The 123099-nt window shown below is 42.1% G+C and overlaps 3 protein-coding genes across 7 annotated transcripts; all 3 read left to right on the top strand.

Moving 5' to 3' along the window:
• Positions 1–2973: 2973 nt before the first annotated feature.
• eprs1 (glutamyl-prolyl-tRNA synthetase 1) lies at positions 2974–44887 on the top strand. Of its 5 annotated transcripts, XM_061746905.1 has the most exons (37): positions 2974–3145; positions 5594–5678; positions 5762–5861; positions 5942–6098; positions 8383–8519; positions 8730–8824; positions 8926–9052; positions 10291–10483; positions 10566–10737; positions 12465–12698; positions 12789–12873; positions 13620–13679; positions 15561–15581; positions 17139–17249; positions 19739–19875; positions 19977–20184; positions 20991–21103; positions 21890–22007; positions 23377–23562; positions 23643–23810; positions 25772–25993; positions 27009–27230; positions 28712–28978; positions 29989–30222; positions 31079–31350; positions 34950–35001; positions 35778–35987; positions 36156–36228; positions 36322–36401; positions 37785–37886; positions 37972–38127; positions 38212–38409; positions 39657–39830; positions 39906–40066; positions 42400–42478; positions 42572–42636; positions 44200–44887. In XM_061746905.1, the coding sequence occupies exons 1-37, from the start codon at positions 3103–3105 to the stop codon at positions 44348–44350; spliced, it is 5268 nt and encodes a 1755-aa protein (XP_061602889.1). In that variant the 5' UTR covers positions 2974–3102; the 3' UTR covers positions 44351–44887. The 5 variants fall into 5 exon arrangements, with proteins under 5 accessions (XP_061602889.1, XP_061602898.1, XP_061602907.1 ...); XM_061746914.1 differs by lacking the exon at positions 15561–15581; XM_061746923.1 differs by lacking the exon at positions 27009–27230.
• A 3037-nt stretch (positions 44888–47924) lies between these two features.
• glo1 (glyoxalase 1) lies at positions 47925–66460 on the top strand. Its single transcript, XM_061746895.1, has 7 exons — positions 47925–48183; positions 49608–49785; positions 56599–56681; positions 56783–56923; positions 57000–57067; positions 60307–60396; positions 66122–66460. The coding sequence occupies exons 2-7, from the start codon at positions 49717–49719 to the stop codon at positions 66211–66213; spliced, it is 543 nt and encodes a 180-aa protein (XP_061602879.1). The 5' UTR covers positions 47925–48183; positions 49608–49716; the 3' UTR covers positions 66214–66460.
• A 31046-nt stretch (positions 66461–97506) lies between these two features.
• On the top strand, positions 97507–122899 carry LOC133421779 (putative gonadotropin-releasing hormone II receptor). The gene is made up of 4 exons (XM_061711544.1): positions 97507–97590; positions 100762–101403; positions 113543–113747; positions 120408–122899. Exons 2-4 carry the CDS (start codon positions 100855–100857, stop codon positions 120836–120838), a joined length of 1185 nt encoding a protein of 394 aa, XP_061567528.1. The 5' UTR covers positions 97507–97590; positions 100762–100854; the 3' UTR covers positions 120839–122899.
• The last annotated feature ends 200 nt before the right edge of the window (positions 122900–123099 follow it).

The following is a 123099-nucleotide window of genomic DNA, read 5'->3' as shown; positions in this document are numbered from 1 at the left end:
CATAGACATCATATAGAACACATAGTGTTCTATATGATGTCTATGATTATAGATGTGTGAATGGTCACAATTTATACGTTTATCTTGAATGGCTATGTATGAATAAACTTGAAAACTTGAAACTGTGTGTGTGTGTGTGTGTGTGTGTGTGTGTGTGTGTGTGTGTGTGTGTGTGTGTGTGTGTGTTTATATATGTTTAAGGAGGGCTCACAGGCTCCTCTTGGTGGCCCCCTTCCGACCGGGGAAACATGGTTTCCACTGCTGCGGAGGCTCTGCTGCGACACAACATGACGCCCCCCAGAGGGGCCGTCTTTCCCAGCTGGGGATTCAGGTTTTGCACCCCGACCCCATCGTTTTCAGCTCTGGGTCTGGCCGCTGCGGGGCCCGACCCATTGTTGTCAGGCTGTCCTGAACCCGTCAAGGCTGGCATCTCGAATGCCCATGTGCCTCCCACCCGCCTCTGGTATGAGTGCGAGTGGGGGAGATTCTCTGCCTGGTGTGCAGACGGGGCAGAGGACCCTGTTCTTCGCCCCGTGGCCACGATCCTGGGGTTCCTTTCGGTCCCTCCTGGATGATGGCCGTGCTCAGTCCACTCTAAGGGTGTATGCGGCGGTCATTTCGTCGCAACATGCCCTGGTTGAGAATGCCACCGTGGGGTGCCACGGGCTGGTTTCTCTCTTTCTTAGGGGGGGCTCTGAGGCTGCGCCCCCCCAAGGACCCCAAGGGCCCCGGTGTGGGACCTGTCTATGGTACTAGGTGCCCTCTCTTTCCACCTTTTGAGCCCTTGGCCCAGGTGGACCTGAAGTGTCTCTCTATGAAGACGGCTTTTCTCCTCGCTATGACGGCAGCAAAGCGAGTCAGTGAGTTACATGCCCTGTCAGTCAGCGGGTACTGCCTGAGGTGGAACCCGGATGGCTCAGGGGTTACGTTGTGGCCGAACGTGGCGTTCCTGCCCAAGGTCCTGCCACGCGATCATGCTAATCGGCCTATCCAGCTTGCCCGGTTCGACCCCCGAGCCTGCGGAGGGTGGGCCAAGCCCTTTGTGCCCCGTACGGGCCCTAGCTGCTTATGTTGCTGCCACCGCGCCTGTGCGACGGTCGGAGCAGCTTTTTATCTGTCATGGTGGCCCTAACAGGGGGCGTGCTGTTTCTAGACAGCGCCTGTCCCACTGGGTGTTGGACACCATCGAGCACGCCTACAGGGCCAGTGGCCGCCCCTTACCAGTGGGGGTGAGGTGCCACTCGACCAGAAGCGTCTCTGCTTCTTTGGCTGCCCTGAAGGGGGTGCCTCTGGAGGACATCTGCGCAGCGGCTTCGTAGACGTCGCCAGACACGTTCTCCAGATTTTACGGGATCAATGTCGCCACTCCCCAACCATTGGGCGTGGTTCTACTCCCGGGTCCTTCTGCCCCTGGTCAGTGAGGTAAGTGACCGGGATCCTACGTGACATTGTTGGTATTCGTCATCCAGTGCTTACAGCACCGCCTGGCGGTCAGTAGGGATGAAATAGAACGAAAGTTATGCCTGTAACTACGGTTGTATGAGTCCCGGATGACCGCCAGGCCTGCCGGTCACTCCGAATCCTCGTGCTCGCGAGAAGATTCTAGGAGTCGATCCCATGCTTGACGCCGGAAGATATACCCCTTCCGGGGGTCATGCAGGGGTCACGGGTGACGTGACATTGTTGGTATTGTACTCGACATGCGCATGCGCGAGGGGAGATATCCAGTGCTTACAGCACCGCCTGGCGGTAATCCGGGACTCATAGAACCGTAGTTACAGGCGTAACTTTCGTTTTTCTTGTTTATAAATTGTGTTCAATAAAGAAAAAAAAAGTGTTGAGTCCTGCCTGCAGGGTGCAGTGTTGAGTCCTGCCCACTCAAACTATATGAAATGGCCCATTCCCCCCAAAGTCAAGGAAACTCATTTTGAATTGATCAATAAAATGTATCCAACCGCTGAATTTTTGAGACAAAGATTTAAATTTGAAGTTGACCCCTGTGCTTTTTGTAATGAATCTGAAGAATGTTTCTATTGTGTCCTGTCTCACAAACTTTTTAACTATCTTTAAAAATTAATGACAGTCCAAAATTAGAAATCGCTAATATTATTTTTTACATAGATACAATTGATAAATCAGTGTCCTTCTTGGTTAATGTCATTCTCTTAATGGCTACATATCATATACACTCTTTCCAATGTTTTTTAAATGATTTCAAAAGTTTTTTTGTCTCTATAAAAAATATTAAGTCAAATAACTGCAAAAAAATTATAAACCGATATATCAAAATATCTTTTATTTTAAGTCTCTTTCTGAAATATCAATGCCATTTGCTTTAAAATGCCTTACTGTTCCTTTGTTATTAACTTTACTTGTCTACCTTATTTTTTGTGTATATGTCTCTTGTTCATGATACCTCCCAACATTTTCTATTTTCTTATAGAATAGAATAGAGTAGAATAGAATAGAATAGAATAGAATAGAATAGAAGACTTTATTTATCTCCCAGAGGAGAAATTCAGTCGTGCAGCAGCCAAAACACACACACGCTTTATACAAAAAAATTTTAAATAGAAATAACCAATAAATAGTTAAATAATAAAAATAGCTATATAAAAAGTAGAAAAAGGGTATGTACAAGAGCGAAAAAAAATAGTAAACACAAAAAAAAAAAGGATAATATTTACAAAAAATTGACAAATATTTTCAAAAATACTTGAGGTATTTGAGGTATTTACTGGTTATTGCACTTATAAAGAGACAGGTTTATTGCACATATATATTATATTATATTTCCTCTACTAGCAGTTTGTATAAAATGTGTTTTTTTTTTGTTTATAAATTGTGTTCAATAAAGAAAAAACCCTTGCATTGTCGATGGGTGCATTGTCGAGTCCTGCCTGCAGGGTACAGTGTTGAGTCCTCCCTGCAGGGTGCAGTGTGGAGTCAGTCAGCGTCGGTGCAGCAGAATAATCGATGCAGAAGAAGAACCTGCTGCAGCGTGGAGGGCAGAAAGCTGCTGCATGTTTGTCATCTTCACCGGGATTTATCAAGCCTTTTGAAGCTTCTACCTCCTTATTTTAAGAAATAAATCTGCAAAATATGGCTTTAAACCTCACCATCAACACCAGCAAGCCTCCTCTGGGTGAGTCTGAGCCTTTTAACGACAGCTCAGCCGGTTTAGCGTGTGTCATCACAACAAACGCAGACCTTTATTTATGTCAGATTGAACAACTCCTTCTTTTTATTACAATATTTGATGTACCATTATATTTGGATTTGTAATTGAATACTTTAATTGGAAAATTAAATATAATTGGGCAGTTTTTAAGGTCGGTTTAATTCAACAGAGGATGCTCGAAAATAACATAACTTTTCATTTAAAAAAACTGCATTAATTAATTGTAAAGAGTTGAAATTTAACTGAATTTGTATAAAAACTGGGTGGAAGTTATGTGCATGAAAGTGACACCAAAGAGGTGTGTAGTCGTGGCACTAAAACCACACAAGTTCATGAAAATATCCTTCACAAAAAGATAAAAAAGATACATTTTCATTAATTTTATTAATACATTATTAATGCATTAATTTACTATTTCAATCTTGAATGACAAATGTATTGTTTTGCAATAAAGATAAAATAAAATGACACATTGAGTAATCGGACCGTTTAAAGGGGGCACATCGTGCCGGCTGTCACCGCTCAGCGACCAAACGCCTTAATATGCATTTAACTCATTTAAAATGTATCATCAAGTTGGTGCATAGTCAAAACGTACGTGTCACTAATATCTTAAAACATTTTCCAGTGGATTTTAATCTAAAGTTTTGCTTTTGAGACGCTTTTAGCTCTGAGAGTCGTCCAACAGCGCCCCCCTGTGTTCAACCTGAGCACTGCAGGCTGATGCAAGCAGCGTGAAACGTGGTGTGTGTGTGTGTGTGTGTGTGTGTGTGTGTGTGTGTGTGTGTGTGTGTGTGTGTGTGTGTGTGTGTGTGTGTGTGTGTGTGTGTGTGTGTGTGTGTGTGTGTGTGTGTGTGTGTGTGTGTGTGTGTTTTTGGACACAGGTTTCGTTTGCTTTGCACAAATATTACAAGAAAAATTAAATAAAAATCGATTCTCCTTTTGCAGAGAAATGAGCTAAAAGTCAAACATGCACTTTATAATTATGGGGGGTTTATTCCCAGTTCTTCTCATCTAAGCAGAAACAACACAAGTTAAAGGACCTTGGGATTTGAAGTAAACACTTTTCTTTGTCTGTCCCTCTGTGACATTGTGCACAGCCATTCTGATTTCTGTTTTGTTGGTGTAGCACATCAAGGAGACGCTTTTTATTCTCCGTACTTTGTGTGACAGGACCAGTTTAACTGGTTGTAAAATCTGTACAAGTTCAGGTTGGCATTATAGTGAGTGTGTCTGTGCACATCAAAGCTCAGTGCTTACTAGACCTGTAGTAAACCGAGACCAAGACACTACCAAGACCAAGACCAGTTCAGCTCCAGACCGAAACCAAAAACAAACCTAGTAATGTCCTGATCCTGCGTGATTGTATTCCATCATCCTGGTTCTAGTTTCCATATGAGCTTGTTTTCAACTGCAGCTCAATAACACAGAGAAGTGGATGATGATGTTGAACTCACTAGAAATGTTTCCATCATCAGCTGAGATCAGATCTGTGTGGCGACTGCACTACCGCTATTTCTACACTATTGGAGGATTGACTCCAGTGCTTTTAAGGATTGACACGACTACTAACTAGTCCCAAAGTCCTCTAGCAGAATAACCAGCTCCAACACCCCCCTCCACCTCAGAAAAGAAAGAATAGTAAATGTTACTGAGTTAAATTGGACTGAATTTGGAGAGGAAACCTGAATTTTAGATATTAAAGATACAATAAGATTAGATTATCCTTTATTTCTCCCTCAATGGGGAAATTCGCTTTGTGCAGCAGCAGTACACTTAACACACACATGCAGGGAAAGGGTAAAAAAAGTAAAAAATATATAATTACAAAATATAAACTGTATATACATTGGAATGAAAAATAAAAAGTAGTGCAGTATGGGAAAAGAAAGAAAAACAGTGCAAAAAAGCAGGTAGGATGTGTGTGAGGTAGACAGATGTTGCACATATTATTATTATTGCATTATTAGCGACTTGCATTACATTTGCATTATTTACCATTATAGTAATCAGATTACACCGTATATCAGCGTCACTGAAATGGACCTGATGCTTAATCAATCACAACGATATGCAAATATTATCCATATATTTATTCAAACAAGGCCGTTATAAACACAAAACTGTAATTAAATACAGACACATGCGGATGCACCAAAACATTGAATCAGATGCAAAATACAAATAGTTTAGAAAACTGTACATTAACAAGAGGAAGAACTGCTGATCACCAGATTCTGTCACCTTGGTGCAACGGACTCTCAGTTATCAGAGACCTGAGACCAAGACCACAAAAAAGAGAACTACAAGTCTAGTGCTTATTGAAGCCTTTTACTTGTTATATTTTCCAGATTTATACTCTTTAAAGGGGGAAAGAAAAATCTAAACCCCGTGTTTTCCTCGGTGTTGCAGGGGCCCTTCTAGCAGCCGAGCATGTGCGGAGCTCCGTGCAGGTGTCGGTGGAGGAAGGCAAGGACACGAAGCTTCAAATCTCAGAGTAGGTGACACTTGAACTCATTAAGCTGAAAGGAAGTTCTGCCTGAGTGTCGTCTCAACCTCTGGTGTGTTTCCTGTCTTCAGCTCGGTCCAGTTCAACGACACCAACTCCATCAGCCGCTACCTGGCCCGGGTGGCCCCGGCCCTCGGCCTGTACGGGGCCAACCTGATGGAGCAGACTGAGGTGTGTGTGCATGAGTGTGTGTGTTTCTGACGTGTTGCAGCAGCTTGAGGTGTGTGATCCTAACGTGAGACTGTCTTCAGGTGGACCACTGGCTGGAGTTCAGCGCTCGCCGCCTCTGCGATCAGCCCGATCTGACGGCGGCGCTGGGCGAGCTGGACAAGACTCTCTCCCTGCGAACCTTCCTGGTGGGACACGCCGTCACTCTGGCCGACCTGTCGGTCTGGGCCGCCCTCAAAGGTCAGAAAGAGACTCGACACACCAGGGGCCTCATTTATCAACCGTGCGTAGAAAAGGTTCTAAATTCTGTCGTAGCAATGAAATTTAGAATGTGTGCAAGTACAAAAATATCCGTAATTATCAAACCTGCGTACACCGGTCGTACGCACACTAGTAAGTAGTCAGTGATGATAAATCCCACTTGTTTTTAACTGCCGTGCTCGTGCATGGTTAGGGTCATTTGCATACCGAAACGCCTCCAATTGACCATATAATGTAGCAACAATCCCTTTAATAATGCGTGAATGGATTCTTTCCCCCTCACCTGGGGCCTCATTTATCAACCGTGCGTACGCACAGATGTGTGCGTTATGTGTGCGTAAGAACATTCCACGGCATAGATCCATCAGAATGTTTTTAGGGAATCGGTACCTGCTGAGAAGTCATTCTGTCTCTCACTGAACAGATCAGCTCTTTGAAAACACGGATCTCCAAATCCTCCAACACTGCAAGATAAGCCATGGTACTTGTATTTTCTTTTCAGGTCGTCCTGCCACAGCTGTCTTTTATAGCTTGTCACACCAATTATTTAAAATGTCTGCTAAATTACTAATGGAGAATTTTTATTAATTAGAGGAAACAGGGAACATGTGTGAAGTTTGAGATCACTGAAAACTGTGACTCTTTTAATGGGTTCTATTTGTAGTTTCACTGTTCTACCACTATAGTGTTGTGCTTAAAATTACACATGCACAAGTACAAGTTGATAAATTCCATACTTTGCGTGGGAATGTTCTTACGCACACTTTACGCACACATCTTTGTACGCACGGTTGATAAATGAGGCCTCGGGTTTTCTCTCTTTCAGTTGTCAGATTTTTATCAAGGTATTTTTATTTAGTTTTACAAGTTATAGTTTACAATTTAACATAAGTTCAACAGAACACACAAAACAAACAAATCGTAAATCCCATCAACCCCCCACAAATACCAGACATACAGAGTTCACAGTATGAAATACAAAGTTCAATATTCAGAACTCGTATAGCCAGATAACAAAAACAAACGGCAACCAAAAAGAGATACAATAGTAAAGGTGACTGAGGACAGTAACAGAAGTTTACAGTGCTATATTGTTTGCCTCCATATCTTCACAAACATCAAGAAAGGCTGCCATATGTTATTACATTTCCTCGTAGACCCCCTGATTGTGTATCTGCTCTTCTCCAACTTGATATGGTACATGATTTCCCGAACCCAATGACTGTATGTTGGAGGTGCTGGGTCTTTCCGTTTCAATAGTATCAGTCTCCTAGCGAGGAGAGAGCAGAAAGCCACCAGTATTCTTTCCCACATCTCTAGATGGGAGTCTTTGTTACACCAAAAAGTGCAATGAATGGAGGCGGTGCAAGCCTTTTTGCAAAGATCTTAGAAAAGGTCTCAAAGATGGGCTGCCAGAAAGCGGAAAGCTTTGGACATGTCCAGAACATGTGTAGGAGAGTGGCTCAATTGTCAGTTTTTGTTTGTCAACCGTGAATGATGCTCAGCTACAGTGTGTCAGGGTTCCCACGCGTACTTGAAAACCTGGAAAATGAGGGGGAAAAAAAGGTCAAATGTCCTGGAAAGGGTTAAGTTGTCCTGGAAAAGTCTCCCTCCTGCCTTGTTAGTGTATGTAAACGGGTTAAAAGTTCTGCGTATGTTTATCTGTTTTCACCGGATCAGGGCAACATTCAGGCAGTCAATCAGATCTTCTGCTCAGAGCGGTGCTCCAACCCGGAGCTTCCGCTTGAATTTTCAGACGCCGTTAAGGACTAAATGCTCAGAGACAAAACTAGGGCCTGAAAGTTGAAAAGTGTCATTAGATGTGAGGTTTTTCTCTCCCGCGGCCACAAGCTCCGCCCTCTCCTGTGTTGAGTGACAGGCAGGGCTGCAGTGGGCGTGGCCTTTACTGAAGGTAACAGGTAATGTTCAGTGGGCTGGGCTTTATCCAGAATCTCACACTGGTTTTCTTGTCTGACGATAGAAAATAAGTGGAAAAGAAAACTTTAGGAATGTTGTTGTATTAAAATACTGTTAGATGGGAGAAGAAATTAGAGAGATTAATAACTTTCATGAAGACTTAACCTCATTAACTAATTTCCAATAAAAGTAGTTGCATAAAAGTAAGATGCTCAGTGACCAACAGGGAAGAGGAGCACTCTGATTAAAAAGTCCTAGAAAATGATTTCAGGGGAAAAGTGGGAACCCTGCTTGTCTAATTCACTTTTCTTAATAAAAAAATTTTTGTTTTGTCTTTTCTCTTCAGGCCACGGCGACTGGCCGAACCAGGGTAAATCTTTTCCCCACATCAGCCGCTGGTTTTCCTTCCTGAGCTCACAGGTTCCCTTCTCTGCTGTGGGGAACAAGTACGCCAGCAAGAAAGCTCCGATGAACAAGTCCAACGTAAGTATCAAATACTTTTTATAGCTGTATTCTTAAGGAAAACAAAAGATACATTTTTCAGGACTTTTACAAACCAAAACAGCTTTTTGTGTCTGTAAACCAAAGTTATATTGCAAATGTATTGAGATGTGTGTGATCAGTGTATTACATTTTTTGAAGATAAAGATTAAACTAGTTTTATGTTTCCACTCCTGTTTGTGTGTTTTACAGTCGGATGAGAAGAAGCAGGATGTCGGGAAGTTTGTGGATTTGCCCGGAGCTGAGATGGGCAAGGTGGTGGTTCGATTCCCCCCCGAGGCCAGCGGGTAAGAACCTTTCTGGGGGTTTTACGACGTTCCAGCTGTATTAACGAGTAAACGAGAGTCTGGTACTTTTGTTGACCGTGTGGGTGCTTCTCTGCGAGCAGGTACCTGCACATCGGCCACGCCAAGGCCGCGCTGCTCAACCAGCACTACCAGGTCACATTCAAGGGGAAGCTCATCATGCGCTTCGACGACACCAACCCCGAGAAGGAGAAGGAGGATTTTGAGAAGGTGAGATGTCTGTGACGACTTAAGGCTGAATTATGGTTTTCCGTCAAATCGACACTGTGCCGTCACCGTGACGCCGTTGTGAACCCTTCACTCCATTTCCCTGTGGTGCAGTACCCCCCGCGACCGCTAGGTCGCTATCTTTTCCTGAACGGTTTTTCTGACTTTTCCTGTCACAGTGAATCAAAGAGATAAGGACAACTATTGTGCAAAAAACCAAAACAAAAAAAATCACACATACACGAAGAAAAGAGGCTGAAAGTTCACGACTGCTTCAAACTGGAAACCGGAAATGCGTTGCTACCAAGCGAACCAATCACAGCCCTCTCGTCTGCGTTTGGTCTGCGTTGCCTCGACACTTAGTTACAATTTTTAGGAGGTACGCAACGGCGCGTCTGCAGTGGGCGGGGCTAAAGCTGCGCTGCAGAACTGGAGTGAACATATCCTAAGTCCATATAGTCTACATATATCTATATATATAGCTGCACATCTTCAGTTTCCTATTTCACCATGGATCACACTTTGGGAAGCCTCCTTTATATTTTAGCGTTATTTCCGCGTAGATAAGAGTGAGTTTGATCCTTAACCAGGTTGTTCCTGGATCAACATCAACCATCATCGTTGGTCCCGGTGAAGCTGCAGTCTGTCTGCAGTGATCACTGACACACCGGGTCGGAGCGGGTTTGGTTTTAATGTTTAACTGTGTTTTGTGATTAATAAACACGGTTCTTATTTATTTTGCGTTGGATCAATGTAGCAAATAAAATCGTTGGGACCATACAGCCCCTCAACCATCAGTTAGGTGTTTCACATGAGCATTTTAGGTAAAAACGGCAGTCAAATCAGCAAAAATGTCAGTTTGCTGGATGAAATTTATTAATTCCTGATAAAATAAGTTTGTTAGTGCACAGCTTTGCTCATGTGTGCATGTGAATGAGTGTACGTTTGTGTGTACATGAAAGTACAATCTGCATTGAGGCTTCAGGAATCCCGGTCTGTGATTGGACGCTGCCTCGGCGTCGCCGCTGCTCATTTGTATGAAGTTGAGATTTTTCAACTTCAAATTGATGCTCCCGGCACCTCCAATGCCTCTCGCAGCGAGCTTTCATAGACAATGAATGGCAGCCGGACGCCTATGACACCGTGCCGCTTTCAGTGTGAATCCAGGGTTAGTCGTTTCACTGAACCGCCCGCATCAAGGTGAAATCGGCTGCTCTGACTTGTACTCATCTGAACTCCAGGTGATCCTGGAAGACGTGTCGATGCTCCAGATCCACCCGGACCAGTTCACCTACACCAGCGACCATTTCCCCGTCATCATGAAGCTGGCGGAGCAGCTGCTGTCCGAGGGCCGGGCCTACATCGACGACACGCCCCCCGAGCAGATGAAGCTGGAGCGGGAGCAGCGCGTCGAGTCCAAGTGCAGGAGCAACAGTACGTCTGGTTTAAACCCGCCACTCCTCGCCAGAACCTAATGAAACCCCACGACTAACGCTCCTTTCTCTCCTCCCTGCAGCCGTGGAGCAGAACCTGAAGCTCTGGGCAGGGATGAAGGCCGGGACGGAGTTGGGTCAGACCTGCTGCATGAGAGCAAAGATCGACATGAACTCCAACAACGGCTGCATGAGAGACCCCACCCTGTACCGCTGCAAGAACACGCCGCACCCGCGCACCGGCAGCTCATACAGGTACTGGGCTTTCAGGAATCCAGCCGGGGCATCGGGGATGTGTCCTTAGTTCTTAGTCCTGCTGTTTTTACATGCAGGACTGTAGAAAACATAGATTGTGTCTATTACCACGACTTGAGTCCAGCTTTTCTACGACTTTTAGTTTGATGCCTTACCTGTTGAACCTTGACTTTTTCTGGTAATAGCATCTTACCCATGGAAAGCCGATTCATTCAAAATTAAATAAATACTTAAATTAGGAAATATTCAATCAAATAAATGAATCTGACAAAGAAATAAATAAAAAAGTAATTATTAAAATCTTTACTTTTTAAATTAGGCAAGTTTGGCAAGGCAAGTTTATTTGTACAGCACAATTCAACACAAGGTAATTCAAAGTGCTTTACATCAACATTAAAAGCGGCAAGACACAATTAAACAGTAAATAACAAATAAAATGATAAGAAAAGAGGTAAAATAATAAAAAGCACAAGTTGTTAAAAAGTAAGTGCAGTAGATCCAGCAGGTACATCTCATTCTTAAAATGGCAAGAATTACGTTTCTATACGGTCAAAACGTATAAAGACCGGGTCAAATACAGTATTACAAAAGTAATCTGTAACAATTCGTACGGTGAATTAAACCAATTTGACAATTCTATGCCACAATGCCTGTTTCCAGGTCTTATTTATCACAACTTTTTTATTTCATGGCACTTTTATTTCATAATGGAATATTTATTTCATTACACTTTTATTTTGTAATACCTCGGTTACGTCTTACACTTCATGACACTTTTATTTATTTCATGTTCTCATATTTAAATGTGGACGCGTGGTTTGATACGTGGGTGTGGCCACTCAGCGGATCCAACAGAACAGAAACCCGATTTAAAAACATCAACAAAGACTGCCTCCCTTAATTAGAAGACTATATGAGGGATGTTAGACTCCTTATTTCTTGTTTCATGGCTATTTATCTATTATAAATTTAGATTTATTTCATATTTTGCACAAGTTGACACTAGGGCTGGGCGATAGATCGAGATTTTAATATATATCGATATATTTTCAAACGCGATATGGTACGAGACAATATCGTTTATATGGATTTAAATTTTTTTATTTTTTTTTTATGATTTTGATATAGCTTATTTTGTGACAAATTGACTTGAATGTTTTATTTGAGATTTGCACAAATGTTTTATTTGCACAACTGTCAACCTCAGTTGAAAAGTCTGCCTGTTACTGTCTACATTGTATTAATTGCACAGGGTATTTTAATTGAAACGTTATGCAGGAAAGGGATATTTGTTTTATTTTATTCAAGAAGCATTTTTATTCTATATATGCAGGCAGTTTATTTTTATTTCATTTGTTTTATACATTTTGATATTGTGCAGACCTCTGTTAATAAAGGAACCTGTGTGACATTTGGCACAAGGGATTGTATTAAAACTGACTGTTTTTTTAAGGGTTTGCCTCAGAAAAAATGAAGCTAACGGAGATGCTAACGGAGATGCTAACGGAGATGCTAACGGAGATGCTAACGGAGATGCTAACGGAGATGCTAACGGAGATGCTATGCTATAATGCTTTGGGGGAAACCCCAATTATGTCACAGAAAAAATATCGATATATATCGAGTATCTCCATTCAGCTAGAAAATATCGAGATATGACTTTTGGTCCATATCGCCCAGCCCTAGTTTACACAGCGATCCCTCGTCCCTGTGCTTCCTCCCTGCAGAGTCTACCCCACATACGACTTTGCGTGCCCCATCGTGGACAGCCTGGAGGGCGTGACCCACGCGCTCAGGACCACGGAGTACCACGACCGCGACGAGCAGTTCTACTGGTTCATCGACGCGCTGCGTCTCAGGAAGCCGTACATCTGGGAGTACGCGCGGCTCAACCTCAACAACACCGTGCTGTCCAAGAGGAAGCTCACCTGGTTTGTGGACCAGGGCTTCGTCGATGGATGGTGAGTTTCATCTGGTTTGTCTGCTGTTACATGAAGCCCCTCCTCCCTTCCCTATTAAGTTCTGTTTGTCCTTATCATCTTGTCTTGAAGGGACGACCCCCGTTTCCCCACCGTCAGAGGGGTCCTGAGGAGAGGAATGACCGTGGAGGGTCTTAAGCAGTTCATAGCAGCCCAGGTACGTCGCTCAGCCGTAACCCAATTAAAATGTAAGCTTTAAGGATTTACAGGGAGGCCGTGGATCTTTAAAGTCTTAAATTCCATTTTTGCTCAAATAAGGCTTTTAAATGTCTCAATTTGTCTTAAATCTAAATCCAAGGGACTTAACTTTAGAGGGAATATATCCAGTCATCATTAAAAAGTTTATTTAATCGTTTCTAGGAGAATCTACTGCAGAGGTTCTAAATCTGTGTTGCCAGGTTGTACAGATTTCAGCCCAATTGGGCTGAAAAATATATATTTGGGCTGCTTTTCCTGGTTTTTACTAAATATTTAGGAGAAATTATTAACAAAAAAGTTGCCATTACGGCAGAGAAAAGTAGAAACGTACTCAATTTAATTGTAGTCTTTGTTTGGAGCCTGAACCTTTTTTGGGCTATTTAGTGGTGATGTGAAGCTTGAAATGTATTATGCATTTAATAATCTAGGGTTTTAGCATAGAGAATGTATGATTCGGGCTGGTTTTTCATTATTTCGGCGAGTTTTACATCACGTTTGAGCTGGAACCTTTCAGCCAGATCTGGCAACCTCGACCTCAGTGCTGGGTTTCTTATTGACTTGTCTTTTTGGTCTTAAATTTAGTTTGAAAATGGTATTAAAACATCTTAAATTTACCTTGTTCAAACCTGTAGACACTCTGATTTAACTGGATGCTCCTGGCGGAGTTAACTAACTAAATTAATTCATCTATTTTTCTCTCTAAAGGGCGGATCGAGGTCCGTGGTGAACATGGAGTGGGACAAGATCTGGGCCTTCAATAAGAAGGTACGATTCAAGCAGTTTCATTGGCTGAGACTCTTTTATTTCTATCAATCGTCACTCGATTTGTTGCAGTCATAAAAATAAACACAGAAGTTATTTGCTGAGTTAATTACCCAAATACTGAAGAAAATAAAGGAAAACCTGTTTTCTTTTTCTTTCTTTCTAATTTTCATTAACGTGTTTTGGCTTTTTTGTGGGGGTGTTATAGTGCTGTTTGCAATCATATGCTTCATGGCTGCAGTGTCAGTTTATCAGTCATCTGATTTGGTCCAGAATGAAATATTTGTTTAAATATTTTATTCTACATTTTTGCGTCGTCATGGCAACATTAAACTAAAAACCCCACAGTGCTGCTGACGTCGTGTCAAAACACAACTCTTGGGATTAATTGGCATGCAACCAAGCTGGCGTCTTGTAGTGCTAGGGCTTCTGGGAAGGAAGAGGGAGAATGAAACACTCGTAACGACTGAATCCTGTGATGACGACGTCTGCAGTGTCCCTGCTAGCATGGCTTCTGTCGGCTTCCTCTCATCCTGTTAACACGCTTTCATCAGCCATCCCTCCTCTCCTCTGCTGCTTCACCCCCCACCCCTCTAATAAAAGGCTCAGAAACAGCCGCTCGAGGCCTCATTTCATGTAACGCCTTTGTTTCTGCTCATCTTTAACTGTCCAGACATCAGCGGAGTTTCCTTGATGCTGTTTTTCTTCCTCGCCGAATAAGAAATAACCAGTTAGAGATGTGTGTCGCCCGTGACGTGGGACAGGGGGGGGTGGATGTAGAGGTTGTGAAGGACTGAGGAGGATAAACTACTCGTAATAATAAAAACAAAACAAGCATTTATTTGTGCATGTCGTCCTCACCCTCATGAGTCATGGCACTAAAACCTCCCTCGTGTTACCATGGCGATGCGTTCAGATGCTGTGTGTTTGCATGTTGTCCTACACAGGTGACGAGCAGCTAAACGGGTGTCATTTATGTAAATCTTCCTTACTAGCACCCAGTAAAGATGTCACTGCTGCACCAAAGGAGATTCTCAGACAGGTTTTAGAAAAATATTAAAAATGCAGGAAACAGACGACTTTCGTTTGACCTTCATGGACTTTAAACTCGTCCTGAAACAGATTTATAGGAGGACGGAGTGACCGGGCTCATTAAAAATGGAGATGAACGGAGGTTGGGAGAATACAAATCAGTCTCTTACTGGTTGATTATTACGCTGCTTTATGCAGCTGCTTATTGATTTTAGAGATTTACAATCAATCAAAATCTTTACCATTCAAGAAAGGATAAGCCTTGAATACTGAAATATTTACAGTTAGAGATGTATCGACTGCAAAGACGACCCAGGCTTGTCTACTGTGCTAAACTTACAAAGAGACGCTGGGAAGCTGCTTCTCTGCAGCCGTTACTCTCAAAATGTGAGACATACTTTAGTTTATTTATTCTCAGACTTTTCATTTCTTTTTTTCCTCCTCTTGCTTGATATTTATTGACTCACATCTCACTTCCACCTCTGCTTCTTCTTCTCTTGATTTGTTGTGTTCGCTGGTGCTATTTTGGTTGTGTCTTAGGAGAACGTCACCGCTCTACTCACACATGTTTGTGGTTAAAGGCAGGTTTTATTTTTGTTTTTATGTTGCTTATCCGTACCAAAAGGCTGCTTAACATTCATAAACAGACATTTTAGCGATGTTCAGATAAGAGCAAATGGCACAGACTCAGGCGTATTTATAACCTGTGACGTGAGGGGAAACAGAAACATGAAGGTATAACCTGAACAGTGAATGAACAGTCCGTTTTGTGTAAATGTGTCTCTGCCTCTGTCCTCTCTGTTCCTCCCTTCTCGTATCTGACATTAAACATCTCACTCTTCTGTTTCCAAGCTGCCAGTTAGCTCTCTGAAGGTACTCCTCCTACTCCACCTCCTCCTCTTCCTCTCGCTCATCCTCATCCTCACCCTCATCCTGCTTTCATCACGCGCCGGTTTACCTCTAAGTCGCCAGCAGCCCGCACTATTTTACCAGCCGAACAGACGAAGAAAGAGGAATACGACTCGGAAACTAGTTTTCCACGGCAATCAGATGTGAAGAGGATGTTTTATAGAGTTATTAGTTTGGGTTAGTTTCTGCAGTATCTCAATAAAAACTTAATTTCCAGACAAAAAAAATGTAAAAACGTTGCTGATGCGCAGCTTAAATGACGTCTTCTAGCTTTTTTCTTAGTGTTTCAGGATTGAAACGGTTCATCTTAGGACTTATCTGTTCCTAGCCTCCGTCTTTTGCTATGAACGGTTCAACTTCCCTGTCTTTTGTTTTCTAACGTATTTAGGAGTTTTAATGCATCTGTATCAACATTCTTAACATAAAACAAGCACTCAAGTCATTTGTCAGCTTCTTGGATTACCCTTCGTGGACCCGCTCATGGTTGTCCAGTAAAGAAAAATATACTAATTGACGCATCTTCAGTAAAAGGGACGTCCAGGTAGGCCTGTGCGATTAAAAACCGAAAAAAAAATTCCCTTGTCAGTAAATTCAGTGTTTTGATAAAAAAAAAAGAAAATAAACATGTTTTTGTCTGTTTTGACTGTTGTCTGATAGTTTAATTAAGACGGCGTGTCTGTGATCACATGACTCCACCCATCCAGTCTGAATGAGAAGGGAAACCCAAGAAAATCTGACATAACAGGGCTGTTTAGTGTGAGTCTTGTGTATTTCAACAAGTTTACACACTCTCACGCCACAGATGGCATTTCTCATGCTGAGAAATTAACCTCAGCGCACAGAAACTCCAACAGCCCATCTTACAAACGAGTCATGTTACGCTACGGTGTGCTGAGCTCTCAACTCAGAGCAGCTGAGTTACTGACCAATCAGTCAATCAGAAAATAGATTTATTTATTGCCGGCTAAGGGTTATCGTACATTTATTGTTATCGACGTAAAACTGCCTAATTTATCATGATATAGATTTGAGGTCATATCCTCCTGGTATAATAGAGGTGTAATAATCACTCTTGAAATGAACTCGGAACAGTTTTAAAATACTTAATTTCAAGGCTGCTTCCACTCCAGACTGTTAAAAGCAGAGTTGCTGTAACGTGGAGTTTGCAGGTGAGGTTGTAGAGGTTGTTGAGGTTGTGGCTGGTAGCATAGTGGGGCTGGATGGGACTGAAAGAGCAGCTGACTCAACGCTTGCATCCCAACAGCCCAAAACAAACACGATTCAGTCTTGATCCGTTCATCTTCCTCCTCGAATGGCTTCCCTTCTTCTTTTGTCCCTCTGAACCGGGCCGTCTTTGGACAGGGTTTTCTTTTGGTTTCAAAGACTTTTATGTTTCTGTTTCTTCATCTCCTGCTTGGTCCTTTCATTGCTCAGATTAAACATGTGGAGATTGTTAAACGCTGCACCTCTGTTTTCCTTTTACTGACCGGCTTGTTCCTCCCTGTGTGTCGGTGTGTTTAGGTCATCGACCCGGTCGCTCCCCGGTACACGGCGCTGTCCGGCTCCTACACCGTCCCCGTCTCTGTTCCAGGGGCCAAGGAGGAGATGAAGGAAGTGGCCAAACACCCGAAGGTAAGCGGTGCTGCTTTAAAGAGTGAATCAGCTGTGTGTGTATATGGGGCTTTTCTTTTCCGTTTCCACAACAACCCACATCCACACACAGCACTTCTAAGTCTCAGCTAAACATCATCCAGAGCTGCTCTGGTTCCTCAGATGCTGCAAACAGAAAAATATACATGCAGAAATATGTCATTATGGGGACTTTTTCATTATTTTTTTTTTTTTAAGTTTGCAATACACTCTAGATCCAGCTGTTGGCAACAATCTATATGTATGAATGAATGAATGGCTTTATTGTCGCCGGTCTGGCGTCCCAGCACAGTGAGATGACAACCAGTACAACCCATCAGGGCACAGACAAAACAAATAACATGAGTCAACTGGTGAGAACAGATCAGAGAAAGGATGACATTGGGGAGGGAGGAGGGAAAAAAAAGGCATCCTCATACTGTGTGTAAATACACAGTGTGAAAGTGCAAAAAAACACCTCTGCACAGAAAGCAACATGACAAATTTAGCATCACAAGGCTTGCACATGTGTGTGGGGGTGGTGGTTCTAGGGGCGGGGGAGGATCCCTGCACAGTACCCCAAGTGAGCACTGCGGCCAGTGGCGCGGCTCTCAAACCCGTTGACTTTGTTGGGGCGGGGGGGGCTGATAAGAGGGGGGGCCGAGGAAGGCGTTGAGATGAGGGAGGTGTGGTTATCAGCAAGTGTGTGTGTAGCGGTAAGTCCATGAACTTCCCTCAGAGCTGCTCTCAGCCAATGTCCTTGATGTTATCAGTCGGCTCGGTCAGTTCTGAAAACAGTCCACAGGTGTTCCTGAGAGGGGAGGGCTGGTGGGGGCAGAGTCACCTTGTTTACATTCCACCAGGAAGATTGTGACCAGAGCGATCGGCCAAAACCGCCCTGTCAAGGCCAGATTATAGAATCAACAATTATATTGCAAAAACAGGCAGCCTCAGTAATTTTCCGTCTGCCTTTAGTCTCTGGTTCATCAATGGCGACTCCAAACAGACAAATTCAATTCCCGCCAAGCCGAGCTTCCAACTTCTCCAAGGTCTTATCCATCTTGCCAATTAGCTCAAAGACCACCGCCAGCATCCAGCTTAAGGCTTTGCTCCCCCAACGTTAAAGTCTGAGTGTTAGTCGCAGAGCTTATCCCTTCAGCCACGTCCGGCAGCTCTGAAAGAGCCAAAACAGCTGTCGACGACTTACGCGTTTGTCGGTACACCAGGAATCCCCCTCCTCCGATCAAGAGAAATCCCGCTATCATAAATCCAATTATGAAGGCATCTTCAACGTCCTCGACAGACAGGATAGCCAAACACAACGGTTTCCAATATTTGTAGGAATCCATTGTGTATCCAGCAAAAAATGTCCCATCGGGGCAGGAGGGCTCCCTTATCCCCTGACTTCTTGTCGCAAAAATTTGGTCAATTGTTCTGAGAGAATCAATTCCATGATTGTAGAGTTTCGGAGGAATGAAAAGGAGAGACTCTGAAGACGAGACAGGACAAAAGCAGTAGCAGGGCAGATAGATAAGGGAGAGGAGCAGAAAAAGCGTCCGCCTTCGTCGAGAGCCGGTGAAGCAGGCTTAAACTGGAGTTTCCAAGAAATCCAAGTAAACATGAGTGAGAAGGCAAATGATTATTAAGTGAGGTGTGTTCCACTCCGCGACGCTAGGTGGCGCCACACGCACTTTCTCGTTCTTCCGGTACAATAAGTAAACAAGCGTGAAGGAGGACAACAAGATGAGAACTAACGATGCAGAAGCTCTGTAAAGTTCGTACATACTAAGCTGATCATGTTGCAGGTGAGATGCAGCAAACTCTCCTTCTTCTTCTGCTACTGTGTTGTTGTGATGCCGTGACTGCTGTTATTCCCGCGGCTCCTTACTTCCTGAATGGGGGTCCCGGGGCGGTCAGTAGCTCGGCTAAGCGTGGGCTGGTAAACATGCTGGAATAACTCAGATTAGGAGCATTATCTGGCACTAAAAGCTCGATCTCAAGAACTTCAGTTCGGTCCGACTACAGATCGACTAAGGTGTTTACATAGTTGTTAAAACCTCTATCAGTTGAATTAAGGCAACAATTTGACTTTCTGTTAGTGAATGTAAACGTACTGACTGAGATTGAACCCCAGATACTGGATGTATCTACCTATGGATAACCGATGTTATCCATTTGCTTTGAATAGTTACAACCTGACGGTCATTACCTTTCGATCTACCAATTCACTGTATTGATTGATGTGGTGCCATAAGGTGTGCAGAGCTGTTGCAGTCCAGGTGTGAGTAAGGTGTTTGTTCTTGTTTCTCTAAAATAAAATCAAGTGAAGCTAGTGACAATAGTTAGAAATACACAGCAGGGTCAGTTTAGATTTTTTTTTTTTTCTCAATTTGCCTGCAGATGAAAATCAGTCACGGAGATCAGTGAAATGTCTCACTTGTGAAAGCTGATTCCCTTCTAGCAGCACTAAGCTGTACATGTTTCCCCCCCAGAATGCTGAGGTGGGGATGAAGGAGGTTTGGTACGGACCCAGAGTTCTGGTTGAAGGAGCGGATGCTGAGACTCTGACGGAGGGGGAGGTGGTCACTTTCATCAACTGGGGCAACCTGGTCATCTCCAAGATCAACAGGTGTGTGAACTAAGAACTCAAATGTTCTCCATTATTAAGATCAGCGCTGTGTATATCAGAGGAGTAATAATGTTAATGTTTCCACCTCCTTCACCGCTCAGAGGGGCCGACAAGAAGGTCGTGTCCATGGAAGCTCGTCTGGATCTGGAGAACAAAGACTTCAAGAAGACGACGAAGATCACGTGGCTGGCCGACACCAGCAGGGCCCCCGCGCTGCCCGCCATCTGCATCAACTTCCAGCCGCTCATCTCCAAGGCCGTCCTCACCAAAGACGACGACTTCAAGGAACACATCAATAAAAACAACAAGGTAATTTGTAGTTTGTAATTTATTTATTTCAAAACAGGGACAGTAATAAGACATTAATCTCCTGTAGTCCCTGGGCAGGTTGATGGAATAGTACATAAAAATTAGTATAGAAAAAGAAAAAATAAGTAAAAGAGCAGAACAAAGCTACGGAAGCGTATTGCATTCACTTGAGGAAAAAAAAAAATCTGTTCTGCTTTTCTGAATTAACGAGATAATTATCAACGAATTCCGAGAAAAGTTTTAATGAAAAAATAAATCTTCTCTGTTTACAACCTGCAAGAAGCTATCCTGAGGTGCCTGCACAAAGTGGACAAACTAATAACAATACCATCTATATGACTTAAAGACGCGTATCTCCCAATGTTTCAAACCAAAAGCAAAATAAAACTGGATTAAACTGGACAGGAACATGTTTGCTTCCATGAAATCCAGCTCTCAAGTGAATGACAGCTTCTTGCAAGTTGTGAGGAATCTGGTTAATTCAGAAAAACAGAGCAAATTATTTTTTTTTTCAATCAAACTTTTCTCGGAATTCTGAGATAATTAACTTGTTAACTCAGAAAAACAGCAGATTTTTTTTTTTCTCAAGTGAATGCAATACGCTTTCGTACAAAGCAAAGACACAATAGATAAAATAGATAAATAGAAACATGGAACTAGATCCAACAGAGTATGGGATCTGTCAGATGTTGGCACCTAAGATTTAAAGCTAGGCTGCCCTCCCAACACACACAACACACTTCATAAATGTGCGGCGCGGCGCTGCTGGGTTTGTTGTGTGTGACGTTTCCTGTTCTGGCTCTCAGCTGGAGGAGAAGATGCTCGGAGATCCCTGTCTGAAGAACGTGAAGAAAGGTGACATCATCCAGCTGCAGAGGCGGGGCTTCTACATCTGTGACCAGCCCTACGAGCCAATCAGGTGAGCCATCGCACACCCGCTCAGCTGGGCTCTGCAGCGTCGCCTGAATGAGTGCGTTTACATGGGAAGTTTAATTCCTCTTTAATTCAGAATTAAAATTAAATCCGATTTAAAATGAGTAAAAATGACCATGTAAACACCTAAATCCGAATGAAAATGGCCATTCCGAATTAAACTTAATTCCGAAGTAAGTGGCTGGTTTATTCCGATTTTAAATCCGAATAGAATAATTCCGCAATCATGTATACACTCATTCCTCTTTAAATTAATTCCGGTCTTTCTTTCTGCTCGTTCCGTCGTCCGTCTGTCTCCATGACGCTTATATTCCGCACTGGGCTTTTCCAAACAAAGTTTCAAGACGGCAGCACGCAGTAAACGCTGGTCAAGAGCAGAGACCATTTATTTAATAAATAGCTTGGAGGACCTGGAAATAATTAAAAGAACAGATGGAAACAGGAAACATCAAAATTGTGAGCTTTTCAAAGTTGTAGCGGCTAAGTTTGTTTTTCTTCCGGTAGACGTTAATTCCGGTAGACGTAACTTCCGCTAGACGTACAGTAACTTCCGGTCCCCCCCCCTATCCAATCAGAACCTTCCCAACCCCCAGACCTGTAGAGGAATTGGATAAAGACCATCAAACGTGTTTTCCACGTAAACCTCAATTCAGAATTACTATTTCCATGTAAACTCGAAGGAAAATAGTTTAATTCTTAATTATTTAATTCTGAATAATTAATTCTGAGTTAAAACACATCACGTAACCGTGGCCGTTGTTTGTGTGTGCAGCCCCAACAGCTGTAAGGAGAGTCCCTGCGTGCTGCTCTACATCCCCGACGGCCACACCAAGGAGATGCCGACCGCCGGCTCCAAGGACAAGAGCAAGAGCCAGGCTCCCGCCGGCCGAGTGAGAACCTTTCATTGGAAGAAAATTAATGCAAATGTCTTATCTTCTTTTTTCTTTAAAAGAACAACTGTTTTTAAGTTGTTAAAGTGACAGAAAAGATTTGAAATTTGCTCAATTGTAATCCCAAACTCTGCTGCAGGCCTTTTATTGAGGTTGTTGCCTCCATAAATCAGAAGAAGTTGGGATTCCACAGAAAATATAAGTTTAAGTGTGATTTGACTTCTATTTCCCCCGTTGATGATAAGAACCCAGGATATTTCACCAATATTTCAGGTCTGTAATACATTACAGGAAAGGGCTGCTTGGAGCTTGAAAAAAAGCTTTTACGGGTATTTTGAATAACTGATATCAACGATGATTTTGGTGCAAAAGCAGCAAACAGGAAATACAGGAGATTTAAACTGATATAAACCAAACATAAATATTTGAGATGTTCAAGCAATTTTCCTCAAAAGACTGGTAAGGTAAGGAAACTTTATTGCTACCCAAAGGTAGATTTGTTTGCAGATAAAAAGTAGAAACTTTAGTGACACAAGACAAACAGGAGAATAACAAAACAAAACAAAACATTGACGGACAAACAAAAACAAATGCTCCAAACTGAATAAGCAATACAATAAATAAATAAATAGACCTAGATGGAGGATGGGAAATCATGTCCTATTTAGGGTATTAATAGCTGAGGGGACAAAACTACATTTATACCTTTTTTAGTTTTTCACAAAGGCATTTTACCTACGGCCAGAAGGAGATACTGGAATTGGCAGTTTAGTGGATGAGATTTATCATCTGAGATGGATCAGCTAGTCTCTGTAGCTGCACATTAAAGAGAGGCAAGAAGTTGAGTTGGACTTGACTGGAAGTTAATTTAACAATTTTTTCTATCATAACATATTTAAACCAACCATCATTTTACTAATAGAGCATGAGTACGAGCTGAAACGGGGGTATGTGTAATCCCGTCTCACTCGGACGGCATCGCAATAAGAGCCGTCATCAATGACCGGAATAACTTAGGAAAACTTTTCATACGAAGCTGCGTTCATGAATGTCACCTAAAACTTTACCGAAGGACAAAGAGAAGCCTGGCGTTACTCTTGTCCAGAGTTGGCGTCAGTATCTCAGAGGTTTGAGGGGACCAGGATTGGACCTTCATTCAGAGGAAATGTGTCTGTGGTCGGGCAAATCGGCATTCCCAATATTTTGAAAGAAATTAAGGCCGACTGCTGTTAGCAGTAAATCCAGAAGCCAGACTGACTGTTTCTATACTTCTCTGTCAAAGGATTCATTAGTTTTGGTTACAAATAACGTTACTGATGGCATTACCAGTAATTCAGAGTTACTAAACATATTTTTTATATTATTTCAGACTGCCAAAGCTCCTCCAGCTGCTGCCAAAGCTGCTCCAGCCTCCGCTCCACCCGCTGCATCCAACTCGGCCTCCGATGTGTTCTCAAGCATCGTAGCGCAGGGTGAAGCCGTCCGGCAGCTGAAGGCTGCTAAAGCCTCTAAAGAGGAAGTGGACAAGGCCGTTCAGCTGCTGCTCTCTCTAAAGGTACGTCTGCTTCATTCAAATAATGATGTTTCATTAATTATGGAAAAGGATCCTCAGCCTCATCCATATCAAACCTACAGACGCAGTTCAAGCAGCAGACGGGCGTCGACTACAAACCTGGCATGGCCCCGCCCACCTCTGCCCCGGCCACGCCCCCTGCGTCATCAGACTCCGCCCCCTGTCCGTTTACACGTGTTTCCCAGCAGGGGGAGCTGGTGAGGAAGCTGAAGGCAGAGCAGGCTCCCAAGGTAAGACCATCTCTCTTTTTTTCTTTTATTTTTATATATATATATATATTTGTGTGTGTATATATGTATATGTACAAAAGTGTTTGCCCCTTCCTGATTTCTTATTTTTTTGCATGTTTGTCGCACTTAAATGTTTCAGATCATGAAACAAATTTAAATATTAGACAAAGATAACACAAGTAAACACAAAATGCAGTTTTGGCCACGTTTACACATAGCATTTACAAAAACGGATATTTCCCCCTCTACGTTTTTGAAAAATACCATCATTTACACAAACCTGCATAAATATCTGTTAAGGTGCTATGATCAGCCAAACCTACAGGGGGCAGTGTAACGAGAAGATAAAGTCATGCTAGCCAATCAGAATCCTGGAAAAAACATCAACAAATGACACGAGTAACTTCCAGTTACTTCCAAGATGAACGAGAGTATTTGGTTTGGAGTGACATAGAAGTGGAGTTACTTTTAATTGTGACTTTAGAATATAAAACAAGTAAAATACAAGAAAATATTGGTGGTGGCCAAACAAATTGTAAACACAGGTCGCACTCATGACGCTGGTGACCTTTCTGTCGCCTAAATGTCCGTTTCCCTCCGTTTACAAGCAAACGTGAAGACGGAGTTTTTGCAAATCTCCACTTTGGCCGGAGTTTTCAGAAATGATCGTTTTTAGTGACTTTGAGCTTCGTTTTCGTGTAAACGAATGGTCAAAACACATGAAAACTCCACCGTTTTTGCTGTGGCAGGAATCAGGCCTGGGTGTGGCTGGAGAAACTGAACTCAGCTTTCCAAAGATGTGATAAACCACAGATAATTTATGTTTTAACAGGGGGGGCAATCACTTTTTCACATGGGGCCATGTACAGGACTGTCTCAGAAAATTAGAATATTGTGATAAAGTTCTTTATTTTCTGTAATGCAATTTAAAACAAAAATGTCATACATTCTGGATTCATTACAAATCAACTGAAATATTGCAAGCCTTTTATTATTTTAATATAGCTGATTATGGCTTACAGTTTAAGATTAAGATTCCCAGAATATTCTAATTTTTTGAGTTAGGATATTTGAATTTTCTTAAGCTGTAAGCCATGATCAGCAATATTAAAATAATAAAAGTCTTGTAATGTAATGTATTTTTGTTTTTTGTAATTGCATTACAGAAAATCACAATATTCTAATTTTCTGAATTTCTTTTCCCCTAATAATAAAAACCTTCATTTTAAAACTGCAATTTGTGTTTACTTGTTATCTTTAACACATTTAAGTGCAAAAAAATAAGAAATCAGGAAGGGGGCAAACACTTTTTTACACAACTGTAAGTATGTACCGTATTTTCTGGACTATAAGCCGCACCTGCATATAAGCCGCATCCGCTCTATTTAAAAAAAAAAAAAAAAAAAGATATTTATGTTGTTAGATTAGATATTTACTACATGTACAGAACGATTTTGAACTATAAATGATGTACATGTTTGTACCTAAATAGATCCTTTTCCTAACAGTGTCTTTTAACACGGCAGCAACTTTGCTGATTAAAACGGGACAGAACCAAGAGAAAATAACCGGTATTTATTTATCTATTTATCTGTTTGAAATTTGCTTCTACTTCTATCTGCTAAAGAAGAAGTAGCGTATTCTTCTTTGCATTTATTTTGTCTTAGTGTTGATTCTAATTCCGGTTGGAGCGCCCCGAGTGGTGGAAGAAAAATAGCTGCACCTTTGTATAAGCTGCACGGTTGAAAACCTATGAAAAAAGTAGCGGCTTATAGTCCAGAAAATACGGTATGCATGTTTTTTTATTGGTATTGTGTGTTCACCGTCATTTCCCAGTGAATCCTGCTGTCATAAGTCCCTCGTCCAGCTGTCATTCATCTCCTTTTCCGTTTGCAAGACAGTCAAGTTTAACGTTAAATCCCCGTAACTGTTAAAACACATGAATGTATCGCTGGTACCAGGATCAGGTCGATGCTGCGGTGAAGCAGCTCCTCGCTCTCAAGGCCGAGTTTAAAAAGATCACGGGTCAGGATTACAAACCCGGCATGGCGGCGCCCAAGTCCTCCCCCCCTGTGACCAGCTCCTCGTCCCCCCCGTCCTCCTCCTCTTCTCCGGACCCGACTGAGCGCGTCGCCCAGCAGGGGGAGCTGGTCAGGAAACTGAAGTCTGAAAAAGCCCCCAAGGTACTCAGAAAAAACCTGGGACATCCGTCCGTCAGACGAACTCCCACTTTCACGCATGCTGCTGCATGAATCACTAACACCAGAATAAAGAACCTTGAATCCTGCCGTCATGACCTTACAGACCAGAGATGGAAAGTTGATGAAATTCACGGCCCTGCTCCCAAACCGTGACTCCGCTGATAATTATTCATTGTTTTTTTGCACATATGATGTGAAACCATTTAGGAATTAAGTATCTGCCTCATGAAAACTAATGTTAGTGCTTCGGAAATCACAGTTGTCTTTACTGCACTTTTCTGTTCATTCATATAACCAGAGAGAGACTGTTCAGTTTTTGTACAATGAGACTACATATGAAGTAATTGACCGTTTGTCAGCCTTCTGATTGGTCCCAGACTGACCAATCAGAAAAATGATTCTCCGTTGCTCCATCCGGGTCAGAATATCCGGTTGGACCAAACAGCCGTCTCTCATTCACATCAATGGAAAAAGCCTAGTTTTTACTTGTCTTTTATCACAATTTAAATCACTGGATTTTTTTTTTTTAACTTTGTATTAGTTAAAGGAACACTTGGGAACACACTGCACACAGTGTAGTGAGGGTGCAGTGTGTTTTTATCCCAAAACTGACACAAATCTGATCCGTACTGGCAAAACAAAGTCGGCTCAGCAGCAGCTACAACCACGAAAGTGTTTATTTCTTTATCTTAAAATGGTTAAACGGTTTGCTCAGGGCACTGGTAAAAGTGACACCCGCTACCCAGAGAGAATCACAGGAATACATTTCATCCCAAAACCAATGGAAAATTACAATAAAGCTACAGTATATAATGTGTTTTAGTTTTTTTTGCTCCATTGGTATTGCGTGTTCACCATCGTTCACAAATGAATCCTGCTGTCATAAGTCCCTCGTCTCGTCCAGCTGTCATTCCTCTCCTTTTCTATTTGCATGACAGTCAAGTCTAACGTTAAATCCCTGTAACTGTTAAAACACATGAATGTATCGTGGTACCAGGATCAGGTCGATGCTGCGGTGAAGCAGCTCCTCGCTCTCAAGGCCGAGTTTAAAAAGATCACTGGTCAGGATTACAAACCCGGCATGGCGGCGCCCAAGTCCTCCCCCCCTGTGACCAGCTCCTCGTCCCCCCCGTCCTCCTCCTCCTCTCCGGACCCGACTGAGCGCGTCGCCCAGCAGGGGGAGCTGGTCCGGAAACTGAAGTCTGAAAAAGCCCCCAAGGTACTGGGAGAAAACCTGGGACATCCGTCCGTCAGCATGCAGCATGAATCACTAACACCAGAATAAAGAACCTTGAATCCTGCCGTCATGACCTTACAGACCAGAGATGGAAAGTTGATGAAATTCACGGTCCTGCTCCCAAACCGTGACTGCATGGTTAATTATTATTTTTTTGCACATATGATGTGAAACCATTTAGTAATTAAGCATCTGCCTCATGAAAACTAATGTTAGTGCTTCGGAAATCACAGTTGTCTTTACTGCACTTTTCTGTTCGTTCATATAACCAGAGAGAGACTGTTCAGTTTTTGTATATTGAGACTACATATGAAGTAATTGACCGTTTTTCAGCGTTCTGATTGGTCCCTGACTGACCAATCAGAAAAATGATTCTCCGTTGCTCCATCCGGGTCAGAATATCCGGTTGGACAGAATAACTGTCTCTCTCGTTCACATCAATGGAAAAAGCCTAGTTTTTACTTGTCTTTTATCACAATTTAAATCATTGGATTATTTTTTTAAAACTTTGTATTAGTAAGATGAACACTTGGGAACCCACTGCACACAGTGTAGTGAGGGTGCAGTGTGTTTTTATCCCCAAACTGATACAAATCCGATCCGTACTGGCAAAACAAAGTCGGCTCGGCAGCAGCTACAACCACGAAAGAGTTTATTTCTTTATCTTAAAATGGTTAAGCGGTTTGCTCAGGGCACTGGTAAAAGTGACACCCGCTACCCAGAGAGAATCACAGGAATACATTTCATCCCAAAACTAACGGTAAATTTGGATAAAACTACGTGGACAGCCACACCTTCCACCGTGCTGTCAGCTAAACTCATTAAATGATCTATTTTTCCCAGAAAACCTCAGTTTTTTTAAACTCCACGGTACCTGAAGTGTTCCTTTTTTATTTATATCAAGTTGCTGTTGATTTTCTTTGGTACAATAATTAGAAATAAAGTGATGTAAAACCCTGTTTCTACCATGGAAGTGGACAGAAGAGATGACAGTGTGTAGACTGTGTGTAGTCTGACCTGGCAACGAGGACAGGCCTTGGAATCCATATAAAAGCTTATTCTATTTCTTTGTTTGCTTTCTTTCAGTAATTTAGAATTAATCTATCCTTAAATCCTTCAGTGTATCAAAATCAGCTGTCAGTGATGAATTATAACCTGTATGGATGCAAAAACCTGCATCTTTAGGCAGCGGGGTGATGAAACACCAGACTAGAGGCTTATGGCGGTTAACTTTTTGTTGAATCTGCAGTTAAATAAATCCTGTTGGGGAAGAAAATGACTCACATCAACTTTTAACACTGCATGTCAGTAGAATTAGTTCATGTAACAACTCTAATGACAAAAAAATCATTAAAGAGCTGTATTCAGATGAATATATGTTTTGATGTGAGTTGTAAGAGAGAGGAAACACAGAAATGTTAATCTTCCCTGATGTGATAGTAACACGAGTTGCTTTTCTTCAGGACCAGATTGATGCGGCAGTGAAGCAGCTGCTGGCCCTGAAGGCCGAGTTCAAGCAGATCACAGGGAAGGACTACAAGCCCGGAGCAGCTCCGGCTCAGAAAACTGCTGCCCCGGTCCAGAAAACTGCTGCCCCGGTCCAGAACAGCCCCAAACCGGCCCCCACCCCCAGCCCGGCCTCCTCCACCTCCTCCGCCAACGGCGTCTACGAGAAAGTGGCCGCGCAGGGAGAGATGGTCAGGAAGCTGAAGACTGAAAAAGCTCCCAAAGTGAGTTGTTTCTCCTTTTTTTTTTTTTTGGTTTTAAAGTAAACAAACATGACATAAGGAAATATAAGAACACCATATTCTACACACAGCACACTGAGCAGGAATTCACACACGATGAGGAAGCAAAATGAGTAAAAAATGAGTTAAAAAAAAAATTAAAAAAAAAAAAAAATATATATATATATATATATATATATATATATATATATATATATATATATATATATATATATATAAGAAAGGAAAAAAAAGGGAGGGAGGATAAAGAAGACTGTTAACAGTTGAATGGGTACATGACCAAATATCCAGGCAGTGAGGTGTTACAATATTCCGCTTGGTTAAAACTCAAGTACAGGCTTCTCTAGGAATAAATGTCCAGATAAATCCATAGAGGCCTCTCTGCAAAGTCTGTGCCCTCTCTGTTCCAATGTAGTTTAAGAATGGCTCCCAAATTTTATAAAACATTGGCCACAGTTACATGATGTTTTTTTAATTCGGAATTAATAATTCAGAATTAAACAATTTTCCTTCGAGTTTACATGGAAATAGTAATTCCGAATTGAGGTTTACATGGAAAACACGTTTGATCGGCTTTATCCAATTCCTCTTAAGGTCTGGGGGTTGGGAAAGATAGGGGGGCGGACCGGAAGTTACGTCTACCGGAAGAAAAACTAACTTAGCCGCTACAACTTTGAAAAGTTCAAGCCAGTAGGTCACGGCTTCAAGAAGGATGAGTTCCATTATACTTTGTTGCCACTGTGAAAGCTTAGGAGGTTTGTCAGAAATCCACTGATGTAAGATGCACCAAACAAAAGAACATCAACAGTTTTACCATGTGGGGTTTAAGATTCAATATACAATGTAACACAAGAAAGGGGTTTAAGACCTAGATTTTTACCAAATATTACAGAAAATAAATATTACTGTTTCTCTATCTTAATGGATCTTCACAGCATCCAGGAGTCTTTCCACCGGTTAAAGTATCTTTCTTCTCCTCTGTTCTTGTCCAGGATCAGGTGGACGCTGCGGTGAAGCAGCTGCTGGCTCTAAAGGCCGAGTACAAGCAGCAGACGGGGCAGGACTACAAGCCCGGGGCTCCGGCTCCGGCTCCAGCTCCGGCTCCAGCTCCAGCCGGCCCGGCCTCCACCCCGTCCAGCGGTTCCTCTCAGGCCCAGGAGATGTTCTCCCGGGTGGCCCAGCAGGGAGACCTGGTCCGGAGGATGAAGGCTGAGAAAGCCCCCAAGGTAAGGGACCGGTTACCATGGCAACAGATGCACTGCAGCTCAGGACAGCTGTAGACCTTTCTAGCTCTTTTTTTAAAACTTCAGGAATTGGACGTGTAAACTCACATTGCTTGAAAGTAAAAGATGTGAAAGTAATTAATAGGCCAATCGATTTTCCAATTCTAAATTGATTCTCATATTAATTCCTAAAAATCGATTTGTATGTCTAAAGATTGATTTTTTTTTTATTTTTTTTTTTCTTCCATCATTACATTACAACTTTTGGTATTTTTTGGTTTATGCCCAAAAAAGAATGTTTTGTTTGACACCCAAATAACTACTGCCATGTTTTTGCCTTTAAATATGTTTAAAGGTATGAAAACATTAAAGTTTTAAGTTATAATTGCATAAATTATCTATATTTCACTACTTTATATACTGTTTTGGGGTTACATTTGCATAAAATGCTAAAAACCTAATTCACAAAAATTAAAAAACGAAAAGAAAAAAAAATTAGAAAAAATAAAAACGGATGTGGGAAAAAATAAAACCGATTTCCTCCGTCTCTGTTTCCTCCCTGGATCTGTTTGGTAATTCTGCCCCACGACATTTCTGAAAGCAGTTCTATCAGCATTCTGGGAGCTGATTGGTCCTTACAGCATCATTAGCTGCAATACTTGCTGTTGAATCTCAATATAATACTAGTATTAATATGTTGCAGAACTACAGTCATATAATTCATGCAACAGCTCAAAAAACGGTTTTAATAACACTAACCCAAATCAATATCGGAATTGAATCAAATCTTCGATTCGATTCCGAAGTAGTTATGCAACATATTGATGCAGGAGGAGAGTAAAACGTCCTCCCTTTTCAGGACAAGATGGACGAGGCGGTGAAGACGCTGCTGGACCTGAAGGGCCAGTACAAGTCTCTCACCGGGGAGGACTACAAACCTGTAACGGCCCCCGCCTCCGCCGGGGGGGAGGACAAGAACCGCAAGGAGAGGGAGAACAAGTCTGAGAAGCAGGGAGGAGGAGGAGGAGGAGGTGGAGGGAAGAAGGGTAAAGGAGACAAGGCGGGTCAAGGGAAGGAGTCGTCAGGAGGAGCCGGAGGATCCGACGGTCAAGGTCCTAAGAAACAGACACGGTGAGAAACTGCTGAGCGGACTGAGCTGCTTCTCTCTGGGGGACGAGCTGGACATCATTTTTAAGATGAGGAACAAAATGTTATTTTATTTCTGGCATCCACAAAGGAAATGTATTCTCTTTACATCATTTTTTCTTCGAAACATTAACATGTTTACAGCTTTTTTTCCTTTCATTTCTTCAACTGGTGAAGCTAATGGTGCTTTTCCACCAGCACCTACTCAGCTCTGTTCATCTCAACTCGGTTTCTTTTCCATAACAATTCAGCTCCTGGAGCAGAAATAGGAGGTTGGAGTGAAGCTGCTGTGACGTATTTGATTGTGTATCTAAACAAAGAAGACAACAACACTAAATATGTAGAACCTGGAGGAGATGATAGATGTGCTGCTGGGTCTGTGGCTTGTGTTCCATATCAAGTTAAAAAATGAGAGAGAGAGAAGCTTCAAGCGGCAACGCTTTTTAATTTATTTTAGTTTGTCTCGGCGCTGCTGAAAAGTGCGTTGGTATCTGAGCAGCTATGAAGTGACAGAGCTCCTGATAGATCTGGTCATTCCTTATCTCCGTCTAGATCTTTTTAATTCTCTCCTCAGCACCAGGTTTATGAACATCTGCACCTCAGAGTTGGATCACCAAACAGACTTCTGCTGCCGTTGCTGCTGGAATAAAATGAACAAGAAGCTCCGTCAGAGTCTCTTTCTCTGATGTCACATCCTGACTCAGACGTCTGACTCCAACCCCCCGACCTGTAGTGTGATGACATCACAGCCCGACTCTTATGGCGCTTTTCCAGTAGTACCTACTCAGCGCGACTCGACTCGCCACGCCCCGGTTTTGCGCTTTTCCACTAAGGGTCTAACATGCCGAGTAGATACTTTTTCTGTAACTATTCTGCTGAGGTTCTAAGTGGCTGAGTCGGGCTGTGATGTCATCACACTCCAGGCCACCGATTGGTCGGGGGTTTGGAGTCAGACGTCTGAGTCAGGATGTTGAAATCAGCGAAAGAGACACTCACAGCTTCTTCATTTTATTCCAGCAGCAACGGCAGCAGAAGTCTGTTTCATGATCCAACTCTGAGGTGCAGATGTTCATAAACCTGGTGCTGACGAGAGAATTAAAAAGGGATCTAGACGGCGATAAGGAACGACCAGATCTACCAGGAGCTCTGTCACTTCATAGCTGCTCACGGCTCCAGCTGACTTTTCAGCAGCGCCGAGACAAACTAAAAAAAAATAAAGCGTTGCAGCTTGAAGCTTCTCTTACTCTCATTTTTTAACTTGATATCAAACACAAGCCACAGACCCAGCAGCACATCTATCATCTCCTCCAGGTTCTACATCTTTAGTGTTGTCGTCTTCTCCGTTTAGATACACAATCAAATACGTCACAGCAGCTTCACTCTAATCCCGCCCACTTCTCATCTGGGTGTCTAAAAACAAACGAGGACAAGGTGAGACGAGGCGTGGCGAAGTCGAGTCGCACTGAGTAGTCAAAGTATAAAACCGCCATTAGAACCTCGGCAGAGAAGTTACAGAAAAGTATCTACTCGGCACGTTAGACCCTGGTGGGAAAGAACCAAACCGAGTGGAGGAGAGCCGAGTCGAGTCGGTAGTGGAAAAGCGCCATAAAAGAAGTGTTGCAGACATGTACGGTTGATTGTCCTCAACGTTTACTGAACATGAGATGGAGAGTTGACTTGTGTGGTCCAATAAAAGCCTTTGAGTCTCTTTCCTCCGACTTTGAAATGATTTCTAGTTTAAGATGTTTTCTTGGTAGTTGTTGAACCTGCAGCCATGACGGCTGGCGAGCGCTGCGTGGCGTTCAGCAGGGCTGATGTTGGGGTTAGCAGAATTCCTGACAGGTTTAGGGCCTCGCTGCACCGCTGTGCTCAGTCCTGAGCACGTTGGTGCACGAGGAAGGAACCACAGGTCGCAGCTGCAGATGAAAGTTTTGGTAATTAAATGCGGTGAGTCCAAATGCTCGGTGTGGTTTTTATCTGCATCTTTCCTGCTCCCCGTCTGCCGTCAGGTGACTGTTGCAGTGTTCAACTACTAATGTAGGATTTGCAGCATCGTGTGGATTCAGAGATGCCAGTCTGGTTAAAGTGAAGGATCTAAGATCAGACTCGGATGAGCTTAGAGGGAGAGTTTTGCTTTTTAGGATGTTGTTGCATTTATGGTCAACTATTTAATTCACTGCTAACGTTGGAGGTTCTTGGCTGTACGAGTGAGTCAGACGTCTCTGTTAGAGCCAGTGATGGTGAACCGGAGGAAAGTTTAAGAAACATAGCATCAACAAGCCTCCAGCACATCTGGACTTCCCCATTAACAGCCGTCCAATCAGACGCTCCCGTCAGCTTTGTGTTTAGTGCTGATCAGCAAGTGTTGGCATGCTGTCCTAGGATTAGCATGTTGCTGCTGTTGTGCATGCTGTCGAGGTGCAGACGCTCCATGAAGGAGTCGTGTTGCAGAGTCTTGTTTTTTTTGTGTTTATGGCATGTTAGCATCTTAAACAGTCGCCTGAAGACCCACTGAAAGGTTGTTTTTAATCCTGCACAGGATTAAAGGGGTGTAGAAATGGATGGCTGGATGGGTAGATCGATATTCTGATGTAAAAGTACAAAAAAATAACTTTTGTTCCTCAGATTTAAAATCATATGGTGCCAAAAAAAGAGAGTTCTGATTAGGGCTGGGCGATATATCGAGATTTTAATATATATCGATATATTTTATATCGATTTAAAAAAAAAAAAAAAAAAAAAGAAATATATGATTTTTGATATAGCTTATTTTGTGCCAAGTTGACTTGAATGTTTTATTTGAGATTTGCACAAATGTTTTGTTATTTGCACAACTGTCAACCTCAGTGGAAAAGTCTGCCTGTTACTGTCTACATTGTATTAATTACACAGTGTATTTTAATTTAATTGTTATGCAGGAAAGGGATATTTGTTTTATTTTATTCAAGAAGCATTTTATTCCATATATGCAGGCAGTTTATTTTTATTTAATTTGTTTTATACATTTTGATATTGTGCAGACCTCTGTTAATAAAGAAACCTGTGTGACATTTGGAACAAGGCTTTGTATTAAAACTGACTGTTTTTTTTTTTAAGGGTTTGGCTCAGAAAAAAATGAAGCTAACAGAGATGCTATGCTATAATGCTTTGGGGGAAACCCCAATTATGGCACACAAAAAATATCGATATATATCGAGTATCAACATTCAGCTAGAAAATATCGAGATATGACTTTTGGTCCATATCGCCCAGTCCTAGTTTTGATCCTTTGTTTTACCAGTTTGCTGCAGAAAACTAACCTGCTTTGAACGGTGTGAGAGTTTGCACTTTTATATATGTATAAGTTTGGAAAAACTAACCGACCGTTACCTGCTACACCTGCAGAAGTGTGAGGGTTTCGTCATCACCTTAACCTGTCCAACATTAGATCTTTCCCTAACAGAAAAGAAAAAGTGATCCCTAATGATTGGAGTAACGTGCCACTAAAGTAAATGTGTATTAACATTGTCTGTATGTATACATTTTGAAGAAATTACATTTCATTAAACATTTGCTTCGCACTAACTTGTCATGTTTCCTGTCAGGTTGGGCTTGGAGGCAAAGAAAGAGGAGAACCTGGCTGACTGGTACTCTCAGGTGAGTCTCTCCCACTCACTTACCTTCTTTCTGTCATGTATGGTGTTTATAGTGTAGTATAGTGTGGTGTAGTGGGATATGGTGTGGTATAGTATGCATTGTATTGTATAATATGTATAGTATGCATAGTAACATATACTGAGTAACATTTTCATAAATCCATATTCTCGTAACAACAATCAATCTTACAAAATTCTCACTTTTATACAAGTTTCTATATGCTGTATCTCAAGCACTGTATTGGATACAGACATGTACTTGGTACCAAACTGTCCACAATACCCAACTTTATATTCAACTTTAATATATTTATGGGGCTTAAAATCAAGGCATTTCGAGTTATAAAGGAAAAAGTACATTTTTGGGCGGACCTCCTAGATTTTGGGGCCGCCATCTTGGAATTTTGAGTGGCACGCGCATTTCATAAAGAGTAGACCTTGAAGAGTATCTGTGCCAAATTTTATGCTTCTTTACCAAAGTGAAGTATCGTCTTGAAAAAATGAGTTAACCTGCTGCACTATACAGTAAGTTTATTTGTACAGCACAATTCAACACAAGGTAATTCAAAGTGCTTTACAACAACATTAAAAGCGACAAGACACAATTAAACGGTAAATAACAAATAAAATTATAAGAAAAGATCACACTCAGATCTATAGTATTTATTGTATAGTATGAATAGTACAGTATGTATTGGATAGTATAGTATATATTGGATAGGTTTATAGTATGTACTGTATGTCCAGTATGTAAGTAATTCATCTTTTTTCCTTCAGGTGATCACGAAGGCAGAGATGATTGAGTACTACGACGTGAGCGGCTGCTACGTGCTGCGTCCCTGGGCCTACTCCATCTGGGAGGCCATCAAAGAATTCTTCGACAGAGAGATCAAGAAGCTGGGCGTGGAGAACTGCTACTTCCCCATGTTCGTCTCTCAGGCTGCTCTCGAGAAGGAAAAGTCCCACATTGCAGACTTTGCTCCGGAGGTAAATGATGGGACCCCTTAAAACTTAAAAATGACGGGAGCTGAAATGTTTGTTATGAACAATCAGGGCTTCAAGAAGGAAATTAAATCAGAGATTTGCTATTACATCCATCAGAAGAAAATATCTAACCTGAAATGTGTGTAATGCTAATTGGTGTTTCCCCCTCAGGTTGCCTGGGTAACGCGGTCAGGGAAGACGGAGCTGGCAGAGCCCATCGCTGTCAGACCCACCAGTGAAACAGGTCTGGACCAACGTCTCTGCTGGAATCTGATCTAACGTGTTCATCTGGATACCTGAATTATTCTGATTTATGTCTTGCTGTTTTCCTTCTCAGTGATGTATCCGGCCTACGCTAAGTGGGTCCAGTCCCACAGAGACCTGCCCATCAAACTGAACCAGTGGTGCAACGTGGTGGTCAGTGATGCTTCACTCTTTCACCTTGACGTGCTCTGGATCAATGAAAGATCAATGAAATCATGGGATTCTTTACCACTATATGACTAAATTAACACAGAAATCAATATTCAAAAAGCAAGCTAAGAAACACCTTGGAATATCATATGTATAGGATACCAACACACACACACACTTATACAGATACATATACATACTGGACAGGGTGAGGTGTATTTTTGATCCGTTTTCATGGCCTAGATCAGCGGTTTTCAAACTGTGGGGTGCGCCCCCCTTGTGGGGTGCTGAGGTACTGCAGGGCGGGCGCGGGAAGACAGAGCGGAGCTGGAAACTAGAGGGCTGGATTGGGTCTCGACCCAATGCAAATCTCGCGGGAGCGGGCGGTTTGAACTCTCCTGCGGGCAGGAGCGCGCAGCCAAAAAAAAAAAATGCGGGATTGGGATGGAGTCTAGCGGCAAGGTGGAGATCAATCACGTGGAAAGTAAACCTCAAAGGTCTTTACAAAACAAAGAAAAAGCAAGGAAAGTCAGATATTTGGAGAAACTGCGTGCGAGTGGCTCAGTCTCTAAACAACAGCCCCGGTTTGAGAAGATGTGCAAGGGAAAGCAATCACACACAAGTCATTGATAGAGTGGAATAGGAATGGAATAGTGATGTGATTATTTGCAACCTGCAGTACAAATAGGAGTTCATGTCTATTAATATGTTCATAAAATAAGATCTAAAAAAATATTAATACTCAGGGAAGAAGGCCTAGTTTCAATTACTACTTATTATTGTTAGTTTCATAATTGTTGGTTGGTATTTGTATTGAAAAGTGCTATACAAATAAAGTTATATTATTTTTATTTTATTATTCTAATTATTTCACAGTGTCACCGAATCATTTGCCAATACAAGCCCTTTTGTTCATGTTCAATTAATAATACAATATACAATTATAGTTGGGTTTTCTGTCTTATTATTATGTCTGTTTGTCTTGTTTGTACAATTATATACAATTAATTCTACCAATCTAGGTGGGAACTGTTAGGTGGTGGTGGGGGGGCGTGAAAATATTTCCAATTCCCCAAGGGGGGCCTGACTGAAAAAGTTTGAAAACCACTGGCCTAGATGATGTTTTACTGTATATTGGAATGTTTCATGTATGTGTTTTTTTTGCTTTAAGATAATGATTTACATGTACGGTAATGTTTAATGTAGGTTTGTCGTGTTATTTAGTCTTCTTTCTTTGTCTTGTTTTAAATGTATTGTTTTTTAACGTGGACCCCAGTAAGACTAGCTGTGTTTAAGGGCATAGCTAATGGGGATGCTTACAAATAAACACATAAACTGGTCTTCTTTTTCTCCTCACCCTCCTCTCTGCTCCACGTCTCCCCTCAGAGGTGGGAGTTCAAACACCCCCAGCCCTTCCTGAGGACCCGGGAGTTCCTGTGGCAGGAGGGACACACGGCCTTCGCCACCCAGGAGGAGGCAGCCGAGGAGGTAACGGAGAACTGAGATCCGCAGACGCGTCGTTATCCTCCTCGGCTGATCGATGGCTCATCATGTCATCTGTTCTGCTCTGTAGGTGATGCAGATCCTGGACTTGTACGCCAGGGTGTACGAAGAGCTCATGGCCATCCCCGTCGTGAAGGGGAAGAAGACGGAGAAGGAGAAGTTTGCAGGAGGAGATTACACAACGACGGTGGAGGCTTTCATCTCTGCCAGCGGCCGAGCCATTCAGGTGACGCCATTAACGTTACGCTGAGCTGTTTCTCGTATCTCGAGGTTTCAGTTAAGTCTGTAACATCTCGTGTTGCTCCTGCAGGGCGCCACCTCTCACCACCTGGGTCAGAACTTCTCCAGGATGTTTGAGATTGTTTTTGAGGATCCCAAGAAGCCGGGAGAGAAGCAGCTGGCCTTCCAGAACTCGTGGGGAATAACGACGAGGACCATCGGTGTCCTGGCCATGGTGCACGGAGACAACATGGGGCTGGTGCTGCCGCCAAGGGTCGCCTGCCTGCAGGTACATGGGGGCTCACACAACTCAGGAATTTATTTAAACTAACTAACAAAAGTTCAGTTATTCACACATATTTAATGCAATTTTTTTTTAGCTTTTTTTGAGATTAAAGGGGGTTATTATGAGGGGAAAAAAGTCTTGTATGTGCTTGAGAGGATATATGTGATTGTCTGAAGTGACTTTACCAACTCAAACACTGAAACATAACTCTGTGACTTGTTTTAGTGTCTTACTTGGTCGGAAAATGCATCGTTCTGAGCTGCATGACGCTATGACATCACATACCCAGATCACAGTACAAATATTCATCCTACTGATCTTTAACTTCTATTTTCACATCAGGTTTTATTTGTTGTAACTGAGACAACTGTAAATGTTTCATGGTATTATGACCACATTTTCAATTCCTTTTTTGAGATTAAAAGGGGGATATTATGAGAAAATAAGTCTTGTATGTGCTTGTGAGAATATACGTGATTGTCTGAAGTGACTTTACCAGCTCAAGCGCTGAAACATAACTCTGACTTGTTTCAGGGTCTTACTTGGTCGGGAAAATACATTTTTATTTTATTTTTTTTCAACAAATGTCAAATGACAGTTAAAGAACAAGTTAGAAAAATAAATAAATAAAATAAATAAATAGAAAAAAAATGCATAAAAGAAACAAAACCTTGGTGTGACAGACTTTATAATATCTCTCATAAAATTAGAATTATATTTTTGACAGCTTAATGATTGAAAATCATCGATATACATTTCTTATTTGTAATTAACTTTAGAGACTTGAGATAATAATCAACTTCAATCAAAAACAACTTAAATAATGGAGAAGAGTTATGAAATTTACATTTATGGATGTGAAATTTTCCTAATAAAATATAAAGATTGACAATAGTACATAACAGAAAATACATCGTTCAAAGGTGCATGACGCTATGACATCACCGACCCAGATCACAGTAGAAATATTCATTTTACTGATCTTTAACTTCTTCAATTTTCAGAAGTAATTGCTAAACTTATTTTGAAAGAGACACATTGTGGCAGTAAGGGGCGGAGTCATGTGGTTGACTCTACCCATTAAAACCTTAAAGAGCTGTAAATGTGTCACAGTATTATTACCAAAACGTGTCACAAATGTTTCGTTAAGATTTCAGGAAACTTTAGGTAGCAATCCAATCATAACGTTTGCGTGGATATTAACTAAAAACCTCAGCTAAGTGAGTTTAACATCCGTCTCCACTCTTTAGGCCGTCATCATCCCGTGTGGACTCACGGCGTCCCTGCCGGAGCAGGAGAAGGACGCCGTGTTGGCCCAGTGCTCCAAGTACCTGAAGAAGCTGCTGGCCGCCGGCGTCAGGGTGAAGACCGACTTCAGGGACAACTACTCCCCGGGCTGGAAGTTCAACCACTGGGAGCTCAAGGTATGTGCCGTTTCCCCTCCTTAACGTGTCTCCTGCTCCTGGTGCTGAGGAGCCTCACCCCCCGTCTCCCCCCAGGGCGTTCCCCTGCGTCTGGAGGTCGGGCCTAAAGACATGCAGCAGCAGCAGTGTGTGGCGGTGAGGAGAGACTCGGGCGCCAAGGTGACGATCCCCGAGGCCGAGGTGGAGAAGAGGCTGGTGGCGATGCTGGACGACATCCAGAACAGTCTGTTCAAGAGGTGAGGCGTGTTCCTGCACGTGTTCCTGCACGTGGACACAGCGCTGGCAGATGCATCAGTTAGGCTGGATTCACACTGAAAGTGTCAAAAATCCCCTCCGGAGGCTCGGGACGCATCGCACTGCTTGCCAAAGTCTGTAAACGCCTGCAGTGGGCGGAGTTTTCAAGCTGCAGAACTGGAGGGAACAAAGTGCATATAGTTACATATATCTATATATAGCTGCACATCTTCAGTTTCCCATTTCACTATAGATCACACTTTGGGAAGCCTTCTTTATATGTTAGCGTTATTTCTAGGGCTGGGACTTTATCGGGTTAATTACAATGAATTAATTACAGAAAAATAACTCGACAAAAAAAAATAACGCATTTAATCGCAATTTACTTTTGCACTCCAAACAGTGCGGAATGTTTCTCGTTGCACGAGTTCCCGGCAGTGTTGTGCAAGTTCATACTTCTGATGAACTAGTTCAAAGTTCAGTTCACATAGTTTAAAAATGAACAGTTCACGTTCATAGTTCACTATTTTCATTTTGAACTAGTTCAAATTCAGTTCATTTCAATATTTTTAGGTGAGAAGTACGAATGAAACGCCCCCCTATCCTAAAACTGTTCACCGTATACCAGTGGTCTTCAGCCCTGGTCCTCAGGACTCCTGTCCTCCATGTTTTAGATATTTCCCCTCAGAACCCTGATATAAATGACTGTCATTAACAGACTTGTGCAGACCTGGACAAGCTGATGACGGCCATTAATTAGAATCAGGTGTGATGATGCAAGAAAACATGTAAAACATGCAGGACAGGGTTGGAGACCCTGCTGTATACAATCAAGTATTGTCCTAGTGGCGTTTCAACTTTATTCAGAGGCTGTAAATCTCCAACATTGTAGTGCATTATCAATTTGTCTACCTGTTACTGGGAAATCAGACCTCTTGGTCTTTCTGGGAACTTTTTTGATTGTTAAGGACTCTCAGATATTTCCTCACACTGGACTGATGCTTTAACTCCACATGACGTTTCAAATTTGAAGTTGACGAGGCAGACGCTCAGACTAGTTTTCTCAGCGCAGGTGGACATAATTTGCACAGAAAGGTTAGTTTCCTACCGTCACACTCTTTGGGAGACGATGTGTAAAATTCCCGCAGATAATGATAAGCGGATCATCATCTGACGGCTCGCTGACGCTGCGACTGCAACGTCTCCCTTCACCAGTCAAGGCTGATTTATGGTTCCGCGTTAAATCGACGGCGAAGACTTCGGCGTAAGGCACGCGGCGACGCGAACCATACGGTCCGCACGCCGCGTACCCTACGCCGTAGGTGTAACGCGGAACCATAAACCATAAAGACTGCACCGGGCTTGTCGAGCATTTTAAATATGCGCGCCGCCCGCTGGTGAAATGAGAAGGATTATTCCGTAATAATTGGACCTAAACAGTGAAGCTCACATAATCTGGACAGATCAAATTCCAGTTCATGATCTGCAGAATGAACAAGTTCACGTTCAAGTTCTTTATGTGTAAATATGTTGCGTTCAGTTCAACGTTCTCACAGAAATGAACGTGTTCAATGAACGCGTTCATTTGAACGCGTTCATGCACAACACTGGTTCCCGGTATAAGTTACCCGTAATACTGACGCACAGAACTCAACACGAGAAACAACAATGGAAACCCAAACCGATGGGAAGTCGTTGCTGGTTCGCTGGGTGGAAACTTTAGTTTTAAAGAAACTACAGAGTGGAAACCCAAATGTATCCAAATTGCTGCTCGTTCCCTCGCCCGTCTGTCTCCATGACGCTTATATTCCGCGCTGGGCTGCTTTTCCAAACAAAGTTTCAAGATGGCAGCACGCAGTAAATGGTGGTCAAGAGCAGAGACCATTTATTTAATAAATAGCTTGGAGGACCTGGAGATAATTAAAAGAACACATGGAAACAGGAAACATAAAAACTGTGAGCTTTTCATGTTAGCATGTGAATGAGTGTACGTTTGTGTGTACATGAAAGTACAATCTGCATTGAGGCTTCTTGCTTCGGGAATCCCGGTCTGTGATTGGACGCTGCCGCTCATTTGCATAAAGTTCAGATTTTTCAATTTAAATTGACGCTCTGGACGCCTCCGACGCCTCTCGCAGCGCGTTTTCATAGACTGTGAATGTGGCGCTTTCAGTGTGAATCCAGGGTTAGAGTTTTAATTAATAAGAAGTTACAAAGTGGCTGCATAAACTAGCTGTAACTCAGTGAGTTGGGATCTCCACCTGAACTGAGCAGGTGATTGATTACACAGCATCCATGAAAATGATCCAAAACTTGAATGTTTGTCTCCCGTCAGAGCTTCAGATGACCTGAACAGTCACATGGTGGCTGCAGACTCCATGGAGCTGTTCCAGCAGGAGTTGGACCAGGGAAAAGTGAGCTAAACGTCCCACAATGCACCTCACCTTACCGTCGTCCACCTGGTAGTGAACAGTGAATGATGCTCTTTGTTTTTTGTTTTTGAACAGATCGTCCAGATCCCGTTCTGTGGAGGAATCGAATGTGAAGACTGGATCAAGAAAACCACTGCCAAGTATGTCGGACATGACAGATATGACTAAAGTTGTCTACGAAAATTATGACTAAATATCATCAACAAACCTTTATCACCTGAGGAAAACGAGACGAAAATGCTGGTCATGTGACGATAACGATAATTAAATATATAATGCAATATCATAGAGGAATAAAAACTCTGCTAAAATGTGTCTTCATTTTCGTTGACCAAAACGAGAGTAAATGTTCTACCAAAGATCCTTAACATCCATGTTTTCAGTAGTTTCTCTGGTTTAATCTCCATGTTTTCAGTAGTTTCCTCTGGTTTAATGTCCATGTTTCCAGTAGTTTCTCTGGTTTAATGTCCATGTTTTCAGTAGTTTCTCTGGTTTAATGTCCATGTTTTCAGTAGTTTCTCTGGTTTAATGTCCATGTTTCCAGTAGTTTCTCTGGTTTAATGTCCATGTTTTCAGTAGTTTCTCTGGTTTAATGTCCATGTTTTCAGTAGTTTCTCTGGTTTAATGTCCATGTTTTCAGTAGTTTCTCTGGTTTAATGTCCATGTTTCCAGTAGTTTCTCTGGTTTAATGTCCATGTTTTCAGTAGTTTCTCTGGTTTAATGTCCATGTTTTCAGTAGTTTCTCTGGTTTAATGTCCATGTTTTCAGTAGTTTCTCTGGTTTAATGTCCATGTTTTCAGTAGTTTCTCTGGTTTAATGTCCATGTTTTCAGTAGTTTCTCTGGTTTAATGTCCATGTTTTCAGTAGTTTCTCTGGTTTAATGTCCATGTTTCCAGTAGTTTCTCTGGTTTAATGTCCATGTTTTCAGTAGTTTCTCTGGTTTAATGTCCATGTTTTCAGTAGTTTCTCTGGTTTAATGTCCATGTTTTCAGTAGTTTCTCTGGTTTAATGTCCATGTTTTCAGTAGTTTCTCTGGTTTAGTTCTGCTGGGTGACGTTAGTCCTCAATCCCAGTCGCTGCAGCAGGAATCAGATCCAGAAGATGCAGCTGCAGAGTTAGAGGCTGATGCCGTTAACGCAGAGCTCTAGTTAACGTCAATTAAAAACAAAGTTACGTAGAGAAACGTGGGGTTCTGCTCTGGGGGGGAGAAGAAGAAGAACCATCTTTGGATCCACTTTCCTACATAGACGTGGAAAAGAAAACCCAATGTATCGTGGAAAAAGAAAAAGATGGAGAGAAATGTGGAAAAATAAATATGTTGTAAACTCAAATTAGAGTCTTCTGTATCTGGAATGAATGTATTCTTGAGTCAATAAGGTAACAATAATATAATAATAAGATAACCTTGTTTGAATTGTAAAATTGACTAAAACTAGACTAAAATGTTCCTGGACAATTCTGACTAAAATAAGACTAAAATCTCAGACTTTTAGTCGACTGAAACTTGACACGACTAAAAGGAGAATGAACGTGACTAAAACTAATAAAAACTAAAATGATAGCTTGAACCAAAGACTAGACTAAAATTGAAACAGGCTGACAGAAACAACACTAGACCCAAACAAGAAATGTGCTTTTAGAATAAGATGTAGAGACAAATGATGATCTAAATCATTATCGTTTCTCTCTCTGTTCTCCTGCAGGGACCAGGACCTGGAGCCCGGAGCTCCATCCATGGGAGCTAAAAGCCTCTGCATCCCCTTCACGCCGCTGAAGCCGCTGCAGCCCGGCCAGATGTGCGTGAGCGGGAAGGAGCCGGCGCAGTATTACACGCTGTTCGGACGCAGCTACTGAACACCTGGACACGTCCCAGTAGAAAAGGGCTTTCCAACAGAATCCCTCCTGTTTCTCTGTTTCTGATCTGTTATGGGTGTTTAAGGTAACCAGGTCACTCACCTGTAGGCCTCATAATAGGAATACTTTTCTTTTTTTAACATGGTAACATTTATGTAATGCACTTGAAAGTAAGTGGAGATCAAAGAAATGTTTTTTTTTTATTGGTTGTGTTCTGTTAAACGTTTGTTATTCTCAGAATAATGTGTGAAAGCAGTGTTAGATCCAGGTTCTAACAGCCAGACTGGTTTGTTAACGTCTAATATTCCGAGTTATGATGATGATTTATGGACGGTTCGTCTCCGAAACCTCTGCCGTTGCAGTGGGAGTGTATTTCTTGCAGCTTTTCCAGCTCTGCTCCCGTGTCTGGTTACATCACGCAGCTCCTGGCGACTCCTGGAGCCACATTTAAAAGTCAGTGATGTAAGCGCCTGCCACTTCAGCCCCTGAAGAACTTTGCAGCCTGTGTAAAATAAAGACATTTCCATGGCAAACTGACCTGCTTGTCAATGAGTCTGGGGAAGATTGGGTTGTTCTATTTTATAAAACTACGAGAAATGCATTATCTGAATAAGTATAGAGCATTTTATTTTTTTCAAATTCTGTTTATTGATTTTCTCTCAAATAACCAACACACAAAACATTCATAACAAGCCCAAACAAGGTCCTCAGCAAAACTACGCGACAGAAAATAAATGGTAATAATAATCAAAAGTAAAGAATAAAAGGACTTAACTCAAGGGGAAAAAAAGAAAAAAAAAGATGTAGGTATAAATACATACAGGACTGTCTCAGAAAATTTTAATATTGTGATAAAGTTCTTTATTTTCTCTAATGCAATTTAAAAAAGAAAAAAAAAAGATGTAGGTATAAATACATACAGGACGGTTTCAGAAAACTTGAATATTGTGATAAAGTTCTTTATTTTCTCTAATGCAATTTATAAAAAAAAAAAAAAATTCATACATTCTGGGTTCATTAAAAATCAACTGAAATATTGCAAGCCTTTTATTATTTTAATATTGCTGATTATGGCTTACATTTTAAGATTAAGATTCCCAGAATATTCTAATTTTTTGAGATAGGATATTTGAGTTTTCTTAAGCTGTAAACCATGATCAGCAATATTAAAATAATAAAAGGCTTGCAATATTTCAGTTGATTTGTAATGAATCCAGAATGTATGACGTTTTTGTAATTGCATTACAGAAAATCACAATATTCTAATTTTCTGAGACAGTCCTGTATATACATACAATACATTTGTCAATTGCAATTACAATTAGCCAATTTTCTGTATAAGAACAGCAAAGTCACAAGAAAAGGGGCATTGGAAATAAATTGCAATTAACTGTCATCTAATCTTTGTTCATGAGAATCATTGGGCAGATTGTCCATAAAATGTAAAAAGGGTGACCACAAGTCATTAAATTCTTCAACTTTACCTCTTAGAATGTATGTTAGTTTTTCTAACACTAGGTGTGAAGACATCTCTTTTAACCACTGAGTGGAATTAGGAGTCTGAACATCCTTCCACTTCAAGGCTATTACTCTTTTGACTTGTAACAAAGTATAGAGCATTTTGAGCTACATGTTTTGGTTGAACTGTTATTAGATAAATGTTAATCAAACTAATCTGTCACCATGCAAGGTGATTGGATTGCTGTGAAATATTCCTCTCCGACCATTTCTTAAAGGATGAAGTATGTAGAAAGCCTCCTAGGTTACATAATAAGATGAGCTGGTTAGTTTTCACAAGCCTGAGGGGGCGTCGACCAGGCCCCCAGTCTCGCGCTCAGCAGGCACGCCGATTTTTTCCAGTGGCCAGCCGCGGTACTGCAACAAAAAATCCCATGGGGCCCAGAAAGCTTTTTTCCCATAGACCGCAATAGTAAAAGAGAAGCCTCTAAAACTGTTCACAGGAAACCTCCAGCTGTAATCACCACCAATTACTAATCTTTGTATTCTATATTTTTAAGTCATTGACTTTATATCCGTCAAAAATGTTTTATAACGGCCAGAAAAGTCAAAGAAAAGTCTCTTTCTGGGCGTGACGTCACGGCTGTGCCGTGGACTCGCAAAGCGCGGTCGTGTGTGTCTCGGGAACGAGGATGGCTGAAACTAAGCCGTTCGGCGGAATAATCACTCAGAAACACATTGCATTGCCAATTTGCACCAAACAGAAATGTTTAATAGCAAGAATAATAATGGTTTGTCATTCTTGTACTTAAACATTTCCGTTGTAGCCAACGGTGTATGGTTTGTGAAAATAAGATATCAGGCAGGAATAACACAAGTCTAAGACCCTGTCCACACGTAGCCGGGTATTTTTAAAAACGAATATTTCCCCCCCTCCGTTTATAAAAACATTTGCATCCACACATAACCGAAGATCTGCGTTTTCGACCACATTCATAAGCATTCTAATGATCCTGTAGATCATCTGCGGCTCCGCGGAGGCGCAGGTGTGGGTGTTTCCACTGAGATCCTCCTGCACACACACACCTAACGCACTTCAAATATGTATTCTTCTGTTGCTCTTTCATTTGGAGGCAGCGCCCTGCACGGGACTAAATGAGGGTCAATATTAACAAAATGAGCTTGTGGCGTGAGATCCCCACCTCACAATAAAACTGACCTCCATCAGGTTTGAGCAAACGTGCAGGGAGAGAGATGTGTCGTAGTTGTTGCGACGGTGCCGTGGAGTTTTAGATGTCATGTGTTTAACATCATCTTAACCCTTAATCCTCAGCTTATTTTATGACAGTGCTCCCGGGGAAGCTGCACCTCCGCAGCTCCGCGGGCACTGCGAAGCCGGGCAGTGCCCGCAGGGCAGTGGGCAGTGGGCAGTCCGCGGCTCCGCGGCTCCTACGCCGTAGGGTGCGCGGAGCCGCGGAGCCGCGGAGCCTACGGCGTAGCCTCTGTGTAACGCAGTAAATTAACCACATTTAAACATAATATTTGACATATTTAAACATAATACTTGACAAAACTTGTAATACAAAAAATATTTGTCTTAATGTAAGTAATAAACTTGGGAAGTTTCATGGTGATACCTGCTATTTACATTTTTACCCTATTTTAGCTTATTAACCTGGGGTGTCTCATCTTAAATAAAAATGACTCGTTTTATCTTTAATTAAAAAAAACACACAAATGAACCATGTATAGTCTATAACCATGACTTTGAGAACAGCATCGGTTGATTTGCCCTATAAATCCCTAATTTCATTGTGTACATCTATCATTACCGGTCTGAAGGACTCATGAGCGCGCAGCGCTTGTCCAGAGCGCGCAGCGCTCGTTCACATTGCCCCGGGGCATGATGGGAGGCCCCAGAGCATCATGGGAGGTGACTCAACTGCGCATGCTCTATGGGCCCGTGTACCAGGAAGTAAACCAGGAAGTCAGAAATTTTTTCGGCGGATGCGCTGGGTGAGCAAACTCCATTGAAATGAATGGGCGGCCATTTTCGATCCGGTATCCAGTTATATAATACATCCATGGCGTCGACCTCTTAACTGGGTGGGAAACCGCATGCTGAGCAGGAGGAGGAGCGGGTTTTCTGTCAACCACATGGCGAATGTTGACGCTTTGTGTCACCTGGCTTGTTGGATGTGAGCGGGGCAGCTGGCAAATGTGCCAGCTATTACGGAACAGTGAGGCCTGCGTCTCTCCGCCCACGCCGCAAGCTGCCGGGACGCGCCGGCGCTTTAATGCAGCGGACCCTGTGAACTGTGTTAGAGAAGCTGGGAGGGAGAGAGCCGGCGATTCCTGCCTCATTCAACATAAAGGTGTGACACTATTTTTAAAGAAACACATTTATTTCCCTTGGTAATAATGCAAATACACAGGGAATAGTTTTTCCTAGTTCTGACATTTGTTTCATGGGACATTTTAAAAGCAAAGGAAAAAGAGTGGTAGAAAACTGTTCTGGGGATTCAGGGTAGACTTTATATATTCAAAACTGTCAAATTAATATATTTTTTAAGCATGATGATGCAAATTGTACATTACATGTTATTGTAAACTTTATCTGAAAAGTTAAAATGATTATTGTGGTGCATTTAAAAGTGCATCTCAAATTATGCTGGCATTACCAAACCTTATAACTTATTGCAAGAAGATCACTTAAACTTTTTTCACACACTATGTGTGTGTATATATATATATATATATATATATATATATATATATATATATATATATATATATATATATATATATATATATATATATATATATATATATATATATATATATTTATTGGCCCTCAGTGGCCAATTAAACTGGAAACAACTGATCTGGAATACAATTGCGAAAAGTAGGTGCATTTCTGTTTGTGGCGTGAGGTTATGGACTGCATTACCGGAAGAATTAAAATATAGATAAAATGTGTTGAATTTTAGACATGATGATGGATAAGAACAGACTTGTTCCCGGGTAATGGAATGATGTCATAAAGAAAGGAAACAAAATGATGGGTACATTGAGTATTATTTTGATAAACACTTAAGTAATCCTCTTTTTTTTTAACATATGTGTGTACAGAATGTATGTAAGTGTAAGCATGTGTAGTGTACATATGTATGTATGTGGATATGTAATGTGCTTGTATATATGTTTGTATGTACAGGTATGGATACATGTGTAGGTACGTCATAAGCATGTATGGTATGCATGTATATGTGCATATGCTTTTTGTTGTTGTTAGCTATTATTCATTTGTGTTTATTTCATACAAGGAAAATGTCTCAAACATGTCAGACAAAAGACATTTTGAAATGTAAGAAGGGGGGGCATTCATTCATTCACAAGCTGAGGCTTCAGCCCTGACCCTTTGGTCGTGACCTAAGTGTTCATGCTTGGTGGTGACAAATACATTTTTTTCATTCATTCATTTATGTATATTGTAAAATTAGAAGTATGTATGTATGTATGTATGTATGTATGTATGTACATACATATGTATACAGTACAGTTTAGACACACCTCATTCAAACAAATGGGGAAGTGTGTCTAAACGTTGGGTCTGTACTGTATATATATATATATATATGTATGTATGTATGTATGTATGTATGTATGTATGTATGTATGTATGTATGTATGTATGTATGTATGTATGTATGTATGTATGTATGTATGTATGTATGTATAAATCAATATATAAAATCGAATCAATATCTGCTTTCAGATTTATGCTTTACTCTTTCAGCGTCTCTTATTTTGAAAGGTGGCACCGGAAGTGTGCTCCTTTAAATTCCTCTGCCACCACATTCTTCTGTCAGTCCGGAGACGGGATAGTGCAACTTTTTACCCCAAAAATGAGCGACAAAGGACTGTCAGACGATGCGGCGGCAGCAGCGTGTAAAGACGGGGACGCTATAACGCAGGTAAGTTGACAGTCGGCTCACTTTAAGCTTTAGTAAACTTATATCGGGCTCTGACAGCCCAAAGGCCAGCGACTCACACACACATTCATCTGCTATCAGACATATTTCTCCACAGAAGTGGGTTTATTCAGGCAGGATCAGCAACATATATGACATTTACAGTTGCAGCTGCATCTGTAAATCGAAACCGCCATGTTTCAGCTGAGGTAGAGTTGGCTCGCTGCAAATATCACCCGAATCTTTGGAGTCGGTCCACGTCCTCATCAGCGCATGCGCGGAACCTGCCCGTGCGGAACCACGAGCCGCCCTGGCCACGCCCACAAGGGGGCGTGGCTACACCTGAGCAGGTTCACCTGCTGTCACTGCAGGAGGGAGGATGGGGGGTCAGTGGGGTTGTTTGGTAGGGGGTAGGGGTGTAACGATACACTAATGTCACGATACGATACACGATATTGAGGTCACGAAAACGATACGATATTATAGCAGTATTTTTTTAACAACCTTGAATGAGGAACAAATGACTGGAAAAAATTGTCTTTTATTTGAAAGACACAAAATACAAAACAATACTGTACGTTTGCCCTATTGTTACAGTTTGTAATGCTTTATAACTGTTTAGGTTTCAAAGAGAAAGCCAGGCCAACCATTTTCCACAAACTGAACTAAAAGTAAATGTCAGGTTTGCATTATGAATCTTCAGTTTCATACAAGTACAAATATTTTGCCACAAACTGAATAGTTTCTCTCATGTATGACTTGACTTTTTTCTTAAATTAAATACAAGTAAATAAATAAACTATGAAACAAACTCCAAATGCAACATGACTGTTATTTATCTTCTCCCAGAGTTCAGAGCTTCACCTGCTCCAGCCTGAGGCCGTAAGGTGAACCCGTTATCGTTTCATCCCTCACACCTTTGGGGACGACACAATCTTTACATCATAAAAAAGATTGATTCATGCTCACCTTATAAGTAAAAGCTCGGAGCTCAAATCCCTGCAAGAGTCCCGTGATCGGGACCGTAAAATGGTACTTGTTTCTTCTGAGCGGAGTTAGATTTTGGTCCGCGGGTCGAGGTCGTCACGTGATCCCGCTGCACCAATAGGATGTTACTAGTAAACACTATATATTCATATTAATAACCCAATATCAGCTACAGTTTGTCACCTCCACGACACGTATCGTGACGTTTTTGTATCGCGAAATTTCATGGCCCGATATAGTGTTACACCCCTAGTAGAGGGGCAATATGGAGGGACTGGACTGGACTGGCAATATGTTTACTTCTTAATGTTTGGTTGAAACAATAAAACAAAAGGTGGCAGTTTATATAAAGATGCCAATTGTAGCATAAAGTAATGTATTATGATATTTTCTGCAGGGATAATACCTCTATAGGGGGTATGCATTGATGTCACATTCCCACTGGACCAGCCCCCTTACTCACACTGAGTGGCAACTAGTGTGTTAGACGGGATAACAGCTGATTATGGGCTTAAATTAAAGGCAGTTGGACTTGACAGTGACCCGTACAGTTACCAAGAACCAGTGGTCCATGGACATTAATATTTGGTACAGTTACCAAGAACCAGTGGTCCATGGACATTAATATTTGGTAAAGTTACCAAGAACCAGTGGTCCATGGACATTAATATTTAGCCACGAATCCAGTTTCCTGATATCTATATGTACTTAATTTCTACGCCGGGGAAATACACGAAGCAAAGCTTGAAGGCTTACAAAAGTCTTGACGCTTGGTCCGACTTCAAGGCAGGATTTGTTGGTGAAATTAAAGTGATGAGGACACTGAACTTTATGATTTGACCGTTTAACGTTAGCTACCCAAAAATCCAACATTACCTGATACAAAATGGGAACCGCAAATCCACGTTTCGGTGACTGGAATCCAGTTGTTTCTGTGAATTGCAGCGATCCATCTGTCTCTCTTAAGCTTATTTTACGTCAGTCTGTAAACGATAACTCTGATTTCTTGCTAAATCTATGAGTACAGTCGATCGCACAACAGCTCTTTCCCATTTTAGATGTTTTCCAGTTGCTCAAACTGAAAGTTTACGCTGACACTCAGTCTTTCTGACACTCAGTCTTTCTGTCACTCAGTCTTTCTGACACTCAGTCTTTCTCACACTCAGTCTTTCTCACACTCAGTGGGCGAAACCCACTGCGAAGTTTCATCTGTGACGTCATGCCCATTCCCTCTATAGGCTCATACCCACCCTAAAATCCTGCAGTATATCAGCCTACTCGTGTACTATCCTTAAAAATATAAAATATTCCCATAGTTATCTCCACTATTGGCTTTTTATAAGGTTCTGTTTTGTTAAGAGAAAAGTCTGAGAACAGCCAGAATAACAGCAAGTAGCTTTCTACAGTCAGCTGCAAAAATCACCGACCTGGAGCAGAGTCCAACGGTTCACTGGTTGCTAAGGAAACTAACTCATACTCTTTTTCCACCAAACTGGTTCCAGAGCTGGTTCTGAGCCAGTGCTGGTTCTGGTTCACAACCAGCTGAGAACCGGTTTGCTTTTCCATATCTCGGGTGCTGAGGGGAGCCACTTCATTACATCGCTGTAAACCTCAGTTACGTTGTGCACCCAGGAGGATAAAATAAATCTTAGATGCAGTGATAGTTGTGCACGGCCACCACCAAGTCTCCTTGTCCAATTTCCTACCAAAACCTGACGACCCAGAAACTGTCCCGACCCCCCCCTGACGGCCCCTCAAAACTCTGACTTTTCAGTCCCCACCACTGTGTCCTCTTCCTCATCTCCTTTGTCTTCTTCAGCACGTCCGTTAAAATCTGCACTAATTTGAGGAAGTTCTCCATCACTTCAACCACCTCAACCCAGAGTTTCTCCTCCAATTTACATCCCATTGGTTTACATTTTACGTCATTCTCTCTTTTTATCAGGTCAAATTTGTTTATTGGACCAAAAAAAATACATAATTTTCTTCCTTTATCGACCAATAATTTATCTGCCAGATGGATATCGTGCTTCCCTATCTTTAGTCAAGTTATACTGTACAGTAATATGTTCATTTATAAGTGTACACAATGTTAAATGCAATTAATGAATGACAAGGAATTTCAGGAAGGCTTGACGACTTTACTTTAGTCGGACAAGTCAATAAAACATTTATTTACATCCACACCTGAAAACAAATATGGAGAATGTAGATGTGCAGAGGTGTTTGTTGCTGGTTATGGAGACGCGTGACCCCGTTGTAGCCCCAACTTAAAAGGTCAGCTTCCATGTGCTGCAACTGGAGACAAATATAAGGACCTGTCTTCTAGGGCTGGGGATCGATTCAAATGTCAAGATCAATTCAATTCCGATTCTTAAGATTCAGAATCAAGATCTCAACATTATCAAGATTTGATTCGATACGATTCGATTACGATATTGATTTGGGTTAGTGTTATTAAAACTGTTTTTTGAGCTGTTGCATGAATTATATGACTGTAGTTCTGCAACATATTAATACTAGTATTATATTGAGATTTAACAGTAAGTATTGCAGCTAATGGTGCTGTAAGGACCAATCAGCTCCCAGAATGCTAATAGAACTGCTTTCAGAAACATCGAATTATCAAACAGATCCAGGGTAGCAAACAGAGACGCATGAAATCGATTTAAATTTTTCCAATTTTGTGTCTATTTTGGTTTTTAATTTTTGAGAATTTGGTTTTTTAGCATTTTAGGCAAATGTGACCCCAAGACAGTATATAAAGTAATGAAATATAGACCATTTATGCAATTATAACCTAACACTTTAATGTTTTCATACCTTTAAACATATTTAACGGCAAAAAAGTGGCACCAGTTATTCTCGTGTCCAATAAAACATTCCTATTTTGGGCATAAACAAAAAAATACCGATCTTTAGACATACGATGAGAATCGATTTAGAATCGGAAAATTGTTTTTTTTTTTTTTTTCAACACAGGCCTACTGTCTTCATCTTCAGTTAAATAAGAACATGCCTCAGATGTGCTTCATCTTTATGATATGAAACGGTTTCCTTTTATAAAATAGCTCAACCTCAGTTTGAAGTTTAGATTCTCAAATGTAGGTTGTTTTGTTGTTAAAGTGGAACGGATTCTTGCACAAGGACCCTGAACGGCTAGACACGGATCTGCCGGTCAGAACCAGGTTAATGATTGATGGATGAGCCACAGTGGTGGAAAAATTAAAACATGTTAAATTATTACTATTATTTATTATCTAGTTGATGGGCTTCGGCGCCGGTTTCAACCAGAACCAGCCGTTCAGTACAAGGGGTCAAACCGCATTAACACGTTCGTGTTGAGGAGAGGCCCGAGAGGGAACCTGGGTTTTAGCCTGGAACTCAACGCATTTTACCTGATTCCTTTTTAAAAATCCTCTTCCCATATTTCCTGCCTGCTGATTGGATGTTTGCTGTAGCTGCTTATCGGCCTACAGCCTAAATATTTACGAGAAAAGACTTTTATATTGTAGTAAAATGCCCGTTATAAGGTTTGCTGCAGCACTTTTCCTCTCGGTTGTTGTCAGAAAACCTGTGGAGGACGCTGCATGTATATACAGCTAAGGGGATTTATACATATAAATATATATATTTAAATTTATCCACAGTGAAAGTTTGGCTGTGGAGGAGGAAGGCTGCAGGAAAGGGGGAAAAGTCTCCACACAGAGATAACACCTATCTGTGAAGCACACACAGCTCTGCTAGCCTCAGTTCGCTAAACCTTCAAACTGGTTCTTTCTTGTCGTCATCTCTTCTTACTTTAGTTTTACATTTCTCTTTTCAGAAAAAACATCATATTTCTGAATTATCTATGTCCAAGTCTCCATGGTACCCTTTACTTCTCCTCCAAGCTTTTTGTATTAAACATGACTTTATGCTTCTCTGGCTTTGTGGATGTTTGCCAAAGGTGATGGTTCCAGTTCTGTCCAGACTTGTCGAGACACGTAGACGTTCTTTCTTCTCCTTCGTTCCTTCTCTCATCTCAGTATTTATACCCTCAGTTGAATGGAGGGGAAGTTAGAGGAAAATACTTTTCTGCTACTTGGGTCAAGTTACAGATTCTCGTATCCTTTGATTCAGGCGTTTCCCACGTCTGAGATGCAGCTCTAAAACACAAGAATGTAATACGTTACCCAGTCATTATATTATAGATAAAACATTATAATCTGTTGTTTTTCCTTTGCTATGAAATTTTATAAAATAAAAGTCCCTCCTCCACACCCGTCCCTGGTCCAGTCCCTCCTCCACACCCGTCCCTGGTCCAGTCCCTCCATCCCTGGTCCAGTCCCTCCTCCACACCAGTCCCTAGTCCAGTCCCTCCTCCACACCCATCCCTGGTCCGGTCCCTCCTCCACACCCGTCCGTGGTCCAGTCCCTCCTCCACACCCGTCCCTGGTCCAGTCCCTCCTCCACACCCGTCCCTGGTCCGGTCCCTCCGTCCCTGGTCCAGTCCCTCCATCCCTGGTCCAGTCCCTCCTCCACACCAGTCCCTAGTCCAGTCCCTCCTCCACACCCGTCCCTGGTCCAGTCCCTCCTCCACACCAGTCCCTAGTCCAGTCCCTCCTCCACACCCGTCCCTGGTCCAGTCCCTCCATCCCTGGTCCAGTCCCTCCTCCACACCAGTCCCTAGTCCAGTCCCTCCTCCACACTCGTCCCAGGTCCAGTCCCTCCTCCACACCCGTCCCTGGTCCAGTCCCTCCGTCCCTGGTCCAGTCCCTCCATCCCTGGTCCAGTCCCTCCTCCACACCCGTCCGTGGTCCAGTCCCTCCTCCACACCCGTCCCTGGTCCAGTCCCTCCGTCCCTGGTCCAGTCCCTCCATCCCTGGTCCAGTCCCTCCTCCACACCCGTCCCTGGTCCAGTCCCTCCTCCACACCCGTCCCTGGTCCCTGGTCCAGTCCCTCCTCCACACCCGTCCCTGGTCCAGTCCCTCCATCCCTGGTCCAGTCCCTCCTCCACACCTATCCCTGGTCCAGTCCCTCCTCCACACCCGTCCCTGGTCCAGTCCCTCCTCCACACCCATCCGTGGGTGAAACACAGACCCGGCTCTGGGGAAGTCGTTTTGTATTAGTGATGCACTGAAATGAAAATTTGTGGCCGAAACCGAAAATAATAATAAACACTTGGCCGAATACCGAACAATGGTTCTTCGCAGTTTTTCATTTATTTTGCCAATTTTTTCACCATTGCATAAATCAAATAAATGTGCAGTGAAATACCCGCCAGTCACAATTTGTCTTACTGTACTTGTAATTGTATTTTTTCTCATAATCCTTTTTAATTTTCTCCCGTTCAAATCCAATTAATCGGGTCGCGGTGGGGCTGATCTCCGCAATTTGAAGCCTTGTATAATAATTTAAAAAATCTGGGTTATTTTGTTGGAGGATCTTGTCATATCAGACAGTGAGGGTTCTCCACCGCATCTGTAGTACGGGCCCTTTTCTCTGCTGTGCGTCCCGCAACCGTCTCCATCACCAAGCGGTTTTGCCAAATCCAACTCAGCCTGGATCATTTCTCGTGTCCTCTGCTTTTTCCCCACATCCAAGTAATGATCTGACATGCAGACATGTTTTCTGCAATTAACACCGCTCTCTCACTCCGCGCTGTTTGCTGTTTGATTGCGCCATCTAAACATGCCGTTATTAATTGTTAGTTTTTTTCCACACTTATTCCACCGAACACTGAAAGTGTTTTTTTTGCTATTTTCGGCCGAACAATTTCGGTTACCAAACATTCGGTGCATCACTAGTCTCTATGTTTAGATCTGATGATGTTCCTCTCCGTCTCAGGACTTCATGATGCAGCAGACGATGTTGAGGGTGAAAGATCCAGTGAAGTCCCTGGATTTCTACACCAGAATCCTCGGCATGACGTGAGTGTCGGTCGGGGTTCGGCTCGGGCCGCGTGGCACATTCCTCCGCCTTAACCGGGCTCTGTGAACCGTTTTCCCTCCGCCGTGCGATTATCTTACAGGCTCCTGCAGAAGTTCGACTTCCCCTCCATGCGTTTCTCCCTCTTCTTCTTGGGCTACGAGGACAAGAAGGAGATCCCTGCAGATGTGAAGGAAAAGACGGCCTGGACCTTCTCCCGGCGGGCCACCATCGAGCTGACGCAGTAAGAGCCGATGCTGCCTGGACACCAGCAGGGTTTCTAACATCCTCCACTGCTGATGCACCTCTTGTCTTTTCAGCAACTGGGGTTCAGAGTCCGACGAGAGCCAGTCGTATCACAACGGGAACTCTGATCCACGAGGCTTCGGTAAGTTTGCTCTGCATGCTGAACCCAGAGGTGTTCTTTTAAAAGGAGTGATGCACTCTGCAGCCGCTGCTCCACAGCGCCTCCTGCAGCCCGGCTCGGATCTCACCCCCCACCACTGACACGTTCATGGGAAATAATTCATGAGCTGAACTTCAATTTGACGGCAGCAACACGTCTCAGCATCAGAATGGGGTGATGCTCACCATCGTGTAGCGCAGGGGTGGCCAACCCACGGCTTGCGAGCCGCATGCGGCTCTTTGCCCGGTGTCATGCGGCTATTGCGACTTTGTTTGATAGGTGCAGTGAAAGACAGACACGTAGGAACGTGGGGGCAAAATATGCCGCAACTGGAATCGAACCTGCGTCGCTGTACAGGGGAAGGTGTACATAAACCTGATTTAAGTCGCCTGTTCAATCCGTTGAACTACAGTATACGGGCGCGATAGCGCTCGTGTTTGACGGAAATAACTTGGAGGGAAAAAAATCCACTCTCAAAATGGCAGGGAAAAAATGCCAAATGAAAATATGAAGATAAACACAGGACATTTTTAACAGAGTGGGAGAGTTTAATATATATAATATAAATTCAATATTAATATTTAAGCAACACATCCCGACAGGCCGTGGTATACGCTCATTATATCACAGCTGAGGGGCGTTCTTCGGCCCGATGCGATGTTTCGATCTTATAAAACGGTTACCAATAATGTAAATATGAAAGAGGAATACACAATTTATTTCATGTAGTTTTTAATTAATCAGAAATACATATTATCCAGTAAAAATAGCCCCACTGTGGAAAAAAATAGTCCCATCTCTCCAGATGTAGCTCCACATGTCGTCTTTTGCGCGTCTTTTTTTTCGGAGACAGGAACTCCTCAATCCACTCATCCATCGTTAGCTCCTCCCCGGAGATCAGAGTTTACCGTCAACATGCCTAATTAATTGTTAACAAAAATAAACTTTGGCTACTTTTTGCTCCCTGCTGTAACCGTCAAAAAATATGTAACAGTTGGTTGTTGTCATGGATACATTGTTGCTTCCCTGACGCGGAATGATATGCTGTGATAAGGTTTTAGAATAGAAGCCGTGGTATAAGCTCATTATACCACAGTTAACAACCAATCAGATTGCAGGATTTCACCTTTCTGTTTTCTAATGGTATTTTTATGTCTCAGAGAGAGCAGGGAGTGAGGGATCATGGGTAGTTGATGTGGCTCTTTTCAGTAACACAGGAACCAATTGTGGCTCTTAGCCTCTGCCTGGTTGGCCACTCCTGGTTTAGCGTCTCCTCTTCCTTCATCAGGTGTCTAAACATCTGGAAGTGAGGAGGTCAGCTGCTTAACTTTTTTTGTGTTCGTGGTTCTGGTGCTTTTCCAGATGTTTTCTGTAAGGGAGGGTCTGGACTGCTGGTTCAGCATCTGGACTATTTCCTGGGCAGCCGTAAGCTGCGTTTGTGGAGTGCACGGCTAGCTCTGCTAACAGACATTGATATGTGTAAGTGCTCCCAAGTCCCTGCCGGGACTTAAGTTGAGCCTGAAGGTCACGACCTCCTGCACAGAGATTTGATCCAGTTGTCACGGACCGACGAACCTCAGAAATGCACTTTTCGTTGCCTCAGTTGCACCTTTTTTGAGACGTGTTGTTGTCAGTTAAATTCAAAATGAGCTACCGTATTTTCGCGACCATAAGGCGTACATTTTTTTTTTTTTTTTTTTTTTTTAAATGTGCCGGGCGCCTTAAGAAACGGTGCGCCGTGTCTATTAGCTGAATTACGGTAATGGAAGGCCGGCCACCATGAGAACGGTAAAGGGAGAAGGGGGCGGGTGAAGCCCCCGTGAGTTGCGACGTGAATGAGACTCCACTGAGCTGTTTAATGCGGAAACAGATGATGAAGACTTTTAAGGATTTGCTTGATGTGTAAAGTGAAATAAAATACAATCAAACTAAGTTTTGCTGCCGCTGTATTTTTAAATAAGCACACTTGTGTGAGTGTTCTGCAGCAGTGTGTTTTGCATGTCGGTGATGCGCGCTGCTCAAGCCCTACTTCCTGGTTCCCAAAGCGGTCCGATCGACCTGGTTCCTGGCCGCTTTACGAGCAGAGATTTCTGGGGTCTGTCTCAGGTCTGATCAGCTTCACTCTCCGAAATTTTCAGCAATATCTGTCGGTTACAAACCCGGTACCGGCTCCCCGACATGCGCGTGTGTTCGCGGGACCAGCGCGGGGAGCCGGGACGCGGGACCGGGACGCGGGACCGGGACGCGGGACGCGGGACCGGGACGCGGGACCCGGGACCGGGACGCGGGACCAGCGCTGGGAGCCGGGACGCGGGACGCGGGACCGGGACGCGGGACCCGGGACCGCGACGCGGGACCAGCGCGGGGAGCCGGGACGCGGGACCGGGACGCGGGACCGGGACGCGGGACCAGCGCGGGGGGAGCGGACCGGGACCCGGGACCCGGTCCAGCGCGGTCGGGATCCGCAGCACAACGGGGTATGAAAAGTTTATTTACTCTCGTGCTTGCCTGCCACGCTGATGGACAGAAACTGCCGGCTATGGTGATTTTTAAAAGAAAAACGTTGCCTAAACAGACTTTTCCAGCCAGAGTGAAATGAAAAGGGCTGGATGGATGAGGAGATGATTGGGTGGCTGAGACAGGTTTATGTGCAGCAACCCGGTGTTTTTTTTTAAATTCTTTAATGCAGAAACAGAATATGAACCTTTGAAGGGTTTGATTGATGTGAAAAGTGAAATAAAATATCAAACTAAGTTTTCCTCCTGCTCTATTTAAATAAGCACTCTTGTGTGTGTGTGTGTGTTCTCCAGCGCGTGTGTGTTTTGCAGCGCGCGCGTGTGCAGCTCCGTCTCCGTAGACGGCGCCTTTTGGGTCGGTGCGCCGTATGTGTGTTTTAAAACCAAAAATGACACACAAAACTGAGGGTGCGCCTTTCCACACAGTGCGCCATATGGTCGTGAAAATACGGTAATCTTTGCCACAAGATGTTTGTTTCAACATCTAACGTGTGGTTTGGGCTCCGAGGGGTTCATGAGATTTGTGGTGTATGTGTGTTAATGTCAGACATATGTGATGATGTCACAGCAGCAGAGGCTGTTTAGTGTAATGATTTGTGCTTTAAGTGTGTAGTTATATCTTTCCCAGTATTCTCTCCTTCTCTCTCTCTCTCTCTCTGCCAGCTCATCTGTTTCTCTCTTGTCTTTCTGCCTGAAATGCGACAGGACACATTGGGATCGCTGTTCCTGACGTTTACGCAGCCTGCAAAATGTTTGAAGAGCAAGGAGTCACGTTTGTGAAGAAGGCCGATGATGGTAAGACGGGAGGATTTTGTGTGTTAAACCTTTCCTGGCCTCCGAGGCTCCGTCTGGGCAGTAAAGTTACTTTCGTCGACGAAAATTATGACTAAATATCGTCGTCAACGAACCTTTATCACCTGAGGAAAACGAGACGAGACGCAACGAAAATGCTGGTCATGTGACGATAATTAAATATATAATGCAATATCGTAGAGGAATAAAAACGAGACTAAAATGTAGATTACAAAATAAAAACTCTGCTAAAATGTGTCTTCACTTTCGTTGACCAAAACGAGACAAGATGTTCTAACAAAGACTCTTAATCTCCATGTTTTAAGTAGTTTCCTCTGAGACCATCTTTGGATCCACTTTCCTACATAGACGTGGAAAAGAAAACCCAATGTGTTGTCGAAAAAGAAAAAGATGGGGAGAAATGTGGAAAAATAAATATGTTTTAAACTCAAATTAGAGTCTTCTGTATCTGGAATGAATGTATTCTTGAGTCTATAAGGTAACAATAATATAATTAAAGCTGCAAGCAGCGATGAACGGGCCCTCGCACTCACGGCCACCGCCCCCCATAAGCATATCAGAAATGACACCACCCACGACTTCCTATGTCAAACCATTCAAAAGTTATAGCAGAAAAAAGGAACAACCAATCAGCAGAAGGGGCGGGGCTAATTAAGGCCAACGAAGCTTAAGACTCATTACAGAGTCCCATGACACCACCCACGACTCTCTATGTTAAACCATTCCAAAGTTATAGCAGAAAATCGGGACAACCAATCAGAAGAAGGGGCGGGGCTAATTCTGGCCAACCAAGGTCAAGGACTCCATAAAGAATCTGATGAAACCACCCACGACTCTCTATGTCAAACCATTCGAATGTTATAGCAGGAAATCGGGACAACCAATCAGAAGAAGGGGCGGGGCTAATTAAGGCCAACGAAGCTTAAGGACTCATTACAGAGTCCCATGACACCACCCACGACTTCCTATGTCAAACCATTCAAAAGTTATGGCAGATAAAAGTATTCTAGGGGGCGCTGTTGAGCCGTTAGGCCACGCCCATTAATGCAAACCATGAAATATCACATGTATCGCCAAGTCTGGCTTGCATGCAAAATTTGGTGACTTTGGATTTGGTGGAGAACTATCAAATATGGACCAATCACATGAAGGGGGGTCACGCCTTTTGGCGTCTAGCGTCGCCACGGTAACACTTTTGAAAGAGAAAAGTAATGCGTGGTGTCGCAGGATGTAGACGCACATTTTGATGTATAACACACCTGGGTGCACGTTACGGTTCGGGCTGAATTAACTGCCGAAGGAATGGCATAAATTTCGCCAAAATGACACAATTTATTCAAAATGGCCGACTTCCTGTTCGGTTTCGGCCATGGCGCCAAGAGACTTTTCTTTTAGTTGTGACATGATACAGGTGTGTAGCGATTTTCGTGCATGTACGTCAAACCGTATTGTGGGGCTTGAGGCACAAAGTTTTCCGGGGGGCGCTGTTGAGCCATTTTGCCACGCCCATTAATGCAAACCATGAAAGATCAAATTTATCGCCAGGCCTGGCTTGCATGCCAAATTTGGTGCCTTTTGGGGAACTATCAAATATGGACCAATCAGATGAAGGGGGGGTCCGCTTGTTGGCGTCTAGCGTCGCCACGGTAACACTTTTGAAAGAGAAAAGTAATGCGTGGTGTCGCAGGATGTAGACGCACATTTTGATGTATAACACACCTGGGTGCACGTTACGGTTCGGGCTGAATTAACTGCCGAAGGAATGGCATAAATTTCGCCAAAATGACACAATTTATTCAAAATGGCCGACTTCCTGTTCGGTTTCGGCCATGGCGCCAAGAGACTTTTCTTTTAGTTGTGACATGATACAGGTGTGTAGCGATTTTCGTGCATGTACGTCAAACCGTATTGTGGGGCTTGAGGCACAAAGTTTTCCGGGGGGCGCTGTTGAGCCATTTTGCCACGCCCATTAATGCAAACCATGAAAGATCAAATTTATCGCCAGGCCTGGCTTGCATGCCAAATTTGGTGCCTTTTGGGGAACTATCAAATATGGACCAATCAGATGAAGGGGGGGTCCGCTTGTTGGCGTCTAGCGTCGCCACGGTAACACTTTTGAAAGAGAAAAGTAATGCGTGTAGTCGCAGGATGGAGACGCACATTTTGATGTATAACACATCTTGGTTCACGATACGGTTCGGGCTGAATTAACTCTCGAAGGAATGGCATATATTGCTCCAAAATTACGCAATTAATTCAGAATGTTCAAAATGGCCGACTTCCTGTTCGGTTTCGGCCATGGCGCCAAGAGACTTTTCTTTTAGTTGCGACAAGATACAGGTGTGTACCAATTTTCGTTCATGTACGTCAAACCGTATTATGGGGCTTGAGGTGCAAAGTTTTTTCTGTCTGAACCAACCAGATGAAGGGTGGGCGCGCTTTTTGGCGTCTAGCGTCGCCACGGTAACGCTTTTGAAAGAGAAAAGTAATGCGTGTAGTCGCAGGATGGAGACGCACATTTTGATGTATAACACACTTGGGTGCACGTTACGGTTCGGGCTGAATTAACTTTCGAAGGAATGGCATAAATTTCGCCAAAATGACACAACTAATTCAAAATGGCCGACTTCCTGTTCGGTTTCGGGCATGACGCCAAGAGACTTTTCCTTCAGTTGCGCCATGATACAGGTGTGTACCGATTTTCGTGCGTGTACGACATACCGCATTCTGGGGCTTGAGGCACAAAGTTTTCCGGGGGGCGCTGTTGAGCCATTTTGCCGCGCCCATTAATGCAAACCATTAAATATCACATTTTTCGCCAGGCCTGACTTGCATGCAAAATTTGGTGACTTTTTGGGGACGTTTAGGGGGGCAAAAAGGCCCTCCTTTCGTCAGAAGAAAAAGAAAGAAAAAATCCTACAGATACAATAGGGCCTTCGCACTGAAGATGCTCGGGCCCTAATAATAATATAACCTTGTTTGAATGGTAAAATGGGTTTGGCGAAATACAATCTTTGACTAAAACCAGACTAAAATGGTCCTGGACAATTCTGACTAAAATAAAACTAAAATGCTCAGACTTTTAGTCGACTGAAACTTGACACGGCTAAAAGGAGAATGAACGTGACTAAAACTAATAAAAACTAAAATGACAGCTGGACCTAAAGACTAGATTAAAACTGTCAGCCAGAAACAACACTACTGTGCAGGGACACGCCCAACCTACAATAAGAGCCGCTCAACCGCAGCACGGTGTAATCTGCAGATTCAGGTCCCACCGGTTCCTCCAGGGAACAGGTCGCTCTGGGAGAGTCGGGCTTATCGGAATTCCTCACAGATTCATGTGTCGGAATAGCATTTATGACGTGAAACTTCAAAGGTAACTTCAGACCTCAGCGGGAGGAAATTAAGTTATGTGTTTGCTGTTCATTAGCTGCTCGTTTGGTGAGTGTTGGTCACAAAGTGGGCATTTCCAAGACCAAGACTAGTTCAGAGACTGAGACCAAAAAGAAACCTAGTAATGTCCTGATCCTGCGTGATTGTATTCCATCATCCTGGTTCAGCTAGTTTCCATATGAGCTTGTTTTCAACTGCAGCTCAATAACACAGAGAAGTGGATGATGATGTTGAACTCACTATAAATGTTTTCACCATCATCTGAGATCAGATCTGTGTGGCGACTGCACTACCACTATTTCTACACTATTGGAGGATTGACTCCAGTGCTTTTAAGGATTGACACGACTACTAACTAGTCCCTTCCTTCCTTCCTTCCTTATTTTCTCCCTTCCTTCCTTCTTTCCTCCCTTCTTCTCTTCCTCCTTCCTTGACCCGAAGACAGCACAAGGGTTAAGGATTGACACGACTACTAACTAGTCCCAAAGTCCTCTAGCAGAATAACCAGCTCCAACACCCCCCTCCACCTCAGAAAAGGAATGAAGAGTAAATGTTACTGGTTTAAATTGGACTGAATTTGGAGATGAAACCTGAATTTTAGATATTAAAATTGAAATTACATTATTTACCATTATAGTAATCAGATTACACCGTATATCAGCATCACTGAAATGGACCTGATGCTTAATCAATCACCATGTGCAAATATTATTCATATATTTATTCATACAAGGCCGTTATAAACACAAAACTGTAATTAAATACAGACACATGCAGATGCACCAAAACATTAAATCCAATGCAAAATATAAATAGTTTACAAAACTGTACATTAACAAGAGGAAGAACTGCTGATCACCAGATTCTGTCACCTTGGTGTGAAACGGAATCTCAGTTATCCGAGTCCGAGACATATGAGACAAAGACCAAAGAAAAGTGGTGTTGAGACCAAGACCGGTCTGGAGAACTACAAGTCTAGCTCTCAGAGGCTGTGGAGTCTTGAGATAGATTAGACCCCGTTATGATTAGATTTTTCTTTACTTCATTCATTAAAAGAAAAACAAAACAGTTCAATATAATTACAACAAATCTCTTTCCTTGAATGAAAGGGAACAGAAAGAAGACTAAGCTTATTTTATCTGTCCCTTTTTCCTAAGAAATCAAATTTAAATTAATGTAATAATAATCATAAAAAAAAGACAGATTACACAATTTAAAGGAGCTGTATGTAAGAGCAATAATAAAACGAATCATAAAATGACCCCGATATGTCAACAGACATTTAAAAATCATGTTCATTTCAAATACTTATGTCACTGACAACAGCACTCAAGCCAGGATATTCCAGTTTAAAAAGAGGAGTTGCAGCCCTCAACTGATGTTTATGTTGTCATTTTTTGTTTTGGCCTGAAGCTCCACCTCCACCTATCTCCCAATCACCAAGTCAGTATTGTTTCTGAAGCTCCACCCTCCACCTATCTCCCAATCACCAAGTCAGTATTGTTTCTGAAGCTCCACCCTCCACCTATCTCCCATTCACCAAGTCAGTATTGTTTCTGAAGCTCCACCCTCCACCTATCTCCCAATCACCAAGTCAGTATTGTTTCTGAAGCTCCACCCTCCACCTATCTCCCAATCACCAAGTCCGTATTGTTTCTGAAGCTCCACCCTCCACCTATCTCCCAATCACCAAGTCAGTATTGTTTCTGAAGCTCCACCCTCCACCTATCTCCCAATCACCAAGTCAGTATTGTTTCTGAAGCTCCACCCTCCACCTATCTCCCAATCACCAAGTCAGTATTGTTTCTGAAGCTCCACCCTCCACCTATCTCCCAATCACCAAGTCAGTATTGTTTCTGAAGCTCCACCCTCCACCTATCTCCCAATCACCAAGTCAGTATTGTTTCGGCATCCGGGTTGCCAGCTCGGCTCTAATTATCGCAGCCATGGCAGCCTACGTTCCTGCTGCATTCTGCAGTCTACCTGGCAACTAGAAATAAAAACACTTTCTAATAAACCTACGGTAAATTAAAAAACCAAAACTACAACAAAGTTATAAAATTACACAAAATAGCCGTCGTCAAACACAGATAGTCGTATTCTTTTTTGATTCAAAGAAAAAAAATATGACAATGATGCTAAAAAGAGAGAGAGGGAAAAAAAAGAAAATCCACCTAACTTCCCTGGAGGACGAGCATGTGTCTAACGAGCGCTGGGCAACGTCACTGCAAGGTTTCTCATCTACAAACCCCCTCACGATCCGCCCTGCGTCACCTCTGTGTTGATTGTTTTCCGTCTTTCTCCCCCTCAGGTAAGATGAAAGGCCTGGCCTTCATCCAGGACCCCGACGGCTACTGGATCGAGATCCTGAGTCCCAACACGATGGTGTCCATCACCTCCTAAAGAAATCCTGCTGCTGCTACGGCCAGGCCTGCCGTGGCTCCACCGGGGGGGGCATCATGAGAGTCAGGGGGGGGCAGGACCGCCGAGGCCTCCAGGGCCCGGGTCCTGCCTGATACTGGACTGATACTGGACAATCAATGAGCAGATAGATTAGAGAGGAGCGACTCTCTCCTGGTCCTCCATCATCAGCTGTACATGTGGTGCCGACACGCTGGATCTGGTAATAATAAATGTGAAAGCAGACGGACTGGTGGTTTCATTCATTCGACTCCTCAGACTCAACAAGCATTGATTAATTTATATTAATAAATATATTTGAGTTCTGAAGTCGATGGGGTTTCAAAGTGAAGAATAAAACCATAAATGGAGATTAGAAAGCAAAAAGCAGTGAACTTGGAGCTAAATATCGTATTTTTAAAACCTTGAATTACTCAACCTTGAAAAGTAGATATAACAATAATAAAACCTTATTTCATAATGAGTTGCTACTGTAACATTAAAATATGTGATATTATATGGAGGTAGATTTGTTTCTTAATTATTCAATCAATTGCTTCAATCAAAAAAATATATTTTCAATAAAAAGAAATTTCACTTCAATCAAACAAAATTTTTTCAATCAAAGAAAAAAAGTGTTTGCAAAAAAATATTTGAGACTCAAAAAAATGCATTTGAACACTGTTTTTCTTTTGATTGGAAATGTTTTATTTGATAGAAGTGAAGGTTTTTTGTTTGAAGCAAATTTTTTGATTGAAGTAATGTTGTTTGGTGTTTGGGCCGTATTATGGGTAGGACATTTGTGTCTATCATTTAATCAAAAAAGTAGTTGCTTAAAAAAAAGATATTTTCAATAAAAAAACAAAAACGTTTTCAATCAAAGAAAAAAGTGTTTGAATGCTAAACAATATTTGAGACCCAAAAAATTGCATTTGGACACTTTTCTTTGGATTTAAAATATTTTTTTTCGATTTGAAGTGATTTATTTTTTTGATTGAATAATTAAGAAACAAATCTACCTCCATAATATTAAAAATGCCAGGTTAAAGTCAAAGTCCAGACCTCAGTCTGACTGAAACAGCCGTGCACGAATAAAACCCAAACCTCGACTCACTAAAGCACCGTTGTGAAGAGAACTGGTCCAAAAGTTAATCTCACTAATGATTTAACTTCCTGCAGTAAATGATTACTTGAAGTTGCTGCTGCGGTGACACGTAAACGCTCAGGACTCGTGGGTTTGGGTCTAATTACTCACATTTCTCCTGTGCAGGTTGATAGTCTCACTTATCCGTGGGAGTTTTTGTTATACATGCATGTGTCCAGGTCCTCTCTTCGTCACTAGAGGGAACTCTGGTCCCGGTGGCTCGGTAAACTCAGTAAACTGTAAACTCAGCAGGACTCGCTGGTCACTAACGAAGCATCAGACGTCCTCTGCACACGCGCCTCTTAAATCAACCTCTGAGGGGAAAAAGGACATGAAATCTTGATTTGAATTCATCAAATTACTCAGAGGAGACAGAAAAGGCAGCATCATGTTATGAAGCTTCATCTTTGCAGCAGAAAACAGTCAACTTGTGAGAAAACGGAAGAATAAATTCAGTCAAATCGTAAAGATCCCAGAAGAAGACTTTGGTATAAAGTTCAGTTTTCAGGACCGAAACCCCGCCGGAGTTGCTTCAAAACAAGTCACTGACCTTTCTTCGGGCCCAGGGCCCAGATCTGAACACTGATGCGTATTATCCAGTATGACAGGATGAAAGTATCTAGCAAATCTGTAGACACTCAAAGATGACGTCAGGTGAGCGGTCATTGAATCTGGTGCTGGACGTCCTGGCATTCCTGTCAAGTTTTGGATTTAAAAATACAGGAAATTATCCACCACCCGCTGTCCCACCAGCTCAAACAACAAGGTCCAGTATCTTACATTTTAAGACAGATTTACGAGAAATATAAAATAACTACGTGTCAATCACTTACAAACTACAATTATGTGCTCAGAATCTGACAGATCGACCTTTGTTGACACTGAAATGCTGTCAATCATAGTTCCTGTGTATGATTCCTATAAAAGAGCCTAAATGAAAACACAAAAGGGTATTTAAGCACATTTATTTATTTTAAATGTTTTCAGTTTATATTCACATTGATTGTCTTCAAGTGAAACATTTAAATGTTCTTTTAATTTGTCATTTTCACTCATGTGGCTCTCTGGCGCCGCCCTGGTGCTGTTGACGGACATCATTCCCCCGTGAGACACTAAAATCTTAGTTACACATCTTTCAGAACTCGTAACTGTTCCCCATCCTGCTCCTCCTTTAGGAAAGTAAATTCAGTTTTCCATCTTTAGAGATATTTAAAGTCTTCTCTTTTTTGGCAGAAATGTCTTTTCTCTCGTTACATCCATCTCTGATTTGTTGTTCCGAGTTTTCTTCCGTTGTCGCCACTATCTAGTGACAATTCAGTTTGAGGTTTAAAAATGATTATATAATAAAACTGGAAATTTACAGGAAAAACGGCAGACTTGCCAGGTCTGTCCTGGTTGGAGGAGGCTGTCAGCTCGGTTAACCCCTCTCCTCTGCAGCCTCGAGTGTCGGGTGCTGGCTCTACTGCTGTAGGCCATCCCGTCAATACCCAAGGAATCCCTTTATATCTTTTATCGACATAATTAGAAGCAGCGGGGCAGGAGGGGTCCAGTTTGACCTCAGGATTCAACCTCTGAACCCTCTCTGCCTTTAGTGGATGATGTGGAGACTCCTGTAGAGTCACTGAGCTGTGATCATCGGTCCTCGCTGGAGGGTTCGCTGCTGATTCTGAAGTTTGCAGGGAGGAAATTAGTTCAAGTAAGTAGTAGGTGTCTTGATTGAATAGAGTTCATTTTGTCCACGGCTTTACAATTTAATTTGCTGATTCTTTTCGTCAGACAAGAATATGGTTTTAAATACCTGACATTTTTCAGCGATTATTGAGTCACCACACACCATGTGGTGACTGATGGAGGCGGAAGGAATCGCCGAAACATGTCAGGTATTTAAAGACCTAAATATTCATGTCTGACGAAAAGAATCAGCAAGTTAAACTAGCTGTCTTGTTCAAAAGTGAGGGACAGAATCAAGTTTGAGATTAACGGGTGGATGGGCTGCAGCAGCTGCAGTAAAGGGGGGGTCTGTACCAGTCTGTTAAGGTGAGATATGAGCCAGAAGGCCTGACTTTTGTTTATTTATCGACCTTTGTTCCTCCCCTTATATAAAAACACTGACTTAATAAATTTTTCCCATCCTATGTCTGTTAAAGGAATGATGGGTCCATCTTTCTCCATTCTGGATTCATTACAAATCAACTGAAATATTGCAAGCCTTTAATTATTTTAATATTGCTGATCATGGTTTACAGCTTAAGAAAACTCAAATATCCTATCTCAAAAAATGTGAATATTCTGGGAATCTTAATCTTAAACTGTAAGCCATAATCAGCAATATTAAAATAATAAAAGGCTTGCAATATTTCAGTTGATTTGTAATGAATCCAGAATGTATGACATTTTTTTTTTATTGCAGTACAGAAAATAAAGAACTTTATCACAATATGATAATTTTCTGAGTACAAGTACAAGTAGTCTAGTGGGTGGCTCGTTTTTATGACGTTTGCTCATCATTTTGACAAAAGATTGACAGGTGAAGTTCCCAAGCAACACAATAGACTTCAAATTGTGAAATCAGATATATTTATTATGTGTAAAGCTCACAAAAACATTTGAGGACGTCAGTAATGTTATGACACAAGACGTAAGTTCTCACAGAAAAGTAACAGTCAAGACTACTTCTAAAATACTGACATTTTTATGTTTTATCAAGCTGAATGACAAAGTAGTACGACTGTTTTCATTTATGATTATTTAAGAAAGCCCGTCTTTAAGACGATTTAAAAATACGTGTGTTAGCACTTTGAAATTATTGTGTGTAGCGTTATTGGTCGGGATCTGGTACTGGAACCGGCAATTTTCCAAGCACGCTATTGGATGATAACTACAAACAGGTCATGCATGTCGGACCCCAAACAGCCGCACCGCTATCTTTGAGGGAAAAACTAAGTTGGACAAAGTCACTGATATACAAAAAAGTGCAAGAAGTACGAGTGGCAACAATTTTTATTTTATTTGTTTAAAACTGTAGACAAAAAGAAATGGGTCCTCCCTCGATGGGGATTGTCTAAATCAGGGGTCGGCAACCCGCGGCAATCCCATGCTCTTTAGCGCCGCCCTAGTGGCTCCTGGAGCTTTTTCAAAAATGTTTGACCTTTTGTTCCTTTTTTTCTTCTTTTTTTCCATTTTCTTTTTTTCCTTTTTTCTCTTTTTTTCTTTCTTTTTCCTTTCCTTTTTAATCGCGACATTTCGACTTTTTTTCTCAAAATTTTGACTTTTTTCTCGACATTTCGACTTTTTTCTCGAAATTTCAACTTTTTTCTTAAAATTTCAACTTTTTTCTCAACATTTCGACTTTTTTCTCGACATTTCGACTTGTTTCTCGAAGTACATAATGAAAAGTTCTAACTAATATAGATACATGCAGCATGTGTTGTCTTCATTCTAAGGCTTATACAAGACTTTTCATTTTTTGCGGCTCCAGACATATTTGTTTTTTGTGTTTTTGGTCCAATATGACTCTTTCAAAATTTTGGGTTGCTGACCCCTGGTCTAAATACACGAAAACTCCTGTTGGCCCACCGCCTATTACCTTTGCACATAGTTGGACGACTCCAGGATTCATCCCATGAAGGAGTTTCAACCACGTCCAACTCATAGACTGTAAGAGAAGAAGTGTTTCTTAGGCCTCTATTTCCTTCAAACTACACCACGCTTATCTGCAGTGAGGTATTTTAGCTCATGTTAACCTCTGAGGCCTTTAAATACGACCTCACACTCACTCTGATAAAATCTGTCAATCCATCCTCGTTTCCGATTCTGCCAATGAAACTAAATTATGAACAAGTCATGTCAGTTTTAAAGGCGGACAACCAATGGAGCTGAATAACGCCGGCTCTCTGGGCCATTTCAAATGTCATCAGGACGTCCTTCTCTTCACAGGGACTGCAGTGACCTGGATCAATTCCTGCTTCGCTCACTTACCTTCTCTCTATACGTCTCTTGCTGTTTCTGAGATTCCTGAGAGGCGGAAAGTAACTGAGCTAGAAAAGATCCTCATCATGTGACCTTGGTTGCATTAATGCATCAAGATTACAGTGATTAGATAATTCATTATATCATTATATCATGATCTCTCCTCTTCTGGCTGATAGTTTATAGTTTAGGGTTTTATTTCGATCCCCATTATCTACAGAAAAACTGCACCTATATTTCCTGGGGTCCGACACTTAATATACAGTACATTACAACAAAAATTAAAAGCAAACTTAAAGAGGTAGCATATAAAAAAAGAAAGGAAAAACAGAAAATAAAGAAAAAAATAAGTCTTTCCGTTTAACATTTAGATATAAAAAAAATCAATACATATTCATACATTTTATAACATCAACAAATTCAAACCATGTATTGTTATTATAGTTTGCACCAATAACCATTTTTAATAAATATTCATTTATTTATATTATATATCTATATGTATATGTATATATATAAACAAAAATGTCATACATTCTGGATTCATTACAAATCAACTGAAATATTGCAAGCTTTTTATTATTTTAATATTGCTAATTATGGCTTACAGTTTAAGATTAAGATTCCCAGAATATTCAAATTTTTTGAGATATTTAAGTTTTCTTAAGCTGTAAGCCATGATCAGCAATATTAAAATAATAAAAGGCTTGCAATATTTCAGTTGATTTGTAATGAAACCAGAATGGATGACATTTTTGTTTTTGTAATTGCATTGCAGAAAATAAAGGACTTTATCACAATATTCTAATTTTCTGAGACAGTCCTGTAAATAAAATCAATACATATTCATACATTTTATAACATCAACAAATTCAAACCATGTATAGTTATTTAGATTATTTATTTATTTAATAATAATTAAATAAGTTTTATATATATCTATTCTGGAGATGTTTCTCTACTAAGAATTTGAGTTCTTTTACGTTAATAGTTAGTGTTTAGAAAGTGGTTTCCATGCTAATAGGTAGCTGAGTTGTTATCGGTCTCTTATCCTCTTCTCCCTTCAGTCCCATCAGGCTGAGCTGCTGGCAGGTCTTACGCCTGAGTGAGTAAACGAGGAGATGGACCCGTGACTCAACTCTGACATGAAAGCACATTCACTTAAAAAATAAATAAATCAAAACAGCATGCTTTTAGACCCAAGTCTATTCTTTACGGATTATTGTTTCAATCTTTGGATTTTAAAGACATACCCCTGCGGTGTTAATCCCCGGCAGTTTGAGATAAACTCTTTTTGAAGGAGATTTGTAGCCAAACTGCAGACGTCTTTGTTTAGAAATGGATATGATCAAAGCTCTGGAAGCTCAAATCACCGTGTGAGATTAGTTTTAAACATATTCCGTTGGTTTTATTGAACACAGACGGGAGTCTGGCCTCGTCTCTCTGGACCCAGAATCCTCCGCTGCACAACCATAAGAACGGATGAACAACCCTGATGTTGCAGCTTTGTTCACTGGATGAAAACATTTCAGTAAAACTGCAAACGAAAGCATATGCATGTACATGTACACAAACACCAGCGTAGATTTCAGTTTCTAGTGATTTTAATGTTTGTGGTCCAAATATTTATAAAACAAAACAAAACTCTGATTTCCATGAAAAGCATGAAATACTCTGACTTGTATCTTGTATATCTGTACTGAAACAGAAAATTCAAAAACACTGCAATTCATCATTACATCATAATTACTGTCCTCTCCATAATACATACTAGGGGTGGGTATTGGTTCATATATTTACCTCCAATTATATACATAAAAATTACTATAAATCTATATATCGACATATCTACATATAACTATAAGTCAATGGGTTCAAAGGTTGACTGTATGACAGGCTTGATACCCATTTATATACCGTAGATACATTTTACCTCTGGGGGCTTTTTGAACCCCCCCCTTCGCCTGTGGCCGTGTTCAATACTCTTTATGCAGTAATCAGCCGATTGGCCATCAATCAAGGTAAATCCTTATCCTTCATCCAGTCGGTAACTACAGAGATTAGTAAAGACTTTCTGTCTGGGAAGGAAAAGGTGAATAGATTTTACTTGTTTGGGACATTTTAACTTTACCTAAAAAACACCTTAAAACCTGTTACTGGTTCACAGACACCACTTTTTATTGCAGAAGCAAGAAAAGGGATCTGAACCCATCTAAGTAACACGCTGGTACAATTCCTCACGTCTTTAGTGAAAACACTCCTGAAACATTTCACACTCCTCACATGCAGAGGTGTTTCTTCAGGGACCGGCGGCTTCCTCCTGGATACGCTGCATCTAAGTGCTCCTTCAATGATTTATGTCCAGATCTTTCCAGCAGAGATGCTCGGCAGCCCAGGCCACGTCTCAAGTCTCCAGCTATTACTCATGTTCTGGACCTGTTTGAGGATTCTGGTTCGTGTGTTCGGAGGCACCGACTTCAGGGAGAAGAGACGCTCTGAGGTAACTTTATACCCATTTATTGACTAATGTGGATCTACTACTCTTGATCTTGTGTCTCAGAGATTTCCTCTTTTTGTGAAGCATAAATCAGAACATGTTTCTTGTGAACATTAAACTTTAAAAGTCTGAAATCCCGGTGTGCAAACTACCGACTACAAGTAGTTTTCATTTAATCCCTGGGTTCACTTACTTTTTCTTCCATCATGGTAAATGTTTGAGTGTTTTTGATATAAAGTGGCATGTTTTTTGTTTTATAAGCTTAAGCACGCTGTCTTTGTCTGTAATTTTGAGTAGGGGTAAGATCATGTCACACGTCAGGGGAAATTATCGCAGAAAAACGGCACGTTATAATCAATATCAATATAAATATATATCAATATGAAATTCACAACTGTCACAGTTTCACAGTGTAGGATAGGTTTTTTTTACTGTTTAACTCATTCCCCTGTTTTTCCAGATCCTGCCACCCTAATCAGCCAGAAATCCACTCATTCCCTTCACCTGTGCTTCCCCACCCAGCTCCTGGTTTCCCTCATTAGCAGTTCCCCTCATATACCGGCCCATTTCCACCTTCTAGTTTGCCAGATTGTCGTGTGCTTTTGCCTCGCTTTCCAGCCTTCCTGATTTTTGTCCTGTTCCTGCCTGCCTGCCTGTAACCCTGCATGACTCCCGGTTTTTGATTTTTGCCTGCCCCCTTGGACTTGTTTGCCTGATCTGCCTGTCTACCCGGTTTTGACCCCTGCCTGCCTTGGACCTGAATAAAGCCTCTTGGACTCTGACCTGCCTGGTGTTGTGCATTTGGGTTCTCTGTCCTGTCTGAGCCGTGACAGTACAATCTGGCCAAAGACTGAACCCAGCCAACATGGACCTACCACTTAAGGAAGAGGATTTGTGGGATTTTTTTTATGGGGACCAAGTGGCGTTCTACCACAGTACGGTGAAGGGGACGGGGACATGCCCCCAGTTCCGGCCTGCTGCTGTTCCCGAGGTGGTCCCAGACCCACCCCAGTCCCTTCCCCCTTTCTGGGGAACACGCCTGGCTCTGGGTGGGCCCAGGAGCCTGCAGGCTCAGGGGAGGCAACGACGAAGGCGTCAGCCCCAGCCCCAGCTTGCTCCAGCTCTAGCTCCTGCTCCGGCTCCTGTTCCGGCTCCCCGCATCCTGTCTGCTCCTGTTCCGGCTCCCCGCATCCTGTCTGCTCCTGTTCCGGCTCCCCGCATCCTGTCTGCCCCTGTTCCGGCTCCCCGCCTCCTGTCTGCCCCTGTTCCGGCTCCCCGCCTCCTGTCTGCCCCTGTTCCGGCTCCCCGCCTCCTGTCTGCCCCTGTTCTGGCTCCACGCCTCCTGTCTGCCCCTGTTCCGGCTCCCCGCCTCCTGTCTGCCCCTGTTCCGGCTCCCAGCCTCCTGTCTGCCCCTGTTCCGGCTCCCCGCCTCCTTTCTGCCCCTGTTCCGGCTCCCCGCCTCCTGTCTGCCCCGACTCCAGCTCCCTGCCTCCTGTCTGCCCCGACTCCGGTTCCTGAGGTGGTCCCGCAGCCCTCGGTTCCTGTGGCGGTCCCGCCAGTCTCTGTTCTGGAGGTGGTCCCGCCGGTCTCTGTTCCCCTTCCTGAGGCGATCCTGGATGGATCTGCTGCAGTCCCAGACCGACCCCCTGACGAGCCTGCCAAGCCCCCAGACCGACCCCCTGACGAGCCTGCCAAGCCCCCAGACCGACCCCTTGACGAGCCTGCCAAGCCCCCAGACCGACCCCTTGACGAGCCTGCCAAGCCCCCAGACCGACCCCCCGACCCGCCTGCCAAGCCCCCAGACCGACCCCCTGACCAGCCTGCCCAGCCCCGAGACCGACCCCCGGATCCGCCTGTTGCGCCCCAAGGGCGACCCCCGGAACTGCCTCGCTGGTCTGCCCGGCACCGAGGACGGCCCCCGGAGCTTTGGCCGTTTGTTGGCCGGCGCCCTCCTCCGGACTCCCTCCTCCCGCGGGGGGTTTTGGGACATCTGGAATCTGTCCCTTGAGGGGGGGGTTCTGTCACAGTTTCACAGTGTAGGATAGGTTTTTTTTACTGTTTAACTCACTCCCCTGTTTTTCCAGATCCTGCCACCCTAATCAGCCAGAAATCCACTCATTCCCTTCACCTGTGCTTCCCCACCCAGCTCCACACCTGGTTTCCCTCATTAGCAGTTCCCCTCATATACCGGCCCATTTCCACCTTCTAGTTTGCCAGATTGTCGTGTGCTTTTGCCTCGCTTTCCAGCCTTCCTGATTTCTGTCCTGTTCCTGCCTGCCTGTAACCCTGCATGACTCCCGGTTTTTGATTTTTGCCTGCCCCCTTGGACTTGTTTGCCTGATCTGCCTGTCTACCCGGTTTTGACCCCTGCCTGCCTTGGACCTGAATAAAGCCTCTTGGACTCTGACCTGCCTGGTGTTTTGCATTTGGGTTCTCTGTCCTGTCTGAGCCGTGACAACAACTACTTTAGTACATACAAGCATCAGGGAGCTACCTGCTACAGATTAAAACCACTTAATTCAGCTGTAGCTCTTAATTAATTAATTTCAGCATAACAACTAATGATCATCAAACTTGACATTGTTTCACTAATCTTTCTTTTTATCCATCTATTATTGATGAATAACAATGCAACTTACTGATTTGTTCACCTCAAACTGTTGGTTTTTTTTTCAATTATATTTTTATTTGTTTTTAGCATTTTAAAGACACGCAGGACAAAAAAAAAAGCAAAAACAAAAATAATAAAAGAAGTGGTTACCTAAAGTAAGAAGACAACCTGTAAACCAAATGCATAAATAATCAAATCAAATAAACCATGGTCACAGTGCGTATACAGGACTGTCTCAGAAAATTAGAATATTGTGATAAAGTTCTTTATTTTCTGTAATGCAATTTAAAAAAAAAAAAAAAAAAAAAAAAATGTCATACATTCTGGATTCATTACAAATCAACTGAAATATTGCAAGCCTTTTATTATTTTAATATTGCTGATTATGGTTTACAGTTTAAGATTAAGATTCCAAGAATATTCAAATTTTTTGAGATAGGGTATTTGAGTTTTCTTAAGCTGTAAGCCATGATCAGCAATATTAAAATATTGAAAGGCTTTTTAAAGTAAAGCAATATTTCAGTTGATTTGTAATGAATCCAGAATGTATGACATTTTTGCATTACAGAAACTAAAGGACTTTATCACAATATTCTAATATTCTGAGAAAGTCCTCTATGTCTCTTTAGTACACAGAGTCCAGGCACGGCCAGCCATGCTGGGTGAACGTCAGAGCTCCATAAGCGGTTGCCATATTCTCAGAGAAACATCCCCCTTAATTTTTTAGAGTGTACGTGCGTTGTTCCAAACGTAAAGTGTCATTCAAAGTTTGTTTGAACAGGTTAAATGTAGGGGGTTTGTGCTGGTTCCAGTTGAGTAGAATGTAGGATATCATAGCAATCCTCTTCGTGTGTGTGGGATCCAGTGTCTTGTCCAGTTCTGGACCAAAAAGGTATCAAACTGTTGTTTTGTGTTGTGGAGGTGGTTATTTATGGTGGTCAGATCACCTTAACCCACGCCGACGCAGCATCCTGCAGAAAAATACTCAAATACTACTGTTGTAGCCAGTACTCGAGTTGTAAAAAAAAAATCAGGGGGGATGGTGGATTTTATCATATAGGGACAGATAATTTGTGCTGATTACAAATAATATCATATATTACAAATAAGTAGAAAAATCTGCCAGTGGAACAAGATTTTTTTGCTTGTAATGAGAAGATAAATCTAGTTTTCTTCTTATTTCAAGGGAAAATTTACTTGAAACAGGTGAAAATTGTCAAATACTGTAAGTTATTTTTCTGGTGATGACTCTAAATGTTGAAATAGCAGTAAAACCACATTCATTGATGAAATGACATAAGGGATGGAAAGGGGGGGATGGCAGTTTTACAGGGGGAATGATTTTAACTGTTTTTATTTCAAGGGGGGATGCCATCTCCCCTCATCCTCCCTCAACTCCAGTACTGGTTGTAGCCAATTTATAGTTGCGCTGTGTGTGTGTGTGTGTGTGTGTGTGTGTGTGTGTGTGTGTGTGTGTGTGTGTGTGTGTGTGTGTGTGTGTGTGTGTGTGTGTGTGTGTGTGTGTGTGTGTGTGTGTGTGTGTGTGTGTGTGTGTGTGTGTGTGTGTGTGTGTGTGTGTGTGTGTGTGTGTGTGTGTGTGTGAGGTTGTCATTGCATCACCTGCACCAGTGGGAATAGCAGGTAATTGGCAATCAGAGGTCAGGTGAGGTGACACAGGTGATCAGGGCAAGAGAGGCGGCAATTGTTCTTTGTTTGTTTGTTTGCCGGTGAAATAAAACCTCAAGAAAAATGTTATTTTTTGCCTGGACAATGGGCTTTGTTATATCCTGCGTAAATTCACTCCCTAGGTGTCTCAGTGGTCGTTTGATTTGATTCAGTTTATTAGTTTGATACAACTACGGAAAATGTTCAGTTGGAGAATGATCAAAAAAACATCAGACCCAAGTGGCTAACTGGTCATATGTGTTGATGCCAGAAGTGCTTGGTACCTAATGTGATGACTCTGCCGAGAGGCTTCGCTTGGATGACACACAGTTGATCTTAACCACGGAGCAGGAAAGGAGGGTCACTCCAGATGTTTAGAAAACACTGGATTGAGAAGAAGAAGCCATCGTTCCTGAAGTCCAGTACTCAACAAATCCTGTATGTGAAGCGATGAGTCCGTGAACCTTCGCCAAGAGCTGCTCTCAGCCAAATGTCCTTGATGTTATCAGGCGGCTCGGTACAGTTCCGAAAACAGGGATCCACAGGTGTTCGTGGGAGAGGGGGAGGGTTAGTAGTGGGGGCAGAGTCACCTTGTTTACATTCAATTCAATTCAATTCAATTCAATTTTATTTATATAGCGTCTAATACAACAGATGTTGTCTCTAGACGCTTTCCAGAGATCCAGAACATGAACATAAACATAAACATAAACATAAACATAAACCCCCGAGCAATTATTATATAAACAATGGCAGGTAAAAACTCCCATAGTGGGAGAAAAGCCTTAAGCCAAACAGTGGCAAGGAAAAACTCCCCTTTAGGAGGGAAGAAACCTCGAGCAGGACCAGGCTCATAAGGGGGGACCCTCCTGCCGAAGGCCAGACTGGGGGAGTCAGGAACGTCAGCAGCACACAGCAGGCAGGTGGAAGCAGCAGCGGGCACATTCCACCAGGAAGATTGTGACCAGAGCGATCGGCCAAAGACCGCTCTGTCAAGGCCAGATTATAGGATCAACAATTATATTGAAAACAGGCAGACACAGTAATTTTACATCTGCCTTCAGTCCCTGGTTCATCAATGGTGACTCCAATCAGACGAATTTGTGATCACTTCCCGCCAAGCCGAGCTTCCAACTTCTCCAGGGTGTTATCAATCTTGCCAATGAGCTCAAACACCGCCGCCAGCCTGCGATTCTGTTCGAGAATCGCATCCAGCTCACGGCTTTGCTCCCCCAACGTAAGAGTCTGAGCGTTGATCGCCTTGCTTGACCCTTCAGCCACGTCCGGCAGCTCCGAAAGAGCCAGAACAGCTGTCGACGACTTACGCGTTTGTCGATATACTAGGAATCCCCCCCCCCCCATCAGGAGGATGATCAAGAGAAATCCTATCATAAATCCAATTATGAAGGCATCTTCAACATCCTCGACAGACAGAATCCGGAGGCACAAAGGCTTCCAGTATTTGTAGGAATCCATTGTGTATCCAGAAAAAAATGTCCCGTCCTGTCCTGTCTTCTTGTCGCAAAAATTTGGTCAATTGTGCTGAGAGACCAGTTAATCAATTCCATGATTGTAGAGTTTCGGAGGAGTGAAAAAGAAGAGACTCTGAAGACGAGACAAACAAAAGCAGTAGCAGGGCAGGCAGATAAGGGAAGGAGCAGAAAAGCATTCTCCTACGTCGAGAGCCGGAAGAAGAATATACAGTATACTCATAACATTTCTTTTGAATTGGCTCCTCTAAATGCGGCATATTACTTAATATTACAGTTGATTAGGTGCACTTTATTTCCTAAAATACATTTACTTCATTACTAAATGATTTATCACAAAACATACAGTAAATATGCTTCATGTCCACAACCACGTGACTTTAATATCATAGTGACACTTTCACACTTTTAATTATGTTGTACATTGCTATTTACACAAATCTCTTTATGAAACGTTCATGTGGGTCTCCAGGGATCCTCTTCACTCACTTTTCATTAATTGAACTGGTTTATAATCTATAATGTCACATGATAGTTATGTTACATAGCATTAGGACTTTGACATCAGGAGGAAGAAGAGTCCACCCTTGAAAGTGAGAGCTGAGCGTGTTCACTGCAGACGTTTGATGCATTCAAAAAAATTGGAGAAATGCATCTTTTGACCACATTTTGAGTAAAAGTAGCAGAGCTGCAGTCGTATTGGACGTCCAGTCGGCTGCAGAGCTGCAGCTCCACCCACCAGTATATCTGGAGTGTGTACGGTGCTCTGTCTTGTCCCGGCTGCTCACGTCGTGGATGTGATGACGCTGCACTCTGAGCCACATCTGTCTACGCTGGGGGTTCTGTCGGTGGCCGACGTGCCGACGTGCCGCCTCAGCTCCAGTCAAGGTTGAACCCACTCCAGCAGGTTGATGGTTCTCTGACGGGCAGATGTTACAACATCCTCGCTTAAAAAAGAAACAACTTGTTACTGTGATTGATTAAATGAGCAGATAAAGAACTGATGTCAAAATATTTTTCATTATTTTAAGCAAAATAAATGTATTGTATTTATTCTTCACAACTAAAGATTAATATGTAAAAGGAAAAGGTGCATCAGATAAGATGCACCCCCTCAGTTTGTAACTAGGTGCCAGCATTGATGTGGATGTTTAAGTGACTTCATGTGATGCTGCAACCGCAGTACTCTCACCCCCTGTAGGAGATTGTTGGGGTGAACTGAATGAATGAATGAATGAATGAATGACAATTCGCAATATATATTCATACATACATACATTTGTACATAATAGAAAAATAATATAACATTTTTTTCCATTTGAATAAACTTGGAAGTATTTATACCTTCAGATATGACATTGATCGATGCAAATTGTCTGAAAAGGGGTATGAAGAAGCAAAAGTTATTTATTTATACTTCTTCTCCCTCTAACTGCCTTTATAGTAACCTTTCTGTTGGATTTCTATGCTTTTATCCAAAATTCACAAAAAATAATTAAATAAATACAGATACGTGGCGTCTGGCGCTTCCTCCTCTAAAACCAGCTGCTATGCACAGAGCTGTAATAACATGGGTTAAAATGGGCTATATTACCTTTTATACGGCCAAATCGTGATGCTCCCTTTTCTCTACTTCACAGTCAGCAACATGTTCTGTTATGTTCCTCACAGATCTCCGTTCTCAAAGTGCAGGTTTACTCATAGTTCCTACAGTATCCACATGTAGATCTGGAGGACGGTCTTCTGCTATCAGGCACCGTTACTATGGAAACAACTTCTGCTGTCTACATCTGCTTGTATAGTCATCCCTGCACCAGTTAGCCATTATGTCTGTGTCTCTCCTTTCTCTGTTCTTCATTCTCTCTGTCTGTTCTCTCTTTTCCTGCTCTGCCCAGCTGGTCTTCAGCAGGAGGTTCTCCCTTATGATCCTGGTCCTGGTCCAGGTTTCTTCCCTCCTAAAGGGGAGTTTTTCTTGCCACTGTTTGGCTTAAGATTCTTCGCCCACTAGGGGAGTTTTTACCTGCCATTGTTTATGTTTATGTAATAATTGCTCGGGGGTTTATGTTCTGGTCTCTGGAAAGATCCTAGTGACAACTTCAGTGTTAATCAACGCTATATAAATACATTTAAATTGAATTGAATTGAAACGCATCAACACGGCTGAGCTAGGAAGAATAAAGGCTCCACAGAGGAGAAAGGAAATTGGTGCACATTTTGCACCAATCTGCACCTTTTGACCACATTAAACCTTTAAGTGCCTTCCGTTTCTAGCACTAGAAGAAAAATAATGAACTCTGCTTTGTTTTAAAACTACTTTCCTACTTTCATTTCCATTTTCCATGTAATCCAGATGATGAGATCTGCGCTTGTGCCGACCGCGACACTGGCTGAAGTAAACATGGACCTTTGTGTCTCCGGTCGTGCCCTTGGAACCGTCGTGTAGCTGCAGACTGAATCTGAAACAGACATCACGTCACGTACAGAGCTTATTATTCATTTACTGTTTATGCAGAGAAGCATATTTTTATCCTGTCGGTGAGCAAACCGGCAGATTGGATCACAATGAAACTATGGGGGGGAAAGGTGCGTCACATCCATACAAGCACCCGAATAACGGTGGATTAAAGTTGAAATGAGTCTGTCGTCTATCGCGCTGGTAAGTTCGTGGCCTGATTGGACATCAGCCCAAAGTCTCTTATCCACATGAACCAACTGGGGGCTTTGACCAGCAGGTAATCCATCCCCAGACACTAAATTGAGGTCAATGTCACGCCAATAATATGTCTATTTTTCTTCTTTATCCGGCAACAGCATTATGTCCAAAGTAGCGCCACAGATTAAAACATACGGTTTTTCATTTAATTTCTGGAGAGATTTTTCTGTCTTGTATGCTGGCTATATTAAGAACCGGAGCTCTTGGTATAAAAACCCTGATGTTGAGGTGAAAATACCTCGTTCTTATGAGCAACTTTTCTGTGAGGTCCTGGCAGATTCAAACATCAGGTCCCACAAAGATGAAGAGATGCTTTTATTGTCATGTTATCACCTCATGTCTGATGACGCTGAGAAAGCTAACTCTGGTGTTAAGTTGATTGTTTTTTGTTTTGTACAACCATTGCAACTACTTCTTCTAGCTCTCAGTGATGCTGATAAACAACTCAATGCTGATTGGCTGTCGAGACAACGCATCAGCAAGACTGTTCATGCAAGATGAGAGATCTTTAGCTCAAAGGTCACTCAAAATTACATGATCCTTCCCACTGATTTGATGTAACTGAGTCGCCCACTTGGATCTGTTTGTATTTGGTGTAAACATTTTTTATTTTCTAAATGGTTTTCTAAATGGTCTAAACAAGTTTTATTTTATTTTTTTAAAACAGCATAGCAGAATACACAAAATTGAAAAACAAACACTTTACTGTGATATTACAGTACTGGTATCACATTTCTGTCATGTAGTAGTCATTACACAAGACAAGCATGAATAAAACGTTTTATAACTACAGTAAGTAAAATTGATTTATATAGTACGTTTTTAAGATAAAAATCACAGTGCTTTGCAAAAAAACACAGGGCAAAATGTAAAATATAAAAACTAAGCAATAGCAAGTGTAAAAAGATTTGTTTTAAGTTGCTTTTATATGCGTGATAACCTGGGAGATTTTATTATTAGCCTTGCAGCAGCGTTCTGGACAACCTGAAGACGCTCTAGGGATGTTTTTTACTTAAACATGTGAAAATTGAGTTTCAATAATAACGTCTCATTTCATCGAGACATGATGACATGAAAGCATGAAATGATCATCTCCATCTCAGATTGTGACATAATTGGAATCAGCTTGGTTATATATTTTTAATGATTAAAACAAGAACGAACAAGTGATTTAATGTGGGGAATCCAAAGAGTTCCCCCCGACTTTAAGGGCTTACTGAGGGCTTAATAGATGAGGCAAGTGGGCCAAGGGTCTCTACAATCTTAGGGAGAAACATGTCAGGGGCGCATACACGGACTTCAGTTTTTGCATAATTCATTTGAAGAAAACTGTCATTCATCCAACTCCTGACAGAATCCAAACATCTAAGCAAGATCTGGATCCTAAAAACATCCTGAGGTTTAAAAGAAATGTAAAGCTGAATATCATCAGCATAGCAACGATAAGAAAATCTATTTAAAAAATCCTGAAATATGCTGCAAAGAGAACAGATATAAAATGAACAATCAAGGCCCCAAAACAAGCCCTTGTGGGACACCAAAGAGACTTAAATTTAGCAGCGGCCTGCAGAGAGCTGTTTCAGTGTAAAAAACAGGCTTAAGGTGATCAAGGATGTCTATCTAAGTTGCTAAGCAAAAACTATTTCTAAGATCTTAAAAATAAATGGGTCTGTAGCTGCTGGAAAAAGAGGACCTTCTTGAAAAAGGGACTTGACCAGACTGGAGGACGTCTTTGAAAAGGTACTGGAGTTGAGGGGGGATGGCATCCCCCCCTGAAATAAAAACGGTCCAAATCATCCCCCCTGTAAAACTGCCATCCCCCCTTTCCATCCCTTATGTCATTTCTAGGGGTGTAACAATATATCGTGCCACAAAATTTTGCGATACAAAAACGTCACAATACGTGTTGTGGAGGTGACAAAGTGTATCGTGATATTGGGTTACTAATATTAATCTATTGTGTTGACTATGTATTTATTTACTTTTATTTATTTATTTGATTTTAGTTGTTAAATTTCTGGAAAAGAAAAAAGTAAAATCATACATGAGAGAAACTATTCAGTTTGTGGCAAAATATTTGTACTTGTATAAAACTGAAGATCATAATGCAAACCTGACATTTACTTTTAGTTCAGTTTGTGGAAAATGGTTGGCCTGGTTTTCTCTTTAAAACTTAAACAGTTATAAAGCATTACAAACTGTAAAAATAGGGCAAACGCACAGTATTGTTTTGTATTTTGTGTCTTTTAAATAAAAGACCATTTTTTCCAGTCATATGTTCCTCATTCAAGGTTCTTAAAAAAATACTGCTATAATATCGTATCGTATCGTTATCGTGACCTCAATATCATGTATCGTACCGTATCGTGAGATAAGTGTATCGTTACACCCCTAGTCATTTCATCAATGAATGTGGTTTTACTGCTATTTCAACATTTAGAGTCATCACCAGAAAAAAACCACCAGAAAAATAACTTATTTGACAATTTTCACCTGTTTCAAGTAAATTTACACTTGAAATAAGTAGGAAAACCTGCCAGTGGGACAAGATTTATCTTCTCATTACAAGCAAAAAAATCTTGTTCCACTGGCAAATTTTTCTACTTATTTTAAGTGAAAATCTACTTGAAACAGGTGAAACATTTTTTTTTTTTTTCCAGTGATGAGTCTTGTTTTAAATGTAATGAGATTGTTTTACTAAAATTTGACATTTTAACTAGAAATAAGACAAATATTCTTGTTAAGATTTTGAGTTTTTGCAGTGATCCATTTTACTTATCCTGTGAGTCATATTGATAATTCAGAAAAGTGTTTTTTATTGTTGTGTTTTGATGTATTTGATGTAAGCCCAGTGGATATTTAAAGCTTACAGAAGGCTGCATTTAACTGCTGCTATGTCATTCCTGCAGTATTTCTGCAGGTGTTTTGGTCACTGCTATTATTTGTAATATATTATATTATTTGTAAAAAGCACAAATTATCTGTCCCCATATGATAAAATCCACCATCCCCCCTGATTTTTTTTTACAACTCGAGTACTGGATGTAACACTTCAAGAGAAGAAGACGATGAGCCAACTGATCTGACTAACGCTGGTGGAGACACAAGTGAAACATGTTCAACAATCACGGCCGAGCTGGAGCAGGACCAGACAGATTGACAGCTGAAGGAGCTGACAGGACAGAGTATGAAAGATTCCCGGCCTTTTTTAATCAGTTTGAGAGAATAGGAACAGCAGGAGCAAAAGGAGTGACGATACCGCTGAGGGTGTTAAATATCACCTTAGATTAGCTCTGCTCCCCTTGAAATGAGATCTGAGAAACATGCAGCCCTCACATCTCTAGCAATATGGTTAGAAGAAACTAAAAGATCCTTTAAGTGAAGCATGAGAACCAGTTTTCCTCCATAAGCACTCAGCTTTTCTGCAACAGCTTTTTTAGACTACAAACACCGTCAGTTACCGAGCGGGATGAGACAGTTTCTGGTCCAATGTAACTGGGGCAGACGTAGTAAGAACCAACTGAAAAGCATCAGAAAACAGCAACACAGAGAAGGACAAGTTAAAGACTAATGATAATTCTCGATTTTTAATGTCAATACATGAAAAAAGAATTTGGCTTTCCGGCTTAACTGCTGCTAAAAAAATATTGGTAGTATGGTGGAAACCACCACATAACCTATCACTGGATCACTGGTGGATCTTCTGATGGATATTTTAACCCTTGAGCTCTCTGTTGCACGGTCTCATGGAGCAAAAGAAAAGACCTTAAAATCCTTGGGCTTCATCTATAAAGCTTGCTTGCGCACAAAACAGGGCCTGAAAGATGCGCAAGCCACCTTCTACGCAAAGGTTGGGATTTAAAAAGAAAAAACTAACTAACTAACTAACTAAAAATCTGCGTATCCCTACGGCAACCCTGACCCTCCCGTAGGAACTTACTTAAGATATGGGGAACTGGCAACGCAGGCGGTGAGGTGGTGGGCTATCCACCCGTCCCTTGAAATATGGAATTGTTACGTAATTGGGAATTAAAAGTTGCGTACGGAACGCAGTTTATTCTGTATTTCACAATTGTCTCATGCACGTCTGTCACACACGCACACACTAGTTAAGCCTAATTATGCCTAAATTATGGTTCCGCGTTAAATTGACGCAGAGTAGGGTTACGCCGTAGGTTACGTGGCGACGCGCACTACGCCGTATGCTCTGCGTTGGTGTGACGCGGAACCATAAATCAGCCTTCAGCAGCACTGAGGGGAGGAGGGGGAGCGGGGCTCCCGTCCCGTCTTCGCACAGGGTGTCTTGATGATTTGCAATTACAGGCTGAGCCTACCGTTAGTTCTTAAACTGTAAAAAGTGGGGGGGACAAATACATGAGCTTGAAAAGTGGGGGGGCATGTCCCCCCTGTTCCCAGTGGAAATTGTGCCCTTGCGCCTCACAGCCTTTTATTTTCACTCGCTTTATTTTATACTATTTATATACTATTTATACTTTTACTGTGACCACCAAATAATGTGGTTTTCCTGTCCTCCACCTCATCCACAACATCTCGATCTAAGTCTCCGTGAAATTTAGTGGCACGGTGGCTCGACACGTCTCATCCATCCTGACACCCAAACAGGCTGAAGGAAGCCGCTGCGCATGCTCAGCAGGCTCATCCATATGCAAATACTACTTTGCATTGCCCATTTATGGTCAAAAGTGGGCGTGTAGAGGGCGGGATACGAGGCGAATTCAGCTGCGCAACCTTCCAGCTGGACTGTGATTTATAAAGCGAACATTGCGTGCAAGTGTGCGTGCACACGGTTTTATAAATCCGGATTTTTTTTTGCACCCGCCATTTTCGGCTATTGGGTGTACGTGCACTTTTAGTGTGGATCCTACGCACTCTTTTATAAATGAGGCCCCAGAGCTGTGAAGTCGTGCCTATAAAGGTAACGGGGAGGGGACGGTGCAGATCACTCAGTGGGGTGGGAGGGTTTTTCTTTTTCTTTTTGTTGATTAATTGCTAGTATTGGGATGTGTATGCGAGGGTGTGTGTGTGCATGTGAATGTGTGTTTGTGTGAGAGCGTGTATGTGTGTCAAGGAGGAGACAGACAAGCGTAAATATGTACAGCATATGAAATGTTTTTGTTTTGTTCTAACTGCTGTAATACATTTTTTCCCCTTTTTTTTGCATTTGTTCTTTTCAAATGTATAGTGGACACGCTGCTACAACAAAATGTATAGAGCTGTGCCTGTGACTGTCTGCCCTTTTTTTTTAAGTTGGCATAAAATTAATACAAAAAAGACTAATGATGATCAGAGATAAAAATGTCCTCAGTAAAAGTGTGATCAATATTCAAACCGAAGGGAAGAACAAGGTCCGGTGTGTTACCTTTGGCGTGAGTGGATAACGATAACCAGACTGGACAGCTTCTGGTGGAGGATAAACAGTCACTAAACAGGATAAACAGTCACTAAACTCCTTTAAGAACTGTTTGGGTCGCTGGACGACCGATGACAGCATGGTACGGAGGGTTTGAACCCGATGAAACCATGAAAAGTGAGAAGTGGCTCCGGAAGACCGAGTTATCACCTCCTCCTGGGCCGGAGGAGAGTGAAACCGCTGAAACGAACCGTCCTCATTAGTGATGCCCGGCTGCCCGAGTTATTGCTCTGATCAGTTTCATGTCTGATGAGTTCATGCATTCAGTTTGTGTCTGAGGGTTAAAAGCTGCATGATTTTTCCCATTAGCACTGGATAGATGGATTCTCAGTAATAAGAAAGTGGGAACCGCCTGTAAATACAGTCTGCAGCCAGGTAAACCTCCCTTTATTTTTGTAACAGTACACTTGCAAATTAAAGTTTTGCACCAGACTGAAGAGTTATCCTGCAGTCAGCGTCTCAGAGGGAAAACAAACTCTTACGGGGATGACTTCTTTATTTCCTGGGCTATTATTGGTCCTCCTGGCACAAACAAAGCAGAGTATGGTCCTAAAAGGACATATTTAAAGGGGACCTATTATGGCATCTAATACCTATTTTAAACAGGCCTTGAATGTCTTATAAACAAGCTTTTGATTGTTTTTGCTAAATAAATTAGAAATTCAGCCTCTAAACCATGTCTTTATCTTCCCATTCTCTAACCTCATTATCTATGCGGGATTCTGAGTGGGCGGGGCTATGATAATGAGGCTCTGTGCTGATTGGCTGCCTGAATGACGCGATACACCGCTACAAAAAAATGGCGGAAGCTCCGGCAGGTGGAGTTAGTTGTGGGCGTGGTTTCACGCATCGGAGGACAACCGATGTAAATCGCATTTTCGTTACGTAACGACGGGAGCAGAATCTTATTGACTCGTAGATCCACATCACACTGGATGGCTCATCCGGGCGACTGTACAGACACTGCAGAATTTGGTTGTTTCCTCCTTCTCTGAGTTGCTGAGGGGAGACCACTTTATATATGTTAAAGCAAGAAAAAACCTGGTTTTCATAATAGGTCCCCTTTAAACGTTTACATCGAGGTAGCTTAGTCCAACCTCCCTAGAACCCTTCATATTGTTGATTTATTGTCCGTTGATGGAAGACATAACGGCAATAAGTTAACACTAAAAACAAACAGCAAAAGTTTACCCCGGCATCCTCTGTCTGCGTCACCCTGGCTGCTTGCAAAGCATTGTGGGTCTTTTGAAAACACAGAAGAATGTTTGAAAGGCCACCAAATGATGAAAGACTAAATACCTTTGAAAGAACCTTGACAAAGCAACGGTCCTCCAGCGAGACTTGATGACGCGGCGTCGCAGATTCACGTCGACAGGCATGAGTTTGACCTTGAGAATAAAAACAGCATCTCTCTTATCCGGAGGCTGCTGAGTCGACTGAATCAGGGGAGGAATTTTTATTGGTAAAAATGCTGCAGTGTCCAGCCAGACTTGTTGCTGCAGAAGTCAGGATTCATGTTTGTGTCATGGAGCCCTGCATAGGGTTGCCACCTTTCAGAAATAGAAATAAGGGACGCCCCGATTTCAGCAGCGCAGGAGCCAAAAAAAGGGACATCCCAAAACCTCTAAAATGCATAGAAATGTATTTATTTTATATGAAAAAAAACGAAACGCTTTGATTTAAAGTTTAAAGTGCTTTAATAGCATTGAATTTGCATGACTGTACAGACCAGCCCCCGGGTCTCGCAGTCAGAAGGCGTGCCGATTTTTTCCAGTGGCCAGCCGCGGTACTGCAACCAAAAAACCCATGGGGCCCAGAAAGCTTTTTTCCCATAGACCGCAATAGTAAAAGAGAAGTCTCTAAAACTGTTACAGGACACCTCCAGCTGTAATCACCGGCAATTACTAATCTTTGTATTCTATATTTTTAAGTCATAGACTTTATATCCGTCAAAAATGTTTTATAACGGCCAGAAAAGTCAAAGAAACAGTCTCTTTCTGGGCGTGACGTCACAGCCGTGTCTGTGCATTCCACGGATGTTTATATTAATATATATTATGTAATTATATTATATTAATACATTAATAATATATGTAATACTATACATGTAATAATATACATTAATTTATATATTATATTAATACATATTATATTAATATTCGCGTCATTGCCCCGGGGCATGATGGGAGGCCCCAGAGCATCATGGGAGGTGACTCAACTGCGCATGCTCTATGGGCCCGTGTATGCGGAAGTAAACCCGGAAGTCAGAGATTTTTTCGGCGTATGCGCTGGCTGAGCAGAATGCATTGAAATGAATGGGCGGCCATTTTCAATCTCCCATCCAGTTTTATAATAGATCCATGGTACAGACAGACAACCATGCTAGCAACTGAACTAGCCTCCTATGCTACGTATGTCCACATCAGCCCAGATGTAGAATATAGATACAGGTGAAAAATATGGTGTAAAAGTTAATTTATTTTAATAATTCAACTTAAAAGGTGAAACTAATACATGTATATTACATAGTCTCATTACATGCAAAGCAGGATATGTTAAGCCTTTATTTGTTATAATTTTGATGATTGAATTGTTTCTTGATTTTATAATATATTCAAATTTTTTTAGATTCTTTATTTGGGGTTTTCATAAACTGTGAGCCATAATCATCAAAATTATAAGAAATGAAGGCTTGAAATATCTCACTTTGCATGTAGTGGGAAATAATATATTTGTTTCGCCTTAAAGGTATTGTGACATGAAAAACACATTTTTCTTGATATTTTGTGTTTTGTTGGGTGCCTTGACATCAATTACACCCAAAAAAACCGAACTTTTAACATTCAGTGTATTGTGTGCTTTCTGGGATTTTCCGCATAACTGTGCAAAAACGGCGCATCTGGTTTGGTGGCGGACCGTTACGTAACGGTCTGCTAAATCACCGCCCCCTCCACCCAGCTCCCTGTCTCCTCTCCTCTCCAGTGCACCATAAAGGCTGATTTATGGTTCCGCGTTACACCGACGCAGAGCCTACGGCGTAGGGTTACGCGGCGACGCACACCGTACGCTGAACCCTACGGCGTAGGCTCTGCGTCGATTTAACGCAGAACCATAAATCAGGCTTAACACGGAGCTGTTTAGAGCCCCCTCTGTTCTCATCACCGGAGGAAAACAGCTAAGAAGACCCGCGGCCACTGACTGGACTTAAGATAAGGGGACACTGCCGCTTCGCATGCCTTTATTTTTGTGATTGTTTGCTGTGGACTGCTTTGCCGTGCTGCTTTTCCGGGCATGCTTCGCCTGTCGCTCCCGGCTTAACTCTCCGACGCCGCTGTTAGCGTATTGCTTGCGGGGAGCTACGGTGCTGCCTTCCAGTCCTCTGGTCCCGGTTGGACTTCATCCCCGGGCTGTAGTCGCCCTGTCTGGGCTGTGTGTGTGGGTGTTTGTGGTTCGGTGTGCGCGCGTGTGTATGGAGACGGCAGAAGTGTGTAGCAGTTGGGTTGGAGGAGGTTTGGAGGAGGAGCGGAGCAATGATTGACAGGAAAGGGGGAAAAGGAAGCGTTTTTCACTGCGCAAAAAAACACCATCATAAAAAGCCAGGCATGGAGTACTGGAGTGAAGTTTTTCTTGTTACACCTTTTTAGACACATTTGAGGGATATTGGCCAAGACTTTTAATAGTGTTAAAAGCATGTTAAAAATGATGTCACAATACCTTTAAGTTGAATTTACTACGAATGAAGTTTTGCAATATATTAAAATGTTCCGACCTTCACCTGTATATTATGATATCAATAAATAAGAGCATAATATATGTTCGTATTGGTTCAATACGGAATGCAACTTTTAATTCCCTATTACGGAACAATGCTGACGAACACATGCCTGTGACCCCGGTGCGTTTGCAGATCATGGTAGCACCGGTCACAAAAACGCACTTTCATGCCCCAAAAAGGCTGTTGACACGTAAACGAAAGTCCGAACTGCAGCAATGTCACACCTTGGTGTGGTTGTCTTGTCTTGGGTCTTTTTTGTCTTGGCATTTCCTGTTTTATTTTGAAAGAAGTAACTCTTCTCTTGTTTCAGGTCACTTGTCCTTCCTCATGTGTCACCGGTCTGATTGTCTTCCCTGATTCCTGATTGTGTTCACCCACTCCTCATTACTCTCATGTGTCCACCTGCTCCTCATTACCCTCATGTGTTCACCTGCTCCTCATCACCCTCATGTGTTCACCTACTCCTCATTACTCTCATGTGTCCACCTGCTCCTCATCACCCTCATGTGTTCACCTGCTCCTCATTGCCCTCATGTGTTCACCTTCTCATCACCCTCATGTGTTCACCTGCTCCTCATCACCCTCATGTGTTCACCTGCTCCTCATCACCCTCATGTGTTCACCTGCTCCTCATCACCCTCATGTGTTCACCTGCTCCTCGTTACCCTCATGTGTTCACCTGCTCCTCATTACCCTCATGTGTTCACCTGCTCCTCATTACCCTCATGTGTTCACCTTCTCATCACCCTCATGTGTTCACCTGCTCCTCATCACCCTCATGTGTTCACCTACTCCTCATTACCCTCATGTGTTCACCTGCTCCTCATCACTCTCATGTGTTCACCTGCTCCTCGTTACCCTCATGTGTTCACCTACTCCTCATTACCCTCATGTGTTCACCTGCTCCTCATCACTCTCATGTGTTCACCTGCTCCTCGTTACCCTCATGTGTTCATCTTGGTTCATGTGTTCACCCCGGCCGTCTCCATGGTTTCGGATCACAGTTATTGCCACAGTTCTTGTCGGTTTCCTCCAAGTGAGATATTTTTTGTTGTAAGTTTTATATCTTAGTTGAATTTTCTAGTTAATATTTGCATAGCCTTTTGTTTCCTCCGTGTGGAGTGATTTTGATTTCTGGTATTGATTAACTCTGCTTATAGGTGAAGAAGCATGTCATAGATAATATTTCATAGCCTGCTTTTTTTTCTCTGCCTTGGAATAAAACCTGAATTACTATTAAAGACTCTGACACCCTGTATCTGCGTCCTGTGTATAAGCCTAGTTGTGACAAGCAAAAGTTCAGTTTTAATTAAAAAAACGCCCCTTGTTACCGTTTCAGACTAGACATCCACCTGATTTTCCAGTGGCAGAGCTCGCCGACGTGTTGGTGACAAACTGGCAAGTGCTTGGTGGTAAAACAAAAAAGTCAGCACGAGATCATTAAGTGTGAACAACTCAAAGACCTGGTGAAGATGCTCAGTCATTTCCAGCCAACAGACATTAAAGGTATAGTCTGTGATGTTGGACAGCTAGCAAGATTTGAAAGTGGCACCTCCTCTAAGCCCCGCCCCCTCCTCCCCCTCCCGTCAGCGCTCCGTCCAAAGCCACACCCCCACAAACTTTGGGGAACGCGCATTTGCAGGAGTCCAGTTTTCCAGGACATTTTGGACAGCACATTTTCAACAAAACTACCCCATGTTCATTCGGTTTTAGGGGGGGGCAGGGGTGGGCTGTGCCCGCCCAAACGTGCGTCCTGCCCACCCAATCAAAGTTATGGTGATCCTTTATTTTTTTATAATTTTATTTTTTTTATAAATATAAAAAAATATCACAGAATATCTGTACCGTTTCTGATTGGGTGGGCACTGCGCATCATCACAGAAGTTCAGAACAGCACACACTGAAGGCTGATTTATGGTTCCGCGGTACACCAACGCAGAATGGTGCGCGTCGCCGCGTACCCTACGCCGTAGCCTACGCCGTAGCCTACGCCGTAGCCGTGGCAACAGAGCCTGCAGGGCACCGCAGCACACCGCCACCCGCACCGGCGCTTTCTGCCCTCGCCTGGATGGAGACGCCTCCATCCCCACGGTCCGTGGCAGACCCCCAGTAGCGGACAACCTGCGCCGCAGAATCGCACTTTGGCTTTCTTTTTTTAGCCTTTTTAGCAGGGCGAGCCGTTACATTCCACGTGACGAGTGCGCGCATGGGACGGAGGAGGGCGTGGGCGGGACTAAAAATGAAGGCATCTGATTGGTTCTGTCCCCCCTGCCAATCCTCTGGTCCTCTGACCAATCCGTGCCATTCGGACCGCAAAAAACAGATTGGTCAGAGTTTTTACAGGATTAAAGCTGTCAGAGAGGTCAGATTTTTTTCTTTCCTTTTTCTGAACACATTATTCACTGGCTACTCTCAGGATGGAAGGACCATTTCACCCAGTATAACAATAAATGTTTTTGAATACGATTACAGACTATACGTTTAAACAAGACGAATATCTGAAGCCATCAGGAGGAAGACATTGGGTGAAATCGCCACGAGGAAGGAAAGCTATGGAGCTACGGAGAGATATAAACATGTCAGACTGCAAAACAGATGGCAGCTACTTTTTGTCAATGAAAAACATTTGCTCACTCATCTGCAGCTTACAGGAAACCCCTGCCACCTCCAAGTGCTGATCCACTTCTGAACCCGTGTTGTCTTTTCATTCATGTTGTGAAGAAATCACAGCTGGCAATGTTTGCTCCCTCCTCTGGTCCACCATCCAATAATCAGTTTGTTTGTGGTTATGACTTGTCTGTCGTGGTTGTTTTGTTGATGAAATCTGGTTCTGGCAAGTTTATGGCACAATTCAACACAACCCAGCAAACATTGGACGTCTGGGTGACGTGCAGATCTAGTCTATATTTGGTCGGTCCGTCGAAGACCATTTCTAGATGTCCACACAACGTGCAATTCTTTGACGTCTAAATATGAACGTCCATACGGCGTCAATATGCAGTTCAATATCTGACCTCTGGTTGGGTAATTTTTTGTGACGTCATGCAGACTTCTAAAACAGGTGCAAGAAATTTGTTGGAATGATAAATGTTACTAAAACTCAGAGGTGGAAAAAGTACAAAAATATTGTACTTAAGTAAAAGTACAAATTTTCTGCTTGAAAATTACTTAAGTAAAAGTAAAAAGTACCCATTAAGAAAATTACTTAAGTAAAAGTATAAAAGTACCTCAAATTAAATATAATAAAGTACCAAAAGTACATGGTGTAAAATGTACTTAAGTACAAAAGTAAAAAGTAAAAAGTACAAAGTACAAAATTCAAAGTACAAAATTATTTTCAAAAGGATTGCAAAGAAATGAAGAATCCAAGAATTTGCTTACAACTCTAAATAATGGTGATATTATTCTGAACCCTTTAGCGTTTGTTTCCATTACCCCATTTTAATTTCGTCGGCTGCCGCTCAAGGCTGATTTATGGTTCCGCGTCGATTTAACGCGGACCAATAATTCAGGCTTCAGTCCTCATCGGTCCTCGACGCGACGGTGGTTGCTCCGGCCTTTTCGGCCCGCCTCTGCAGCACAACTCTCCCGGGGGCTGCGGCTCCTTCTCGGGGAGGCCGAGTCTCCCAGTCCGCCCCAGGTGTCTCGTCACGGACCCGCCGCCGGGCAATCACGGGCAATTCACTCGCCCCCCTTCCTTCCCGTCCGCCATGGTTCCGCGTTAAATCGACGCACACCTACGCCGTAGGTTACGGCGTCGCCGCGTACCCTACGCCGTAGTTCTGCGCCGGTGTAACGCGGAACCATAAATCAGCCCCCGCTGTGCTGTTCTCATGGCTTTAATTTGTAGCGAGTAACGACGTGTCCAATTTTAAATGTAGCGGATTAAAAGTACGATTTTTTCCTTGAAAATGTAACGAAGTAAAAGTAAAAGAAAAATGAAAGTGTCAATAAATCAATCAAAAGTACCAATAAAAGTACAAATTCTCAAAAATCTTACTTAAGTACAATAACAAAGTACTTGTACTTCGTTACTTTACACCACTGCTAAAACTATGTAATATCTTGATTTTATTGATTGTTACCATTTTTTATTTGTGTTCTCCATTTTAAATGGGAAAGTTGTGAATATATTTATCATTGTAATGCTTTGAAAAAAAATTCTACTGAATGTTCAGTAGCGACCCCTGTGGTAGTGCTGTAGTATTGCTCTACTCGTTAACAGCAGTGTGGTAATCAGTGCCAACTGGTGACACCTGGGCCCGGTGTCTACCAGTGTATAAATCCAAGCCGGTTATTCATACTCTCTCTCTCTTCCTTCACTTGCAGGCACCTGGTCGGTGATGTGGCAGCCTTAGTTTCCTTTTTTAGCCTGTTGTTTCGTTTTGCATCCTACAACACGAGTCGTTTCTTATTAATAAACGTATTTTGTTATTCCTTATCATGGTGTGTCTCCCTCCTTGTCATGGCTGTAAGAGCCAGGCTGTGACAGTTACTATTTGAATTTTACTTTGTATTGCATGCTCTGTTTTAAAAATGGAAAGGTGGAGAGGTCCATTCCAATGTCGAAAAAGACGTTAGGAAGACGTCCCTAATGACCTGTTTTGGACTAGAATTGGCCCTTGTCTGGAGGTCCTGGTGACGTTGATACCCGACGTCAAAATTAAAGACGTCATCCAACTATGACCTTAAAAAGACGTTGTTTAGACGTCTTTTTGCGCACTGGGAAGCTAATTCAAAGTGCTTTACATCAACATTAAAAGCGGCAAGACACAATTAAACAGTAAATAACAAATAAAATGATAAGAAAAGTTTAATAATAAGTAATAAAATAATGAAAAGCACAAGTTGTTAAAAAAAAGGGCAGCAGGTAAGTATTTAATTTAAGAGTACGCTTCAGTAAACATCTCTTCTGAAGGCCATTTATATGACCGTGTTGCCGTTGGATCCTGTAGTGACCTTCAGTCAGAGATCAATTTATTTAAGAGATCAATTCAATTTATGGGAATAGGGAAATTAATTTAAGATCACAAGACGATGGGTTGTGTTTTCTGAACAGATCAGATGAAAATCATGTAGTCTGAACCCAATCTTTGAAACTACAGCGACTACAATTTAAATTTCAGAGTAAATTCTCTGTATATGCACATTTAGTGCGGCTGCTCCGGCACTTACTGAAATATCAGAACTACAATCTGTTTTCCTAATTCCTCAAGTATCAGGGATGGGTCTGGCAGCAGAGACCATTACGGACTGTTTTTGTTTGCTCTCAAAGTTCTCAGTTTCATGAAAAGGTAGGAGGGTCCCTGCAGAGGAGATTTCCCAGCAACCCCCTGCTGGTGGGAGCTGGCTGGAGTCGCAGGGGAAATAAAAAGGTTGCTGATGGAATTAAAGACGATCCTGGCTGCAGCATCACGACACAAGTCCTTAACCCATCCAGACAAGACGCATCCTGCACGCTTTTACCTTTAAAGCACCATGATGTAAGACTTGCATCTCGACATGCAAAGAGTTCAATTTTTAAACTTTGACAGGGATACGGGTTAACTTAATTATTGATCAAAGTGGATGCGGTAACCCTGGCAACGGCTTTAGGTTTTATTCCTCCGCGGAGCAGCGGGAGGTATAAGTTCATCAGTATCCCGGGATAAACGCGTCTCTGGGGGCTGACAGATGAGGCTGACGGAGCAGAGATGAGCAGGTCCGCCCCGGCCTCGGCCTCGCTGCCTAATTACATTTCTTCAAGCGGGGTTAAAATTAGAAAGTCAGCAGATAAAAGAGCTCGGGGTTCATTGAAGTGACTGGACTGGGAGGAGGACGCGCTCCCGACGCGCTCCCGACGCGCTCCGGAGCTCCCGGAGGAAGGAGAGCCAGGAGGAGCCTGAGGAGCCGGAGAGACCCGGGAGGAGACCAGGGAGGAGACCCGGGGGACCGCAGGGGGGTCCGGGACACCCATCCAGGGGGGGGGGCAGACCTGGACTCCAGAGACCCACTCTGGTCCGGGACAAAGAACCGGACTTGGATGCGTTTGGACGTCGTCGGATTTTGGAATTACGCAGCTGGACGCGCGGCTCCTCCGACGCATGTGAGTTTGTTTCCATCCTCTTTAGAACCACTTTATTTAAAATCTGCATCAAAGATACCCTGCTGCATCTGTGAGTCTTTAACTGGACAATCCATGTTTTTATTAGATCTGTTATTTTGATTTGATTTGATTTGAAGATTTTGCATGATAAAAAAGAGTACAAAAAAGTAAAAAAACAGATTACAAATATATATATATATATATATATATATATATATATATATATATATATATATATATATATATATATATATATGTATGTATATATATTTGTAATCTGTTTTTTTTTATATTTATATATATATATATATATATATATATATATATATATATATATATATATATATATATATATATATATATATATATATATATATATATATATATACATACACACACACATATATGTTTTCCTTTTCCTTTGTGTTTCCTACAACACTTCATATAGCCTAATATTAGTTCACGGATCCACCAACATGCTCGAAACGGAGTAGGAATGAAGTAACCACTTATCCAGTCCTATCTTACATACATTCTTACATTTAACAAGACGAGTTTCAATTACTGTCCAATACAGTGATATAATACTCAATTATATGTATAAATAAATATGGTCAAAATCAAAGCAAATCAAGGCAAACAAAAGAAAACAAAACATACGCCCAGCATTAAGTTGTGCTACTTTCTTTCTTTTCTTACCTTTATTTTACCAGTTAGTCCCGTTGAGATCGAGGATTCTCTTTTTCAAGGGAGACCTGGCCAAAAATGGCAGCTTTAAAAGTTACAGACAAAACAACAACAGAAATAGAAGGACAATGCAAAATGCATCACAAAACAGTGCCAGTAAATAAGTTACAATACTTAAGGGCAGTGACATGTACCAACAGAGTCATTTAAAAATGCATTTGTAAGAGCTTTAAAATCAGACACTAATGTGTTTAGCTCCAGGTCTTTTTGGAGGCTTTTCCAAGCAAGTGGGGCAGGAAGCTGAAGACTTTCTTCCTAGATCGGTCCTCGCACTTGATATGGACAGCAGGATTATAGCATCATTATCTTTAGTCTTTAACTAATCCATGTTTCTATGAGATTATCTGTTTGTTTTTTGTGATCAAGCACATTAACACAATGCCAATAGGGAAAGACACAAGCATTAGCCTTAGAGAAGCATAGTTGCCAAAAAAATGTTATACACCATAACAGTAAGAAGGATTGTCAATAAAAGGAAAATATTTAGGACCAATCTTCTCAGGAGTGTGTACGTCTCCCGCAAACATCCTCCAAGGTCAGAGTATGCAATCATTAGAGAATTTAATATAAGTCGCATTTCCATCACCCTTAGATTTGCACAAAAACCAAAAATCGAAAAGCCTATAATAAAAAAAAACCCTGCAAGATATCACAAAAAATGTTTACCTTTAAAAGGTGTTTTCTTTTAAACATATTGATAATCGTAATTGCAGAAGCGTCATGGAAGCGCTTTTTGTGCATTTTCCCATCTATGAAAATTCTTGTAATGTCCGTGTGTTGATGTGTGTGTGGAGGGGTGAATGTGTCTATATATATATTTATTTTATTTTATTTGTTTTTATTTCATTTTATTGATTTATTTTTTAGTTATAGTTTGGTTTTTTTTAATATGATGCACTGACTGGAGAGCACTTTTAATTTCATTGTACCTGGTGATAATGACTATCTATTTATCTATCTATCCATCCATCCATCCATCCATCCATCCATCCATCATCTGTCTTCAGAATGTAGTTACCAGCTGTTTTTAGATTGTAAATTATTGTAAAGTTGTGCTATAGTACTACTAATCATGATGCATTACTGCATGCATCACTCCGATTTATCATTTGAATGATCATCCTTGGCCTTCATCCTCTGTCGAATATTATCGCAAGCTGCTGTCACAATCATTTGTCAAAGACAAACATCAGACCTTCAGAGTTTTGCTTTTACTTGGTGAAGTAATGGAAATCCACCTGAAGCGAGGGGGAGGAAAGTTCCAGCTCAGACCGTGTTGACGTCACTGAGCATGTTGAAGGTCTGAAGGCTAAACAATTATTGGCCTTCTCAGACCAAAGATGCCCGTCTTTTTATTTTTGTGATCAACATTTTTTATTTTCAAAAACAGACAATTCAGACAACGACAATAAGAACAACATCGCGGCTCATTAACACTGAGGCCAGAGACAAAAAAAAAATAAGAAAAAAAAGATAAAACAGGATAACAACTTGGATAACAACTTGAATATCAATGTGGATTCTTACAAATCAATAATCATGTCAGTAATCAGTAATAAGCAATAAGATAAAGGGCATGTTCTCGAAGAAAAAAACAAAAAAAACAGTAGTGGACTAAGGAATAGGAATGGGTGATATTTTACCGTTCACGATAAACCGTCAAAAAAATTCCCCACGGTAAGAATTTGTCATCTCATGGTAAAAATGATAAATTCCCTTTGATGACGTTTTTGTGTAAAGCTGATTTATGGTTCAGGAAGGAAGGGAGGAAGGAAGGAAGGAAGGAAGGAAGGAAGGAAGGAAGGAAGGAAGGAAGGAAGGAAGGAAGGAAGGAAGGAAGGAAGGAAGGAAGGAAGGAAGGAAGGAAGGAAGGAAGGAAGGAAGGAAGGAAGGAAGGAAGGAAGGAAATGAGCCTGAAAGAAAGAAAGAAAGAAAGAAAGAAAGAAAGAAAGAAAGAAAGAAAGAAAGAAAGAAAGAAAGAAAGAAAGAAAGAATATGTAGAAATAAAATAAAGATAGTACATCATTTACTTTTTTCTTACCGCCTTTTACTCTGTATTTCCCTGTTTACATGTGAAAACCACACAAACTGACGCCCCCATCAGCTGTATTGTACTTCCACACCACCTGCTGAATTCATGAAGCGGCCGCACTTCACTTAAATTCTGCTAAAACCGCTTTCATCCCTCGCCGGAGTGTCCTTGAGGTGCAGCTACTCATCGTGATTACCAGGTGCTGTTGCAGTTGTAGCAGTAAATTGAGTAGTGTGGAGCTCGATACCCCCTTATAATATGATTTGTGAGGAAGCAAGTGTCTCTCGCCTCAGAGAGCATCAAGGAGACGTGCACGCTGCCCCCCCCCCCCCCTTCCCCTGTCAGCCAATGTCTCCTTCTCATATCTATTTTTATTTTGTCTTGTTATGCAGATCCATGCAGATGCATCTAACTTCTCGTAGGAAGCTGAGGTTGGATGTTTTGCTTTTTGATGGCCGTGCCGACTCCTCCGTGAGGGTCAGAAGATGAACGCCTCCTCCTGCTGTTCCCCCCCGGCCGTCATGTTCCCGCAGGGCTCCGGGTTCCACCTGAACGGCAGCTGCAGGTTGCTGGTTCCGCTCTGCAACGGCACGGCGCTGCACGGCGCCCTGCAGCTGCCCACCTTCTCCGCGGCGGCCAAGGCCAGGGTGATCATCACCTTCATCCTGTGCGGCATCTCCACCTGCTGCAACCTGGCCGTGCTTGGCGCCGCCGTCGGACACCGCCGCAAGTCCCGTGTCCGAGTGCTGATCATCAACCTGACGGCGGCCGACCTCCTGGTGACCTTCATCGTCATGCCGGTGGACGCCGTGTGGAACATGACGGTGCAGTGGCGGGCCGGGGACCTGGCCTGCAGGCTGCTCATGTTCCTCAAGCTGCAGGCCATGTACTCCTGCGCCTTCATGACGGTGGTGATCAGCCTGGACCGGCAGTCGGCCATTCTCAACCCGCTGGGCATCAGCACGGCTCCGCAGAGGAACAGGATCATGCTCACGGTGGCCTGGACCATGAGCATCGTGCTCTCCATCCCTCAGGTAAGGCCTTTTGCAGCTGTGTGACGGGACAGGTGACGGCAGCCCAAAGTCTGCTCTGAAAACTCGACTCAAATGGAACTTTTCCACTAGTACTTACTCGGCTCTACTCAACTCAGCTCGGCCAAGTTTCTTTTCCACTACAATTCAGCACCTGGATCAGAAGTAGGAGGTTGGAGAAGCTGCTGTGACGTATTTGATTGTGTATCTAAACTAAGAAGACAACAACACTAAAGATGTAGAACCTGGAGGAGATGATAGATGTGCTGCTGGGTCTGTGACTTGTGTTCGATATCAAGTTAAAAAATGAGAGTGACGGTTTTTAACTTTTTTAGTTTGTCTCAGCGCCGCTGAAAAGTCTGTTGGTAGCCGCGAGCAGCTATGAAGCTATGCTAGGGGCGGCAGTAGCTCAGGTGGTAGAGCGGGTCGTCCAATGATCGAAAGGTTGGCGGTTCGAATCCCGCTCCGTCCCAGTTGCTGTCGTAGTGTCCTTGGGCAAGACACCTTACCCACCTTGCCTCGTGTGTATGTGTATGAATGTTTGGTGGTGGTCGGAGGGGCCGTTAGGCGCGATATGGCAGCCACGCTTCTGTCAGTCTGCCCCAGGGCAGTGGCTACAAACGTAGCTTACCACCACCAGAGAGAATGTGTCCATCCATCCATCCATCGATCGTCTGCCGCTTATCCGTTCCCGGGTCGCGGGGGCAGCAGCCTCAGCAGAGATGCCCAGACTTCCCTCACCACAGACACTTCCTCCATCTCTTCCTCCATCTCTTCCTCCAGCTCTTCAGAGGGGAGTCAGAGATGTTCCCAGCCCAGCCGAGAGAAATAGTCTCTCCAGCGTGTCCTGGGTCTTCCCCGGGGTCTCCTCCCGGTGGGACATGCCTGGAACACCTCCCTAGGGAGGCGTCCAGGAGGCATCCGGTACAGTGAGGATGTGTATGAATGAATAATGGTCTAAGTGTAGCACTTTGAGATTCATTGAATGTAAAGTGCATTACAAGTTAAATTCATCATCATCATGAAGTGAAAGAGCTCCTGGTAGATCTTGTCGTTCCGTCTAGATCTTTTTAATTCTCTCCTCAGCACCAGGTTGATGAACATCTGCACCTCACAGTTGGATCACCAAACAGACTTCTGCTGCCGTTGCTGCTGGAATAAAATGAACAAGAATCTCCGTCAGAGTCTCTTTCTCTGATGTCACATCCTGACTCAGACGTCTGACTCCAACCCCCGACCAATCGGTGGCCTGTAGTGTGATGACATCACAGCCCGACTCAGCCGCTTAGAACCTCGGCAGAGTAGTTACAGAAAAGTATCTACTCGGTAGGGATGGGTGATATTTTACCGTTCACGATAAACCGTCAAAAAATTCCCCACAGTAAGAATTTGTATCTCGCGGTAAAAACGATAAATTCCCGTTGATGACGTTTTTGTGTAAAGCTGATTTATGGTTCTGTGTTAAATCCACGCACAACGTACGTGAAGGAAGGAAGGAAGGAAGGAAGGAAGGAAGGAAGGGAAGGAGGGAGGAAGGAAGGAAGGAAGGAAGGAAGGAAGGAAGGAAGGAAGGAAGGAAGGAAGGAAGGAAGGAAGGAAGGAAGGAAGGAAGGAAGGAAGGAAGGAAGGAAGGAAGGAAGGAAGGAAGGAAGGAATGGAGGAAATGAACCAGAAAGAAAGAATGAAAGAAAGAAAGAAAGAAAGAAAGAAAGAATTGGTTTTGGTTTTTAATTGGTTTTTATCAATTCAATTTAATTGGTGTAGTTTAGTAGTATTTAGACCCCGTCCACACGTAGCCGGGTATCTGCTAAACCGGAGATATTTTCCTACGTTTGGATCTGTCATCCACATGAAAACGCAAATAAACGAATGTTTAAAAAAACTCCGGGCAAAGTGAAGATTTTTGAAAACTCTGTTTATGTAGATGCGTGTAGACAGAGACAACCGCAGTTTTGCGTTTTCGAACGTCACATTATGCGCCAAAACAACAACAAATCTGCTCTGACGTGCAACCTTTGTTTACTACAGAACTACAGATGATCCAGCATCTGTTCTCCAAGATATTTATTAAATAAATGGTCTCTGGTCTTGACCACCGTTTACTGCGTTACACCGACACAGGGCTGCGTCGTTAACGCGGCAGCTCCGTGGAGACCGAGAGGGAGACGTGCCTGCCGGGGAAGCTGCGCCGCGGAGGCGCAGCTTCCCCGGGAGCCGCAGATTATCTACAGGTTAGAATGCTTATGAATGTGGTCGAAAACGCAGATCTTCGGTTATGTGTGGAAGGGTTTTTTTTTTAAGAACGATGTAATGTGGATACAAATTATTTTATAAACGGAGGGGGGGAAATATTCGGTTTTAAAAATACCCGGCTACGTGTGGACGGGGTCTTAGTATTCTTTTAGAGCAGTGTTTTGGGGGCTCCAAAGACTGAATGTGGTGATAGATTTATAGTTAAAAAGGTGGAGTTGAATTGGTATTTTTTTTATTGTCATTTTTATTGTTATCGGGATAAATGCCAGAAATTATCGTGATACATTTTGTAGTCCATACCGCCCATCCCTACTACTCGGCACGTTAGACCCCTGGTGGGAAAGAACCAAACCGAGTGGAGAATCGAGCCGAGTCGGGCCGAGTAGGTACTAGTGGAAAAGAGCCAAAAGATAAGAACACGGGAACTGCATTAGGTTTCTCCTCGCACGACTAAACCCTCTCCTTCATGCTCCATAGAGTATCACAGGGAGCATGTTAAAGCCCTCCACACAAGCTCACAACACATGCCGGGGGGAATAGAAATGTGTCCACACATCTGCATGGATGCATATGAATAGTTCATAATCCTCCTTGTTTCCACGTCTCCCCACATTAATAAGAAGCCGCTCTTTCCAGAGGCCGTGATGCAAGAAAACGCTTGTGCACGCCTCGGGGGGCCGCCGCGTCTCAGGGAGGATTAGTGACTCTATCATGAGTTCTGAGAGGACGGAGACCCATCACCCCGGCAGGGCCCACGCCGCCCTGCAGTTCCAGTTCAGGGCCGTGGACGCCCAGGAGGCCGAGAGCTTGTTGGGAGATATTAACACATGAATTCATGTGGCGTTAAAGAGTTGCTTCGCTTAGAAAACATATGAGGGTGAAAGGATCAATTTAGTGGAAATTTTGAATTAAATAATGAAGAAATTGTTAATTACAGCAGAAATTTCGCTGCGTTTTGTTGCGTTCAAGTGCTCAAAAAGATGAAAAGTGGATTCTTTTTTTTTTTTATTGGATATTATTTGCAGTTTTTTTAAATGTAAACTTCAGCATGGAAATTATTCACTGTTTTTATAGACCAGGGGTCGGCAACCCGCGGCTCTAGAGCCGCATGCGGCTCTTTAGCGCCGCCCTAGTGGCTCCTGGAGCTTTTTCAAAAATGTTTTTCCTTTTTTTTCCTTTTTTTCATTCTTTTTTTTTCTCTTTTTTTCCTTTTTTTCTCTTCTTTTTTCTTTTTTTATTCTTTTTTTTCTTTTTTCTCTTTTTTCTTCCTTTTTCTTTACCTTTTTAATCTCGACATTTCGACTTTTATCTCGATATTTCGACTTTTTTCTCGAAATTTTGACTTTTTTCTCGTCATTTCGACTTTTTTCTCAACATTTCGACTTTTTTTCTCGACATTTCGACTTTTTTCTCGAAATTTTGACTTTTTTCTCGACATTTCGCCTTTCGCCATTTGCCTTCATTCTAAGGCTGATACAAGACTTTTCATTTTTTTGCGGCTCCAGACATATTTGTTTTTGTGTTTTTGGTCCAATATGGCTCTTTCAACATTTTGGGTTGCCGACCCCTGTTATAGACAAAAGGATTAAATAAGAAAATTAGGGTGACCTGACTTAATATTTTCACCATTATCTTTGAAAATAGGCCAATCACAGACGTATCAATATCAACTGACAATATGTTTTTTTTTAAAAGGCAAGAAAAGAAGGAATGAAAGAAAAATCTGCATTCAGTTTATAAACAGAGGATTTTATCCTCAAATCCTGTTTTCCAGGTTGCACATCCTTGACTCCTCCCTCATGTCTAAGTCTCTCTCAGAGAGAGAGAAACAGAAACAATAGAAGAGTGGAGTGACAGACGAGTGGAGAAAAGAGCAAAGGTTGAATATAAAAATTGCATCCAAAAAAAGCATCCTTCCTTCTCAGTCGTCATTTTAAATTGACTTCAATTAAATGTGACGTGTGAGACGAACGCAGCATCTGCTGCGTCTCAGCATGCAGCTGCGTGTCATTACCACCGTCAGATGAGGAGAAAGTGTTTGTGACAACTTATATATTTATTTAGAAATTCATTTATTATCCATTTTTAAGTGCTTGATACATCAACAGGCTCCTGTTAGACTTTAAACAAGACCAGAGGAATTCCTGGTGTCTCCGTCAGCTTCCTCGTTACTCAGGTGCATTTTAAAGCATTAGTGCGTATTTTAAAAGCGTTTAATCGAGTTTGATTTGCAGTTCAAAGCTAGACGGACCAAAGAGCCACTAAATGGATGAATGAGATGCGTCAGGAGCTCAGCGTTCACTGAGCAGAGCTGGGCCTTTATTCTAAGAGGCCGTTTAAAAACATGTGATTTAACGGATCCCTGGAATTACATGCATTTTTATAAGATTGATTTTTGTACTTGACACATCACAAATTGCTGCAGTTGAACTTTAATGGCTCAGCCTCAGTAAATACGACCACCAGGGGGGAACACTATAACACTATAACACTAAAACACTTTAACACTATAAAACTATAACACTATAACACGATAGGACTATAAGACTATAACACTTTAACACTTTAACACTATAAAACTATAAAACTATAACACTATAAGACAATTTCAACAGAGCAGCAGCATTTTCAAGAAAGAGGATGAGAGCAACACTGAAGCTGCAGTGAGATGGATGGATGGATGGATGGATGGATGGATGGATGGATGGATGGATGGATGGATGGATGGATGGATGGATGGATGGATGGATATACTTTACCTTTTAAAAGGTAAACATTTTTTGTGATATCTTGCAGTTTTTTTTTTTTAATTATAGGTTTTTCGATTTTGCTTTTTGTGCAAATCTAAGGGTGATGGAAATGTGACTTATATTAAATTCTCTAATGGTTGCATACTCTGACCTTGGAGGATGTTTGCGGGGGACGTAGACACTCCTGAGAAGATTGGTCCTAACTATTTTCCTTTTATAGACAATCCTTCTCGCTGGACACGGTTATGGTTTTATAACAATTTTTTTTGGCAACTATGCTTCTCTAAGGTTAATGCTTGGGTCTATTGACATTGTGTTAATCACAAAAAAACAAACAACAGATAATCTCATAGAAACATGGATTAGTTAAAGACTCACAGATAATGATGCTATCCTGCTCTCCATATCAATTGCAAAGAGCAATCTAGGGAAGAAAGCCTTCAGCTTTGATACTATAGTTGGTAACTGTGATGAAAATATGATTTGAGGAATTAAAAAAAATGCTTAAGGGCAAGCTGAGTTTAATATCACAGTTCTATATCACAATTCAACAACAAGGGGATTCAAAGTGCTTTACCAAGACATACATAAAACATAAATAAAAAGCATGATTTAAAGTTTAAACAAAGCAAAGATATAAAATCAGTTGTTAGAATACAATCTAAACTAAATTTTAAAAGTAAAACTGCAGATTTGGATCTTTATTCAGATGCAGCTGAGAACAGGCGAGTTTTCAACCTGGATATAAATAAGTATTTCAGCTGGGAGTTTGTTCCAGACATGTGGAGCATAGAAGCTGAACGAGCTTCTCCATCTGGTTCTGACCTCAGTGTTTGATATTAATGCTTTTCTGCAGCAAATACCCCGATAATAATCTAAAAAAAGACATTTCTAAAGTGCCATCTCTGGCAGTGATGTTCCATCTGACTTACATTTGTGCTGATTATGATGCAGCAATATTCTGTCTTTATGGTTATATATGCACATCAATCAGTGGCCAAAGGGGCTGATTTAATCCCACAGGATCAGTTATTTGATGTATTATTTACTGAGGAGACTCATTTCATATTCACATCCTGACTGACTTTTAATTCTTGTTGTTCTGACAGTCAATCTGTCGCTTGACTGTCAGGTGTTTACTCAGCACCTTCAGGAGTTTTAACTTTGGTCTCCGTGTGAGACGCTGACATCTGGTATCTCCTTTTTTCTTAATACATATTTTTATTAGGGGGTAAGGCACAGTAGAACAGGAATCAATGACATCATATTGTTTCTGTATGGTAATCTACAATATATAGGATATTTGACACCATAACAATATTGTGCATCTCGATGGAATGAGAAAAAGATACATTCTACCTCCTAGGATGTTTTTCTTGATTTAAGGACAAAACATTACACAATTCAACAAAAATAATATTATAAAAAATAATAATTATTATTAATATTATTAATTATTATTATTAATATTATTAATAATTATATTATTAATATTATTAATATAATTCATAATATATTATTAATTATATTAATTAATTGATATTATTGATAATATTATAAATATAAAGATAATGGATTAATAATAATAATTGGGAATTGTTTTAAGTAATAATTAAGTATTAAAGCTAAACAGTATAAATTAAAAAATAGATGAATAAAAAGGAAAAAACAAACAAAAAAACAAAAAAACAAAGAAAAAGTAAATAAATAACTAAAAAGGAAGAGGAAAGAGAGAAAAGAGAGAGAGAGAGGGCGGGGTCCGTCAATCAGGGGGCAGGGACTGGAGAGAGTGGAAGAATGTAAGAAAGGGAAGCCACTTATTGTAAAACTTGTCAGCGCTACCCTTCACTGAGTATCTGATCTTTTCCAGCTTCAGGAAAGACATGTTATCGTTGAGCCACTGAGTGCTAGAGGGAGATATGTAGATAGTATCTCCCTTCCAGTGGAGAAGAAGGTGACGTCTTGCAGTTAGGAAGTAAAAGCTAAAATGCACATCCGGTATCTGTGCCTGATGAGTGTAAATGTTGGAATTTAAATCCAGTGGGATCCACCTGGGCTGTGATCACAGACAGAGTCAGTGGAGGATTTGACAGACAATTTAATCTGAAACCTGTAGCATAAAGTGCTGCTGAGCCTGAGTTAAGTACGGGTTACCAGGCTGATCTGTCTAGATTAGGGGAGGGGGATCCCGTCTGCTGGAAATCCCGGCTTTAGATGTGCCAACCTCAGTAACCCACTGATGTTGCTCCGTGGCCCTCAGGTGAGCTCAGCCTTCATGAAGACGTGAAGCCTCCACACTTAATCCTCACAGATAACTGCGACATCAAAGCTGTGGCACCTGAATGAGTGAGTTTATGAAGACTTGGGACGCAGCGGCGACGGCACACGATGCCCTGCAGCTGATGCTTCGCCATAAATAAAAAGAGATGGAAAAATAAGTCTGAAAAAAGAAAGAAAAGAAAGCTTTACCTATAGAGAGCTTCTGATAGCCGCCTCTTTTTGTAGGACTCTATTGTTGGTCTTTTAATATCTCTATTTTTATTTTATTCCAACTTTTTTTATTGGGTTTTGCAGATGTATACAATTATATTAAAACATTTACAGAGTTAAGCATACATTCTTCTTTTAGGAAAGACAACAGAAAAAGACATTGGTCACTTACGTATTGCAGCATACCACAATAAAATAATTAGATAGATAAATAGAAAAATGAAAAAATAAATCAAATAAAACTGCGACAGAAATGGACTATTACAAAAAATAAATACAAAAAATTGTAATGAGAAATTATTAATTAAATAAAAAAAAAAAAAAAAAAAAAAAGGCACAGGCACATCAGTCAGGTAATAGTGAACTGCAATAGAGATAGCAACAGACATCCCAAGATAAAGAAGCGGCATATACTGTAACCCTCATCACAACAGAAATAACGTATCTGCAGGTCTCACTAAGCTGAGATCCGTCTTCTTAACAAATTGAAGGAATGGGCCCCATTATTTCCCAAATTTACTGGAGCAGCCAGTTATCTATTTTTGTTTATGACCGTTTTATATTCTGCATTCAAGAAAGTGAAGAACACAGCGAATCTTGTGCATGTTTGTAAAAACAAACGCACAATAGATAACAGCAGCCTGTTTCACTCAGATAAAAGTCTTTGTGGCTTTAGAGAGTTAGATCAAAGGCTGAAATTGCGTCATGTTTGGGCAGAAAAACGGTACGGAGGAAAATATATAGAAAAACTCAAGCGAGGTCCAACGATAATATAAAAACTGGGAGAAAAAGAAAAACATCTTACGGCTGCAAAACAAAACGGAGCAGATCAGGTCTGAGGATGAGCGGTGGATCTGGCAGGGATGGGAGGAAGACGGTGGATAAGTGGAGCCAGGTGTAGTGAGCAGGAACGAGGGGTGGATGGGATGAGTGACCTGATGGAAACAAAAGAGAGGGCTGCTGAGAGCTCTGCAGGATGAAACGGTTAGACGAGAGGAGCAGCGTTTGAAATGAAAACACAGCTGACAAAAAAACCTGCTGCATCTCCTCTCTGCAGCCGTGGTCTCTGCACTTTCATGGGAGAAGGATCAATTACAACTAGAAAATTTCAGGAAAATTTGATATGGGCATGCCCTACTGCCCATTCGTCCCCTCTTGCTGCTTTGGTTTGGGGCTGTAGTGGTTGTGTTCGGGGTGGTTCTATTTAAGTTTGAGTTGTTTACGGTTGTATTGCATTCATTCCTCTGCTCCCCATAGTTTTTAATGGGGCTCGCTTTTTGGCATCTAGCAAGTCAAACAGAAAAAAAAAAGAAAATGAAAGGTCAATATCGCAAAAACTGTAATAATTGGCATAATGAGGTTGTACGGCCTTTTTTTTGCTTTTTGGCATCTAGCGTTGCCATGGTAACCCCTATTACTGAGAAAAGTAATGTACATCGAGACAAGATGGAGACGCATCCAATGATGTATGCCATGCATGGGTGCACGTTCCTGTTCAGGCTACGTTAACGGATAGGTTTTTTTTTCACCATAGTAAAAAACCCCATCCGAATGAATGGGGCCATTTGGCATGGATTTTGACATAACATTTCCTTAAATCACAGCTTCATGAAATTTGAATATGTTGAAGTCCACAGCGTGCCAAGTCAGGGGACATTTGTACGATGTCTCTACGATAACCTGTTGCCTAGCAACAAGCGTCCAAAGTCAAACAGAAAAAAAAAAGAAAATGAAAGGTCAATATCGCAAAAACTGTAATAATTGGCATAATGAGGTTGTACGGTCTGTTTGTGCCAATCGGGCCAAGTGTTTTTTTTTTGCTTTTTGGCATCTAGCGTTGCCACGGTAACCCCTATTACTGAGAAAAGTAATGCCCATCGAGGCACGATTGAGACGCATCCAACGATGTATGCCATGCATGGGTGCACATTGCGGTTTGGGCCGTATTAACGGACGAAAAAAAGTGCGGAATAATAAGAAAAGGGAAACCTTATATCATTATATCACCTTCATTTTCATGTTTTTCCTCATTTTTTCGGGCGTGTTTTATTTTTTGGGGATTTCTTTTTTCCACATCAGAGCGGGGTCATACTGTACACCCGCTGGTGTGACGTGGGACTTTTGCGACTTTAGCTTGTTAGCAAAATGCTAGCAACATTGCCCTTTGGGCCATTCTGGACAATTGCAATATGGTCATGCCATTATTTGGCATGCCCATAATTAAAGCTGCAAGCAGCGATGAACAGGCCTCCACCCTTGTGCACGTTCAGGCTGCAGTAGACGCTTGTATGACTTGATGTAGATTCTTCAGGCCTGGGCATTTAGTGGATGACACCACCCACGACTCTCTATGTCAAACCATTCAAAAGTTATGGCAGAAAGTAGAAACTATCAAATATCGACCAATCAGAAGAAGGGGCGGGGCTAATTCAGGCCAATGAAGGTCAAGCACTCAATACCGAGTCCGATGACACCACCCACGACTCTTTATGTCAAACGATTCAAAAGTTATGGCAGAAAGTAGGAACTATCAAATATGGACCAATCAGATGCGCTTTCTGGCGTCTATCGTCGCCAGGGTAACGCTTTTGAGAAAAGTAATGCCCATCGTCGCAGGATCGAGACGCACATTTTGATGTATAACACACTTGGGGGCACGTTGCGGTTCGGGCCGTATTAACGGACGAAGGAATGGCATCAATTGTGCCAAAATTACACGATTAATTCAAAATGGCCGACTTCCTGTTCGGTTTCGGCCATGGCGCCAAGAGACTTTTATGTAAGTTGTGACATGATACAGGTGTGTACCGATTTTCGTGCATGTACGTCAAACCGTATTGTGGGGCTTGAGGCACAAAGTTTTCTAGGGGGCACTGTTGAGCCATTAGGCCACGTCCATTAATGCAAACCATTAAATATCACATTTTTCACCAGGCCTGGCTTGCGTGCAAAATTTGTTGACTTTTGGTGCACCTTTAGGGGGGAAAAAAGGCCCTATTCCTACAGATACAATAGGGCCTTCGGACTGTCAGTGCTCGGGCCCTAAATATCTGCACCTTATAATGTCTTGATTTGGGGTTTAGTCAGGCCCTAAGCGATATGTTATTTAAAGGCCCCCACGCCCTCACACCTCTCCCCATCCCTAATGTATCATTGGTACAAAATGACAAAATAACACGCCATTTAAAGGAGCTTGAGGCAGGATTTATGAAATAAATTTGTATACGTTTTAAGTTTTCTAGTAATAATGTCAGATGAAGCGTTCCAAACCAAAACCAATGAGCCCTCTAGTGTATCTCTCTGTTGCCTTGAACAGGCTGTGTGCTGCAAAATGTGCTGCAATTCTGGGGCCGAATTTCCCGCGCTGTCCTGCTGATGTGACGTCACATGACGCTGCATGCGCGTTCTCCCCGTTCTCCCGTACCGGCTTCACTGTTGGCTGCAGTACCCCCGACGGCCATTGTGGTGAAGGGTGGCGCTAGAGAGTCTCATTTCTTAAAAGGAGCCTCATGTTCCTTTAACTTGACAACCTTTATCAATAATAACAAATGTACGGTATGTAAACAGTAGATAAAGTAGTTTGACTGTATGAGTAAAAAAAAAAATTAAAAATCAGCCTGAAATAAATAAAACTTAAAACTGAAATAAACAAATCCGAGTCACAAATAGCAATCAATTACTCATCAAAAGAAAGTTACTTCCACCACCTCAAAACCATAAAACCACCACAACAAGCCTCAAAGCAGGTCTGAAATCAGAACTAAACACACGCGTCTGCCTTTTACAGACGCACGTTCATCTCCTTAAAAGTAGTCAAACTTCTTAACAACATAAATTGATATAAAACTATAACCAATATGTTAGATATTGTCTGGAAATTGCAGAGGGCGTTAACAAGGTGTTCAATAAATGTTCATCAGGGCAGCTAGGAAAACACAATTCTCCAGTCTAGACAGAGATTCCTATCTTAGTGGCAGCTCACGTGTTTGTGCTACAACGTTTTATTTCAATAACATACTCACCTTCAAGTGAAGCGTGAGTTTCCTCATGTTTTGCCTTTTTTTCCTCTCATGCTCTTGATTCGTGATGTCTTTTGAACGACATGTTAAAATCTCACCTTCTGTAGCTTTGCAAGTGCCTGCCTGCACGCTTCAGTTGTTAGAATATGATCTAAACTAAAGTTTAAAAGTAAAACTGCAGATTTGGATCTTTATTCAGATGCAGCTGAGAACAGGTGAGTTTTCAACCTGGATATAAATAAAATGTTTCAGCTGATCTGAGTTTCTGGGAGTTTGAGGTTCTGACCTCAGTGTTTGATATTAATGCTTTTCTGAAGCAAAGACCCCGATAATAAAAGACATTTCTAAAGTGCCATCTCTGGCAGTGATGTTCCATCTGACTTACATTTGTGGTGATTATGATGCAGCAATATTCTGTCTTTATCGTTCTATATGCACATCAATCAGTGGCCAAAGGGGCTGAATCCCACAGGAGCCGCTGATGTTTGTACGTTCGTGAAGATCAAAATAAGCTCCTGAGTTTTTGCTTTATTGCTTCACTAATTAGTACAATCCCTTTTTGCCAAAGGGGCAATGAAAACACTGGTCAAGCAGGAATAATAATCCTTTTCTCTACCTTTCATCCCACAGGTGTTCATCTTCCATGCCGTGACCATCACCTTCCCGGAGAACTTCACCCAGTGCACCACGAGGGGAAGCTTCAGCACCCACTGGCAGGAAACGGCCTACAACATGTTCACCTTCTCCTGCCTCTTCCTGCTGCCGCTGGCCATCATGATCATCTGCTACACCCGCATCTTCATCCAGATCTCCAGGAAGATGACCAGGAAGAACTGTAAGCACATGAGATCAGTTTTGATGAATGTCAGACAAGGGTTGGGGGATGAAGGGGCGGCTGAACCCAGTAGTGATGACTGGAGCTGACTGAAACTGACTGAAACTACCTACTGAGCTTCTATTTTAATATCCTTTATCTACGTTTTGTTTTCTTTTTTTGCATTTCCTGCCATAGCCACTTCCCCTTTTACCATTTTATTTTCTCCCTCGCTCACACAAAATAAGCTTCAGAGAGACGGATTTAGCAAGAAGTGTGAGTTATCGTTTTACAGACTGCCGAAAAATAAGCTTAAGAGAGACAAATGGATCACTGCAATTTGCAGAAACAACTGGATTCCAGGCACCGAAACGTGGATTTGTGGTTCCCATTTTGTAACAGGTCATGTTGGATTTTTGGGTAGCTAACGTTAAACGGTCAAATCATAAAGTTCGGTGTCCTCATCACTTTAATTTCACCAACAAATCCTGCCTTGAAGTCGGACCAAGCGTCAAGACTTTTGTAAGCCTTCAAGCTTTGCTTCGTGTATTTCCCTAGCGTAGAAATTAAGTACATATAAATATCAGAAACTGGATTGGTGGCAAAATATTAATGTCCATGGACCACTGGTTCTTGGTAACTGTACCAAATATTAATGTCCATGGACCACTGGTTCTTGGTAACTGTACCAAATATTAATGTCCATGGACCACTGGTTCTTGGTAACTGTACAGGTCACTGTCAAGTCCAACTGACGCTAATTTAAGCCGATAATCGTCTGTTATCCCGTCTAACACACTAGTTGCAGCCATTTTTGCCACTCAGTGAGAGTAAGGGGGCTGGTCCAGTGGAGAATTGACGTCAATGCAAACCCTCTATAGTGATGAATGAAGTCCAGGATCACAGATCAGTAACAAAATCTTTTATTAAACAATTAACATATAAAATAAATAATAAATAACACAACTATCTTAATGCAAAGTTGCTTGGTGGATGACGGGAGTTAAGGGTAAAGTGGCTGCTAGCAGCATGACTTTTTTATAGTATAACACGCATAACTTACACATTCCCACTTCCCACTGTCTCCTTTTGTCTTTCCATCCTCTTCTTGTTTTTTTTCTTTTGTCCAGAGGGTTATGTTCGCTTAATTTTTTCAAATTGTGAATCATTATCGCTGCACGTTGATGCTGGCTAGTAAAGGGGCCCCATTAGGGGTTCCTGACTGTCATTGCAGCGTCTACGGGGGTTTCAGGTTGTGTCGCTGATAAGGAGCGATATCAGCCGTCTGTCGGGCCCCCCTACTATCATTTAGCCAGGGACAACTTGGAAAGGCACCCTTGGGGGGCATTTCTGATGCGTTGTCGTTGCAACGTCCAAAGCAGTTCCATTATTCCATTATTTTGTTGTTGACGTCAGCCGTCCCTCGGGGCCCCTTCAGCTCGGGGCCCTGGGTAATTGCGGTTCCCTGATTGTGGTGAAAGGACCCGCCTGAACTCTTTCAGCAAAAATGTCATGAATTTACTGCGTTTATCTGCATTTAATACCGTCTGAATTTAGTTGGATTGTACTCCAAGGGATATTAAGAGTTTCTTTCCGTCTTCCTTCGGCAATTAAACAACTAACTGCTTTTAAACATCCCAGCTCTGATCACTTGTCCTCCAGACCTCTGTCTCTGAGACGTTTACATCGTTTCTCTGCGTTGTTTGAGACTCTGGGGCCTTTCGTCGCTCGTGTTTGTAAACTCAGATTATGTAACTTAATTGAACAAATGATGTGGCTTCTGAACATATCTGGCAGCGGCTTTTCTACATTAATCAATGTATAAATATGCACAAGCTGCTTTTTTTTTAGTTTAGTAGCCTGGAGACGATCATTTGATCATAGTGAGTATTTAGTTTATTTAGTTTGCAAAGACGAAGCCGAATGCAGAGAGAGAGAGAGAGAGAGAGAGAGAGAGAGAGAGAGAGAGAGTAGTGTAGTAGATTTTTCTAAATATGGAGATATGGAACAGTAATATTTTACGACGACTTCTATCGGTGAGTTCATTGGTGGCTGAAAATCCCTATCCTGGATCCACAAACCCTACTGCAGGTAGGGCACGTAAATGTGGTGGTGGTGGTGGTGGCGGCAACAGCAACCGTAGGTGTATTCCTCCTGAGTCTTCTCTCCTGTCTCCTGGCTGTCCGATCCTCCTCCAGCAGGCGAGTGCCATCCTGGCACAGCTGACGCCAGGTGTTACGATCAGCAGCCACAGCTTCCAGGCCCTCAGGTCTGATTTTACACCTCCTTAATGCAGTCTTCAGCTGGTCTTTATAACGCTTCTTCTGCCCTCCAGCTGAGCGACAACCATGGTGTAGCTGGCCGTATAACACTTTGCAAGGCAGGCGGTCTGAGGGCATCCTTACTACGTGGCCCAGCCATCGTAGTTGGTGCGGGGTGATCGTGGCCTCAATACTCCTACAGTTGGTTTTTGAGAGTATTTCGGAATGAGGCACACTATCACACCAGGTAATCCCCAGGATGCGCTGAAGGCAGTGTATGTGAAACGGTTCTAGGGCCTTGATGTGGCGGCTGTAGGTTACCCAGGCTTCACAGCTGTACAGGAGGGTAGTGAGGCAGATGGCTTGATAGACAGAGACCTTTGTGCGAAGATGGAGGTTCTTGTTTTGGAAGACCCGACGCCTGAGTCTCCCAAAAGCAGCCGCTGCCTGCTTGATCCTGTTCTGGACTTCACTATCAACAGTGTTGTCTTCAGAGAGAATGCTCCCCAGGTATCTGAAGGATGGAACACTTGATAGTTCTTCTTCAGAAACAGTGAAGATAGGTGGTGTAGATGGCTTGTTGGAACTCCACTGGCACACTACATCCGTCTTGCTGGTGTTGACGGTCAGTCCCATCCTGCTGTACGCTCTCACCGCAGCAGCAAGAACGGACTGGAGGTCTTGTGGTCTGTGAGATACCAGCGCACAGTCGTCTGCGTACTGCAGCTCAATGACTCTCTCCCTCTGCAGTTTGGTGGTAGCCTGAAGCCTCCTATTATTAAAGGAAATATATATATGTCATGGTGATAAAAATGAACATGATAAAAAAACACACAGCTAAGTTGAACCAAGAGTTAATGGCTGAGAATAATAATAATAATTCATGGCAAAAAGGTGATTAAAAATACTATGTCATGATTATAATGCTGAATGGGATAACATGTTGTTCAGAACAGAATATAAGCAATGGTAATAATAAGACCTGATTGTTAATAATTTTCATATGTTCTTATAATAATTCATTAGAAAATGTAAGTTAAAAGAGAATAATTCATTGTTTCCATGTGTCTTGAGATAAAATAGTTAAAATGATGATTGATCATCCATTCTGTGCTCAGCTGATGTTGCCTGGCAGGCATAGAAGATAACAGAGACAGTAATGGCACGTGTATATAAAAATACTTTATTTTATATCATTTTTTGTTTACAATATTTTACTTACCTTTTTATAAGAATTCATTTGTATAAGTTATTTCCAGAACTTCAATGGGGTTTTATTTTCTTTATTAAGTCTGTGGCGAATCTGTTGCACAGCAATTGATTACTAATGCCTGCTCCCGTGTTGAAGGAGAAGTTTTTTTGATGTCGGAAGAATAATACACTCTGGTTGTGTTAACCCGTCGTGGTCGTGTCGTTTTTACACCTTTTTTATTTTATTCTTTCCCCGGCAACGGGGCGTAACATATACACTTATACACTATACTTAGAAAAACAGTTGCGTCCTGATATCATTCTAGGAAGTCTTCCTGGAAGTGGATAAATGCCAAGGTCGTACCAGGAAACGCTCAGAGAAATTCTAATAATAATGATAAAAAGAATAATTATTAAAGCTCCACCTCTACAGACCATGTTGAACGTGTTAAATGTTGAAGTCCATGACAGGAGAAGACTGAACAAGTATGGTTTGTTTGGACCGGCTACCAGAAAACCCAACTTCTTGAACGATGTCTTACAGAGAGAAGAGGCCAAAGCGAAGTTATCTGACCTTCACCTCACCCACTGTAAGGTTCTGCAGTAAAGGGGGGGTTAGGGCATCTTGCAGTCATTGGGTTGACCCTGAACATCTTTGAATACCAGAGTATTTTATGCCTCTTCCTTTATACTGTTTACGACTCATCTTGGTTTTTTTCCTTGTCTGCATATATAAATTAATCGTCAACACCAAACCTGGTAAAACCCAAAGCATATATATGCATTTCAATCTTCTTAATCTCTTTAATCTTATGAGAGAAACACAGGAAAACAAACAGACTCGAGAACAGGCAGAGACACAAACAGTAACCATTTCAGGTCTCTAAAACTAAGACTAGGCTGCTGCGATTATCTCAGATGATTTCCAAGTAAATATCTGGGTCGCTAATGCAGGACTTGGCAGTTGTGAAAGAATTACGAGACATACTAAGCGGTACTCGACAGACAGGAACTGACAACCCCAGGTCTATCTGTCTCTGCACAGGTTTATTTCACTTCAAAAAGCAGTTTGAAGTGCAAGTTGCAAAGTTACAAAATAGTTTTGAGAAATCCAAGAAAGGTAAATACTCTTTGAAGGTGCCGCGCCTGCACTGCACGGAAATCTGCTATTTATATTTATAACACTCTGCCTGCGGGGGTTTTATAATCACCTCTTTTTATACCCTAACGTGTCCTCCAGTGACACCGTTTGTGCTCATAGACCTTCTAAAGAGATGACATTCAAGTTTAGTGCAACTTTACCGCCTATATGGTTACTGATATGATGTTAGCATTCACACATTCAGTATTGTTAGTAATGCATTTGTATTCTGATGCGTTATCAACATTTAATCAAAGCCTCTAAGACTCTAAGAAGAGTTTGTGTAGCATGTTATCCACTTTAATTTCCTTGTGCATTGATGTTAAGTCAAACACCAATGCTGTGCAAGTTAGATGCAAATACAGGATTGATATGCAAAGAGTCAACAGCTATACAGCCAGAAGAGATTTACCGGATGATGGAAATACTTCTTATCAGACATTAGTATGACATAGGATGACAAGTGGGAAAGGATATTTTGAGTTTTTCTATAAAAAAAGGTACCTACTTGAGCACGCTAAAGACTCAGCTCTTTAAGGAGCAGTTCTGCATATAGTAAACTTCTTTTCTTATCAGAATTAGTTGGAAGATTTGCAGCACTGACTCAGCACTGAGTAAGTGCATGCACTTATGACAAGATGATTGTATGATGGTGTCTTTTTAGATGTAGCTTTCTTGTACAAAGGGACTGTTGTGTTGGGCGAAGGGAACACATGCTCCTATGTGATTTCTTGCTTGTGTTCCCTCAGATATGTCACTTTGGATAAAAGGATCTGCTAAATGACAGTAGTAGTATAACGGTTTGTGTAAAAAACATCATCTGATTACTGGTTCTGATTCCTCTTTGAGGAATGTGTGGATTCAAGACCAGTTTTGTAATGAATTGTGACGAATGTGTACAAGTAAAGAGACATTGGTTGGGTTTAATCACTAAACAGGATAGTATGTCTATTTAAAAGTCATTGAGGAGTCAATTAATCAATTAATCGGCACAGATTACTTTTGTAATACTGTATTTGACCCGGTCTTTGTACGTTTTAACTGTATAGAAACGTAATTCTTGCCATTGTAAGAATGAGATGTACCTGCTGTACTCTACTGCCCTTACTTTTTAACAACTTGCGCTTTTTCAAGATGCGATCCCTCCTGACTCTAATTTACATCTAACAGAACTAACAAAATCAATCAGGAGGGGTAGCGGGGGAAGGGCAATAGGGGAAAAGAAAAAAAAAAATATATATATATATATACTTTAAAAAAAAGGAGGGGGGGTTTCCTTTCACTGCCATCCTACTTGCCTCCTGCTGGGGCTCCCGGTCGGGCAACTGGAGTCTGGTGGGGGGGACAACCTGCTCGCTTCCCTGACGCCCCGGTCTGACCTCACCCCCATTGCAAAACATAAATTACCAATTCTAACTCTAATAATTATTTCTGGCATTATCATGATATATTGTTTCATATTATTATATTAAGTTATGAAATCTCATGGGATGTTAAACTATAGTATTATATTGTTATATATAATAGTATGGTGATATAATTTGGTTATATGTTATAATATTTTATAAAAATTATGTTATATTAGGATATTACTATATTTATTATGCTATATTCATATGATATCATGCTACACCCCTCTATATGATAATTATTTATTTGTTTACTCTCAAATTAATATTCTCAATTTATGTATCTATTTTCATCATCTTATTTAGACTCACACACGGCACGCACACACACACACACACACACACACACACACACACACACACACACACACACACACACACACACACACACACACATACTGATGTTGTCTTTTGTCATTGTTTGCACTGTATGTTAATAAATATAAAAAAAACAACTTGCGCTTTTATTATTTTACCTGTTTTCTTATCATTTTATTTCATTTTACTTGTTATTTACTGTTTAATTGTGTCTTGCCGCTTTTAATGTTGATGTAAAGCCATTTGAATTACCTTGTGTTGAATTGTGCTATACAAATAAACTTGCCTTGCCTAATCAATTAGAGGAGAGGTAGAGCTGGGTATCATCTGCGTAACAATTGATTCTCCGTTTTTCCTCCAGTTTCCTCCGATGAGCCACATCTCCGCTGCTCCAAGAACAACATCCCCAAGGCGCGAATGAGGACTCTGAAGATGAGCATCGTCATCGTGATCTGCTTCATCGTGTGCTGGACTCCGTACTACCTGCTGGGTCTGTGGTACTGGTTCTGCCCCGACGACCTGGAGGGGAAGGTTTCCCACTCCCTCACTCACATCCTGTTCATCTTTGGGCTCTTCAACACCTGCCTGGACCCCGTCATCTACGGGCTGTTCACCGTGCGCTTCCACCGGGGGCTGAGGAACTGCTACCGCAAAGCCACCTTCACGTCCGGCGCGGACGCCAAAGCGGCGCCGGCCGAGTCGCTGAAAGGTCCCTCGGTTGATTTACCGTCCAAAGGCGGGACGGCGGCAAGAAAAAAAAGCCATCTTCACACTGTGTACAGTACACAGTGAGAAAGTGCAAAAAAACACCTCAGCACAGAAAGCACATGACAAATTTACATCAACTTCACAAAACTTATAGCCAGGAAGGCGTTGAGAATAGGGAGGTGTGGTTATCAGCAAGTGTGTGTGTAGCGGTGAGTCCGTGAACTCGCTCAGAGCTGCTCCTCAGCCAATGTCCTTGATGTTATCAGACGCTCGGTCAGTTCTGAAAACAGGTCCGCAGACGTTCTGGAGAGGGGAGGGTTAGTGGGGGCAGAGTCACCTTGTTTACATTCCACCAGAGAGATTGTGACTACAGCGATCAGCCAAACCGCTCTGTCAAGGCCAGATTATAGAATCAACAATTGTATTGAAAAGAAAACAGACAGACTCAGTAATTTTCCGTCTGCCTTTAGTCTTTGGTTCCTCAATGGCGACTCCAAACAGACGAATTTGTTATCAATTCCCGCCAAGCCGAGCTTCCAACTTCTCCAAGGTATTCTCCATCTTGCCAATGAGCTCAAAGACCGCCGCCAGCCTGCGATTCTGTTCAAGAATTTTGATCCAGCTTGCGGCTTTGCTCCCCCAGCGTTAAAGTCTGAGTGTTAGTCGCCACGCTTATCCCTTCAGTCACGTCCGGCAGCTCGGAGAGGGCCAAAGCAGCTGTCGACGACTTACGCATTTGTCGATATACTAGGAATCCCCCCACTCCAATCAGGAGAAATCCTGCTATCATAAATCCAATTATGAAGGCATCTTCAACGTCCTCTACAGACAGTATCGCCAGGCACAACGGTTTCCAATGTTTCCAGGAATCCATTGTGTATCAATTCCATGATTGTAGAGTTTCGGAGGAGTGAAAAGGAGAGACTCTGAAGACGAGACAGAACAAAAAGCAGTAGCAGGGCAGATAGATAAAGGAGAGGAGCAGAGAAGCGTCCGCCTTCGCCGAGAGCCGGAAGAGAGCTGGAAGAGAGCCGGAAGATGTGTCTCCAGGCAGGTGTGTTTCCAGGTATTTGTGTCTCCAGGCAGGTGTGTTTCCAGGCAGGTGTGTTTCCATGCAAATATGTTTCCAGGCAGGTGTGTCTCCAGGCAGGTGTGTCTCCAGGCAGGTGTGTTTCCAGGCAGGTGTGTTTCCAGGCAGGTGTGTCTCCAGGCAGGTGTGTTTCCAGGCAGGTTTGTCTCCAGGCAGGTTTGTCTTCAGGCAGGTGTGTTTCCATGCAGGTGTGTCTCCAGGCAGGTGTGTCTCCAGGCAGGTGTGTCTCCAGACAGGTGTGTCTCCAGGCAGGTGTGTTTCCATGCAGGTGTGTTTCCATGCAGGTGTGTTTCCAGGCAGGTTTGTCTCCAGGCAGGTGTGTTTCCATGCAGGTGTGTCTCCAGACAGGTGTGTCTCCAGGCAGGTGTGTTTCCATGCAGGTGTGTTTCCATGCAGGTGTGTTTCCATGCAGGTGTGTCTCCAGGCAGGTGTGTCTCCAGGCAGGTGTGTTTCCAGGTGTGTCTCAAGGCAGGTTTATTAGCAAATTATTTCACTTTTTTTTATTGAATTTTGTTCAGCAATGATGATGCCGTAATAGGATCATGTTGGGAGGAAAATATGCCTGAAATCAAAATTAAAATAGTAATTTTATGGGAATGAATCCATAATTAAGACAGAAAGTGTTACTCGAGAAATAAATAATCAAAATACTTTCAATGATGCTTCTTTTGAAGGTCCTTATACTTAAACTCTGATTTTAAACATGCAAAACATGAAGAATTTCCATATTTGTGAATCTAATACTCAACAAGTTGGAGTAGAGTCTCATTTTTTAACGTATATGATCATTTTATCACGATCATCTATACCAAAAATAGGTTATTTTAAAATTTGTAACACTATGACTTTGTTCTTGAAGTCTTGCCCCCCTTCAAGGTATAAAGCAGTAGCTTCATCATCACTGTCCCACCTAACATGCATGTAAAAGTCTGTCAATAGGATAGTAAGCTGTTTCCACGTCTTTATGTAAGTGATGCTGTGTTTCTTACTCCAGGGTTTCAATCCCTTTATGAAACATTTAATGGGTTTTAAATGGTGTAATTATTGTATGTATAACATGTGCTGAGTATGATAAAAGTTTCATCATGAAAAGCAGTCATTTGCATTGATCTCATTTCCTAACTCACAAGTCGTAGCGTTGTCTGAAACATTCAGACATTTCTTCCATTGCTGATACCAAACACTGCCAACGGCCGGAGTTTAGAGCTCTGGGACCCTTTTGTTAGAGGAACCGTTGGACCACACTGGCTGGTGG

Source organism: Cololabis saira, chromosome 2 (assembly GCF_033807715.1).
Source record: "Cololabis saira isolate AMF1-May2022 chromosome 2, fColSai1.1, whole genome shotgun sequence".
NCBI classification, from domain to species: Eukaryota; Metazoa; Chordata; class Actinopteri; order Beloniformes; family Belonidae; genus Cololabis; species Cololabis saira.
The sequence above is the reverse complement of the archived record's forward strand: the minus strand, read 5'-3'. Positions and strand labels throughout refer to the sequence as shown.

What these genes read in the sequence shown, in the direction of transcription:
- eprs1 (XM_061746905.1), top strand. Translation starts at nt 3,103, where the DNA reads ATGGCTTTAAACCTCACCATCAACACCAGCAAGCCTCCTCTGG. An exon ending in TCTGGGCCTTCAATAAGAAG is followed by an intron (nt 13,680 to 15,560) that starts GTACGATTCAAG and finishes TCTGTTTCCAAG; the next exon opens with CTGCCAGTTAGCTCTCTGAA. An exon ending in GGTCCTAAGAAACAGACACG is followed by an intron (nt 31,351 to 34,949) that starts GTGAGAAACTGC and finishes GTTTCCTGTCAG; the next exon opens with GTTGGGCTTGGAGGCAAAGA.
- glo1 (XM_061746895.1), top strand. Translation starts at nt 49,717, where the DNA reads ATGAGCGACAAAGGACTGTCAGACGATGCGGCGGCAGCAGCGTGTAAA. An exon ending in ACCAGAATCCTCGGCATGAC is followed by an intron (nt 56,682 to 56,782) that starts GTGAGTGTCGGT and finishes ATTATCTTACAG; the next exon opens with GCTCCTGCAGAAGTTCGACT. An exon ending in TGTGAAGAAGGCCGATGATG is followed by an intron (nt 60,397 to 66,121) that starts GTAAGACGGGAG and finishes TCTCCCCCTCAG; the next exon opens with GTAAGATGAAAGGCCTGGCC.
- LOC133421779 (XM_061711544.1), top strand. Translation starts at nt 100,855, where the DNA reads ATGAACGCCTCCTCCTGCTGTTCCCCCCCGGCCGTCATGTTCCCGCAG. An exon ending in TCGTGCTCTCCATCCCTCAG is followed by an intron (nt 101,404 to 113,542) that starts GTAAGGCCTTTT and finishes TTCATCCCACAG; the next exon opens with GTGTTCATCTTCCATGCCGT. An exon ending in GAAGATGACCAGGAAGAACT is followed by an intron (nt 113,748 to 120,407) that starts GTAAGCACATGA and finishes TTTTTCCTCCAG; the next exon opens with TTTCCTCCGATGAGCCACAT.